This window comes from Mesocricetus auratus, unplaced genomic scaffold, assembly GCF_017639785.1.
Source record: "Mesocricetus auratus isolate SY011 unplaced genomic scaffold, BCM_Maur_2.0 Super-Scaffold_100676, whole genome shotgun sequence".
NCBI classification, from domain to species: Eukaryota; Metazoa; Chordata; class Mammalia; order Rodentia; family Cricetidae; genus Mesocricetus; species Mesocricetus auratus.
The window spans coordinates 19,857,289-19,995,652 of record NW_024429266.1 but is presented as its reverse complement, the minus strand read 5'-3'; the positions used below and the strand labels follow the sequence as shown (position 1 = coordinate 19,995,652).

Genomic DNA, 138,364 nt, shown 5'->3' with positions numbered 1-138,364 from the left:
CCTCATTCCTCTTGGTTTGCTTGCTGTGAGCACCTCCAGTCTCAAATGCAAATCAATAGTAACAAATGATTACATACAGTAACTAATAAGACACCAATATAGCCATGACAGTTACTTTCTATGTTCCAGAACTTTCTATGTTCCAGAACATCTCCAGGTTTGGCTCTCTCATACTGCAAAACCACTTAATCAAGTAAGATCCCACCAACAAGATACCAGAAGTCATTCCATCTCACCCAAATCGGAATGGCGACCATCAAAAGCAAATGACAACAGATGCTGGTGAGGATGGAGAAGAGGAACGCTTTTCCCTATCCACAAGAGTGTAAACTGTCACAGTCACTATGGAAATCAGTATGGAGATTCCTAAAAAAACTACAACTAGAGCCACGGTACTAGCATTCTTGGGTTTATACTCAAAGGAACTGGAGTCTTCAAATCACAGAAATACTGGCACATACCTGTTTGTTGGCACACTGTTCACAACGGCCAGCCAGGAAGAAGAGCTAGCTCAGCTGCTCATGGATGCACAAAGAGGAGATGGTACATATAATACAATGGAATTTTATACAGCTGTGAGCAAAGATGAAGTCATGACATTTGCAAAGAAGTGGACTGAAGTTGGAAATTGTTGAGCCAAATAAGCCAGACTCAGCAAGATAAAAACATGCTATGTTTTCTCTCATATGCATAACCTAAATTTAAAACTCTGTGTGTGTGTGTGTGTGTGTGTGTGTGTGTGTGTGTGTGTGTGTGTCACAAAACTAAAAAGGGTGTCATGGGGGGATTTTAAGCAAGGTGGGAAATGGAGAGTAATGGATATTGTAGTTGGAAAGTGATGTGGGAAATTATTTGGGAGAGAGAAATCAGTGGGAGAAGGCAGTGAGGAAGGGAAACCCTGGCAACAGAGTATAGCGGCTCATGTGAAGATGCTACGATGAAAGCCATTACTCTGTATGCTAACCAAAACAGTTTTTAAAAAAGAAAAAAAATACTAAAAAATATGATTTGGGCCCCAACTTTGCATTAAATTTTGTGAATTTGAAGTTGTTCTGCATTCTGGACCTGTGGATTTTATATTTGGTTTTAATTTGTAAGATGAGAGTTTGGGCAAGCTCAGTAGATTCTTTTTTTTATGGTCTTTGAAGCAATCTACTTTCTAGCAAGCCCTGCCTCTGAGCCCCTCCCCCCCATGAGTAAAGAGACAAAAGCAGAGTTCTCAGGATTGGTACCAGCTGCCAGGGCTGCAGTCTGTGAGTCCAGTCTATGCAAAGCCCAGGAGAACAGATTAGAGCTGGTCGAGCCCCTCACATGGGCTCCCCAGAGCCCAGCCCAAGAAGAAAACAGACATTGTCATTTCATGGCTTTGCTCAGGGAAAACAAACCTTTTGTGCCTGGAGACAAAAGACATCACTTGGCTGGGGAGCTTCCTCTCTGCTCTCCCAGAGCTGAAGAGCAGGGCAGCAGCTTTCTCCCCAGAACACTCACTTGGCGACCTCACATGGTGAGCAGGGGGCTCCTAAACTCCATCCTCCATACCTCATCCCGAGTCAGTGGTTATGAAGCGGGGCCAGAGGCACCACCAGCATTTTTTTGTTTTTGTTTTTTGGTTTTACAAGACAGGGTTTCTCTGTATTGTTTTGGAGGCTGTCGGTCCAGCCTGACCTCGAACTCACAGAGATCCGCCTGCCTCTGCCTCCCGAGTGCTGGGATTAAAGGCGTGCGCCACTATCGCCCGGCTGCACCACCAGCATTTTAACCATCTCTGTGTGACTCTAAGGCAGTGGGACAAAGTCTGTACTTTATTAATAAGAACAATTAACATAAGAGGATCAGAGGACATAGATAAGTTGAGGGAGCCACTTTGGGATTCTGGGATATGTGATACCGATGAGACAAGGACTTAGTTGTTCAGAGGTGTAGCTGTGGAACAGTCTTAGGTGTGACATGATTGTATGCTTAAAGGTCAGTCCGGTGAGCAGGCTGCCGCTGGCATGGGAAACATGGAGCTCAGTGGTGCATCCCACCGTCAGTGCTCCTTAAGCTGGCTGATGGGTGCCTTTGGCTTACCTTCCCTATCTCAGATTCTGGAATCATCTTTTCAATAACCATAGACAGTTGCTGATTAATGAGGGGTCTCTGGTCTTCATAATGCCTGCTTTAGTAACCACCACAGCTCACATTCATGGAGACCTCATCATGGACCAAGCTCTATGCTAAGTGCTTTACAGGCATTATATCAGCTTGGCTTTCACCTTTGGAATGCATGTGCCAGAATCCTGCTCTGCATAGGAGCCGAGTCGTTTAGTTCAGCTGTATGGCTGTTCTCATTGCCTGCTCCACTGCCCACTCCAGGACTCAGGGTAGTTTGTTGTCCATTAAAGCCAAGGGTAGCCCCTTACTTTCTTGACACCTGCAAACCTTTCCACATCTTTGCCTGTTCTTTCTGATTTGAAGGGAGGACCATCCTGTAATCTGAGATGAGTCCCTTTTCCTGGGCTCAGGATGTCACCTCTCTACAACCTTTTGATTGCTTCTTGTCCAGTATTTGGCCACATGGATGAGAAAATTACAAAAGTACTGTTTTCCCCTTAAAATACAGACTTTGAAAATAACCTGGGTGGAAGAAATATTTCTGGGGGTGGTGATCCACGCAGGAATGAAGAAAATGAGATAGAGAGGAGAGAAGAGCCAGTCAAGGGTGTGTCAGAGGTGAGTGCTGGCATGGCCAATGAGAGCTCCACCACTCTTGAGAGCCATGGGGATCAAGTCTCATAATTGTCTCAGTGAAGGTCAAGGGGGCTGAGACATTCGCCCATACTCCATTGGCTGGCTTACACCCACCTACTTCTAAGACGAACCAGTGCTTGGGCCGAGTTAGCCTCTCTTTGCTGCAGTAAAGTCAAGGCAACAGAAAAGCAGAACATACCCGGGATGAAAACTTCAGGTAGGGAGGAGGGTGGCTTAATCATAAAAAAAAACTGCCTAGGATGGAAATCCGGTGCCAAAGAGACTCTGCAGAAAACCTTAAGTGCATGGTATAAACAAGATGTTGGAACGGATCCCTTCCCGCTTGGCTACCCTGAGCTGACAATGCCATAGATGCCAGGAGATCAAAGGCAGAGTGAGGCAGATCAGATCTCCCCTTGCAGAATTACAGTGGAAATTAAGAAGAACCTGCACCGCTGCTCTGAGAACCCCTCATCCGTGGAGAGAGGGCAACCGAGAAAGCAACATCCTTGGATACAGCCACTACTTTGGAAGTGTCCCCTGCAGAAGACAGGCTGAGAGGACTGCAGCCTAAGGCAGGCCCAGAAAAGTTAAAATTGATTGTAGATGAGGGTCTGACTCCAACTAGGGAGCCAGAAGCATGATTCTACACTGTAGATCCTGGAATCTGTCAGTGAAGTAATATTTACAGTGACCAACCAATGAGACATGGCCTGCTTTGTTATCTAGGGAGCACTATAATAGGGACACTTGAAGAGGTGTGTGTGTGTGTGTGTGTGTGTGTGTGTGTGTGTGTGTATTCTGTGTTCATGTGTGCGTTTGTGAAGGGAGGTATGTTCCACATGTCTAGGGATGGAGGAAGGAATTGTGAAGGACCATCTGGAACAGAGATACCTTAACCATCAGAACTCAGTCAGAGAAGAACAATTTGTCACCCCACTCACTCATCTGTCTGGAGAGGGCATCATGAGCTGTGGGAGACATTGCTGGGAGCACTAAGGAGAAAAGGGCAAGGGTGGGGTGATCTGAGGGTGAGTGGCGCAGGGACCGCCCTCTCCCATTGTGTACCTAAGCTAATGGGCAGACATTGTTGCACTGTGTGTTAGGTTTGGAGTTTTTATTTATCACATGGGACAAGAACTTCTCACTTCTGACCAGAGATCAATGGCAAAGTTCTCATCCAGGGCAGGAGGAGACTGCAGATGAAGTAAGACTCAAAGGGCAGTGAGAGAAGGCAAAGAAGCTGCATTTGGATCACAATCCACGAGCTGAAGCAGCACTTCTTTGAAAATCATGGGAGAAGTGACTCTCCACAGTGGCCTGCAAGAGCTCAGTGAAAAATGAGACAGTTATTTTTCTCTTTCCGAAGACATAATCCGCTGTTTATATTTATGGGGGTATGGCGAATAAATGTGAGTACAGCCCTCTCTGGCCATCAGCATGCTCACTGTGGCAGCAATGGAGACGGCTTTTGCTCTGCCTTCAAGAGAAAACTTTCCTTCACCTGCAAGGAGTATTAGGAGCTGACAGTCTCCAGCTGCAGTCCTCCAAGGCCGACCACTTCTAAGGGTAGCCCCACTCAAGAAACTACACACGTGGTGGGCATTGGTACCTGATACTCTTGCGCAATTCTGCCTAACAGAGGCATCCTCTACTGGACAACACTAAGCCAGAGCTCCTATTGAGCTAGTAGAGTGAGATCCCTACATCATGGTACCATACTCTCCCAATTTGGTCTTGGTTTCTCCTCCACTGTCTTTCACAGGCATTTTCTCTCCCATGAAGCCTCCTTTAGTCTCGTCTCCAGCACTTGCACTCTTTAGACTCTGAACATTATACCCATGACCTTGTTGTCTTTGTGTGTGTGTGTGTGTGTGTGTGTGTGTGTGTGTGTGTGTATTGTGGAATGGCCAAATCACACTAACACATTATTAACTGCCTCAAATAATTTTCTGTACTACGAATACAAAATCTGTTATCAGCTATTTCTGAGAATACTATATATTAACTGTATGTGCAAGTAACTGTAATTACCATGTTGTATAGTAGATCTGTAGAATTTATTCCTTGTGTCCATCTGAAACTTTGTGTCCTATGACCACTGTCTCCCTATCTGACCTGAGTCCCAATCCCTGGAAACAGCTACTCTACTGTCTACTTCTATGGGTTCAGTTTTTAAAGATCCTACATGTGAGCTCATGTGGCATTTGACTTTCTGTGGCTGCCTTGTTCCACTTAGCACAGCACATTCTGGTTCATCTCTGTTGATGCAGATGGGGTTTCTTTCTATTTTTAAGGTCAAATAGTATCCTATCACGTGTGTGCACCACATCTGCTTTATCCATTCCTCCACTGATGGGTACTTGGGTTGTTTCCTTCTCTTGGCTATTGGGACTAATGCTCCAATACACGTTGGGACTGCAGATAGATTGTCACCATATTGATTTCATTTCCTTTGGATACAGATCAGGTAGTTGGAATTGCTAGGTCTAATTTCTTTTCAAATAGACTGGTTTTAAAAAACTTTCAGGCTCAAGTCAAAACCTGACCTGTATTTATAGACAATCCAAATCAAAGAGGCTTGGTACTCATAATTTGAAGCACAAAAACTAGCATTTTCCCCCCTTCACTTAGCAGATCTTTCTCATCCTTGAGATCTTATCCTCGTTATCTTTTCTCTTTGAGAGTTTTTCCTTAATCTTTGTTGGAGGCTCTTTCATTTTCTTTTTCATTCTTTCTTTTTTGATCATTGTGGTAGTTTGAATATAATTTGCCCCCCTAACTCATAGGGAGTGGCACTATTAGGAGGTGGGGCTTTGTTGGAGTGGATATGGCCTTGTTGGAGGATGTCACTGGGAGGGTGGGCTTTGTGGTTTCCTATGCTCAGGATACTGCCCAGGGTCTCAGTTGGCTTCCTGTTGCCTTTTGATCAAGATGTAGCCAGCACCATATCTGTATGCTGCCATGCTCCCTGTTATGATGATAAAGGACTGAATTTTTTAAACTGTAAGCGAGCCACCCTAATTAAATGTTTCCTTTATAAGAGTTGCCATGATCATGGTGTCTCTTCACAGCAATAAAAAACCAAACTAAGATAGTCATGAAATACCATTTTTGCTTCCTTGTAATAGCATAGGAATTGTTGAATTGAGCACTGGTAGAAATTTAAAGGCTATCTAGTTTGAGGATCCATCTGGTGTCAGAGATGCTGTAGACCATCTGAACCAGTGACTGTCCAGTCTTAGCTTGAATATAGGGAATGAAAGCTCACCAATATAACCCATTGCATCCCTACCGCCAAAGTTTATCTTTTCTTTCCTTCTTTCTATTTAACTATTTTTAAAATTTCAATTATAGTGTCTGCATGTGCCTGTGTGCATGTGTGTGTGTGTGTGTGTGTGTTGAAGAAGGAAGTCAGAGGGGTATCAGATCTCTTGAGGCTGGAGTTACAGGCAGTTGTGAGCTGCCTGATGTGGGGGCTGAGAATCAAACTTGGGTCCTTTGCAAGAACAATATGTGCTCTTAATGACTGAGCCATCTCTTCTCCTGCTCAAAAAAATTTTTAAACTTTTCCTTAGTATATATTCAACAACATAATGGGTATCCCTATAATGCTTTCATATATACATCTAAAATACTCTGATTTTACTTACTTTCTAGTATTTTTCTTGTGCCCCCCCCATCCCCATTCAGTCTCTCTTTCCTATTCTTAAGTAGTCTTCCTTTCAGTTTCATGTTTTCAAAAATCTAGATTCTGCATATGAGGAAAAAAAAAACCAAACCCACAGCTTATTTTGTTTAGCATGATTACTTCTGGTTCCACTTCCTTTTCTACAAATGGCATAGCTTCATTACTTATGGATGAATAAAATGTATGGTGTGTACATATCACATCTGCTTTATCCATTCCTCTGTTGATGGGCACTTAGGCTGATTCCATAACAGCTACTGTGAATACCGTTGCAGTAAACTTGAATGTGCAGGATCACTGCAGTATACTGACTTAGATTCTCTTGAGTATATTACCCAGGAATGGTATATCTATATCATATGATAGTTCTGTTTTTAGTTTTAAAAAAGAACTTCCATAACTGATTTCCATAGTGACCCAATTAGTTTACATTTCTACTAGTTTCAGTTCTACATATGGTTTCATTTCTGTTATTGTGATAAACTACCCTAAAAAACAACCTAGAGGAAAACTGTTTATTTTGGCTCATGATTCCAGGTTGCAGTCAATCAAAGCAGGGAAAGCAGTATCAGAGCTGGAGTTAATTAGTTACTGCTGATTAACAAGAGCAGAGAGAAAGGAACACACTCATGCTTGATTCTTTGCTTATGCTCATCTCTCACACAGTTCAGAATCCCTGCCTAGGGAATAGTTCTGCCTACGGGGGGGCTGGATCTTCCCACATCAGTCAACCCCAGAGACAAAACCACAGGCTAACTCAGTGTAGACTGCCCCTCATTGAGACTCCTTTCCTAAGTGATTCTAAGTTGTGTCAAGTAGACATGTAAAGCTAACCATCCATCACACTGCCAGAGTGCACATGGGGGTGGGGGTTCCTTTTTCCTGGGTATGCTTTTCTTACTTTGGTTATCTACAATCTCTTCTCAGATCGGATTTTCTCTATGTCTTTGACCAAGATTGATAATCTGAATTATTTAAAATCTTTCTATGATATTAATGACTAACTGAACTCTTTCAAAAACTATTGTTATTATTTTCTTTTTTGAGATGGGGGGTCTTATTAGGTAGCTCTGGCTTGCCTGGAACTCACTATATAGACCAGGGTGGCCTGGAACTCAGAGCAATCCCCCTGCCTCTGCCTTCTGAGTGCTGGCATTAAAAGGTGTGTACCACTATGCCAGCCTGAGACAGTATTTTAAAAGAGAATAAGCCCTCCCATGCCGCCTAGCAGGGGTCTATATGACGTTGCCCTCAGTTCACATTACAATTTAAAGGGAAACTCACATGGTGTCTGAAGCCCTTTTCCTGCAAGTGGGGAAGGAGGATGTCCTCAAATCCCTTGCAGTAGGAACCCACTCAGGTGGAACCAACCTTGACCTTGAGACGGAACAGTACATCTGCAAAAGGCAAAGTGATGGTATTCACATAAAAAAAAATCTGAGGAGGACCTAGGAGAAGCTGCTGCTGACAGCTCCAGCCATCATTGCCACTGAGATCCCCTCCCCCCCCCCCCATGTCAGCCTCATCTCCTTGACATCTCCTCCAGGAACCCCTGGGGCCAGCCAGCTCTGCTAAAGTTTGCTGGCCCCGCCCCTGGAGCCACTCCAGGTGCTGGCCACGTCACTCCTAGGACTTTCACTAGGCAGATCTAAGACAGAGAGTGATGTCTTCTGATGGTGACCGATCCCAGAGCTGCCCACCAGCCCCTCACAAGGGTGCCTTAAGTCAACCTGCCTACCTTTGCTGTGCTGTTGACATTGCCATCTCAAGCAACGGACAAGCGTGCTCACTCAGTGAATGCTGGTGGATGTTGGCTTGGGAGGTTCTGCACATGTGTGGCACCACCTCCGGTGAGCATCAATGGGCTCATCTGGTCATGCCCGCTCTCTATTTCTGTAGAAATCCTAAGAGATTGAAAAGGAGAAGCAAGTGCAGTTAAAAAGGCTGTGACCAAGAAGGAATGTCAGGGTGAACAGACTGCACCTGCTTCTGAGTCTCCCAGATGGAGGTGGCAGACTGGTCTGAGAGGGTGCAGGTGTCCTCTGTACTCATCCAGCAGTTCCGCAGTGAAAACTGGAAAGTCCAGACAGTTACTGGGGACTAGTCTGCAGCCCTCCCTGTGCAGGGTGCTGAATCAGATGGAACCACCGCTAAGCAGTCATAAACTGTGTTCTGCAGACACTTGAGCAAAAAAGAAAGGTGGATGGAAGTCAGTTTCTTTCTTTCTTTTTTTTTTAGGACAGGGTTTGTCTGTAGCTTTTGGAGCCTTGTCCTGGAACTCGCTCTTTAGACCAGGCTGGCCTCGAACTCATAGAGGTCTACCTGCCTCTGCCTCCCGAGTGCTGGGATTAAAGGCATGTGCCACCACTGCCTGGTGACAGTTTCTTAAAAAAAGAGATTAAGGGATCCCCAAATAGCATCACAAATTGGAAAGCAAATAGCTTTAAACAGAAAGAAAGACTTCCCTCACTCATCCATTCTAATGCTGTGAACATTCATTCTACATGCAGCTCATTCTACATTCAACAGGGGCCAGGAACAATGGAACACACAGAGGAAATAGAAAATAAACTCTGAGAGGAGATCAAGACCACAGCAACACAGGAAACAGAGGTGGTGGGAGAGCGTGCCGAGGGCTGACAGCCAGCTAGGGTGTGCATATGTGATTTCTATGGGATCATATACAGAGCGCTGGGGAAGTGAGATTTGAACTGAGTTTGGGGGGATGGGCAACCTGAGTTTGTGGATAAATCATCTGACTCTTCGTCTGGGGAGAAATGTCTTTTCATGAGGGCCAGGGAGGGGCTTAATGGGGACAGAGGAAGTCGGAGTGAGAAGTATTTCCCCGTCTGCTTCCTGTCAATATCAATCAGTCATTCTTCCTATAGGAACCGGCTTGTGTGTCCACAGCCTTGGGAACTGACCAAGTCACTCTTTCCAAGCAAGAGCTGCTGATATGGGGGCCCTTCTCTGGTCACTCCTTCTGCTCCTTCAGGAAGGTGAGTGGCTGCCTGTTGCTGCAAAAGACTATCTCTGTATAGCCCCCCACTCTGCTTGGTCTTAGGCTAGCAAAACCCTTCCTTTAGGGATGAATGTGTCCATCCTTCTGTTGATGGGCACCGAGGCTCATTCTACAGCTTGGCTATTGTGACTCGCTCTGCAATAAACATGGATGTGCACGGGTCACTGTAGTGTGTTTACTTGGATTGTGCCGAGTAAACTCCCAGGAGTGATATAGCTGGATCCCAGGCTAGTGTGGAGGAACTTCCATTCTGATTGTCAAGGAATGGGGTATGACCCCAGTGGAGAATGAGAGAGGAGGATACCTGGGGGACATGGGTGGGGCTGCAGTTCCAGAAGGACAAGGAAAAAAGGAAGTTTTTGGATAGTGAAGAGACAAATGGGAACCATCCCTTGTCAACTGGGGTTCAATGGCAATCTGGAATCCCAAGAGGTAGCTAGAGGGTTCCACTGAGCCTGGAGTTAGAGAAGGTGTTCAGAGGAGGAGGAGGAGCCATAGCTACCATGCTAACTAGCTTTGGCTTCCCAGAGATATCAGCTGGGCTATATGCATCTCTTTTCAGCTAAAGGGTTTTCTGGAGATGATGAAGACCCTGAGGAAGTGGTTGCAGCTCTTCAAGAATCTATCAGCCTCTCTCTGGAAATACCATCCGATGAAGAGGTTAAGGACATCATCTGGTTCTTTCAAAAAAACCTAGTCACAGTGGTGCCAAGGAAAGAGGGAAAATCAACTGTCATGCTTACGATGGATCCTCGATACCGGGGTCGAGTGGGCATCTCAGAGTCCAGCTACTCTCTGTCTATCAGCAATCTGACCTGGGAGGACTCGGGACTTTACCAAGCCAAAGTCAGCTTGAATACATCCCAGCTCTTTATTACGAAGTCTTACGATCTCCGTGTCTACCGTGAGTTTAGACTCCCATTATCCTGACTTTCCCAAGGTTGGCATGGAAGCTCAGGAGCTGGGGGACGTTTTAAGAGGCTGAAACTGGAAGGAAGATTACCTCTAGTGTGCTTTGTCCCAGTGTCTGATCTTCAGCCACAGGGAGAGCGAGCTAGAACAAGGAGTCATTAGGCACTGAGGCTGTTTCACAGATGTTCCCAGAGCGGTGAGAGAGATGAGGACCATGCATAGAGCATCTAAGAGCCCTTTCCTACCCAGGAGACTGTGCATCCTCTAGAGAAGCAGCCCTTGAGCCCTTTATACCCCTGTGTGATTTGAGGGTTGCTAATAATTTCTTCCCCACTTGAACCAACATTTCTCCTCTCCACCTGCCACACTGTATCTACCTAGGAGCTTGGAGAGATGATTAAAATGAAGATGTCTTTGGGAGGGCAGTACTATTTTGTACCCGGAGGAAGGAGGGGTATAAAACAAAGAGGGCAAAGTTAGACGGAGCCACTGGTGTACATGTGTCTAAGCAGGTTCTCTGGGACCCAGAAGCAACAAGCTATATGCTTGTTTTATCTCAAGACAGCAAGAATACCCAAGGCTTGAGAAACTTAGGAAAACAGACCCGACTTCAGAACGTTCACCAGGTCTTTGTCTTTGTTTTGTTGTGTTTTTCTCTTTTAGGGAGGCTGTCAAAGCCCCACATCACTGTGAGCCTTAAGATCTCCGAGGAAGGTGCCTGTAACATATCTCTGATGTGCTCCATAGAGAGAGCAGGCATGGATGTGACCTACACCTGGCTTTCATCACAGGACAGCACTAACGTGTCTCATGAAGACTCTGTCATCAGTACATCCTGGAGGCCTGGTGACAGAGCCCTTTCCTATACTTGTAGGGCCAGCAACCCCGTCAGCAACAGCAGTTCCCGTCTCATTTCTGTTGGGTCCTTCTGTGCAGGTACCAGAACCCAAGAAACAATTTCTGAGCTTGTGTAAGTCCTGAACCTCCTCCCATGCCTGGGGCTCTTAAGGAGAGTATGTGGACTCTAGAAAGTAACACTCTCCTGTAGAGGGTCGCTACTGGATCAGAGAGGGACCTCCCTTTGTCAATTGCTCTGGATTTCCAAAGAATTCTTTTGCACTTGGCTTGAGACTGATGGCCAGATAACCGTTCTTGAGACATCCGTTCTTGAGCATCTGTGCACAGAGTAGATTTTTCTAGAGATATTTGCTATAAGACACGAGCTTATTATTAACCCACAAGCCTCCCTGTGGCACTTTAGGTAGATGTATGCCCTCTAAACTTACAGTTCTTCTAATGAGCTCTTTTTCCTTCTTCCCATCCCAGATCTTGGCTCTCCTGAGAAGCCTTCAATGTCCTGCCTCCTGGCTAAGGGCTTGATCCTTCTTTTCCTCTTGGTAATTCTAGCTGTGGTCCTCTGTGTCTTCCAAACCCGGAAAAACCGTGAGCTGTCAAGGGTGAGGAAACTCAAGAGAAACCGAATCCAACTGAGGAAGAAGGGGAGCCCTGGCCCTAGTCCAGTCTGATCGCCCCTTGGGAACCTCTGTCATGAGCTTTGTTTCCTCTTAGCCTCCAGGGAAATCATCTAGGGGACAGGTGGGAGGGAGGGTCAGGGTTGGACACCCGAGAGACACCATATGGCAATAAAGTCAAGTCCTCACCTCTCTGGAAGAGCTGTGCTATCAAGAGTGCTGTCTGTGCTGGGCAACCCCGGGGACACTACCTGCCCAGGTGTCTTTACTGAAGCCCATGACCCTTCTCAGGCTTGCCTTTGGGCAGGAAACTGAGTCTGAAGACCCCGTTAGAGTGAAGTGTTTGTTTTACTACAAGCATCCCATTCTTCACTAACTTAAGTTTTATAATTCTCTAAACTACACAAAAGGTTTTCTCACCTCACTGAACTTGTGACAGCAGTTCATTTAGAATTCTGCATAAGTGTTATGCCCAAACCACCTCGTTCCTCTATCCCTATCCTCATTCTGACAGATAATTTTACTAAACTCATCTACCCACTGTACCAAGTCTACAAGGAGCTGTCCACAAGGAGGTGGCAGAGGCCCCTGCTCAGTCCTTCTCTGGGATATAGTCGAGCTTAGTGACCTCTGTTGTCTCCCTGATACCAGCTGCTCTGAGCCCTGTTGCTCACTTGGTAGGAGTGACAACTCACTGGATCAATTACTAAGATCCTGTACCCTTGGTTTTGTTTAAAGTTGACATTATTTAGCCAGGTGTGGTGGCGCACGCCTTTAATCCCAGCACTTGGGAGGCACAGGCAGGTGGATCTCTGAGTTTGAGGCCAGCTTGATCTACAAATCAAGTTTCAGGACAGTCAAGGGTTACACAAAGAAGTCCTGTATAAGCTGATTTTGTTGGCCGTACTGTTGTTTTCTTATAGATTTCTGTTTGGGGCCTTCTGATTGGAATTTTGGGTCAATGTAGAGCTCTTTACTCTTGCTCTTTCCATAGCCCTGGGTTTGATGTTCCTACCATACCATTTCCCCCAAATTAGATCATGGGTATTTTACTTAGGCAACTGCTAGGCTTCAGGGGAGGAGCCACTCGGTAGGACAGGTGTAGGTAATAAATGAATTGGTGGGGGTGAAATAGTATGCACCAAGGACAGGGCTGGGTGAGATCTTAGAAGACCTAGGTTTTGCTAATCCACTTTCCTTTGGCCAATGAGCCTGAGTTCAGTTCCACAAAGAATACATGCTTGAAAGAAAGACATAGGTGTAGCTTCTTGGAGCTCTTACAGAGATTCTGGGCGGCCTTTCGGTACTGAACACCCCTGTCTTCAACAAAGGTCTGTAGCCCCAACTTCTGACACTTCCCATGCCTGTCATAGGAGGTGTCACTATCATCAGGTGAGGGTCTGCCTGTGCAAACTACCTGGAGTCATTTTTTTTTTCACGCAGAGGGACAGCCCTTTCTCTTGTCTTTAGGAGCTGGCAAACAGAAAGCAAAAGGAGAAATGACTAGTCGCTGTGTGGCTGGTCCAGGGATCTCCCTGGAGTTGGCAGAGTCCCTTATTCTCAGAGCCAGTCTCTGAATAGAGAAAGCCAAAACAGCTTGGAGAAGGAAGGCTTAGCTTTGAAGAGAGTGTACCCTCAGAAGCCAGGAGAGCTGTCTGGTAGCATGTAAGATGTTCTTACTTATTATTTGAGGTAGGTTAATGCAAACTGGGGAATGGACATTCAAGTCAGACAGAAAAAACACACCAAGATGCTCATATGTGAAGGATCATAGAAACTAGGGATTGCCATACCACACACTGTGACACTGGAGTGTGTAAGAAAACATGTTCTAAAAGGTGAGAGGACCAGAGCTCATGAACACATTACCAACAGGCTTCCCAGGTTCACTATTCTCTGATATTCTCATCCAGAAATTGAAGTACACGAGCTGGCTGATATATTAGATGCCGTCCTGGTTGGCTGAATACATTTTTCCAGAGGAGCAGTGGCTCAAGGACAAGCAGGAGGGAAATCTTTAGTTTTGACCTTTAGGGATTACTATCTTAAAAAATCAACTTCACTTCAGGAGTAAGGAGGGAACAGGTCATAGGACTAGATTCCCTTTCTTGCAAAAACAAAACAAAGATGTACCAATCAGACAAAAATGACAATAATAATTTTTAAAAACCAAGCTTTCGGGGAAAAGCATGAACATATAAACTTTTAAAACTTGAAAACCATTTAAAATCTCATTTTACAAAATAAAATTATTTTAACATCCGCATGAGATTAGTTTATCTACCAGAAACCACCACAGACAGCAGAAACAAAACTCTTGAACCAGCTGCGGGGCCAGTGCCTTTGGATTGGTAAGGAACCAAGAAATCAGAGGCTTCCCTCATGCTCTGTTCCCTAACATGTCACCTTGCCAACTGTTAGTGCAGCCTACTATGCAAACTAGTTGCAAAGTCAGGAGTTCTAGGTCCTTGTTGGGGTAGTGGGAAAGATCACGGTTCTGCTCCAGCCTCCTTACCCTTAGTCCCGGTTCTTTGTGTGGCTCAAAGCACTCAGTCACTTAGACCTGGAAGAATATTCCCGTTCTCAGGACTTACTAAGGATGGATAGCCAGCTACAGCAATGGGATCAGATGACTGCCACAGGGGTGGCATGACAGTGATTCAGGTGTGCTTACAATCTTTCCCCCACGGTCTGCTCCTGACCCCGATTTCATTAACTACATTCCTGTGGGTGAAATGTCCAAGGGTGGGTTCCGTGATCCAGGCTGGATCTGAATGCAGACCCTGAATGTGTCTAGGTGGTAACTCTTGGGCAAGTTCCTCCATCTGGTCCACTGGCTGCTTCCTCCCTAGTCAGAAGGAGCTGCACTCATTTCGCGGGATTTCAGTGCAGAGTACAGGAGCAATGAATAACAGTACAGCATGAAACTACCCCCAGGGCTTGCACCCTGCAAGTTATTTCATTCTTTCTTTTTCAATCTCCGTTTTAGGGTGTCTGTCATTTCTTCCCTCCCGGGGCTTATTTCTCTAGGTCCTTGGTGCCAGAAGCTGCCCCGGCAGCCCCACACTAGATCAGTCTTCAGGAAGCTACACACAGGGAGGCTCCCGGGCAAAAGCTGGGAGCTAGCCAATACAGACAGGTATTTCCAGTCCGGCGAGAGGAAATGGGTGGGGGTGGGGATAAAGAGAGATCAGATGGGTCGCGCACTTGGGTGGATCCCCAGGGAGGGGGCGGGGAATCCTGCTCTCCACCAGGTGCTCCTGCCCCAGGCTCCGATTTCAACCTTCGATGCTTCCTTTGTGGCACGCTTGTTCGGAAAGGGGAGAAGGCCATAGGTAAGCTATAAAGGAAGGAGGGCATGCAAACAGCCAGCGAAGACGGTAGGCTCCTGCGGCTCTTGGTGCACCGGTCGGTCTGACCCAGTAGCCCATCCGACTCGAGGCGGGAAGCGGCGATCAGCCTTCCCACGCTTAGTTGTACAGCGCTCCACGAGAGGGCGACTGGAGCCCACGTGTGACCGCGTCCTTCTGTCTCTAAACTACAACTCCCAGGCGGCTCGGGCGTCCCGCCCGCCTTGCCCGGCCTCTGTTGGCTCCAATTGGACGCCGCGGGAGGGGGATTGGCGGTCTCCAGGGCGACGGGAGGCGCTCGGGGCATCTGAGGCGGGGAGGCGGGTCCGCCCCCTATTGTGTGGCTGCGAGAGCAGAGCTGTGCGGTGCAGAGCAGGTGAGGGTAGGGGTGTCCTGGGGCGTAGAAATGGGGTACTGGCGGGGACATGGGGAGCAGTGAGGAGTTGTAGGGGACGGGGGACCGGGGGGAGCTCTAGAGAGAAGTGAAATTATCTGGGGGAAGCAGAACTAGGGTAGTTCTGGGAGCGAAGTGGAATTACTGATGGGTGAGTGGGGTTCCCCGAGATCTGGAAGAATGTTAGAGGTAATTTAGGGGCGTTCTTGGCGGGTTCCAAAAGAAAGGCGTTCCAGGAGCCAGAGAATGCGAGGGAAAAGAGAATTGTTGTGATAGACGATCAGAAGTGTATTGTGGGCTGAGTCCTGGAGGATTGCGGGGGTGAGGGTCCCCGGGAGAGCAGGGTAGGGGGAGAAGGGGAGGGCAAGTGGGAATTCTGGAGGAGGCCAGCCAAGGGTGCTTTTGAAGCGATTGATCAGGTGTGAGAAGCTGCTATTTTGCAGACACTATGAAAAGTGTATGGCTGGGATGGGAGTCCTAGAAGCGAGGGAGTGCTGGATGGGGCGAAGATCACAAGGACGGTGGGTGGGTGGGGAGCGGGAGCTGGAAAGGCTCCAGGAAAAGTGGGATACATTCTGGGGATGCCTGGGTCGCAAGAGTCTTGGTCGAGTCAGAAGAGAATGGCTTTTATAGGGTACAATTGGAAGGTTTTCCAGGGAAGTCCAGGAGAGCTGGATGGTGCCACAGGAGGCAAGGGAATTATAAGCACCAGGCCCCAGGCATCCAGGGGTGACACTGCCTGCTGGAGGGTGGAGGGTATTTTACAGACGGTGCTGAATTGTGTGAGGCTCAGGAGAGGGTGGAGGCCTCAGAGCAAAGTCCACTGGGTTTGCCAGGCCCAGGTCAGGGCCCTTTGGCCCTTTGTGCCCTTCTTAGACGCTGAGGAGTTGCCACTGTTTGGAGTGCCTACCTTCCGTGCTCCGGGGCTCATTTTGTGTGTTGTAGGGACTCCAAAGCCGTTTTGCTTTCTCTCAGATCATGCCTCAAGGGTAAGGGAATGGAGGGCCTGGCGAATGCTGGCACCCCCAGGATACTAGAGAGGGGTGTGTGGGAGTAATTAGGGTGAGGCACCAAGTCGGGGTGTATGGGGGAGGGAGGGCTCTCTGGCAGCATATTGAAGAAAGTCGATACAGCTGCCAGCCTTGGATCTGTCCAGACCTGGAGGATGCTGCCCCCCTCTCCCATCCCCCATCCTTAGCAGGTGGGGAAGGCATGCTCCTCTCTCAAGTCCCTGACTCACTCACTGCCAACAGCAGCTTTGATTGAGTGGAGAATGTCTCCAGGTCCAGGGCTCCACACAGAGGGCGGGAAATAGGGTGAGGATTTGGATGTGGGTGCTCTGTGTGGGGCACTCTCTGCATAAGGGGCTAGAGTCTATCTGAGACTTGCTCTAGAGTGGCTGTCTGCTTCTGAGCAAGGTCCTCATGGTCCCTATTGGTCACACAGGGTGGCGGTGACCAATGGCCTTATCTTGTCATCTGTTACCTTGTTGGCATCAGGAAAAAGAAGGGTGAGGAGGCTGGTGCGCAATGGCCCTCATCTCCAGGACTTCCCCTGTGTGAGAACCCAGAGTCCACTTGGCTCACTTTGCTAGGAACATTGCATCACTTGCCGGGCATTCCCAGAATTCCTTTGCTTTTTCTAGGATCTGATCCCTTACCTGTGTAGTCTCAACAGGACAGCACTCTTGTTGGTGTTCACACCCTGGCTTAGTCTCAGGGCTTCAGGACCTCTGGTTTGGGCGCCAGCAGTGTAGCTGTGGTAGAGTCTGGCAGGAATGAGGCCCAGAGTTGATGCCCAGCAGTACAACCAAAAGATCTCCGCTTCCTGTGCAGGTCCCTCCTTTTCTCCCCACCTTCTTCTTTCTTCCCCGCTCTAACAGGGCTTTCTTCCGGTCTCCTCCACTGACCAACCCTTATGTTGCCTTATATTTTGCATTTAGATCTGGTGGCTCTCCAGACTGGAACAGCTCCCTCAGGTGTTGCATGAGCTAGGCATTAACTGGAAGAGTGAGAGCTGAGACTGGTTGCCTGAGGCGGATCAGAACGACCGATGCTCTCTGGGATTGCTGGGCAGTGGACAGCCTTCCGGCCCCTCCATCTGGGCTCCTGTGGATAGGAGGGGCCGGGTGAGCAGGCCAGCTGGGCTATGATTTGGTGTCTCAGTCTGACCATCCTCAGCCTGGTCATCAGCCAGGGGGCTGACGGTGAGCCAGAGCCCCGGGGATCATCAGCTCTGTTACCCTGGGATGTGACTGTTCGCGAAGGGGTTATCTGTGAGAGTGTGAGTAGGGGCTAGGGCTGGCTCAGAGAGGTTGGGGGGTTCCTCCTGCCATGCAGAGTCTTAAGGAAACTGGAGAGATGTTGATGGAGCCTCCCCTCTCATTTCTCATTTTGACCCCTTGATGTTCCCTCATGCTACCCGCCACGTAGGTCGAAGGAAGCCTGAGGTGGTCTCTGTGGTGGGCCGGGCTGGGGAGAGTGCAGTTCTGGGCTGTGACTTGCTGCCTCCAGCTGGCCGCCCCCCTCTGCATGTCATCGAGTGGCTGCGCTTTGGATTCCTGCTTCCCATCTTCATCCAGTTCGGCCTCTACTCTCCCCGAATTGACCCTGATTACGTGGGTAAGAGTTGTCCTTAGGTGGGAGGGGGGGGTGTCACCAACAGAGGTGGGCTGCGCAGGCTGCACTGTGCCTACCCTCTCCAATCGCATCTCCTGCTCCGCTACCCCAACTGCTTAGCAAGCATGACTCTGCTCCCCAGTAATGCTAATTCACTGAAGGATCCATTTGTTTATACGTGATGCATGTGCACATTAGAGATATGATGTTTTAGCTGTGTGTGATGTGTCGCATGCATGGGAGATCCTGCAGCCCTGTTCCAGGTATCCATTCCAACTTGCTAATCGTTCTCTCCTCATCTCATGCAACCTTCCAGACTCCATCTTGATCTTCTGTAGTTTCCCCACTTAGCCCTATGCTGGTCTCTGGATCTACTATCTGCTGCTCTAGGTCTTCCCCTTCCCTACTGTCCAGAACCGCAGTTTGGAGGCTCCCGGCTTCTGGGGAGTGGGTTAAAGGGGCAGCAGAGTGGGTAGGGATATGGGCTCTTTGGGTATCAGGAGCATAGTGATTCTGAATAGCAGAGAACATGAACACAGATGGGGTTGCTGGGGGAGGCTCCAGTTCCCCAAAGGCATAGATGGGATTGGCTGGGTCACTGCTTCTGGAGGCTCGTGGAGCAGGCAGATCTCCCAGTAGAAGACCACCTCTCTGTCTTACTGCACACCAGCTTGTTCCTAATCCTGGATGGAGCCTTCATCTGAGTGGTTTACTATAAAGTCTTAGAAGGCCTGTAGGATGGATCTGGCCTACTGGGAAAGAGGGAGTTGTGGTACTTCCTTTTCAGAATCGAAACCCAGAAAAGGGCACCTGGAGAGATGCTGATGGGGTCCCTTTTCTGTCTTGGGTTTGAATCCTGAGGGAAATCCTGGGATTGGCTGTGCTCTTGTCATGGGCTGGCTGAGCTGCGGGAAGGAGGTGCTGGCAGGTGTCTGCAGAAGAGAGTTTATTTTCAAACTGGGGGCAGTTATTGGCAAACAGCCTAGTTGGGAGTGTGTGTGTGTGTGTGTGTGTGGTGTGTGTGTGTGTGAGTCTACACGAGCCCTGGGGGCTTGATGAAAGTGGGCCTCAATTAGCACAAGTGGAGAGAAATGGCACAGGCACAGCCGGCCTCCCTGTCTGTGCCTGCCTGCGCCCAGGGGGCTTTGGCTGCAGGACTGAGGCTGGACAAATTCAAATTATTGCCAGGCAGAGGCGAGGCGGTGGGGAGTGGAGGAGAGGTGGGAAGGGCTTTCCCTGGGACCCCACCTGGCAGATGGAAAACTCTGCTTCGCTACAGCCTACAGCGCCTACAGTCTTGTATTGTCTTTGGTCCCCGAGCAGATACGCTGCCGCAAGATGGCTAGCCTCCCTGCCTACCTGTGGCTTTCCTCTGGTTCTAAGGATCGGGAGTTGCAAGCCTTTGAGTTTCCTCTTACCTCTACCCTTTGTTCCTGCTCTTGCCCCTGAGTGGCCTAAAGCTCCTGACCAGCCACATGGGTCCTGCTCTGGTGCAGACTCCAGAGGGGAGGCCTCTGAGCCCATTAACCCTTTTTTGCTTCAGAGTTCAGAAGGGGGCCTCTCGGCCTTTGTGCAGGGGGACTCGCAATTGCAGTTGCTAAGCAACAGGAGGTGGAGGTTGCTGAGGACAATGCTGTTCTGTCATAAACCCTGTGGGCAAGTGGAGGGGATGTGGCCTGGGACGCATGAGACTGGAGGCCTAGAATGTGGGCGGAGTCATGAGAGAGATAGGGTTGGGAGCCACGCTGAAGGAAAAGCTGGTTTTAGAGGGTTCTAGAAGCTGTGGAGCAGAGGAACCTAGATGCATAAACTAGTACAAAAGGAGTAAAAGGGAACACAAAATGATCTAGTACTAATAGGTTAAGTTAGTATTTAAAGTATTAAGCATAGCACCAGGGTGGTATGAAGCGGACCAGGAATTGGGGAAAGGCAATCTGACTTCAGTCAGGTTCCCCGGGGTGGAGGATGGACTAAGTCAGAGTCAGTGAGGCTGGCTCTTGGCCCTTGTTTGTCGTACCGAGTTTCAGGGATGCTTGGCATGCTGAGTTGCTTGATAGATCATTTGGACTGTCCATCTAGAATGCCCAAGCTCCCTCTAGTAATCCCCCTTTTCTGCCTTTGGTTCTCTAACCTGGCTGCCTCGATACATCTTCCTAGAATGCCTTTGCCTCTGGCTTCGTAGTACAGTGTGCGCACACAGTCACTGCCATGCTCAACTTTTGTATGAGCATACACTTGTCCACGTTCCTGGTTAAATTTAGTGTGGCTTCTTGCCTCTGCAGAGCCTGAGAGCGCAGACTCTGTCCTGTGTAGGCAGATCTGAAGGGCGTTAGGTTTGGAGCGGGTCCAGGTGACAGGAAGGTATAGGACTGCCACTCTGGTCACCTTCCTGTTCTGAAACACTGCAGTTCAGTAGTCTGGACCTCCCAGAGAGGTTAGTTTGTGGGACCAGCTGCACTGAATATTCCGGTTAACAGATGTCAGGACTGTTCACCATTAGCTGGTAACATTTAAGTGGAATCAGAGACTCTTCTCAGTGCCCTGAACACTGTTTGATTCTAATGTCGGTGGAAAGCTCACTCACTGACTTGGGAGACCTGGCTTGATCTCCTAATAGCTGTGCAATTATGGAAAGAAGTTTAACATTAGTTCCTTCATCAATAATGGATTTTTGGGGGAGGATTAAATATGGTGATTGTCTAATATTGGCTCATATTCAATACTCAGTCTTTCTTCCTTCGCTCTGGAGCTCAGAGATTAACATAATGAAAAGTTATATCATGTGGGGCATGGAGGAAGCTGCAGTCTGGGGTCTGCTGGGCTCAGCCTGGCATTAGATTAGAGAGACAGGAATCCCGCAGGTTTGAGGAAGGGTATTCCCCTTTTTTAAGATTTATTTATTTTTTTATTTATTTTATTTAGTATACAGTGTTCTGTCTGCGTGTACACCTGCAGGCCAGAAGAGGGCACCAGATCTCATTACAGATGGTTGTAAGCCACCATGTGGTTGTTGGGAAATGAACTCAGGACCTCTAGAAAAGCAGCCAGTGCTCTTAACCTCTGAGCCATCTCTCCAGCCCAAGGAAGGGTATTCTTATGTTAAATATTTACCTTCTAGGCCCATTTTTATCCTTTGGGTGGGGATTATACACCTAGACCTGCAAGCATTCCACCCATTCCAAAGAAGCCACACCCCAGGAACCAACTGTCAGAAGAAAAGAGGCCCACTGGCCACCTAGATGCTATGGCTCTCATCTTCCCACCTAGGACAAACAGGCTGGGTTTCTACTTCAGACAGGCCACCCTAGGTACAAACAGCGTGGAGGGAGTGGGTCCCCAGAAGCTTCAGGATTGCTCCTGTCAGGGATGGTTGCAATAGGCAGGACTCTGAGAGCATCGTCTGGGAGCTACGTTTGCCTGTCCTGTGACTGTTAGAAAATTCCATTTGTTCACAGCAAAGGTCAAGTGAGGGTGGGCGACTGGAAGTGTAGGGGGGTGGGGCAGCTGGACAACCCGGGTGAGAGTCACTGCAGGCTTCCAGGTGGGAGGTGGCAGACAGGGAAATACTGGTACTTGGGAGGTAGGATCTGAAAGATGCAGTAAGTAACGATCTGGCAGGGGAGCGTGTGGCTGAGCTGGACTCGTGCCTGGGTGTTCTGGGCTGCCAAGCACGTGCCTGTCTCGCACTCTGCACTACTAGGGGACTTCTAATGCTGTCAGGGTGCGGGGTTCCCTCAGAGGAGAGTACTGAGGGACCGGGTGGGCATCTCGGTCGGCCTGGCGGTATGCTGTGGGTGTTGACCTGGTGGGGAGGAAACTTCTTTTTGCGCTGGGGTGTGTGGCCTTGTGGGGCTGCGTGTGGTCAGTCAGCTGGGGCTGGGAGGGGATGGGATGGGTTGAGCCGGCTGCTGACTCTGCTGCCTGGCTGGGCTGGGCTGGGCTCTGGCCACTCTAAGGCGCTTAGGCCGCTGATAATAGTTCCCAGGGATTACAGGCTTTGGGAGGCGAGGTCTGGGTCCCCGGAGGGCCCCAAACACTGCTGGGGATTCCAGGGACGCAGTCCTCTGAAAGCCAGAGTACCCGCAGAGGACTCACACCTTGGTCTTATAAAGGAGCTCAGGGGTGGTAAATCTTGTAGGAGTGCAGAGGTGACCCTTCATTCCTTCCCCTAACGGCCTGGGAAGTGGGTGAGGGGAGCGTTCTGTCCACCTTGACTTTCTCTGGTCTGGGTCTCCGCCATCGATACGCAGCAGTCGGAAGGACTGAACTCTGCCTTCAGTGACCTCGATCCTATCTGTTCCTCTGCAAACCCTCACTCTTGAATAACAGGCCTAGGCTACTCGCAAGCTCTGGGAATGGCCTGTGTGAGCAGGACTGTGGGGCTCCTGCAGAGTCCCTTCCTTCAGCACCCTTGATTCAGGCTTCCCTCCCCACAGGAAGAGTCCGACTGCAGACAGGAGCGTCTCTCCAGATTGAGGGGCTCCGGGTGGAAGACCAGGGTTGGTACGAGTGCCGTGTGCTCTTCCTGGACCAGCACAGCCCCGAACAGGATTTTGCCAACGGCTCCTGGGTGCACCTGACAGTCAATTGTATGAAGCTGGGAGCAGGCGGTGCAGGGAGGGAGGAGAATGGCGGGAACTCCGGTAGTGACAGCAGAGCGGGAGCCCTGTTTGCAGCGCCGTGCTGATGCCCTATCTATCCGTCCTGGCGCGTGCTCACTGGTGTTTGCCCTCCACCCCTGCCCCCCACCCGCCCTTTCAGTTCTTCAAATAAAATCCAATCGGCCTCTAGGCTCTGAGTCAGGGGCTTCCACTCCTCGGCCGAGGGTCGTGGTTAATGTGAGTGGTGCAGCTCGCCCGTGCACGGCACTTTTCGTCTGAAACCTTCTTTCTTCCTCACCACTACAAGGGAGACAGTTGTCTCGCCCCGTTTCATAGGCGAGATTGAGACGGAGAATCAGGTAGACAGGCAGCTTGTGCCACCGATGAGTGGCAGAGATGAGTCTAAGACCACCTCCTGAATCCCAGACTCCCCTGGGCCCCTGGCTCTCCCCCTAGCTCTGGACATGCAGCCAGTATTGGGATGGTCCTGTGTCCCTGACACAGCAGACAGGTGACCCTGGGCTAGCATTCCCATGTGCCCGGGAAGGCAGCCGCTCCGAGGTCGCCCTAGCTTTTGAGGCTGCTTTGTGGGCTGGTAGCCTTTCTGGCTGCCCCTGACGCCTCTCTCCCTTACAGCGCCCCCTCAGTTCCAGGAGACGCCTCCCTTAGAACTGGAAGTGAAGGAATTGGAGGCTGCTACCTTGCGCTGTGTGGCCCGTGGCAGCCCCCAGCCTTCTGTGACTTGGAAATTCCGAGGACAGGACCTTGGCAAGGGCCAGGGTCAGGTACAAGTGAGTGGGCCCCCTAGCGTGGAAGGGCAAAATTGAGAGGGCAGGGGAGGGGCAGAAGCCAAGCTGGGAGATAGGTCGGCGTTGGCGGCGGAAGGGCTTTCTATTGACTTCCCTGAGCCTGGGGTGCTGCCTCCCTCTGCTGGCCGGTCCTGGAAGTGCAGGGTGTGAGGCTGACAAACAGGAAGGGACCTTTTCTTAAAGTTGCCTTACCTAGGTGCAGAACGGGACACTGAGGATCCGTCGGGTGGAGAGAGGCAGCGCTGGAGACTATACCTGCCAAGCCTCCAGCACCGAGGGCAGCGTCACCCATACCACACAACTACTGGTGCTAGGTGCTCTTTGGTGGGAGGGCTGGAGACCTGGGCCTCCTGTGTGAGAAGACATGACCTGTGTTGGAGGGGAAGCCCACAGCAGATGGGGAGGAGGCTCATATCTGAGGAAGGGTGAAAGAAAGATTGAAGAAATGGGCATTTTAGTGCCCAGCAGAGGAAAGGACGTGGGCTAGTGTTAGGCCACAAACCATGGAACGCTCCTGGGCCAAAACAGAGGTTCATACCCACCTCTCAGGACTTTGGCAAGCACATAAAGTGACATGCAGTCATTCGTGCTCAGCTCGTCCCTTGAGAAGGAGGTGCAAAGGAGCTGTGAGAGGCAGGAACCTGTCTTCACAGCACCTGGCTTCCTGGAGGGGAAACTTTGTGATTCACCGGAGTGTCACTGTCCTTGGTAATTGACAAGAGCAGTGCCGAATAGTTAAAGGACAGAGACCCTGGCATCAGGAAGGCCCAAGCAGAAGTCCTGCCTCCCTCTTTGACCTAGGGCGAGGTCCCTCCTAATGTGTCTGCCTCTGAAACGCCGCTTCTCCGTCGGCCAGAGCAGAAAGATGGCGCCTGACACGCTGGCCCTTATGAGAGCTCGAGAGATGAGCAAGCTGAGTGCTAGGTGCTCAGTGCAGCCCGCGGCAGGCGCTCTCTGTGGGCTTGGGCCGTTTCCCACTTGGCTATGCACCGAGGCCCCCGGGTGGAGAAGGCAACGGGGTTTGGTAGCTAGAGACAGGTCAGCAGAAGGTGTGTGCTGGATATGCACTAGGGACAGGAATCTGCCTGGCATGGGGACAGCCAGCTGCTCAGACTGGCCTGGTGGACATATGGAAAGATGGGGGTTATGGGTAGGCACTGCGGTGAAAGTTTTCTGTGAGCAAATGGGGTCCTTCCTGCATGAATGCCATTAGCGTTGAGGTGACAGGGGAATCTAGATCCTGTCATTGCTACAGCATCTTTGGTGATGTATGGGTACCTATGTGGGAGACATGGGTGTGACAGGGAGAGAAAGAGTAAATGAACAGAGTTAAAACTGACCCTCCTTCACAGAGTTTCTAAGCAGAGAGAAAGAGGGTAAATAGAGTTACCTGTCAGTTCCGGTGAAACAAGGAAGCTTGAAAAAGGGAGAAGCCCCTGGAATAGGGTTTTTTGTTGTTGTTGTTGTTGTTTGTTTGTTTGTTTTGGTTTTTACAAGACAGGGTTTCTCTGTATTGTTTTGGAGGCTGTCGGTCCAGCCCAGTTTCGAACTCGCAGAGATCGGCCTGCCTCCTGAGTGCTGGGATTAAAGGCGTGCGCCACCACTGCCCGGCTGGAATAGGGTTTTTTATTACATCTCCTGCTTCAGGCCCTCAAGACCCTGTGGCACTCATGCCCCTGTTACAAAGGGCAGAGCCAGGAAGAGGTGTAGAAGTGTCCCGAGGGTTCTGGGGAGATCAGGGACCAAGGACATCTCTCTTCCTTTCTACTGCCCTCAGGACCTCCGGTCATCCTGGTGCCCCCCAACAACACTACGGTCAATGCCTCCCAGGATGTTTCTTTGGCCTGCCAGGCTGAGGCATACCCGGCTAACCTCACCTACAGCTGGTTCCAGGATGGCGTCAATGTCTTCCATATTAGGTAGGGTAACCTACCACTTGGGTGGTGGAGTCAGGGAACTGAGGAATTGTATCTGAGGGACTCGTGTGGGTGAGGCCCGGGCTCCTCCTTACACATGCCACATTGCAGCCGCCTACAGTCTCGAGTGCGGATCCTGGTTGATGGAAGTCTGTGGCTACAGGCCACTCAGCCTGACGACGCTGGCCACTATACCTGTGTGCCCAGCAATGGGTTTCTGCACCCGCCCTCCGCTACTGCCTACCTCACTGTGCTCTGTAAGTCTGAGCCACCACTCCCACCCACACCCCCGGTCTGCTACCCCCTGAGACAGACCAAGACCTTGTCCTCCAACTTGTCTCTGCATTCTTCCAGACCCAGCACAGGTGACAGCCATGCCTCCTGAGACACTCCTGCCCATTGGCATGCGGGGGGTGATCCAGTGTCCAGTTCGTGCTAACCCCCCACTGCTGTTTGTCACGTGGACCAAAGATGGGCAGGCCTTGCAGCTGGACAAGGTACAGACTTGGGACAGGGAAAGGAAAGTCTTATCTAGGTGTTGTTGTGGTCAGAGGGCCAGCTGCAGTGGGCGGCTGAGTGTAATTCAGCCCTATGGGGAAACTTCATGCTTCTTACCAGATACTGTGTTAGGTGGTGGATGTGGGGGTGTAACAAAGTATCCATCCCTAGAAGGCTGTCTCGGGGACAGAACTGTGACAGAGACTGTCCTGGAAGGCCCGAGAAGGAACAAGGCTTCGTTTGCTTTTAGGTCCAGTCGAGGAGAGGTCAGTAACAAATTCTGGGGCTTTGGTGATATGTGTGCAGTCATTTTGTGCAGAGACAGGATGTGTGTGCCGATGAGATAATGGATTGAGGTAAGGTGCGAGCTACAGTGAGCACCTGTAGGGACTTGAGTGCTTGAGTGGTGTAGAGAAGTCTGGAAAGACAGGTTGGGTCCTAAAGGAAAAACTGCATGCCAGCTTAATATGACCTCATTCCAAGCTGATGGGGCTCTTCTGTTTGTCTGGGGAGACTGTAAATTCCTGGAGGCATTGTGTCTTAGGGCTTTCTACAATTGTAGCTTCCGGTAAATTTTTGTTGAAAGGTTATAAAAATCTTAAGGCAGTAGCAGCAGTGGTTTTTGGAGGTGGTGGTGGTGTGGTATCAGGACTGAGCAGGAGTTAGGGGAGCTGCTGGAAGGCCACGAAGTAGCTCTAATGGTCTGGGGGAGGGGTTAGTAAGTCCGAGATAGAGAGGACCTGAAAACAGAAAGACTTCCATACTCAGACCAGAATGACAGACAAGTATTTAGATATGGAGAGGGAGGGGCCACACTTCAGCCAGGAGAAGGGGGGCCTTCTTACAGAAGAGGATTTGGAGTAGGAGATGCAGGACTTAGCACCGCATTGCTCGAGGACATCAGGGAACTCACAGTGGCCAGGGAACGCCACGTGGCTCAACTCTCGGGATGCCATTCACACTCTTCTCCGTGAGTGGCACTGGAGAGAAGTGCAGGTCTAGAGATGGGAGAGAGGGTCAGGCCAAGCCCCACACGGCTGATGGCTTGACTCTCTCCAAGAGCATCTCCTGCATTTCCTCCTCTCTTGAGTTGCCTCTCTGCACCCCAGCTGTGCCTCTGTTGAGTCTCTCTTTCTACTTGTCATTTCCTCTGCCTGCCAGTTCCCTGGCTGGTCGCAGGGCCCAGAGGGCTCACTCATCATCGCTCTGGGGAATGAGGATGCCTTGGGAGAATACTCGTGTACCCCCTACAACCGTCTCGGTACTGCTGGACCCTCTCCTATCACCCGGGTGCTACTCAAGGTGAGCCTTACAGCAAACCTGCTGTGGTATGGCCTCGTTCTAAACCACGTTAAGGGTGGAGTCAGGCAGACAGGTGTGGGAGGGGCTCCTAAGTCTGTTTCTTGTGGTGGCCATAGTAACAGCCAGCAGACTCCGCAGAGATGAGACCGGGCAGTGGGACATCAGTCACGTACACACTCACAGAATGAGTTACCAGTCTCATCTCAAGCATTCTGCCTCCCTTGCCAGAGTTCCACAGGGAAAGGAGGAAAGGGGAGGGGGGGAGGGAGGGAAGGGGGGAGAGAAGAAAGAAGAGAGGGAGGATGGTCTGTAGAGACTCATCTATCTCAAGAGAGTCTGGTCCCAGCCCACCACTGCCCTGCCGTCCTACCTGCTGGAGCAAAGACATGGAACTGAGGAGACAGAGAATGAGTTAGAGACTAAGACAGGGCAGGGATCTGGGAATGGGGAGCATCCAAGCTTAGGGATGAAAGGGGCTGTGTATGAGGCCCCCTCCCAATCCGGATCTGGCCTGCAGGCTCCCCCCGGCTTTTATAGAGCAGCCCAAGGAAGAGTATTTCCAAGAAGTGGGGCGAGAGTTACTCATCCCCTGCTCTGCTCGGGGAGACCCTCCTCCTGTTGTCTCTTGGGCCAAGGTAAGGCTCCCGAATCCTGCTCGACTTCACCTGGGCCCATGCCCACTGTCTCCCTGGTTGTTCTGGGGCGAAGGTACAGGCTGTCAGAGGCAGTGTGGGGGGGGACAAGTTACCTGGAGAGATGAGTGGCCCCCTTGGTGAGGGGTGGCCGCATGTGTCCTCAGGGCTGACCAGTGGTTCTGTAGGTGGGCCGGGGGCTGCAGGGCCAGGCCCAAGTGGACAGCAACAGCAGCCTCATCCTTCGACCTCTGACCAAGGAGGCCCATGGACGATGGGAATGCAGTGCCAGCAACGCTGTAGCCCAAGTGGCCACTTCTACCAATGTCTATGTGCTAGGTTAGTGGCCTGGGGCTTGGGGAGCCATGTGAAACAGGAGATGGGGGTATTGTTCTTGGGAGGTGCAGTGGGGATTTGTGGGTATGGGATCCCCAGGATGATGGGTGGAGGACAGAACCTCCGATTTACTCTTCGTTTACCCTACTTCACGGTCCTGATCACCACCCCTCCCTCCATTCCCCCTACCCAGGCACCAGTCCCCATGTCGTCACCAATGTGTCTGTGGTACCCTTACCCAAGGGTGCCAATGTCTCTTGGGAGCCTGGCTTTGATGGTGGCTATCTGCAGAGATTCAGTGTCTGGTATACCCCACTGTGAGTGACCTGTCCCTGACTTCACCCTGGATCTCCCTGGCCCCCTGTCCTCTCTCCCTCCCTTCCTCCTTCCCTCCCTCCCCCTCTTCTTTCCTCTCTCCCTCCCTCCTCCCTCCTTCTATCCCTCCTCCCTCCATCCCTCCCTCTCTCCCTCCCTCCTCTCCTCCCTTCCTCCCTCCATCCCTCCCTCCCTCTTTTCCATCCCTCGTGTCTAGTCACATGCTAGTTCAGCTGCCTATTTTCATAGATTCTTAGCATTCAGGGCTGAGGTCCTGAGACTTCGGTGGCTGAGCAGAGGGGTGAGGTCAGCTCTCCGGACCCTGCATCATCCCAGTCTTCCCTGCTGATGAGATTTCCTTATACTCCCCAGGGCTAAGCGTCCTGACCGAGCCCACCATGACTGGGTATCTCTGGCTGTGCCTATGGGGGCTACACACCTCCTAGTGCCGGGGCTGCAACCCCACACGCAGTACCAGTTCAGCGTCCTTGCTCAGAATAAGCTGGGCAGTGGGCCCTTCAGCGAGATCGTCCTGTCTATACCGGAAGGTGAGGGTCCCCAACCCTGTGAGGCACAGGAAAGCACGGGGAGGCCCTGGGGTGGAGATGGCGCAGAGATGCTGAGACGCTTGGGACCCAGAGGGGGTACAGAAAGGCTGTGGCAGAATGTGTGGGTACCCAGAGCTGGGCACGTCCAAGGGAGGGGCACACGAAGGACTCCGAGACTCTCTCTAATCCCTCATTTGTCCATGTGTACCACCTAGGGCTTCCTACCACACCAGCTGCCTCCAGGCTCCCTCCAACAGAGATGCCACCTCCCCTGTCCCCTCCTAGAAGTCTGGTGGCAGTTCGGACACCCCGGGGGGTACTCCTGCATTGGGATCCCCCAGAACTCATCCCTAAGAGACTGGATGGCTATGTCCTGGAAGGACGGCAGGGCTCCCAAGGCTGGGAGATACTGGACCAAGCTGTGGCAGGCACAGAAATCCAGCTGTTGGTGCCTGGTCTCATCAAGGTGTGTGGAGGAGGCAGGGAAGGTCCTCCGAGGGACGTGACAGTGTCCCCTTCTGTCCTAATCCCGTCTTCTCATCCTGACTCGGCCTCTTTCACCCCCGTCCTACCTCATTCTTACCTCCCAACTGCAGCCTTCACAAAAGGGTCTGTGGTGGGCAGTGCTGGCCCTGATCCGCTCCATGGCCCCTCCACCTCTAATCCCCAGGATGTGCTCTACGAGTTCCGCCTCGTGGCCTTTGCTGATAGCTACGTCAGTGATCCCAGCAACATAGCCAACATCTCCACTTCTGGTGAGAGCCCAGTGGGAGGGAAAGTTGCTGGAGGTTGTATGGGGATTCACAGTCCACTGACCCTCTTTCCGGTCTCTTTGCCCAGGCCTGGAGGTGTACCCCTCCCGAACACAGCTACCAGGTCTCCTGCCACAGCCTGTATTGGCTGGTGTTGTGGGCGGGGTCTGCTTCTTGGGCGTGGCAGTCCTTGTGAGCATCCTGGCTGCCTGCCTCATGAATCGTCGCAGAGCTGTCCGCCGCCACAGAAAACGTCTGCGCCAGGGTAGGGGCCACCGCTCTCTTCCCCAGGCTGCCCTCACCCCTCCACCTTCATCACTGGGGTCCTAAGTACTACTTGGCCACGCGAAAGGTTGCCCACACCAGCCGCTTTTTACTCGGGCTTGGTGGGGAATCCTTCAGATCTGGTGCCTGGCCCTCGGGTACCCTTTTCCCAGTTGGATGGGGATGCAGCTGAGGGTTCCCTGGATCACCTTGTTGCTCTCCTGTCCTTACAGATCCACCGCTGATCTTCTCCCCACCACAGTAAGTCCCTTTATTTCTTTGGCTTCCTTCCCACTGCTTCCCATGCTGTGCCTCCAGAAAGAAATAGAAATTAGAGGCAAGTGTGTTGGCCCTGGCCCACATGTTGTTTATCTTCCTTCCACCACCTGGCCCCGCCCCTGCTTGCTCTCCCTAGCTCTGCTCTGTTGTGCAACAAACTTTGCAAGGCCAGACCCTGATCTTGTGTCCTTCTCCAGCTCTGCTCCTGGCTCCAGCAGCCCTGACAGCGTGGCCAAGTTGAAGCTCCAGGGCTCCCCGGTCCCCAGCCTACGCCAGAGTCTGCTTTGGGGGGAGCCTGCCCGACCTCCTAGCCCCCGCCCTGATTCTCCGATTGGTCGGGGACCCTTACCACTGGAGCCCATTTGCCGGGGCCCAGATGGCCGCTTTGTGATGGGACCCACTGTGGCCCCTCCACAAGAACGGTTATGTCTGGAGCGGACAGAACCTCAGCCCTCAGCCAAACGCCTGGCCCAGTCCTTCGACTGCAGCAGTAGTAGTCCCAGTGGAGTCCCTCAGCCCCTCTGCATTGCAGACGTCAGCCCTGTGGGCCCGCCTCCTGCAGCCCCCGCACCAGGTCCGGGGCCGCTGCTCCAGTACCTGAGCCTACCGTTCTTCCGGGAGATGAACGTAGATGGGGACTGGCCACCTCTTGAGGAGCCCACACCTCCACCTCCGGATTTCATGGGTTCTCAGCCCTGTGCCCCCTCGTCTTTCCTCCCACCACCGGACTCACCCCCTGCAAACCTCAGGGCAGTGCTTCCGCGGACACTGATGGGGGCGGGGGCCTCCTCAGAGCCCCCTTACACAGCTTTGGCCGACTGGACGCTGAGGGAGCGGGTGTTGCCAGGGCTTCCCCCCAGCCGCCCCTCGCGGCAGCCTCACCAGCCAGAGCAGTGGGAGAGGAAGTGCTTCCTTCCTGCGGCCCCCCTCCACAGCCCCCTCTGCGGGGGGAAGCTACCTCAGTCCAGCACCAGGAGACACCAGCAGCTGGGCCAGTGGCCCCGAGAGGTGGCCCCGAAGGGAGCACGTGGTGACAGTCAGCAAAAGGTAAAGGCAATACCTACCCATTGTTGCCCCGGCCCTGCATCCTGCCCTGTCATTCCAGATCATTCCAGATCCCGCCCCCGCCCCGCCCACCCATGCTCTTCGCCTTCCCCGGTCGGCTCCCACTGTTGAGACCAGAAGGCTTCTCTTAGAAACTCCGCTGAGGCCCCGGATGCTCAATCCGCTTTCGAGGACCCCAGGCTCATACTTTGCTGTGTGCCTCCTGTTCCTCTGCCCACACTTTCCGCCCGTCCCTTCGAACAGGAGGAACACGTCTGTGGATGAGAACTATGAATGGGATTCAGAATTCCCTGGGGACATGGAGCTGCTGGAGCCTTGGCATCTGGGCTTGGCCAGCTCTCGGTCCCGCCCTGAACTCGAGCCAGAGCTAGGTACGTGAACTTCCTAGCTGGCTGCACTGGCTCACGCTCACCCTCCCAGATTCCGAGCTGGTCTGTCTAATCCCCCCGTCAATTCCTGAGTCTCAGGCTCCCCGCCCTGGAGCCTCTCTCTCGCTCCTTAGGCTCACTGCAGGCAAGGGCCCCTGGGAGCCTCCGGCCTGAGCCCTTCACCCGGTGAGTCACCATGCCTCTCCTCACATTTTCCTGCCTTCCCTTTGAAGGTGTGAAGACTCCAGAGGAAAGCTGCCTCCTGAACACAGCCCAAGCTCCTGGCCCCGAGGCCCGCTGTGCTGCCCTTCGGGAGGAATTCCTAGCCTTCCGCCGCCGAAGGGATGCCACCAGGTCCCGGCTGCCGGCCTACCAGCAGTCCGTCTCCTACCCTGAACAGGCTACACTGCTATGAACGTACTTAGTGCGAGGCTAGGAAAGTCGTATGGGTCTGCAATGGAGGCCAAGGCTCTGTCTGGCTCCAAGCTCGGGCACTGCCCCACCCCTTCGCACCCAGGCATACCGATGGTAGGCTTGCGTGAGCTTGGTGTAGAATGAATGTATTGACTCTTTAGTTGAGTCTGGGGTTGAGCTTTGTGTGTGTGTGTGTGTGTGTGTGTGTGTGGTGTTTATAGTATGGGTGCAGCTTTTTTTTTTTAACTGGTGAATAAAAGTCTGAAAACTGTTTCCCTGTTACCTATCTTTGTGCCTAAGAGAAGCTGAGTGCCTAATAGGGTCAGCTAGCAGAGATTTGCTGTTAGGCTGGAAACCATGACAGAATTCATGGAGATAATGCTTTGTCCTTGGGGGATTCTTTCTGGTCAGTGAGGCAGACAGAGGTTCACAGCAGACCAAATTCTGTGATAAAGCCGGAAGCTGATTATCACATTGGCACAAAGAGTTCAGGTTGCGTCAGCCTTTAGTGAGTTCCTGGGACCACCCCCCCACAAAAGATTGACAGCCTTCCCTGTGTGCCAAGCCCTGCTCTATGCTCTTTCCAAGCGATGTTTGAGTTTCCACAGCTTTGAGTTTATTTTGTAGACTGGAAAACTAAAGCATAAGGTGCTTTCATAATTGGTCAAAAGCCACCACACGGCAGGTAACAGGCAGAACAGGTGAAGCGCCAGTAAAGAAACAGAGGACGACTAAAACAGCATCCTGTAGGTCTTAGTGGGGACTCGGAAATAGAAAAATGCATCGATCAGCGTGGAACTAGCTGCTTTTTTAAATATCGAACTCAACGGAGGACTCCCCCATAATATGAAGAAAGAAACAACCCTGGGGACTCCATTAATTGAAGCCTGTAAAAAAGTAGAAGGTGTTCTGGACACCCCTAAACTATCACTCTCCACCCTAAGGGGCAGAAAAATGCCTGCCAGCTTTCCTCCATTAAGCTCTCCCCCTTCTGATCCCTCCAAGATTTAAGGGGAAATGTCAGGTTATTAAACGGGAGATGGAAGAGAGGGACAGAAAAGTTGGGTCTGAACCCCAGCTCTTAAAGCCTACCACACCCCTTGGACCCTGGGCAAGGAGTGACCTCACTTTTAGTTTTTGCCCAGGCTTGAAGTTAAATGGCAAGCAGAACCACGTGGGGGTGCTGTCCCAGCCTGCAAGCCCCAGTCCTGTCACACCCTACTCAATCCTGGGGGAAGGCTCTTCCTGTACCTCCATTTACCTTCCCAGTTTTAAAGCTAACTAACCTAGGCAGAAAGTTTCCTACGGGATTGCAAGTCTATATGGCTGTTGAGTGGAGGTTGAGCTCTTGTGGGTGGAGACCTGTGTGGCGGCGCCAAGGACTCAGCAGGTCCTTTAACCCTCATTCCTGCCTGCTGACCACCTATCTTAAGCTTTCCCGCATTCCACGAGGCTTCGTGGCTGCGCCTTTAAACCTCCTCGGCCCTTGCCCCGCCCCTGGTCCGCCCTGTCTGAGGCGGGACCCTCCAGAAAACTCCAAGCCCGCTCGGGTCTTGAGCTCCACTCGCCACTGCAGCCCCTGACGTGCGTGAGCACCTACTCATCCAGCTTGGACGGTGAGCAGGACTGAGGGACCACAGAAGCGGGGTGCGAATGGGGTGGGGGTATGTGTGTGGTCTGTAGAAAGCGTGAAGCCAACACTTGATTGTTGCTCCAGGGAGCGTGGGGGTTGTAGACTGGCGGCCACAAGGGTCCGAACTGAGTGCCTCGCCCCGTGCTGTCAGGTCCGGTTCCCAAGCTCTGTATTGTTGGACAATTAAGTAAGGCTAGCCTTGCTGGTGCATAGACGGGGCGTCCATCCCAATCCAAGGGGACCGGTCCCAAGCCCCAGCGGACTGCTCCGGCGAGTTCTTGGGAAAGAAGGAAGGAGGGAGTCCGACGTTCGCAGGCTGGCGTTGAGTGGCGGCGAGGACAGGGTCCTGGCGCGCGCCCTGGATTCACCTTGCGACCCTTTTACTTCCTGGTCCAGGAGCACGTGTGTGCGCTGCCTGCCTTCTGTGCCCTCGAGACCGCGCTTTTGCGCCCACTTCCCTCCCCCCCCCCGCTAGTTTGCTTTTCTGGGTACTTGGGTTCACCACCTGGGGTCACGGGTCTCCGTGCCTTACTTGCACAGTGGCCTGGTCTTCTGTGAAACCACATCCCTCTCCTGGAGTGCCTTTGACCTCGGACATTTCGGGGCTGCAGCCCTGACTGCACTCGGATGTGTCCTGTCTGGAGGGGTTGGCCGCTGTCCAAGCTCGCCTACCCTAGCTTGAGCCCCGCTGCCTCCTCCCGTGCCCCCTGCTGCTGGGAAAGCTGGTGGTGGCCGCGGGCGGGCGGGCTGCCCAGACCTGCGTCACCCCAGTGGCGGGAGGGCGGCGGGTGACTCATCCGCAGTAACGGCCCAGGGTGTGGCCGTGGGGGTGGGGGCGGCGGCTGAAGGGGCTGAACCTGCAGACCGGAAGTAGATTGCCTCCTTGCTGGGCTCTGCAGGCCTCCCCGTGTTCGTATGGGAGAGGTTCTGGAACACTCGGTGTCCGTGGAGCAAAAGCAGCGGTGATGAAAAGCGGAGGTTCAGTGTAGGAGACCTGTGGCTCGAAGGGCTCCCCTAGTTCTCTCAGAGCCCTAGTCAGGGACAGCTCCTCATCTCTAAGCTCCTCCCAGTTTCTCCTTCCAGCAGTTCAGGGTACACCTCTGACTGCGGGGCAAGGTTGGGAGGGGTGAGCAGGATGCTGTTGTTCCAGAGCCAGCAAATAATCTTTGCCCTTGCAATTCCTTTGCGCACCCATGGCTTTACAGTCAGCCCCAGGGGATTGGCCCCTAGTCTGTCTTCACTCCATCACCTTGCCAGGGGTGGGCTCTCTAGCTCAGAAGCATCTTTCCTAGCCCGGATGTGTCTTCTAGACTTCTTTGATTCCCTCTCTTACCCACAAACTGCGTATGCCTTCCAGGACCTCCAAGGCCGCCTCTGGCTATACCCTGAGAGCGGATCCCTCCTGCTCCTTTAGCCAGGGCCTCCACCCAAGGCTGTGTGGAGTGGGTGTTCCTGCCTGGGGGGCCCCCACCCTGCCACCATTCTTCTGTTTGGTACACAAAAGTCATGGCAACGGCCTCCACCCCCTCCTCTCCTCCTGAGTAGGCCTTGCGGCTTCCTGTTTGCCGAGCTTAGCTTTCTCTTCTGCTCGGGACTCTAGATGGTCAGGGGGCCGCCCCCTGGTGTGCGTGGGGTCTTTCCCCAAGGTGTCTCCTTAATCACAGTGCTGCCACTGGCCTTCTGCCTACCCATGTGGCATTTCTGCTTCAGAACAGTCCCGACTCACAAGTGCGTTGGGAAGTTCCCTGTGTTCCATCTGCACAATGAGAGGAGAGTCCCCTTGTCTTCCTAATAAATACTCAGTCACAGTCACGGATCCCAAAGTCCGACCCTTCCCAACTTGGTGTTCCCCTTGCCTTGCTGAAGGTGAGGTAAGCTGCCCGCCACGGTTTGGGTGGAGCCCAGGGCTGGAAGGCCTTTTGTGGCTCCTCCTCCTTTCCCAGTTATTGTGTGTAACCTTGTAGGCCTGAGTGAGGATTGTTCCCAGGGCTACAGTCTCTGGAGTTCATCACTGCCCGCCCGCCATGTAGGCTGTCCAGCTGTTGTCTTCCCTTGGGTTACCTGTGTTACAGATGGACGGACGTCTTTAGCCCACACCCGAAGGAGACTTGCTATTTTCTCTTTCTGAGGGAGGGCTGGGGTCGGTCTCCTGGGTGTAGCTAGGGTGGGTCTCCAGCTGCAGCAGCCACCACCCATCAGCTGTCTGCCTGAGGGGGTAGGGAGAGACACAGCTGCTGGCCTGGCTGGGATAGCCTCGCCTGAGAACTCCGCCCCATGGCTCTACCACTTTGGGGTTCTGGGGCCGTGGCCTCCTCAGAGTGGAACAGAGACACTGCAGCTGGAGGCCAACAACCTCGCCAGCTGTGCCCAGGCTCCAGGGCCAGAGGAGGGCTCCTCAGTCGTCTCCTGTTCGGAGGTAGATCTGGGGCAGGGGGACGCTGGCAGGGTCTGTCTTTGAACTCCTTAACCCTGCTATCTGGTTAACAATTCTCTTGCCCTTTCTTTACTTGTGCCCGGGCTTCAGACCCATCGGCTCCTTGGAAACAGCCCCAAGAGAAGCTGTTCCAGAAGAGAGGTCTAGAAATTTGGCCGGGAGAGCGGATTGCTTGTGACAGGAGCCTTTAGCCCCTCCTTTTCCTACCCTGTCTTCTGGTTACAACACAAAGCTTGTATAGACTTGGAGTGATGAGCTGCGGCTGGGCTTGTGAAGGCGAGGGTGCTGTGTGAGTGTGTGTGTGTGTGAGTGTGTGTGTATGTGTGTCTCGTGTGTCTCAGTGTGTGTGTGTGTGTGTGAGTGTGTGTGTCTCAGTGTGTGTGTGTGAGTGTGTGTGTGTGTGTGTCCACCCCCCCCTTTCTGCCCAGGCCACAGTCACTCCACCCCTTTACCTGCCTTCCTCGAGCTGATTGTGTGTGTGGCCTGTGGTGTGATGTCGGTCGGGACCCAGCCTGACATTTATCTGGTCTGGCTGGGGGACGTCTCCTAATGGAGTTTTAAAATAGCTGATTTATGGGGAAGATCCTGCCGGAAATGTGTAGCTGGATAACCCAGGGCAGAAAGGGGCAGCCGTGTTGAAGGGTGGGGGAGGGGGCTGACCCAGCACACAACCTCTGCCCAGACAGTATTGGAGACAGCCTGACTTCATGTATTTTGGCAGAGCACCAGAACCCATTGTGGGGGTGGTGGGAGTGTTTAACCTGGGGTGCATGAGAGGGAGCCAGAATGACTTCATCCCTTAAGTCCGACCTGGCCTAGAGCCAGATGTGGGCTCCCTGCCTCTCGTTGAATGGAGGCTCTTGTCCTGGGGACACCAGCTTTTGAGCTGTCCAAGACGGCCAGCTCTGCTTCTGACCAGAGAGAAGGACCCCAAGCCGGGGCTGGGAGCACCAAGTGAGGGACAGTGTCCTCCTCTCTTCCTGTCTCCCTTGTGCAGCAGCAGCAGCTCCCGTACTTGCTCTTTAGGTTCCTGGTGTGGGACCTAACGTGGTGGGTGGGTGGGGCAGGCAGGCTGCCACCTCAGGCCTGTAGTTACCAGTCCTCCCTAACCAAGGTCCTCAAGGAAAGTGAAACCCAGCCAGCCGCCATCCTTTCTCTCTCTAGGTGGCCCTGAAAATAAGGTCCAAGGCTCTAGATTAATTTCCCAGCTCTGCTGTAACAAACTGTGAACTTAGTGACACACGGGCTGCTCTGATGGTTGGGGGTGGGGGTGTCTCACTAGAGGAGGTCCAGGAGCTGGTGGGACTGGGAGCTAGCAGAGAATCCGTTTCCTTTTCTGGCTTCTGGGGTCATTGCTTGGCTCATGACTCTGTGTGATACACACTGTCCCCCTTCCCATTCTGCCTTCCCCTTTCACTGAATGAAGATGATGCTGGGCCCACCTGACTGATACTTGGTAATCGCTCCATCTGCAAACGCCCCTTCCACACTTTTTTTTAACTATGTAAGGTGATATATCTCCCAGTTCTGGGAATTAGTACATAGCCGCCTTCGGAGGTGACAGTAAAGAAGGAGGAAGGGGTTAGTCTGTCTACCACGATGCCTGGAAGGGAGGGGAAGGAATGTGTTTTGATGGCTAGGTTTCTCACAGGAAATTCCCTTTGCCTGCTAAAATGTGGGCCTACCTTTTCTAGCAAGCCCGCCTAGACTGCTTCTGTCCCTCTGCTTCTATTAATTCCTGTAACACGATCTGAACTGTGCAGCTTAGTAGTCAGTGTGTACACTGTTTACACTGTCACCTGCACGCCCTGTGTCCCCTCTGCAATCCCTACTACAGATAGTAGATGCTCACTTAAAAACCTAGTGGTTTGTGGAAGCTACTTCCACTCGCTCCCACTCTTGGCATAGGTTTCCCATATGCTCTGTATTCTCATTTCCTGACTCATTTTCTAAGGCTTTAAGGGACAGGGTTCGAGGCTAGGCTGACCAACTTGCCTTTATTAGCTTCATTCCTCCCAATGAAGAGCTGAACCCAAAGCATTCCCCCATCCTCTCTCCCAGCGAATCCTAGGCTTCATTCTAGACATAAACCATTCATTCGAATGAAGTTTAGTATCTGCAGCCTCATACTGGCCAGAGCTCAGAGCCCTGCTGTGCTAGGTCCTGGGCAGGGCTTCCCTCTCTGGCACCCTGCGTATTGTAGAATGTTGACCGTGGGCCTGGTTATCTCCTCTCCATAGCTCTTCACCGTCACCACAGCTGTCAGAATGGCCAACCGCGGACCTTCGTACGGCCTGAGCCGAGAGGTGCAGCAGAAGATTGAGAAGCAATATGACGGGGATCTGGAGCAGATCCTGATCCAGTGGATTACCACTCAGTGCCGCAAGGATGTGGGCCGGCCTCAGCCTGGGCGTGAGAACTTCCAGAACTGGCTCAAGGATGGCACGGTGAGAGCCGGATGGGAGATGCAGGGAGAACGGGGCTGATGCAGGGGGAGACCGGGGACTGCTCAACCCAAGGAAGAGACGAAAGAGCAGACAGACCCAGGTTTGTCTTCAGCCTGAACTATCTTCCTGGAGGCTGTTAGAGCCCCATGCTTTCCTACCTCCCCAGGAGTAAAGGTCAAGGTGGGTATGCCTCTAGCAACAGAAGCTCATAGGTGCCTGTAGAACAGCTGTTTGGAAAGAGGGTGAGGCGTAAGCTCTGGGCAGTGATTCTGGAGTAGCAGGGAAAGACTAAACACTGGCTCCTCATCTGGGTTCGGAGGCAGGAGGGACCTTGAGGCTCACCATGGGAAGACACCTCTCTGGTCCACTGTCTTTGGTGCTCTGATCTTTACCAAGCATGTCGTCACCTTCAGGTGCTGTGCGAGCTCATCAATTCACTATACCCTGAGGGGCAGGCCCCTGTAAAGAAGATCCAGGCCTCTACAATGGCCTTCAAGCAGATGGAGCAAATCTCTCAGTTCCTGCAGGCCGCTGAGCGCTATGGCATTAACACCACTGACATCTTCCAAACTGTGGATCTCTGGGAAGGTGGGCCAGGGCCCAGGACTGTTGCCTAGGAGACCAGGGGTTGGGCTGGGCCATCTTTACCAAAGAAAGATGATATGTGGTGGGTTTGCTGAGGACAAGTGTTCGAGTGCATGTGTGTGTGCGTGCGTGTGTGTATGTGTGCACGTGTGCATGTGCACACGCACGCACATGCATTCATGTGTTTGCTGGAGGAAGGGCCATACCTCAGGTTAGATGGGAACAACAAATGAGGAGTTTGGATGGCAAGTTTGTAGACCCAGTGACAGGTAGAATCCTGGCGTCTAGTACCCTCCTTCCACTCAGACAACATAATTGTTTTTCTTCCAGGAAAGAATATGGCTTGTGTGCAGCGGACACTAATGAACCTGGGTGGGCTGGCAGTCGCCAGGGATGATGGACTCTTCTCTGGGGATCCCAACTGGTTTCCTAAGTAAGTATCTGCTGGTTCAGTATTCTTGCCCATTCCTCTCTGTGGAAAATAAATGATGTCGCCATAGAACCAGCCTTTACAAAGCTCCTTTAGAACTCAGGAAGGTGGGTGGTGGTGGCTGTGACAATGACTGTCCTTTTGGAGAGACAAAGAGATGCTTCTAGGCAGCCCAGAGATCGATCTCAAAGGCAGAGTGGGTATCAGCTTACAGGTTCAGGGAAGGATTTACTAGGGTAGCTAGCCTCTGACCGTCTCCTAACCAGTACTCCCTCTCTACCCCAGGAAGTCCAAGGAGAATCCCCGGAACTTCTCGGACAACCAGTTGCAAGAGGGCAAGAATGTGATCGGGCTACAGATGGGCACCAACCGTGGAGCATCTCAGGCAGGCATGACCGGCTATGGGATGCCACGCCAGATCCTCTGATCAGACTTGCCCCTTCCCCCTGCCCTCCATGAATGGTTAATATATATGTATATATATGTTTTAGCAGTGACATTCCCTGAGAGCCCCTGGACCTCTAAGCTTCCCTCTGCCAGGGTGGGGTCCAACCTATCTTGTCACCTCTGGCAGTGTCTGACGATTCTCTCTCTCTGGGCTTACTAATACATTCCTTCAACACAGCCGTCAAAACTGGACCGATTTTCCCCTGGGACCAAAGCCTTCTTCCCCCAGCATGCTTCTCTTTCCCTAAGCTCTATGCTTCCAGTCCATTCCTTGGCCAGGAGTCAGAGATGCTGCCCTGTGGCCCCATGCCGCACTGACCTTCCTTCTACAAGTAGGCCTCTCTTACAGCTGTGGCTGTAGGGACTTAATTTATAGGGCGGGGCCGTGCTGTCGCTCCGGCCACAGCTGGGCTGTACTTAGCACACATCTGGGCAGCTTTCCCCAGCGGAGGCCCTTCTGGCTTCTTATTTTCCATTCCTCTCACTGTGGCTAAGGGGTGGGGCAGCAGGAACAGAGGTGGCAGAGCTGCCCACCGTGGTCTGGGGCTTGAGGAACGTGAGTTTGCTGATTTTTCAATAAAGAATCTCATTCTTTTTTGGATGGAGTCAGGCTGTGTCTAGGGCCACTGTGCCCACTCGGAGGAGGGAGTCGTACCAGGCCAAGAGCGAGGGCAGAGATGAAAGGTTGCGGGGCTGAGCCCTGTCTTGGTTTTCATCCCCACCCTCTCTCTGTCATTCGGGTCAGGGGAAGACGGGTTGGGATTAAGAAGAGACAGGACCTCACTTGAGGTAGGAGCCTTAATGCAGATTGTGTAGGCTGCGTGTGCAGGAATTGGGCAGATGGCCTGCTGCCCCTGGCTGAGTCTTGACAAGGACAGGCCTAACCAAAAGGAGGCCCTTGAGGAAGACGGGCCAAGATGGCCCACGTTGGAGTAGACTATTCCAGGATGGGGGGCTGGAGATGGGGGTCACCGTGACTGGATGGAACCAAAGGCCAGGAAATGAGCAAAATGAGTTAGTTGCCTGTGGAGATGCCATGTCCATTGACCCCAAGCGCATTCCAGGGAGAGCCTTGAGGCAGCTTTCTTTCCTCTTGACTTTGGACTTGGATGAGATAATCAACTTGGGGTCTGTCCCCAGCCCAACCCAGGAATGAATGCTTGCAGCCTGTAGACCTCCCATTATCTCAAGGCTTCCTATGCTGGCTACATGTCTTCCCATGGAGAACCTGAGGGACTCTAGGCCTGTCTCAGGGCCACGGTCTCCGATGTCCTCCTTTCTGTTTTGGTACTAACCATGTGTCTCAGAGCAGAAAGCCCCAATGCCATGCCTGAGACTCAGATAAAGCAGCAGTTTGGAACCAAAGAGCTTTTGTGTCCCCCTCCCTTCCTGTCTCACCGGGGCAGTCTCTTCCTAGAAACACCTACTGTGTGCCAGACACCATGTCATAGTTTATAGCTATCAGCCCCACGGTTTTCAACCTTATCCCCACACCTCACTTGGAAGAGATAGCATTTTCTTCCTTGCTGCACTCCCAGGGACTGCGGTGTAGATAAGACAGCCTGCAGCCTCTGTAGAAATCTCCAGGGGTTAGCTGTCACTCCTTTATCTCTTCTTTAGGAAGGCTTTGTGGACTGCCAGTGTGAGAGAGTGATGTCATTGTAGAGAAAACACCGAATTCACTGATTTTTTTTTTTAAACATCCTTCCCTGATTTAACTATTTAGAGCTACAAAGCGTTGTCAACACACTGCAATTTTCTAGGATGTGATACGCCTCAGCATTACATTGCCTGGTCCCAGAAGACTCTTACAGAAGTCCAGGAGGCAGATATTGCCATGTTATTGCCCTCATTCTAGCCCCTGGGTCTCACAAAGGACAAGAAACTTAGCCAAGGCCATATAGCTGTCCCATGAAGGAGCAGGTATTTGAGCCCTAAGTCAACCTAGCTGAAGGTGCAGTTCAGCCTGTGCTGTTACAGGCTCAGCCACAAGTGGGGACATGGAAGGGCTGGGAACGCATGTAAGGTTAATGGGATGCTGCTCCTCACCCTGTAAACTAGAGAGGATGACTTCTAAGGCTCCTGCGAAGATTGTGTAAGCCCAGAACAGAAAGGACTTGCATGGTAAATGCTTGCAAAGGCCCAAGAAAAGGACATGAGGGGATAAAAGGTAAGCTTTGTGTGCACAGCGGGGTCTAAGACATGTTCATTTTCCTTCTGGTTGTGATCTCTAACTGCCAAGCTTGGAGAGGAATCTCAATATCTCTTAATCCATCTCAGTAGACATCCAACTCTGCCCTAGTTAGGGTGTGTGTGTGTGTGTGTGTGTGTGTGTGTGTGTGTATGTGTGTGTGAACTTGACACAGATGAGTTATTTGGGAAGGGAATGTCATTGAGAAAATGCTTCCATTGGATTGGCCTCTTGTAAGAGGGCCAGTGTGGGAGGGCCCAGCCCACAGTGGGCAAATGGTCCTGGGTGATAATAGCAGACTAAACAAGCCATGAAGAGCAAATCAGCAAGCAGTGTTCCCCTATGGCTTCTGCATCAGTTCCTGCCTCCAGGCCCTGTCTCGAGTTCCTGCCCTGGCTCCCCACAGTGGACTATGACTTAGGACGTAAAAACAAATAAATCCTTTTCTTGCCAAGTTGCTTTTGGTCCTGATATCTTTTTACAGCAACAGAGAACAAACTAAGTCAAAACCCTTTAGGGACTAGCATCTTAAGATCTTGTGTCATTTTCTGTTTGTTTGCTTTTTAGCCTTTGGTCTGAGCTGGGTCAGTTTCACTCCAGATTTGGTTCTTCTAATTTTTCCTGGCACCCTTTCAAGCCCTGGAGCCCAGAATGGGTCCCAACCCCAATGCCAGGAGAAACAGCTCCTTTGTACAATGTCCCCTTTGCTTGTGGTCTCCTGGTTCCCGTTCTTTGTGGCTTTCCGTATGTATTTTGTAACTGATACTGCAGGGAGAGTCCAGCTACCTAAAACAATCTCCTTGGAGGTCTCTCCATGGTTTGCTCTTTTTATCTCCTCAAAGCTTTGTTCAAATAGCACCATTCCTGACCACCCTGCTTAGAATTGCACACCATCTCAGCCTGTATCTCCCAGCCCCTTTGGGCTGCCATTTGTGCCTGCTGGAGAGCCAATATGTTTTACTTACTCACTTTCAGCCTCCACCCATAGAGTCTACACTGCACGGAGGCAGGGTTTTATTGGTTTTGTTCATGTTGAGTGGTGCTACAGGTGCTGGATAAATATTTGTTGGATGAATAAACGAACGACTGTCATACCACCTTGCTCTCAAATCCCCTTGCCTAGTAAGATAGTGCCCAGCCAGCCCAGGGCCACAGCAGCTCAGCCTCTCATCAGATCTGAGGTGGAACCAAGCTCATTTTATCAGCTCCCTCACTTCCTTGTGCTGATTTCACAAAGCAAAACCCCAAGCAGCTTCACTCCCTACCGCCAGAGAAACTGCAAGGTGGATGGAGGGTAGAATACGTGTGCAGATGGAAGGCAGACTGATGGTTTGGGATGGGGGTTCGGGGGTGGGGAGCGAGTGGGAGGAGCACGGGAAAGGGGTGGGGAGCGAGTGGGCGGAGCACCGGAAGAACATGGCAGAGTCAACTTTCCTTCCTTTACTTTGCCTTCAGCCGAGAAGCGGAAAATCACTGGAGGTGTAGAAAAAGTAGGCGTGGCCCTTGGTAACCAATAGAAGGGAGAATTAGAGAAGGGTAGGGGTGGGAGGGGAGGAGGAGCGTTTCGGAAGCTCCACCCAGTTTGGCTTGCCTGTGACAAAAAGTGAAGGTCTGTGCTGTCCCTGAGTGAGTGTGTACCCAGGTGTGTGAGGACTGACCAGACCTAGGCTCAGGGGCCCCAGGTGGGAGAGAGGAATCTGTGTGAAGAGACTGTGCGTGTCCGTCTGCCCAGGGTGGAGGATAAAGGGTGGGTGGGGCTGTTGGTCCTATGCGCGTAGGCATCTGTTTGTCCACCTTGGAGAACAATAGGCATCATTCCTGCCCTTATTGCTGTTTGAGAACTTGGCAAGGGGCCCAAGGAACAGTGGAGCAGGGAGAAGGCTGGGTAATAAGACCCCAGGGAAAGAAACAATAAAGAGCCTGGATTAAATTTGTTGAAGAAAGGGCTAAAAGAATGAATTAGCAACTGTCTCTTTGCAGAGAAGCAGGTTTTAGTCCCAATGGCCGGGGAGAAGGGTTACAGAAAAATGCCCTAAAACTGCATCTAGAGAAATTTAGGTTAGACAAGGAAAAATGATACTCTTGCCTCTAAAGGTTATTAGCCTCTGGAATCTCTCAAGGGTCAGAAAGAATGTCTTCAATAAATAGGACAAATCTCACTTCCTAATGGAGCAAAACGGGCAGTTCTGCCTGGAAATGCTCAGATACAATCCCTTTCTTTCATGTGTGTGTATTCAACACTTACGGCACTTACTGAGGTTCTATTTGAGACCTCACAGGGTAAATTATTGATATATGACCTCCTTGCTCAAAGACTATGTGGTCCTGAAGAGAAATAACATATGGATGTGAGCTGTGTGTCACATGCCTGTGAGGAATGCATGGGACTCTATGGGAGGACTGTCTTGTCAACTCCTCCTGGTGAATCCCTGAATGCCGTGGGGATCAGAGGTCACCTATACCAGGGATTTTCTGCCCCCTCCCATCTGCCCCAGGGAACACTGCAGACTATCGGGGAGACTTGGGATAATCTCTGGCTTGTGGTCAGAAGTCAAGTGTCTATGTGTGGAGAGGGTTAGTCTTGCCTTCTTTGGGATGGACACAGTCAAAGAGGGGTAAGGGTGAGAACCAGGGTCTGCAGGAGCAGCCAGGCCAACGCCACTAGAACCTGAAGTGGGTGTGGAGAGAGGTGATAGTTTCTATCTGACACCGGGCTGCCTTTCGTTCTACTTCACTCCATTTTTGGTAGAAGCCTACTCTTTAGCTGCTTTTCCAGTAGGGAAGTTGGTTTTCTAGTGATAGAAGCATGATGATGGTGATGATATCCATCCACTATTGTCTTTGCTACACACTATGTGAGGAACTCTGTGTTTTCGATTTATTCTTTTGTTTTGCTTTGTTTTGTTATTGAGACAGGGTTTCTCTGTATTGTTTTCGAGGTTGTCCTGGAGCTCGCTCTGTAGACCAGGCTGGCCTTGAACTCATAGAGATCTGCCTGCCTCTGCCTCCCAAGTGCTGGGATTAAAGGCGTGCACCACCACCAACACCCGTGGATTTATTCTTTCATTATTTCAAAAAGTAATCCTTTCAAGGTTGTGGCACCTGCTGCGTTCTGGGGATGGGGGCTCTGCAATTAACAGGACAAGCAATCTCTACTCTCCCAAAAGGGGAAGAAAAGCAAGGGGACAATTATAAAACACGTCTCGTGGCATCACAACAGGGTTTACGTCTTGGAGGGATCTCCAGGATGAGTGCCATGACCCGTCATCATCATCACTGTCACCGTCATTATCATGCTTTTACCACACACTGAGCCATATTTCCCTACTAGAAAGCCAGTTAAAAAACTGAATCCTACATACACCTCCCATGGGATATGGAAGATGGTGACATTTGAAGATGCAAGGATGGTTGGAAGCATATAGGGTGGCCAGGGGTGGTGAGGCTTTCCCAAGCGTGATGTGATTAGCGCCCTTGCAGAGGTGAAGCTATGCTAAACTGGACTATAAATCTTTGAATTTAGAGATGATACTAAGAAATGTGACTGAGAAGGAAGTGAGGATCAGATCATCAGAGGGGCTTCAAAGAGAGGCCATTGGGTTCCTTTCCTGGAGGCAGGGTCTTCTGCGCTTGGCTTTGAACTTGTGGCCGTCTTCCTGCCTCTGCCTATGGCATGGCTGGGGTTCAGGTGTTTGCCACAATACCTCATGACTGAGTGGCGCTGAGCTAGACAACAGAGTTGTAAACTGTGTTTTGTTCAGAAAGTTCTATGAGGCTGCAAGGCAAAGAATGGCCTCAGACGGGTGAGGGACCACGGCAGTGACTCGGGCGGAAGTGGCCCGGGTTAAGGATAGGGTAATGAGGACTGGAAGAAGACAGTGAAATTGTTTTGTGACTCTTATTGACAGTATAACATGAAGAGAGAGGAAGGGGTTAGGAAAGACATTGTTTAGCTCGAGTAATTCATGTGGTAGCTGAGAAATCCACGAAGAGAGGACACTAACATAGACTATGAATCCTTTCCATTTTACAGAGGAGTACACTTAAGCTCAAAGAGTAACTAGCCCAGCCAAACTAACGGACGGACTGAAACCTAAAGTCTAGATAGCAGAAGTCCAAGCTCCTGCTCACCCTGTTGTGGGGTTCCCCTGTGAAATGACTGACCCTGAAGAAGGGTTCAGCCTACAGCTGGCTCGAGCTGTGGTTTTCCTGTGAGTGGAGTTCAGGGCCACAGTGGAGGAAGGGAGAGGTCAGGCTTGGCAAGAGGTACAGGAAGTTGAGCTTTGTGGAGGCAACCACCTCTCTAGTTCAATGGAGATCTGGCTGCTTCGGAGAGGAGCCCACAGGAGTGCCTGAGGCACAGCCCCAGGACCCTGCTTCTGCAGATTTCCTGCTCAAGGCAGCCTGACCTGCGTGGACCTCCCTCAGATAGCCCCATTTTTACCTCCCTCGTCAGACGCCACTGCGACCACTGCGACAATACCCAAGAGGTGTGCTTTCAAGACATTTTGGATATTTATTGATCCCAGAGAGGTTTGTCACCTCCTGGTAAGGCTTTAATATTTTCATATCCTTTGAGGGAACAGAAAAGTCAAAGCTTAGGGAGTCTGAGTGATTTGCCTGGAGTCCTAGGGCTCCTGAAGGCAGAAAGCATACATTACTTATCTTCCCTTGGCTCCTGGCTCTCAGAACCAAAAAGTATTGCAGCCAGAAGGAGCTCAGAGTTCAGGATTTTAAACTGGTTCTGCATGAACTAGAATCCCAGGTTTTGTTTTGTTTTTTTAACTCCTGTCAATCAGCTGATGTTGAAAGTCAGGCACCCTGGGAGCTGGGGCTGGCTATGGACTTCAGGGACTGCAGGACGGTGGATTCTCCTAACCCGACCACCATTAACTCCAACTTGCTAAGCACATTCCATTCTCTAAGCGATATCCTCACCCAACATGGGACTCAATGGGATGCTAGTGAGAAAGGCAGACTCCAGCAGACTTGGTAGAGCTATAGACACAGAACCTGGGCGGAGATTAAATTGCATCTCAAATGCAGTATATCCTAGAAGGCTGGAAAAAGTTTCTCTAACGAGAAAACTGAGGTCTTGGAAGAGTTCTGGCCTGAGCCGGAACAGTTCTTGTCCCTACCCCCTCAACCCAGCTCTGTTTGGTGGCTGTGGTGGGGTTGCCAGGGGAACCAGCCTGTGCAACTTCCTGACTTTGGCGTTTTTTCCCCCCTCCTTGGCCTTATCTCAGCATCCGCCACCCAGTCCAGGGCTGTGTGCTGGTCACGTAGGAGGGGGCGCTGGTGCCAGGCATGTCCAGGACACCAAGGGAACATTGGCCCAAGTGCTGGGTGGGTAGGAGCGTGGTGTTGTGAAGTTCAAGAAGTCTGGGAGGGAGGGTAGGGGCACAGTTTCACTGATGTCTTTCTCTGGGAGGAACCTGCAAATGCGATGTGGGGACGGTGATGGTGAACGAGGGTCTCTCTGTCCTAACTCTGATGTCGCAACTCTTCCTTCTCCATCCTCTCCGGTGTATGCTCCTCTCCAGACCCAAAGTCTCTGGCCCCCAGGACCCCCAGTGGTCCCTACTTCACCCCACGCTAACACCCCTGCCCCCACAACCGCTCCCATCCCCCCACCCGGCCCCCAGGTCCCCCAGTGGTCCCTACTCCACCCCACGCTGACACCCCTGCCCCCCCACCCGCTCCCATCCCCCCACCCGGCCCCCAGGACCCCCAGTGGTCCCTACTTCACCCCACGCTGACACCCCTGCCCCCACAGTTCCAGGCACTTCTGTCCTTTCTGTTTGGTTCCAGATTGCACACACCCCTCCCCACCCCCTACCCCCCCACCCGCTCCCATCCCCCCACCCCTCCTCCCTACCCCTGTGTTCATGTTTTAGGCTCTCCTGTCTCCCAGCCTCAGCTGGTTCTCTTGGGCAGTCGTTAAGAACAGGAAAGAGAAAGGGAGTTTTGAAGACAGATGGAAAGCAGTTAGCAATTTAAGTAAAGTAATTCGTGCATTTAAGCATTTATTTATGTTTTGAGCCTTCCTTTGATTTCAAAAGAATTTAGGGTGGTTTGGAGAATTTAAGTGTTCCAGGAAAGGGGATGGTGACGCAGCTCTCAAGCTTCATGCAGCTTAGAAGAGAGGGTAAGATCCATTCCTGAGTCCTGATGTTTGTGCTACACTAAGGACAACCGCCCTCAACCCGCCCCCCCACTTGCATGGCTGGGGGTAAGAAAATATTGCATACTGATTTTTGAGCATGGTCTTATCTTCTTACTCTCCCCACCTCCCAGGGTGGGAGCTATTATCCTTTCCCAGGAGGAAACCGGGCCCAGGCCAGGGTCAAGCCTTGGGAGACTCTAAAATCATAGTTGTCCTTTTCCATTCTGTTCCCCTAGGGAGCACAGCTTGGGAGAGCTTCCTCCAGGGCCTCCAAGATGGGATTTTGGCTGGGAACCAGACTTAGAAGAAAGAGCTTTACTGAGGAGAAACTGGATACCCCTAAAATGGAAGCAAAGGCTAATGAAGGTGGTAGGATCGGCCCAGCGGATGGAGGTGATTCCTGGCCTCCAGAGCCCCCAGGTCTGAGTATAGGAGTTCAGGAAGACGGTACAGGAGAGCCATATGCAAGGAACACAAACTCTCCACAGGAATGTGGAGTCCTGTCTCAGTCCCTGTCCATGCCCAGCTACCCCATCCTGTTTCCTTCTCTGCCTAGCTTCAGAGTGTGTCACCCTAGCGCTGGGAGGCCAGGTTCCTCCGCGCATTGCAGAGGGGCCGGAGGGAGGGGAGGACAAGAAGTAGCCACGTATCAGTCTCCCTTATTGCTTAGACGGGAGATACGCTTCAGTGAGAAGCCAGACTTTAAAATATAGTGCTGCTGGACCGTGTTTCCCAGGCTAAATGTGCTTATTCATCATAGAGTCAAACTTCCTATGTCTCCTGCCTCAGCCAGTGTGGGGAGCATCCCAAGGGCCAGAGGGATGACTGGCCAGGCACCCTTCAAGGCTCCAAGGGATGAGAAGGCTGTTTCAGGCCAAGTCCAAACCAGAACTGACAGGCTGTGCTCCAGCCGCTTGCCTCCACCCTCGCCTGGATCCTGACCCCTGGCTGGCAACCTGGGCCTTATTCTGGGACTTCCCTGGGAGGGATGCCATGGTAGGGAGGGTTAGGCAGCCAGAGGCCGGGTCAGGCTGAGTGGAGCAGTGCTCTCCCTCTCCTTCTGGCTACTTTTACCTTCCCATAGCCCTCATCTCAGGACTTGCCGGACAGCGAGGACATGGTGAAAACGGGCCAGAGCAGAGGAGAGAGAAAAAAAAAAAAAAGCCTATGGGGAAGGGGAAGGGAAAGGACTCAGATGTGTGAGTGGACACAGCCGGAAGAGGAGAAGGATGTGGAGGGGTGAGTGGGCAGGGTGATGGAGGGAGGTAAGGGCTTGAAGCCTTACTAGGCAAGGATAGGATACTGCTGTGCTTTGGAGCCAAGTTCTGCTGGGAATGAGGAGAAGAAAAAAAAATTAGAGTATTGTGAGGCCTGAAGCTTTTTGGAAGCTCCAATGGAGATAAGCAATCTGAAGTTATTAACCCAAAATTAAACACAGAAACAAACACTTGGAATAATAAACAAAGCTGGAATAATTAATTAAGCTTTAAGCATTCTGGAAAATGTCACACAAAAAAAACTCCACCCAGGAGTAGTGTTTTGTGAGTGGCCTCTCACCCCCACCTCCCAGTCTCTCCGCACGATCATGATTTTATAGCCTGAGTAAGAGAACCCAGTCCACCCTGGGTTGTGGACTGATCAATATTTTTGTTATTATTGATAGACTGGAACGTCTCATTTCACAGTTTGTTGTAGGCAAAATCATGTCGGTTTTTGTTGTCAAATTTGGGAAAAATTGTACTAAATTTTTTCTTATAGGAGTTGTAGGATTTCAGAGCATTGTTCAGTAATTAATCTTAAGTGTCCTTTGAATTGATGACATTCATTAATCAGATTGTCGCCACTCTCCTCTTGCTGTGCTAATATGGGTTTCATGCATTCTCTATCAATGTCAGTGCTTTATATTAAATCAACAAGGAATGTAACATTCTCCCAGGGTCTGTGTCATTTCCCTCTTCTTGGTAAGCGAATTACTACACACCCTAAATTTAGTCTTCTTATTCCTTCAAATTTCATGTGTTCCTCTTTTGGAATTACTCTTTTTGTGGTATAATTTAAAAATTGTTTTGCTTCTCAATTTCAAAGTAATTCATATTGATTTCAGGGCTTTTTTTTCTATTTCTGTTTCATGAGCTGTCCATTTTAAGTTAATTTAATGTCTTTTAATAGACACACTTAAAGATGTAAGAAGAAAATATACTGTCCAAATGTATCCAAATCAGAAATCTTTGAAATTTGACTTGCAGCTGGGGATTGATGTCAACGGTAGAGAACTTTCCTGGGATGCCTGAGGCCCTGAGTTTTAGTCTCAGTCTAAGGAGATTGCTCAGTAGGTAAAAGTACTAGCTGCCAAAGCTTGACTGACTTGAGCTCGATCCCTGGATATCATAGCCCACGTCGGTATTCGTGGCCCTCTTACATGGAGATGGAAGGCAGAGACAGGAGAATCACTCCAGCCCCCCCCCCCAAACAAAAATGTAAGTCCAAACTTGGATATCCTCATTAGCCCCTTCCCCTTAGGGCAGAGGGAACTATGCAGAAGAGAAGGCCGAAAGATTGTAAGAGCCAGAGGGGATGGATGACACCAAGGAACAGTGTATTCCAGACACAACAGGAGTGACACACATATGAACCCACACCAAGGAAACAGTGTCTTCCAGACACAATAGGAGTGACACACATATGAACTCACACCAAGGAAACAGTGACTTCCAGACACAACAGGAGTGACACACATATGAACCCACACCAAGGAAACAGTGTCTTCCAGACACAATAGGAGTGACACACATATGAACCCAGAAGGCTGTGGCAGTGAACACAGGGCCCGCACAGGTCCAAGCCAAGTGGGGGAAATGGACATGGGCTCCCATCCCCAACCAGGAAGCTATCTCCAGTTGACAACCACTGGTAAAGGAAGAGTTAGTTTCTCCAGTGGAGTCTCTTTGGGTCCACAGACCACTTGTAAGGCCAGGCCCCATGTCCAGCAGTAGATGGTCAATACCAAATGAACTCAATGGCATTTTTTTCTTTTTGGTCTCATATTGCTTTGTTTGGGCATTTCACCTCCTTACTGGTCTTTTGCTTATACATTATGGTTTCTGATTTTTGTGGGTTCGTTGTTGTTGTTTTGAGACAGCGTTCCTGCCTGTTTTGGAACTCTCTTTGTATACCAGGATGGCCTCAAACTTACTATCACCTGGCTAATTTTTGTTATTGATTGATTGATTGATTTTGTGTGTGTGTTTCTCATGTTTTTCCTTTTTTTTTTCTTTTCTCTTCTTTCTCGCTTTATTAATTAATTTTATTTGTTTTCTAAAGAGAGAGAAAAAAGGTGTGGAGTTGGAAGGGTGGGTGGGGAGGTGGGGAGAATCTGGGAGGAGATGAGAGGGGTAACTGTGGTCAGAATGTATTGTATGAAAAAATATTTTCAATATAAAAGAAGCTTCAAATAAAACATAAATAAATTAAAATGGAATTTAAAGCAGCACATTCAATAAATTTTGTTTTACTTTTCAAATCTTTGGAAATATATTGCAGGGCATGGAGAGATGGATTTGCCCTCTTCTTGAGGACCCAGGTTTGATTCCCAGCACCCACAGGGCAGATCATAATGTTCTGTAACTTCAGTTCCAGGGGATCCAATGCCATCTTCTGGTTCCCAGGGGTACTGCAGGCGTGTGTTCCACAATCAATTTAATCATTACATAAAAATGATAAATAAGAAAAGTGTTCAAAACACTTGAGAAGCAAATATGTCACAGAGCCCTTAAGATATCGTGTTTTGCTTCACGGGTGCGGGTATGCAGAATGAAGCACACTCTTCCAACCCACTGCCCAGATGCCCACCTCTTTATCTCCTGAATGTGCGAATGCCTACCTTATACCTTTCAGAAATGACCAACTTAGGGAGCCTGAGATGCGGGTGATCATCAGTGTTCCGGGTGGACAGAGTTCTGAAAAATCAGAGAGCTTTTCCCAGTAGAGGGAAGTGTGACTATTCCAGTATTGCCAGTGACAGTCCACAATGTTGCCTTTGTGGACACTGGAAGAGGACGGGAGCCAAGGGAAAGGGGCAACCTGAGAAACACCAGAACCTCCAGGAAGAATGCATCCCACTGATACTTTAATTTTATCCTACTGAAACCCACATCAAGCTTTAAAACTGTAAAAGATTCCTGTTTATTTAGGCCACTAAATTGATGGTGTGTTTTTTAAAATACCTTTTTATTTTTATTTTTTTATTTTTTTGGTTTTACGAGACAAGGTTTCTCTGTATTGTTTTGGAGGCTGTTGGTCCAGCCCAGCCTCGAACTCACAGAGATCCACCTGCCTTTGCCTCCCGAGTGCTGGGATTAAAGGCGTGTGCCACCACCGCCCGGCTAAGTTGATGGTGTGTTACAGCAGCACTGGGAAACTAACACACAGAGCTTGGATAGTTTTAAAATGAGAAGACTGCCTCATTATGCTTAGAAAAACTCGGGTGACTTGTGCATTTCAGGTGCTGAAATAAAGAAATTCAAAGAGAAAACATTAGTGAAGGAGAAATGCAAGTAGCCAGCCAGTTTGGGGGCCCCAGGGGGGCAATTTTTCCCAGAGGAAACATCTGGTGTACATGTAACTATGTGAATTGCATTTTTGTGTCTTTTTCTGGAGTCAAGGAACTTCAGTTTTGACTAAGAATTAATATAAACGGAATCCCCACTTAACGTTTTGTGCTAGTCTTACTTGTATGTGTATGCATGGTGTGCATGCATGTGTGTATGTGTACTTGCATATGTGTTCAGAGACATTGCATGAGTGTGCATACATGTGTATATATGTGCTTGCATATGTGTTCAGAGACATTGCATGAGTGTGTATGATGCATGTGTGTATATATGCTTGCATATGTGTTCAGAGACATTGCATGAGTGTGCATACATGTGTGTATATGTGCTTGCATATATGTTCAGAGACATTGCATGAGTGTGTCTGCATGGGGAGCCTGGAGGTTGGGTGCCCTCAATTGCTTCTCCCCTTATATTTTGAAGTAAGGTCTCTCAATTAAACCCAGAGCTTGTTGATTCTGTTACTCTAGGAGGCTGGATTGCTTTGGGACCCCATCTCTGCCTCCTGGGATTAGGGACTGTCATACTTACTATTCTCATAAGGCATTCATGTGGGTTTTGGATATCTGAACTCTGGTCTTCAGGTTTGTGTGGCACATGTTTTATCCAGCGATGCAGCTTCCCGTGCCCACTTACAGCTCTACAGCACTGGCGGTTAGAGGAATATTTTCCCACACACTGGCTTCTGGCTTTGTTCATCCCCAGCCTTGTTTCCCCTCCATTTTTGGATCCTGTAGGCATCAGGCATTACAACCCAGATATATGGAGAATATGGCTGATTAGTGGCTGCCTGGATGTCCAGTGAGTTGACTTAGTAGTCTGGTGGGAGGAGCATTCTAGGAAGCTTTCCTATTTTAGGAGAGTCTTAACTGTACATGCAAGTGATGGAAACCACACCAACATGTGTCACTAAACCCAGGATAAATGCTCCTTTAAATCAACTGACGTTGCACAAATACATGACTAAGCAGACATATCGCTCAGGGCTTTGCTATGAGCCTCAAGTGCCTCATGCCAGTCACAGGCCTGGAGCAAGCTGCTTTCAGACAGAACGCTGGGGGTGACCCGCGCCCCGCCCACCTTTCCACTCTTCCTTCAGCGTGGTGGTCTCGTGGAAGAACACATGCTTAGGTTTGCAGTTGCCACTCCTGGTCTTTCTCTTTGCTTGTGGGGCCAATATCGGGAGGGAGATTTGAGGTTTTGGAGGGATGAAGAGCTCAGAAAATAGACCTCTGAGAAAGAAAAAAACCAGTAAAGCCCCTCACCTGCTCCGTGGGAGGTTTTGTGAGTGGTGGGGCAGGCAGGATCCCAGGTCTGTTGGGTTCTGTCCTGCAGATGGGGAGGCACGGGGGACCAGAGCCAAACGGGGTGAAGATCAAAGCTCCTGAAAACGTTCACAGTGGGTGAAAGGCAGGTCCCCTAAGCTGGAGCCATGGATTTTTGATGTCGTTTAGGTAGGACTTACATTTTTAGTTTATTTACTTGCTGTGTTGTCCAGGCTGGTTTTGAACTGTCTCAGACTCCCCGTATTTTCAATAGACTCCCCCATATCTCAGAGCTTGTGAGACTGTATACCTGTCTTCAGGGCTAGTCCGTTCTTCGCCTAGTCAGACTCCCTCCTACTGTGAAATTTGTTTCTTTTAACGCTGCTTGCTTCTCTGCAGCCTGAACTCTCATCAGGTTTGGTTTGGCTCCTCCTGGAAACCCGTAGCAGTAACCATGGTAACCCAGGGTGGGTGGAAAGGTCTGTGAGGGAAAACCACGATCTTGGGCCTGGCTCTTGGGCTCCTCCTGACAGTTGAGCCCTCGGGAGCTCATGGAAAGTAGGTCCTGTAAAGTTTGACTTAAACTGAGTCAAAGCAAAAATGGACGTCAGGGGCGTATCCAAAGGGCTCAACCTTCAAGAGCCTTGTTCCTGCTCCACTGTAGAGTGAGGGAAGGGTTCCTGCTTCTAAACTACCTTGTGGCTGCCCCAGGAATTGGGAGGGGCGAGGTAGGGGCGGGGCTAAAACGCTGACTGCAGGTTCTCGGTTGCTACGGTAACGCGTCAGCTCCCGCGAAGCCAGTGGAGGCGCCTGCAGCTGAAGCGGTGGCAGAGATGGTGAGGCTCTGGGTAGCTATAGTTCCTGAGTCCTGAGGTAGATTTGGGCTCTGAGGGGCTAAGCTGGGGTTGTCCCTGAGAGGCTGGGGAGGACAGGAAGTTCTGGGAGTGAGGACGGGACCACCGTGAAAACGGAGCAAATGAAGTCCAGAGGAGGATTCAAAAGTGATTGGCAACGGGTAGAGCTGACTGGGGAATGTGCTGCCCCTTTCGCCATCCATTGGGCTGGGTGGGCCCTTTTGGGTTTTAGGATGTGCTGTGGGGAAAAGCACCGGTAAGAAGGCCAGATGATGGGTTCGACGACCCGCTGTGCGGTTAACCAGCAGGGTGATCCTGGGAAAGAGCCTCGGTTCTCACTTGTGTGGGAATGATTTAGGATCACTCGGTGGGCACACCATAACAGTGGATGAATGAATGGGTGGATGAATGGATGAACGAATGAATGAATGAATGAGGAGGATCCCAGGTTTACAAAGTCCTAGGGAATGATTGGGATAAGTTGGACAGTCTTGAGATTCCTTGAGCTGGGGTGGACTGCCATGGTCATAGCTGAGGAGATCAGGGAGATTTGCTAGGAGCCATGAAAGCCTGGACCTGAGCGTGCTAGTTCTGATGGGTTAGGGGAGGCTTTGGACAGGTGTTGGCTCTCATACAGTTGCTGGAACTTACTTGGAATGTCTGGCAACCGGGGCGGCTAAGGAGGGTAATTGGGTTGTATTTGTGGACACACTTGAGGCTCAGAGGCTGCCTTGCTTTTTGTGGGGTTTAGTGGATTTCAGAAGGAGCTGGCTAATTATGAAGTAAGTCTTCAACTTCCCAACTTTTGGGGACCCTCTGGAGTGTAGCGATGGGGGAATCTCCTTTGGTTGTACATGTTGTTTGACTGTCTTCCTCAGCAGAGCAGTGTGTGTGTGTGTGTGTGTGTGTGTGTGTGTGTGTGTGTGTGTGTGTGTGTGCGCGCGCGTGCGTATGTGATGTTACCTGGCATCATGCCTGCTATCTAAGGACAGGCAGCAGATGTATCCGTTTCCCATGCGTCCATGAACCAGTAAGTTGCAGCTGAACTAGCTAGACGTGTGGGCTGCATAGCTCCCAAGTTCAGAGAGTCCCACCTGAAGACCACTCAGGACAACGATCTGGCTAAGTGACTTGACCCTTATAAAATCCTTTGGATAGGAATGGCTATATAGACATGTTGGGAATTTGAGTAATCTCCAGCAGGTCAGGTGTGCATGCGCATGTGCATGTGTGCATGTGTGTGCGTGCGTGTCTATAGTGCTACTCACAAGCTTTTTTGAGAGTGTGGAGGAATGAGAAGAGGGAGGATCATAGGCAGGCTATTAATCACTTCAAAAGAAAATGATTAATTGCATCCTCTATAGGGAGGGGTGTGAGCCTCCGTACCAGCTCTGCTGTAATGGTAGGTGATCTGCCACAGATGGGCAATCTGGTCCACTTAAAGAAAGAGGACAGGGCTGGAGAGATGGCTCAGAGGTTAAGAGCACTGACTGCTCTTCCAGAGGTCTTGAGTTCAATTCCCAGCAACCACATGGTGGCTGACAACCATCTACAATTCAATCTGGTGTATATGTAATAAATAAATCTTAAAAAAGAAAAGAAAGAGGACAACCAGCTGGATCACTCAGAGTAAAAGGCAAGGGGCCCGGTGTGTGGGATTCCTCCAAGTCTATGGAAAAGGAAGTACACCAGGCCAAGAATCTGAAGTCTGACTGTGTCAGCCTGTGTTGACTCTGTGTGTAAGAACTAGATCTCAGACTAGGAAGGGCATCTAAGAACGAACATGCCTTTGTCTTTGTTCAATTGACAGGTGTTGGGCTTACGTCAGGGAAACTCCACACCGACCTATTCCAGTCCCTGCCAGCATTGTCTTGTTGAATTTGAACCAAGTATCCTAGATCCTGCCATCTGTATACATAAAACTGAGTTTGTTTTTAGGGGCTGCACTGTCTTGCCTTCAGAGTCAGGTACCAGCCCCACACAGTTATACTTTGTTTTCAACAAGAAAGAGTTTATCATTATTATACTATTATTATTACTTTATTATGTCTCTGGGTCATAAAATAGTTATCTATTCACTGTAGAAAGTTACTCACTATGAGGAACAACTTTAGATGGTAGTACTCACCTGAAATGCAGGGGTGTGTGTGGGACATAGAACCACAGATGTGTGCTCCTGGGCTCCTTTATGTGAGTGCCAGAGATTCAAATTCAGGTCCTCACACTTTTGTGCAACAAGCATTTTTCAATTAAGCCAGCCCTCTCTTCCAACATTTTTTTTTTTTGGTTTTTCGAGACAGGGTTTCTCTGTATTGTTTTGGAGGCTGTCCTGGAACTCTCTCTGTAGATAAGGCTGGCCTCAAACTCACATAGATCCACCTGCCTCTGCCTCCCAAGTGCTGGGATTAAAGGTGTGTGCCACCAACGCCCGGCTTTTCCAACATTTCTATAGAAGTATTTGTGTATTTCTTAGAATATGTTTCCTGTCAATTTGTTTCTCCCCTGCCCTGTTCCCTTCACATCCTCCCCGCTCTTCTGTTGAAAGACACATCTCCTTAAAAACTTGGTATATTATCGAGCTCTCCCTATTTCATCTCTATCCATTTGACTTAACGCTTCTGCCTGAGCATCTGTTAGAGTAGCCTTGTTTAGAAGAGATTGTCGTGCACGTGAGACGAGATGGGATTTAAAGAGAAGGGGGCAGCTGGGTCACCAAGATAAGCATATTAACATAGGGTTTGCATGTTTAGCTGTTCCCTGGTCAACCTTCCTCTTCCCCATTGCCCCTGACCTCCTCAGCTGTTGGTAGCTGGAGTAAGCGCTTTTCCTTCCAATGCTGTCTCCTTCCAAGCAGGGGCAGGCAGCTTCTGGCTAGCCACTGCTCAGCATTGTGGGGATATTTATTTGGTCACGCAAGAAATGAAACCAGCCTTTTACCTCCTAAGAAGACCACTTGGCTACTGCCTCTGATCCAGAGGGATCCAACTTTCCATTTTTGCTTAGTTCTTCATTTTTTTTTCTAGCATGTTTACACAGTGACCTCCCTCGTTCTTCTTGTTACTCTTGGCAAAATTGGTTATTCTAGCCCTGGGGTAAGGCTTGCGGCTTCAAAGTCAGCGGTTCCCAAATGAGGTTTCCTCAGATACCCAATACGTTCATAGCTTCCCCCTGGCCTGCTCAGTGGCTATTTTTCTGTGGCCATTTGCTTTCCTTCCTCTGTTCTGACTTCTAGGTTCAGGCAGTGGATTATTTCCTGCAGTGACTTCCTCCAACCTGGGTACCAAGGACACAGGAAAGAGAAGACAGTCACTGCCTTGAGGGACCTATAGTCTGGTTCACAATGCCACACACAAGGAGCCCTTGAAAAGAAGCAGGAAAACAGATGTGAAAACAGTAATGATACTTTCCATCTGTACTCCAAGCCCTGTTGTGCATGTTATTATCCACAGCGCAGACCTCATACGTGATCCGAGAAACGTGGAATGGGGGAGTGACTTGGAGTCAGACATACACTTCCCAGAGACAACCATCTCCATTTGGTCTGCACTCCTTGCAAGGTCACTTTTTAAAATTTCGTTCCTTGTTTTGTATCACGTGTAAGTTGGGTTCCTACTATGTGCCAGGCCGTGCACTTTTTCCCTTAATCACGCAGAGAACCCAAACTCCGCCCCTTGGTGGCCCTTCCACCCTTTTCTACCCCTGTCCCCATGCTTAGCCTCATGGAAGTTTCTGTTCGTTTCCCCTCATGCTGTTTTCGACAGACAGGGGAGCGGTTGCTCACTCCTGCCATCAGGCATCATCGGGGCTGCCATATTTACCCTTTTATAAGCCCAGGCTTGTCTGCTCTGCTGTCTTGGGGCTGGTTCCCTCTGTGAGCCTCTGCTGGCTGTGCCAGGCAGCGAGGGAAGGCACACCCAGCAGTTCGCAGCGTTTGGTGCAGAGCCAGCTGAGGAACCACTGCCCAGTTTGATGTAAAAACCTGACAGGTGCTACGGGGGCTGGGAGGAGGTCCTGTTGGTAAGGGTAGATCATCGAGAGCTTGTAAAACACTGGCCAGTGTTTAGTGGCCTGGAATGCAAGGCCCATGCCTGTTATGCTGCTCCCCCTTCCCCCACTGCTGATTCCCAGACTTGGAGGGACCCAGTGTGTCTAGACCATTTCCCCAAGATATCTCAGCTTATTGAGCTCTTGTCGAGGTGGGTGTGGTCTCCTCCAAAGTAATGTATGAATCAGCTCTAGATTAAGGCTACCATTATCCAAAAGTCCTTGCAGAAACGGCTTCCTGGATGTAGATATCTACTCTCCGGGCCAAGCTGAAGCTGAACTGACCGCTGGGACCAGCGGTTGTGACTAACTGGGTTCTCGGTTGTAAGCAGCAGAACCAGAACTCTTATTTAAGTGCAACGGAACACCCTGAGAGGATTTAGGAAAGCCTGCTGATTTTGCACCAGCAGGGAAGCAAGGTTTGGAAAATAGGAACAGAGGATGCCTCTTCAGCTGTATCCAAGGCCAAAACCCAAACGGAGCGCTGGTCTGGCACAGGCTCCCAGCACTGCTGGCTTTGCATGCTGGTGGTATCCTTATCAGTGTCGCCCCAGATGCCGTGCTCTTGCCATCCGTGTCTGAGAGGCTTTCCTTGTTCTGTGTCTTGCACCACCAGCTCTCTAGTCACCGGCAGGTCGGGGGCATCTTATTGGCTCAGCTTAGATCCCCTGCTTGACTAGGAAGGCAAATGCATGCTGTTTTCAGCTTTTGTTGTTGGGAATGAGCCTCGTCTTTCACAGTCATTAGAGGGGGAATTTGCCAAACATAGGAAGCTATAGGAAGCAATTGGCATGTCCACCGGTGTAGTGTGTATTACGCTTTGGTTACTCTTGTCTGATTGTAGCAGGTAATCATTGTTCATCTACTATCTAAAGCTTGTCAGTCATCACATGCTGAGCTGTGGCCCAAATGAGTCTCTATGTCTTTTATTGCCTTTTGTGGTATGTCCTTAGTGAAAGGGGCCCTGGAGCTGGCCTGAGAAGGCAGGCAGTGAAGAGGACAGACGCCGCTGCCCCCTCGAGGCCTTTCTTGTGGGAAAACACATCTGGGCAGACAATGGGGTGCAGTGTTACTCCACCCCCTTGCCATCTTCCTCTCCATCCTTTCATCTGTACCTTGGGACTGACTTGCCTCTATCAGCCCCCAAGACTACAGAAATTCTCTTTCGTAGGGCCAGTGGGCCTTGTCAAGAGATCCCCCCCCCCCCCACCCCATGGGGATGCTGTGCCCCTACATTTCAGGGCCTACCCAGACACTTTGTGCAAGAGGTACTCCCACATGACCACCCTTCTAGCTCTCGGCATAGCTAGAGAGGTGTTCGCTGCCTGTGGTCTGCATGTCACTGGGCTCTGATGCCCGGCGCTTTCTGTCTCTTCCTGCAGCCACTAAGCCCAAGGGATGTCTCAAGCTCCACTTCCACAGCTTCCAACAGGTCACGGAATAGGACTCGCTATCGGACCAAAGCCATGAACTCTGAGGTAGACGAGAGCCTTTTTGGAGGTGTCAAGGTAACTAATCATCAGCACAACCCCCCCCCCTCTTCCCCACAGGTAGACACTACTAGACAGCAGTAGCCTAGACCAATGTTGCTTAGGATAAAGCTTGTACTAGTCACTGAGATTTCATACCAAAGAAAAAGGGCAAGTTCTGAGACCATAACCCTGCCATCTGGTGTGTTCTAAAACAGAGGTACCCCGTTCCTCACCCCTGGAAATTCCCGTTGCTTCACAGCATCAGAGTATAAAACAACATAAACAGTCACCCCCCTCTCGACTTCAGGTGCTCAACTGAAACAATTGCTTAGCTTGGGGAGACAAGCAAGACTGACCCAGACTAGGACAGTGACAATTCCTGGAGGGAAGAAAAGGAAAGGTAGCGAGTTGTTTGGGACACTTTTGGTGTCTGTGGTGGCAGATGAGAAGCAGGAAAAAAAGAGTGAGACGGAGAGCCCAGCCAGGCGGGATTAAGAGAGAGGAAGAGCAGAGAGGAGAGAGAATTGGCACTTTGGAAGCATAGGTGAGCTGGGGAACAGAGAGCTGGTGTTTCTAGTCCTGCTCTTCATTGGTCTCGGGGTGCATGGAAGATGGCTTTCTAGAGGGTTCCTCAGAAGATCTCCCCCCTCTGCAGTGTTTTTCCCACTGGTAAAGACAAGCACCAAAAGGGTGCCATTTCATAATTACACTTAGAGTCTCCTTTTGAGAAGAAGGGTCCTCATGGAAATTTCTAGTCAAGAGGAGGGTGGGAAATGGCCAAGTGCTCCAAGGATTCGTCATGTCCTAGCCCAAGTTCTGTGGCCTTATGGGTAGATGGGAGTCCAGGAAGTTGGCGGTAGGGGGCAGACGTGGCCCACGGCATGACTGAGTTGTGCCCTTCCGGAAGCAGAGATGAACAGCAGGTGGCAGCAGCGCTCAGGGGACAGTGTAAAGTGACCTCGTCAAAGCCACCCCCACCCGCCACCCCCCACTCCCCACTCCCAGATACCAGACAGGTGTCAGTTACTACATTTATGGCACCTACATTTTCCTGTGTTTAGAAATTCCCTGAAATGGGTGGTTGTATTTTCTTGGTAACTCTTTTCATAGTCAGAAAAAAATCTGAAAAGGTCACACACTAAATGCTCAGCGACATCCTTAAACACATTTGTTTTGCCGAGAGTCTTGCTGTGTAGCCTAGGCTGGCTTCAAACTAGCTTTCCTCCTGCGTCTGCCTCCCAAGAGCTGGGATCAAAGGTGTGTGCCACCGTGGTTGGTCCAAACACTTAGGATTTAAAGGCAGGTTCCTGATGGGCCACTTAGCTATGTCTTACTTCCTTCACATGGCTTTCCCCCCCCTTTTTTCCATTAATCATTAGAAAGGATTATAAATTACTAAATCCAAGGGGTCAATTAATCTGTAACATGTATTGCTTCAAACTCACAGTGTGGTCCAAGAATTTCACAAGGCCAGAAATGTTCATGGAGAGATAACCTGCACACCAACATTTTAATTTTCATTCCTAAGGTTTTAACATAGGGATAGATATACGCTGTCACCCCTCTCTTCTCCCCATCCCTTGGCACAGTCTCTGGCGTCTTCAGGAGGAATGCCTGCCCAAGGCACTACAATGCCCTAGCCGCTCTGTGCTCAGCAGTCTATATCAGACCAAGCTCCCAACCCTCCCATGGCTGGATGGGGTGGGAGCCTCAGGGAATCTACCCCGTGGTTAGATGGGTCAGTGGAGGTGGAATGGCAAGCTTCTAAGCCTTCCTATCTGATCTCACAGCCTCCGCCCCAGGGCAAGAGTGACAGCCCTATCGTGCTGCTCCGAGATAAACATGCTGTCCGGAAAACTCTCACTGCTCTGGGCTTGGACCACAAGCCAGAGAGAATCCAGCTCATCACCCGAGACATGGTCAGAGAACTCATGTGAGTCCCCATGGCATCATCTGGGGTTCCTGGCTCAGCCAGCTCTGCCGCTGCGCAGGGTGATGGGGAAAACGGGCGAGTCTATCCAGGAAGCCCAATTCCAACTGCTTTCCTAGTCACTCCTCTCCTCTCTTCTTTTCCTTTTGCGTTTTTTGTTTGTTTGTTTGTTTTGTTTGCCTATATAGATTGTTTTTTTAAAGCATCTGTTTTGGTTAGCATACACAGAAGAGGGTTTCATTGTGACATTTTTTTATATCTATATGCCTTGTTCTTATTTGTCATTTCCCCATCTTCTGTCTCCCCTTCTTCCTCCAAATAGTCCCTGTCTGCTATCATGACACATATATTCCAACATGCTCTATAGTTCCCATCTCCTACTTAAATCTCGTCCCCCGTTACAATCTTCTACTTCTATTATCACACACACACACACACACACACACACACACACACACACACACACACCTAAATTCTACCCGTGAAAGACAGGAGCACAATATATGTCCCCATTTTGTTTCAGAGCTCTTTCTTCTCCATCTTGACCTTCCTCTTTTCCCTTTCGGAGTTATCATTACACTGCCCTTCCCTCCCAAGTCCCTCTCTCCCCCCTTTCCTAGGATGTGCTCTGAAAGTAACTGGTAGAGGAGCAACGCTTCTAAGCCCTCAGTAGTGTACTTGGTGAAGGGAAGTGAACCAGATGAGTCACTTCCTTTTGACTACATCAGGATTCCAAAGCAAAGGGAAACTGACCAGATGCCTAATTAGCACACTGGCTCCTTCCCAGACTGAAGGGCTATCAGAGGAGATTCACAGGGCCTCTCCAGGCTCCCCTGGGGTTACCTCAGTTTTACTTCCTGACTGGACTCCTGCTACCGCTGCAGGCTCAGCTCAGCTCAGCCAAGCGTCAGGAGCCAGTTTTGGTGGTTTAGCACTTCATGCTCTCTACCCATTCCTACCATTCTGGCTCCACTGCTGAGTGGTGAGTGATGTAAGTTCCCAGAATCTGAAGCCCTTGACTCATGGCTTAAGCTGAAGAGACACCGCTGGATCCTATTGCAGGGACTGGACTCGACTACAGCCTTTGTTTAGCTGAGGCTGGCCATCTGACAGCCCGATGTGGGCAGTGGTGGTGTGTGTCGGGGGAGGGGGGGAGACTGGCGGCTATTTCTTGGAGTGGTCTTTCTGCAGACACACTGGTCCTGTTTCAGATTCACTGTCATAGAGCCAGATTGGTCTTGGTCACTTTATTCCCTCAGTCATTTGGGGCCATACCACTTGGTGTAGTACAGGACCTTGACTAATACGTAAATAAATCCACTTCCTGGACAACCCCACTAGTTTTATTAGATGAGATGTCACTCCCTGCCATAGATCATCTGCGTCTTGTTGCCATGCACCTGTTAAATTGCCTCGCCCAGAAACAACCTATTCCCATCTCTCAACTACTCCCTCCCCCATCCTTAATGTGTATTATTTGTTTCTAATCATTATAATTAGCTATAGGTTTGTTGAATGCGTTGGGTAGCTACAAGGAGAGTTCAAGAGACATGTCTCCAGCAGCTGTGGATCAGAGTTTTTAATTAATATTTAGGGTTCAAAGCTTCTATCTAGGCTGGATGGACAGGGATATTTAGATTTCCCACCAGTATCCGTTTCAACCTTGCCCAGCATTACCTTATACTTTTTTTATGCATCATGATTTATCCCTTTTTAAAGTTCAATTCAACAGTTTTGTTTTGAGTGCTAAGTACCAAGCACCGGGTCAGAGATTAAGGCCACTGATGTAGTTAAGATAGAGTCTCATCCCAAAGAAGCTTGAAACAGGCTTTGCACGACTGGTCCTGATGTGGGCAGTAAAATGGAGTCAGAATGTAGTGGGGCTCAGAGGAAAATGCATGCTTGGGGACAGTGTGAACATACATAAGCACAAGTAAGGGTCATGGACAGTTACACAGAGATGCAGCATACGAGGCAGATCTAGAGAGAAAGATGTAAAGTGTCTTCTTTTTTTTTAATCTGCAGTATCACTTGCTTCTCCCCTGAAACCCTTCACTCCAGTGGTTCATGAAGTTGCAGACTCTTCTGCCTCAGCATAGTATGGGGAGGAGAAGAGAGAGAGGGAGCTTGGAACCTGCTCTCCTCCCTAATGCTGGTCATTCCTGTGTCAGTGTTCCCACAGAGGATCCCTCTGGGGAATCCCTGATCATCAGCCCTGAGGAGTTTGAGCGGATCAAATGGGCATCCCAAGTCCTCACCAAAGAAGAGTTGGAGGCCAGAGAGCAGGCCTTCAAGAAGGAGAAGGAAGCCATCTTGGTAATTCACCTTCATAGCTTTGTCCTTGGTAGATGGGTGGCGGGACAGAAGAGTGTACTGGGGAAGCCAGCTTCTCATCCCAGAGGGGATGAACTCAGTTAAGGCATGCTAAAGTGAGGTGTGCATGTGCGCTTAGATGGGAAATGTTGGACAGCGAAGACTGGAAGGAAATCCTTGAGATACGGGAGGGATATGTGGGCCACTGGGAGAAAGTCAGCAAAGCCGGGTGGTGAAACCTCTCTGCTCTGATACAGTGATGGACTGAGGAGGACTCTCCCCCAGGTTACCTGTGGCAGACAAGTTCCCAGGGAGTAACCCCCACCAATCCAGGCTGGTGTCCCTTAGGAGGCAGTGACAATCCGCAAGAAGATCATGAAGCAGAAGGAAATGACCTGGAGCAACAACAAGAAGCTGAGTGACCTGGAGGAGGAGGCAAAGGAGCGAGCCCAGAACCTTCTGGAGCGAGCCAACAAGCTACGCATGGAGCAGGAAGAGGAGCTCAAGGGCATGAGCAAGGTGGATCTCTTCCTTTTATTTGAGGACTCACTGACACTCCCTCTTTGCTCTTGTCCACACACTGGGCAAGGTGAGGGACTGCTGTGGGCCGGGCTGGCATGAGAAGGAGGAGACCTGCCCCCCCCCGCTTGCTGGGTGACTAGAGCAAGCAAGTCACTTGCTCTCCCTGAGTCCATGTGTAAAACAGTGATGGCAACCCTGTTTAGCAGAATTACTGACAGTATTAAATAAGCCAAGATATGGGCAGCTTTTGTGAACTGTGATTGATAAGGACCTCACTTTTATTTTTATCCTGTTAGTTCAAGTCTGGCTCCAGATGGTGATGGAGACAATAGGATTCTTTTCGAAGGGCCCAGAGTACTTCTTTTAGCAAGGAGCATAAAGATCAGGGGCTCATTTGCAATTCTATTCTGTTCTGTAATTCCATTGAGTGTGGCTCCCTTATTGACCAAATGAAAAGTGTTGACTCCCCAACCCCTTCATCTCTGATTTCCATCTCTTAGGCAAATCTTTTCCGCTTGCACCTGCTTTTATTTTCCCAAAGCTCTTACTTTCTAGTTCTTAATGATGACACCATGGCTTTTCATTTCTTTTATCTCACGTTGGGCTCTTCTTGATTAAAAAAATCTAGCGGTTTGATTTCTGCTTGGACATCTTGGCTCCCCTAAGCATGGCACAGTGTTCACAGGTCCCTGTGAAGGAACTGCTAAAGTCTTATGGAGATTTTGTGTGCATTGTTTGTTTGTTTGTTTTTCCAAGACAGGGTTTCTCTGTGTAGCTTTGAAGCCTGTCCTGGAACTCTCTCTGTAGACCTGGCTGGCTTCATACTCACAGAGATCCGCCTGCCTCTGCCTTCCGAGTGCTGGGATTAAAGGCGTGCGCCACCAACGCCTGGCTCTTGTGTGTGTTTATGTAGGTGAATATCGTAGTTTTCATCATATTTTGGAAGGCTGATCCATTACCTCTCAAACTCTACAATACTGAATGATGTTGTCTCTCCTTGAATAAACGTTAGTGCCTAATAAGAGCCCAGTAAATATTTCAACTATCCTGTGTTAAGGAGTGGGTGAAAAAAGGTGCTGTTCTTTGAACTCGCAATGAACCCTGCACATCTCCAGCACATTCTGTAGCGTTCTGTTCCCATTTCTTCCCCCTTAAATTTCCACACACTCATAATGCCTCTTTCCTTAACCTTAAGCCTCTTCCCCCAAGCCTAGTGCCACAATCTTTTCCCTACTCCCTAGATTATTCTGAACGCCAAGTGCCACGCAATCCGGGATGCCCAGATCCTGGAGAAGCAGCAGATACAAAAGGAACTGGAAGCGGAGGAGAAGCGGTTGGATGAGATGATGGAAGCAGACCGGCAGAAATCCCTTCAAAGGCAGCAGGACCGGGAAAAGAAGAGGAAAGAGGAAATGAAACGGTAGGTAAAGATGTGGGTTTGGCCTTTTTCAGCCCTATCCGTGGATCTCCACATCCAGGTAGCCTACAAGAGAGGGCAGAACTGAGACGTGGTTGTGAGGCTCCAAGGTCTCTCATCCCCTACGGAACGACACGGGGACTCATACAATCTGAAAAACTTACAAGATTGTCATAGGTGCTTCTCTGTGTGCTCCAATTTGACGTCTGTTCTCAGTGCTTCCTGTCATCCACTCTACACTCCTCTTCACGTGTACAAAGTCTTTATAAGCAGGTCTAGTGAAGGAACGCTCTGCCTCGTTAGGCAGCTCTAGGGCCCTGATTCCATCTTTACACAGACTGAACTCAAACCCGCTTTCCTGGCAACTCTTTCCGCCCCTCCTTCCTGCATCCAGTACCTGAATACGAGTTTAACATTTCTCCTTGGTTCACGTCTCGTCTCGGTCTTGTCTTCTCCCATTCCTGCCGCCTTTACTCATGCCACAGTCTCTAGGTGCCTCCAAGTTTACTGACATGCCTCCAGCACCCTGGGGTCGCTTGGCAGGGAGCACTGATTGTGGAGCCAGTAAGTAGCCCTGTACTGACTGTTGAAAAGAGGCCTTTGCTGAGTGGAGCTCAGGGTCAGCCCTGTCCCTCAGCAGTTGAGTCTTCAGCGTGAGTATGTACACAAAAAGACAGAGCAGGCATGAGCGTTAGCTCGGGAGATAACAGAGGAGAAACACTAGAGGAATTAGAGATCCTGGACTTTGAAAATCTACAAAGCTCTGTGACTGGGGGAGGAAGCTGTCTTCCCACATCATTAGACGACGTGGGGAAAAAGCTGGATTCCAGAAGCTTGTTAAATACTAGAAGGGAGAGGTGGGTTAAGATGTAAGGTGACTCCTGGGCAGACAGATAAAAAAGAGGAATCTAAGACAGGATCATCCAGAAACTAGAACACAGCAAACTTATCGCCCTGGACACTCGAGGGAAGGACTTTAGCCTGGGTGCAGGACGCATAAACATGCCAAAGGGACACTTGTCAAATGAGACACTTGTGAAACCTCCCAGTCTGGGGACTATTTGGACTCGTGGTTTCAGAGCCACTGTGGTCCTGCTTTCTCGCAGGGGAAAGAGGCACATCTTGGAACAGATAAAAAGGAACGAAGAGGAGCGATCGTTGCTTGCTGAACACCGGGAGCAGGAGAAGGAGCAGATGCTGGCATACCTGGAGCAGCTCCAGGAGGAAGATTTGCAGGTAACAGGCTACCAGGCCACGCTGAGTTTCACCTGCACCAGCAGCAAAGCCCTGCGGGATTTTAGGGCTCAGGGTACGGAGTGATTTTCTTCTGACAAGGCACACGTTCATTGCACAACACCATCAACTTCTTAATTGCTGTCTGCAACATTTGTTTGGCCATGGCATCATGCTGGGGATAAGCTGTGATTTGGATAAATATTGTCCTTGCCTCCCAGGGACTTGGGGTCTGAGACTGGCATATCAATGTGAACAGACACATAAAGGAAATATATGGTTGCATGCTTCTCCAAGTAAACATAGGGATGTTTTACAGTCTTTTCCTCAGTTACTGAGGGAAATTATACACTCCATAGATGAACAGTAGCACTTTAGTTTCCCACTCCCTGCTGTTGTCTCTTTCAAAGTACACAATACCCCATTGTCATTAATTGTGTTGTGAAGCCAAACCTTTTATCCCTGTTAGCTTTGATAAAATTAGTAGGAACATTTAATGAGAAAAAAAAACCCAGAAACAAAACATAACAAAATAAAACACACCCAATGACATACCTGTGTGAACCTTATAAAGTTTAAGGTGCTCTTTTATTTGCCTTATCTGGTTTGTTGCAATACTTGAAGCATGTAGCAAAGAGATATGTACATATGTCTGTATGTGTGAATCCTTTCGTATGTGACAGACACACGTGTGTGCACACATGCATGTGGGAAGCCCCAGGCTGATGTCCGGAATCATCTTTTCTCAGTTTTGTGCCTTGTGGACTGAGGCAGCTCAGTCAAGCCCAGTCTTGCCACCAAGTTTGCTCTGGGGATCTTCCTGTCTTCTCAGGCTGGAATTACAAGTGGACCACCACACTCACTCAGCATTTACACGATTTCTGGGGCTCTAACCTCCAGTCTTCACAGCCCTTATGCTTGCGTGGCAAGCCCTATAGCCACTGAGCCATGTCACTAGTTCTGTAGTGAGCATTTGAGAACACACACCTTAAAGTTTGATTAGTCCTTTGACAGTTTTGTACAATGTGTTTTGATCATATTCTCCCCTTTGCCCACCTGATTTTGGTTTTTTGTTTTTATTTTGAAAACTTTACATACAGACAAACGTTGAAAGAATTGTAACCATATGCATTAACACTTTACTTTGGTTTAGTGATTAACCATTTGCCTTAATATTTGGTTAAACTGCTTTTGGCTCTAGACATCTTGATACTTTGCTATTAAGTATCCCCTTCCCCAGTCTCTGAAGGATGAGGGCCCACTTACACAGCCTCCATCAACAACTCCTCCAAAGATGCCATAGTGTCACCTAGTATTAATTTACATTCAATTTTCTTTAATTGATACAGAAATATATCAATTTTCAGCATTTTTCCTTTTCCAAACCAATTTCTGAATAAGGCTTGCATGCAGCGTTTGGTTAAGCATTTGGTCTAGATGCAGTCCCTCATGTTGATTCTCATGTTTCTTTGATATATTTTTATTTTTAACTGATGCCTAGCGATTGTGCATGCTTGTTGTCTATAGTGTGACAGTTCTATGTGAGGTGTGTAATGGCCAGGTCAGGGTGACTTCAATATCCACCAATTCAGGTAGCCAACATTGTGTGTGTGTGTGTGTGTGTGTGTGTGTGTGTTGCACTCAGAATCTTTTCTAGTAGTATTTTCAAATGTACAATTGAAATTATTGTTGACTGTAATTATCCTGCTGTGCTACAGAACACCAAACATTTTTCCTCTTATCTAACAGCATTCCTGTACCTGATTCTTTTTTTTTTTTCATGATGCCATTTAACTCATGGAACACATGGTCTTTTAATTTTTTGTCCTCCCCCCAATAGTGTATGGATGATTGAGTTGTCATCAACCAGTACATTGGGTGTTTGTGAGTGACTGTGACCATTAAGGGTCCCATCAGCAGGTTCTCAGAGCACCTGCAGTGTAAGGACTAGTGGAAAGAGTAGGTTGCAGATATCTGGGGGAGAAGAGGGGCCTGTAGCCTCGTGAACTGCTTGTAAAGGAGACCAAGAAGATAGACACACCCAGCTAGGATGCTGGCTCACAGGAGAAGTGTGGGAAAGGCTCAAGAAAGAGAGGTATGGGGAACTATGCAGGGAATGATGTGGGAAACAAAGACTGGACAATTCAATTCGATCGTGGGGAGTTGGGAATTGGTGGGCTCGCTGGGAAGTTCCAGCAGTCAGTGAGTCAACACCATTACGCTGATGTGTCACTGCCCTTTGGATGTCCTTCCAAAAGACACTCCCAAGTCTCCAGGAAGTATTACTAGGCAAGTTTAGGGTAGAACCCTGCACCTTACCAGCCATAGAGTTGCTTGTCAGCACTTCGGGGGAGCAGGACAGCTCTTCCCACCGTGTTAGCAAGATGGAGAAGAGTCAAGGGAGTTTTTCTGGGCTCCGTTGAAGGGCTTCGATGAGCAGAAACAGGGAAAGTCCCTTTGGTTCCTTGGAAGTCAAACAAGCCAACAAAAACAGCAAAGCGAAGAGTAAACACATAGGCAGCCAAGCAAATAAATACGTGATTATATAAATGTCCTAGAGTAGCTGTGACAGCTTACTTAGCTATGAGGGTCAGTGTGAAGAATGCCGGGGCTACCAATGAGAATCCTGAAACCGGTGAGGAAAATCTGGAAAGGAAGGAAGGAAGGCGTGGAGACGAGGAGTGTGGAGTGTGAGAGAGCTGGGGGGGAGTGGCTGAGGAAAGAAGCAAGGAGAGACTATGAGAGTCAGGAGAGAGTGAGGGAAGCCTGCGGCCCAAGGGAACCCTGGAGCAGGCAGGCTCTAAATTGGGTAGCAGCTGAATTGGCAGAGAGCAGCTCTAGGGGAGGCTGAGGGCAGCAAGGCCTTGGCTGAGTGGATCAGGGCCGAAGTTGGGGCTGCAGAGAAGCTTCGCGACTTTGGGGAGGTTCGGCTTTTGAAGAAATGGAGCCGGAAGCAGCGTGGGAGGCTGGGTGAGTGGGTGGAAAGACGTCTGAGGCAGAGCCGGAGATCCATTGGCGGTGATGGGCAGCCAGCTGCATGAGATTCCAGCGTCTCTGCACGTGACTCAAGAATATACGGGGTGTGGTGGTGCTCGCCTTTAATCCCAGCACTCCTGAGGCAAAGGCAGGTGATCTCTGTGAGCTCGAGGCCAGCCCCGTCTATGAGAGTTCTAGGCCAGATAGGCTTATTGTAGTGGGACCCTGTCTTTAAAAAAAAAAAAGTACTTGGCTTAAAAGTACCTGAGTTTGGAGGCTTGGTGTGGGTAAAAATAGAGGCTTTCTCTTTAGAAAAGCTCTTGACACTCCATTGGCACTCTGCTTTCTGTGGCTCTGTGTCTAAGCCAGCGCCCCCATCACATGCTATTTGCTTTGGTCTTTGTTAAGCCATGGTTTATTGGGCATTTGCTGTCTTCCTCACATTGGGCTACAAGCTGTTGGGGGAGGGAGGGGAATGACACAAGTTCCCCTGTCTCTAGCAGGCACAGAGTGAAAGGGAGGTGCGATCACCTCCCAAAGACAGGACACCAGCCGCAAGGGTAGAAAACTCAGAAGCAGAGAGAACAAAAATCTGAAACAGCCCAGTAAGATTTCCAGAGAGGGCAGACATGTTAATTTAGGAGGAGCCTACTGGCTGTGTGACCTTGGGGAAGCCACTTAACTGCTGGACTTCAGTTTCTCATCCGTGCAAACGCTGCCTTTCAGGACCTGGGAAACAGCTTAGGCTAATGCCTAGTGAGTGGAAAAGACTCAATTTGAACTTGTTTTCTTGTTGCTTGTTTGTTTTGAGACAGGGTCTCTCTGTGTAGTCCTGGCTGTACTGGAATTCACTCTGTAGACCAGGCTGGCCTCAAACACACAGATACCCATCTATCAGGCTGGGCGTTGGTGGAAAACGCCTTTAATCCCAGCACTTTCGAGGGAAAGGCAGGTGCATCTCTGTGAGTTCGAGGCCAGCCTGGTCTACAGAGTGAGTGCCAGGATAGGTTCCAAATCCTGTCTGGAAAAACCAAAAAACCCAAAACCAAAACCAAACAAACAAAACCCCAAACAAACAAACAATACCCCCCAAAAACAAACAAACAAAAACCTTATCTGTCTACCTCGTCTCCCGAGTGCTGTTATTAAAGCTATGAGCCACCACTGCCCTACTAACATTTACTTTTTTCATCATCACTGCTGAATGATCACTACTTGAATTTGCGTTTCTATAGGAGAAGGAAATTAAAAGCTGGAGGGTAGTAGCTCATGAGGTTACAGGGGTAAACTTTAGCATGGCAAGAGGGAGAGAATGTTTAGACCTCTGTTTCCAGAAATTGTAGAGAGATAACAGTGTCAGGGGCCATCACCAAACTGAGCTGGATGAAGATTGCAAAGAGGCTTTTGATAGCAAAGTTGCTTGTTGATGGACCTTAAAAGGCAGCTTTAATCTGTGCTGGTGATGGCAGCCTCTTGCCTCCGTGTCTCTCTGGACCAAAAAGCCAGCAGCTTTTTGACTTGCCTTCTTCTACTCTAAGGCTCTCTTCCTTTTGCCGGCAGGATCTGGAACGGAGGCATCAGGAGAAGCTGAAGATGCAAGCTGAAATTAAACGTATCAACGATGAAAACCAGAGACAGAAGGCAGAACTAATGGCACAGGAGAAACTGGCAGACCAGATGGTGATGGACTTCACCAAGAAGAAGATGGTAGGGACTTGGTGTCTGATGCTGGGACCCGTGCCCAGGAGTGATATGTCCGTAACAGACCTGAGCAATAATGGGACTCTAGCAGGAGACAGCCATGCTTCATCCTAAAATACTTAGGCCTGTCTTCTTTTTCTCTTCGTTGCAGCCAGATAACTTGCTTAGGATGTATAGCTTCAGAGACCCCCCCCCACACACACACAGCCAGTGTGTCATTATTCTCATTGGTGCCTTCATTTAAAAGTTGGGATCAAGGTCACATGCAGTAAAAGAAAGCGAAAATGATTGGTGAAAGTGAAGTTTCTCTGAATTCCTCGAGGTTTGAATACCCTAGAAACCAAGACAGCTTCTCCATACATTTTTTTTGGTAAAAGCTCTTATATAGGACATCTAGTATTGGATATTAAAAACAGTCATCTCCCAGGAAGCAATATCTTCAGACAGCTATGGATGAATAGAATTCCCCAGTGTGTGGACTCACTCATTCTGGGTCAAAGTTGAATGATGGAATTATTGGAGTATGTGAGGAGTGGTGGACCAAAAAAAAAAAAAAAAACCCCAAAAGACTTTTAAGTATAGTTTAGAGTGAATGTGGATTTATGTAAAAATAGGAAGATGTCCTCAAAGTGACAGAAAAATGATTTCTTTGTGTGTGGATCCAGTCTCTTCTGCAAATTTGCAGTTCTGTAACGACAGTAGACACATCCTACTTCTCTATGATGTTTTCAGAAGGGGAGGTCATCCTCCCAGCACTGCCCCTAAAGGCAGAGAGTCAGAGAGTGGATGTGGAAGCATCTAGAATTTTCTCCCCTGCCATCCAGGTCTCGATGAGGCAGAGGAATCAGCTTGACCCAGTGGAGCGTGACTCCCAAGTAGGCAATTCACTGGGCTTCTTGGCAGGCTGGGCAGGTAGACTATGAGGGATAAGGGACAATCTTCCTGGTGACACCCAAGGTGCTGGTGGTCATGTGACTGTCCTAGAAGCAGTGGTAGAGAAATTTGGGGGATGTTTACTCCTGTTCTTTCACAGAGGTGGCAAAAGGAACACATTTTGATGGCTCACTCTTGAGGTGTCTGCTAAGCACTGTGGGATTGCCAAAAACTTGTTCGCAGTTGGGGATGGTGGTGGTGGTGGTGGGGACAACAGGGGACAGCAATGGGATGGGGTAGGTGGGGGGGTGGGGCACTACGTGGATGACAGGTGAGACAACCTCCACCTGCTACATTTCACAAGGCCAGCCGGGAACCACAGTTGTTCCTTGGCTCGGGTGGTCTTGCACCTTGAAATTATCTTCCGTGTGATCGAACAGTACAAAAGCCCCACTCAGGATTCCTGTGCTCAGATCCGTTTCTGTACCCACTGTCTCCTGAGAGGCTGCCAGGGACCTCTGAGAAAGACTCCTTCTACAAACCCTAGCGGTTTGCATGGCTAAGGTCCCGCCCCCCCATCTTAGATCGAGTGGGGAAGTGGTGGTGGGGGCGGGCGGGACTGGGAGACGCTGGAAGGGGTGTTCACTGTGGAGATTGCGCTTCTCTGTGCAGGGCTGCAGCGCCGTGGGTCACCATGAAGCCTTTTCTTCCTGGCAGGCTCGAGAGGCAGAGTTTGAGGCCGAGCAGGAAAGGATCCGGAGGGAGAAAGAGAAGGAGATTGCCCGCCTGAGGGCCATGCAGGAGAAGGCCCAGGATTACCGAGCAGAGCAGGTATCCACTTCCTACCCCCCCCCCACACTCCTGTTCCTTGACAGCCTGTAAAGTGGCCTCCAAATCTAACCGCAGACAAATGTCACCTAATGATGGGATGCACTCTGAGAAATCCACCTGAGAAGGAAGGGTGGGCCTGTTTGCATTGTCTGCGGTGGCAGCGGAGAGCAGAAGTATGCATTCGGGAGAGCAGAAGTGTGCATTCAAGGTTCTGGAGAAAGTTTTTGACTGCCTCACAAAGAAGAATTTTCAGCCTTAACTGACTAATGAAATATATCACCAGAGGAAAATGAGGCATCTCTATCATTAGCAGTTTTTAAAATTAGAAGCAATTCTAGGAGTGCCTGGAGGTGCTTGAGGAACCGGGAAAGACTAAAGATGAGGGAGACAGGACAAGGTGACCCCTCAGAAAATATCCTGACCCCAAAGATCTATGCCAGGATTCCCGTTTCTTCTTTTGGTAGTAATTTGCTGCCAGAGGAATCCATGGTGCTTCTCGAACAAACTGAAGTCTGCGAGTCAGTGGCTCTACCCTGCACCCTCATCGACCGTTCGCTCCCCTCTCCCCTGTCCCCCGGCCTGCTTTCTCAGGACGCCTTGCGGGCCAAGCGCAACCAGGAGGTTGCAGATCGAGAATGGCGCCGGAAGGAAAAGGAAAAGGCACAGAAGAAGATGGAGACAGAGGAAAAACTACGCAAAAGCCGGCTGGAGCAGGTGGCGTTCAAGGAACACATGCTGGCCGTTCAGGTGCAACGGGACCGCGATGAGTTCGAGCGGATCCTGAGGTAGGAGGGGCCTGGAGAACACTGGCTTCCTTTCCCTGCCTTGATAAAGTTGTGGAAGGAGAACGGAGTGTGCTCAGGGGACAGTGCGTGTTGGATGGCGAGGAGCTTTCTGCCATCTTAACGGGCAAGTGTACATCCATCTTGATCACGTTGCTGCGATCATTCTGGCTAGATGGATGGCTGAAATTTTTCAAAGCCATTCGAGCCAGAAATTTTATGATTCGAGAATTGGAAAATAGCATCTGGAAGTGTTTAAGGAACTAAGGGTTATTTATCCTGTATCAGTAAAGATGTAAATAAAGGTGTGCATCTGGTCTTTACGGCCTGCCCTAGATCCCACATCCGCTGGCAAACTAGGGAAACTGTGGTAGGAGAAACCCAGGGGAGACAGAGGGTAACTCCAGTCTAAGGGTTGTACCGCTGGAACCGAACTCTGTGGGAGTCTTTGCCACTGATTTGACTCAGAGCTGTCAAGCAACTTGTGTTCAAGACTCTGTCTGGGTATCATCAATCTGTGTTCTTGCCTGCTCCATAGGGAGGCTTTCAGAAATTCCTACTGGGCTGGACCTCGTCTACAGTCACCTGCCTGGTGCTCAGCAGCTCTTTACTCTTTGTTGTTTGGGTTTGATAATGATTCCAGCAAGGACACAAAAGCCCGGGACTTAAACTGCTCAGTCTTCTCATCCTCCCTCAGAGCAATGGGCTTCCTTCTCAGTCATTTTCTCCCAGTCAGAACTGCCACCACCAGACCCAATCTGACTGGGAACAACTCCCTTTTCTTTGTTTCAACCTCTGTAAAATAAGATTAAAAAACAAAATAAAACAAACGAAAAACCGAGGAAACAAACCAAACAAAATTTGAGTTTGGAGAATGTGCAATCCTGGAAGTTATGTGCAGACAAAGCAAGACTGATTGGCATTCAGTCATCTTCGGGTATGGGCTCTGGGTCCTTCCTCTTGGAACTGTATCAGTCAGGAGCAAGGCAGGCCAGGCTTCCTGCATCCCTAGTGGGGGCAGAGCTGATCTGTAGAACCTCTCTCCTGCCAGAACCAGATTCCTGGAGTTGCACGGGATCTTGCCCCTGCTTGTTCCCACTGGCTGTGATGCTTTTGGCTCTCCTGGTTTTCCTGCCCCTAGAGTTGTGCTGTGGTCACTGGACACCTGGTAACAGAGATAGCCTCCTAAATCCCCCCACAGAGCCTGCCCTTGGGCTCCAGATTGCCTTCCAGATGTCTCTTCCCTCCTCCCTGCCTCCATGCCCTTGCACAGCTGTGTGCCTTTGGCAGGCACTAATAAATATTAATGGGATGAATTCCAAGTCCTACGTTTGCCACTGACCCACTTGACTCCGCTTTGCTCTGTTTGCCCGAAGCATATTCTCTAGCCGGCTATTAAAGCTGCTCCAGCCCTTTGGAGAAGTCCGACTTCATCTGCTGCCCTAGCTTAGCAGCTAGACCTACTGTCTCCAAACCATGTGACTCCCATGATGAATGTCTTCACTCCCAGAGTGTCTCTGTCACAGCCAGCAATTCATACCTTCTTAGTTCAAAAGCATGACCTCCAGTACAGCCTACATATGGACTTCCTGCTTCTGGGTAGAAGGTCTTGAGTTTTTAGGCTGGTAACTGAGCAGAGAGAGCTAAGTCAGGACCTTCTGAGAAATATGGACACTCATGCTTGCACCCTAACAGGTTGTGGTTTAAACACTCTGGGGCAAGCAGCTTTTGAAAGCTCGTAGGTGATTCTAACACACAGTCAGTAACCACAGCTATTGACTTCACCTTGTGTTAGTTACTTCTTTTAGTGCCATGACAAAACATTCAGTGAAAGCAGTTTAAGGAAGGGTTTATTTCAGCTCATGGTTTTAGGGGATACCATCCATCATGTCAGGGAAGCCACACAGCAAGGTGAGTGGTCGAATAGCATCCACAGTCAAGGAGCAGACAGAAAGACAGGCATGGTGGTACAAGCCTTTTGTCCCAGCACTCGGGAGGCAGAGGCGTTGGATCTCTGTGAGTTCAAGGCCAGCCTGGTCTACACAGTGTGTTCCAGGACACCCAAGGCTGCTCAGTGAAATCTTGTTTTGGAAACCAAACCAGACCAAACCAAAATAAAATTCAAAACAAAACAAATAAGGGGGCGGGTAGGCAGAGAAGAACCATGCTCCCAGCTCCCTTTCTTCACTAAATTTTTTAGTCTAGGACCCTAGTCCACAGGATGGAGTTGCCCAAATCCAGGGTGCATCTTCCTCCCCCCCAGTTAAACCTCCTTGGAAACCCCCTCACAGATATGTCCAGGGGGGTAGTCTACAACCTAGTGAAGTTGACAGTAAAGGTTAACTAAGTCCTTCGTCATTTGGATTTTCAACTGTCCACCATGTTACCAGCTCTCTGGTGATGCATACAGCTCTCCCTTTACCACAATTACTCCTTCACTTAGATGAGTGTGGAACAATAGTAAGCCACACACAGGGGAGTGATGACAAGCAGGGAGAGGACACTCCTGCCACAGATGTGTGTGGGCTGTGGGACATTTGGTGTGTAACCACAGAGGGGCATGGAGACCAGCAGTCCTTTCCTATATACTGGGAAAGGCTCTGTAGAGGTATGGGATTTGGGGGAAACATTTGTATGGCTGGAGAAGCTGTTGGGACCTGAGAGTGTTCCCCATGTGGGGTGGATTTTGTAAGACAGTTAGAGGTCATCTAACCTAATATCAGATTCCTTCTCAATACAGTTCTGTAGACCAGACTGTGTTGGGGAAGTCCTGTTATTTGCCTGTGCATTTGTCAATAAAGTACTGTCTGGCCAATAGAAAACCTAGATAGGAGGGACTAGGAGTCGAGGAGGATTCTGGGAAGGGGAAACACAAGAGAGTCAACATGTGACGCCATGGGGGTAGGACGCCGGGAACTATTCTCCGGTAAGAAACATACTTAGATTAACAATTATGGGGTAATTACTTAAGGCAGAGCTAGCCAGTAAGAGACAAGCAAGGCCAACAGCTTCATAATTAATATAGCCTCCTGTGTGTTTATTTGGGACTATTGCGGATCTAGAACCGGGCGGGCGGAAAGGCTCCACTCAAGGAAAGCTTCTCTTAACACAATTTGGTTTTGATTGTATTGAGAAGGAATCTGATATTAGGTTAGATGACCTCTAACCAAATTTCTTTGAGCTATAAATATATTTCATTTGAGGGTCTCTGGATGCCATTAGAGATGTCCTTCTTGATATTACTTAGGGTCTTGGAATATTCTTGTAGAAGAATGACATAGGTGGAAGGTGAAGACATTGATCAGTAAGGAGATAGAGATGTCAGGCTGAGTTCTTGCCTTCTCCAGTAACAGAAGTAGAGCTAACATTGCAGACGCTGTTTCCTTACTCTTGCTTGGTTTTGTTGATGTCATTATCATCAGAGAGAACAAGGAGGAAGATAACTTAGGTCCAGCTGGAGAGGAGTTTTATGCAACATTAGCAGGGAGAGTAGGGAGAGCTCTCAGTGGGTGAAACCCTGGTTGTGGGACCCAGCTATAGAATTTAGAGTCCAGTGAAAGGTTAGACGGTGGGGATTCTTGTTTAAAAAAGTACTAACGGGCCAAAGAGATGTCTCAGCAGATGAGAGCACTGGCTGTTCTTCCAGAGGATTCAGGATGGATTCCCATCACCCACATCGCAACTCACAATCATCTGTACCTCCAGTCCCAGGGGATCTGCTGCCCCCCTTTGGTCTCATGAATGTGGTGCCCAAACACACAGGCACACAAAACGCCCATCCACATAAAATAAGATGAAAAACATCTTAGAAATTATTAAGAATTTCAACACTATGATAGATAACAATGAATCCGTTTCTGGCAGGTGTGAGGAAAGCACATGGTAGGCCCTTTTAGTCTGGTCCCTGAGGCCTGGAGCTTGGCCGGCTGTGGACTTCGAAGCATGGTCACTTAAGGGTCACCTAGGAGCTCAGTCAATTGCATTCTGTTTGTCTCTTCCCCAGGGCTCAGAGAGAGCAGATCGAGAAGGAGAGGCTGGAGCAGGAGAAAAAGGCCACAGGGTGCCTACAGCATGCCAACGAGCTCAGGCGGCAGGTGCGTGAGAACCAGCAGAAGCAGGTGCAGAACCGGCTGACTACCTTCGAAGAGGGCCGGCGCCTCAAGGAGGAAGCCCAGAAGCGCCGTGAACGCATCGAGGACATCAAGAAACAAAAGCTGGAAGAGCTGAGGTGCACCTGGTTCCTTTCTTTCTCTACTCTTCTCCTCATCCCCAAAGAGGTGGCATAGTAGGCTGGAAGAGCCTGACTGCGGAAGGAGGAGCTTAGTGGGAGGACTTCCGGCCTGAGGCTCGTCCTCTGAAGGGGCGCTGGCAGAAGGTTCTGGGACGGGGTCTTTTTGGCCATTGGCTCGCTCCTTGGCAGTGCGTTAGGACCTTGACTGGAATATGCTTGGTGGGTAGATGGTAGGAACAGGCTGGGGTACAGGGCCCCGGGTTGGGGAGGCTCAGGGCACGATTTCTCCCGTCAGACATTTGGTAAGTACCTTACTTATATATGACCCGTGTTTCTCCCTGCAGAGCAACCGGCCTTCCTGAGAAATATTGCATCGAAGCTGAGCGCAAAGCCAACATCCTGCCAACCACTTCTGTGAAATGAAGGGGAGATGCTATGGTCTTTGGGAGGGCACGGATTCTGCCCAGTCCCTGGGGCATCCACAGTTGCTGCTAACCTAGACATTTCATAGTTACAGATTAAAGCTATTCTATTCTCGGAGGAACGGCTCAGGTTTACTGCTGTGGGGATGGGGATTCCAGCAGGCACTGAAGGTGGATCAAAATAAACTGCAGGGGGCCTGAGTGTGTGCTGACCTGACACTCAGGGTCTGGAACCAGATGGTGCTCAGATGGGGGTTTCTTCTGGTGCTGTGCCCAGTTCATAGGAATTAGGGGGCACTGAGGCAGAGTTAACCATAGGTTTTTGTTGAGGGCGGGTGAAAGGGTTGTGTGAGGCAGGGCTGGAGAGGGAGGACTGTGAATAGCCGACACTGGCTAATCCTGAGCTTCTGATAGTGACTCAGACCACACGTGTGGAGGGGGCAGTGCTTGAGCCCCAAGCTCTCTGCTCTGGACTCAGTTCTGTCCTGCTTAGCCCCTTTCAACTCCAGGAAGACTGCAGCACAGACATTTGCCCCATTCCCATGGAGGTACACCCAGGACCCAGCTCCTCATTCAAATACAGCTGACCCTCACTCTTGGCCCTGCTATCCTGGTTCACTTATTCCACGAGTGGGCCTCCTAAAAGCCATTTCTGTTTTTAACTTGTCCTACCTTACTCCAATCTACTCCTACTTATCCATTTGCTCTTCAGACGCTCACCGAATACTTGTTATGCCACGTACCATCGAGGTACTCAGTGTTTACAGTAGACTGGGTCCCCTTTTCTGGAAGCTTCTCATTGGGCTTCCGATTTTCCCCTCAGCTCCACACCCTTTCATATACCTTTAGGATGGTCTCAACACTTTTAGAAGACCTCTGGGTATCAAGCCTTCGATTTTAAACTGGAGCGCCACCCATCAATGATGGAGATAATTCTCTGTCCATCTAAAACCATCAATGCGGTACCCATCTCTCCCATCCCCACAGGCTTGCTCCATCTCCCAGATTCAGTGTCCAGGCTTGTCTTCCTCCATGCACCCTGTACCAAGGAGGAGAGGACAGCTGCCTGATGCGTCCTGGGTGTTTACAAGGGCCTGGGGCAAGAGTCCTCTTTTCAGAGGGCCCAAGGAGAGTCACCACTGCTTCCTGTGTTTTCTCTTCCTTGGACCCAGTGGCTTCCCAGTCTCCTTCTCCACTGTCCTCAGCTGGAAGACTATAGCTTTCACACAGTAGTTGGGAAGCTCCATTGGATGGAGAAAAGACTTCCTTACCTTCCTTTTGCAGCATCCTAACTCAATGCCCTCTTACAAGTTTTTGCATTCCTCCCTAAGGGTCTTGGAAGATGAGGTACCCATCCCGGGATAGGAGAAAAGCACTGGTAGTGCCCTCAAGGACTCTAGCCTGTCTCTAGCTGGCACACTGGCACCACTGATTTTTCAGGAGATACCTGCTGGGACCACAGAACAAACCTCATCTTTTTCAGAGGACTTTCTTTCTTTCTTGGTACCAAGTATCTGACTGGTTCTACATCTGCTGTCTTTCCCAGAGTGGGAAAACAAAACAAAACAAAACAAAAAAACAGGCGTCTCTGGTGTGCAAGCCAGAGAGGAAGGAGGTTCCATACCCATTTCCAACTACTGAGTCTACATAAGAAAATTGGGCCAGGTTCACAGCTGTCAAGCAAGCCTGACATCTGTCCAGGCTGCTACTGGTGAAATACAGGTCTGTAGGGCTTGCAAAGCCCAGAGTGAGACGGACTGGACAGGGTCTAGGCTATGTGGGTGAAGGGCTGGCTCTGGAGAAAGGACTATAGCCAACTAGGAATATGAAGATGCTTTGGGAGAGAATCACAAGAGATTGCCCCCCACCCCCATCCCATTAGCTTTCCTAAATTCAGAATTGACCCATAATGTGGAGGAGGGATTTGATCTCTTCTCTCAAGATTCATGATAAACCTTTCACAGTGTCGTAGCCTCCACAATCAGTTGGCTCGTCCGCTGGCTCCCAGTTCCTATAAGTGGGAGAGTTCTGAAAGCTGTTGGGGGTTTTGGGTGTCTCCATTTCGTCATCCTGTACAAATCTTCGACCCTCTCTGCATAAGGTATTCTGTGTTTTTTTTTAATTTAATCACTGGGGAATGAATGTGGGGCCTCACATAAGCTAGACAAGCATTCTATTATCAAACTATCTCCAGCCCCTCTCTAGCGCTCTTAACGATGATTGGCAGTGGGACTAGTGTCACCTGGCAGAAGTAGGGGCTGGTGGGTGGGTCTGTCTAGGGCAGCCGTGGTTAAGCCAGCAGGAAGTTGGGTGAGTAGAGTCTTCAGGATGGGAGTGAAGTGCAGTGGGAACAAAAATGTGTGGTCTTGAGGGTTCTAGCACCTCGGGCTCAGGAGTCAGGGATGACCAGTCTCAGTCTTGCCACTAAAGGTTGGCTCTTGGCCCTTATTGAGCTTTTTCAGTGAGCGAGTCTTCAGCTGCCCTCATGCTCAGAGACACATGTAGCTTTGTGTTCCCTGCAAGTCACAGACCAGTTATCTGGGAGGCTGCAGAGGAGCAAAGGAGTGTGTGTGTGTGTGTGTGTGTGTGTGTGGTGTCAGGTAAGAAGTAGAAGGTGTACTGTGTTGGTGTATTGTCTTTGTTGTATAATTGTTTTTGTTTGTTTTGAGTGGCCAACCTATTAGTAACTTAGTTGTAGCGGTGGTTTTTTGTTTCTGTTTTATTTTTTGAGACAGCATCTCTCTAAATAGCCCTGTCTATCCTGGAACTCACTATGCAGACCAGGATAGCTTCTAACTCACAGAGATCCACTTGCCTCTTCCTCCTGAGTGCTGGGATTACAGGCATTGACCGCCACACCATGCTCAGATTCCTTTATATATTATATTATATTGTATCTTATATGAAGGTATGTATTAGATGCCAAGGATTTCTATATCTTATATAAAGGTATGTATTAGTTGCCAAGGATTTCTTAACCCATCCTATGCTCCTATGCCTCTGGAATCCTTCAGACCTTGCAATGTCAGACTGGCTTGGTCCAGCCTAGGAACCTCGGGGGCTGGCTTCCTAGGTATAACAAGCAGCTGTCTCCTGGGCACATGAGCCCCAGCTCCAGCCTGGACTCTATCCACCACCTGCCCACACGAGCTTTGCTCCTCTGCAGCCTCCCAGATAACCCCAAGACTGGTCTGTGACTTGCAGGGGAACACAAAGCTACATTCGTCTCTGAGCATGAGGGCAGTTGAAGACTCGCTCACTGAAAAAGCTCAACAAAGGGCCAAGAGCCAACCTTTAGAGGCAAGACTGAGACTGGTCATCCCTGACTCCTGAGCCTGAGGTGCTAGAACCTTCAACACCACACCTTTTTGTCCCCTACAGCATGCTCTGTGGTGGCTTGGGGGCTGTCTCTGAACTTTACACCTGCTGGGCTTGGGCATGACTCAGCTGCCGGCTCTGGTGGCCTAGCCAGGTAGTCCCTGACTCAGTGGGGTGCAGGGATGTCCCTGACTCAGTGGGGTGCAGGGATGTCCCTGACTCAGTGGGGTGCAGGGATGTCCCTGAAAGCTTCAGTATCCCATGTGTGACTTGGGTCACAGCTGGGCATTAATTGGTCCCAGTAAAAGCATTTTGAATAGGCTCGGATGAAAGGGGCTCTTTGAGTTCAAAGGCCCACCGCATTTTGAGGGGTGAGGAGAGGTGGCCTCTGTCAGACACACAGAAGTCTGGCACACAGCTTGGAGGCTTAGGGACAGAGAGTTCCTCACTTTCTGTTCTTTCCACCACACCCCTCCTGCTATATTCTTGTGAATCCTGGAAGCCCCGTGGTAAAGGCAACAGCTCACTAGAGACCTCGGGTCCCTTCCTATCTAAAGGCGACCCGCATCCCCTTCTACACACTAAGATGCATCCCAGGAAATCGTGTGGAAGTTACCTGGCATACCTGAATTTCAAGATTGATTTGTCTGCCCTTAAATAGCTCACCCCCTTTCTCTGCTTCAGAGCCCACAACTCCTGCTCTTGTCTCTGCTTGCTGGGTTATGATTCTTGAGGTACAAACTCCTGCTCTTGTCTCTGCTTGCTGGGTTATGATTCTTGAGGTACAAACTCCTGCATTCATACCCACATCCCTCTTGGAAAGGGTGGCCTTTGTCTCAATGGCTTTGATGACTTTGGATCTGGAACAGTGATGGAGCTGAGGTAGTGGCTTTCTCAGACTCCTAGAAAGAGGAGGTCAGGTGATGACAGGAAGTAAGATGAGGAGGGGAGGGTCTGGAAGAAACCAGAAATGGTGATATATATATCCTACATGGCTGCTGGAGAGAGTCTGTCCCATTAGCCAACGGGAGTGAGCACCAAATCATGAGAACTAAGGCTAGAAGAGACCTCAGAGAACTGTCAGGGTTCCAGTCTTCCTTGTAAACTCTAGTCTAATGGCTGGACAGTCTGGCTTGCACCCCCTTCCCCAAACACAGGGCTCCCACTACCTACCTGCTAATGGAACCCAGTCAACCCAGAGCAGGCCCTGCAGCTCAGAAACCTCTTTAGTCCACCCGTGTCTTCCTGTACATCACATGCACAGCCCTAGCCCACTCTTTCGGGCTATGCAGGTGCAGAATCTCTCTATAAGACCAGAGATCTCTGTCTTACTCTGAGTCTCATATGGGAAAGTGCCTGTGGTTCTGCAAACACAGGGCTCTGCGGAGGCTTCCAGAGGAAGAGTTGGAGGGAGGAGCCTGGGGGAGGAGGGGAGGCTTCCTCATCACCCTTGGGCAGGGCTAATGGCTCTCCTGACAGTTAACACTTCCCTCTCCAGCCGGGCCTGGCAGAGCTGGAGGAACCCCACCTTCTTTCACTCAGTCCTTTATCCTGGTATCCAGGCAACAGGAAACAAACAGGGAGGGCAGAGTGAGGGCCTGCCTGGTCAGGCTTAGTGGGGAAAGCTATTAACCAGATACTACCTTTCTTCCGAAGCCTCTGTCCTACCTCGCTGGGTAGTTGTTCAGGGCAGGACAGGCTTGGGACCACCCTGGGGGTTGAGGAGACCACAACTTCCCCTTGAAGATATGTGGTCGGAAAAATCCAAGTATTGAAGCAAAAGAAAATTTTATTCCTACAAGTCCAAAAGCCCAAGTCCCACTGGAATATATGGATTAATTCATCACAAAATCTGTCTTCACACACAGGGACACATGGTTCAGGCCAATCAATCCGCGCTGTAGACTATATCCCGAGGACCTGGCTATGATCCCAGTGAAGTACTCTTAGGGTTTGAGTAGAAGCTTCCAAGTGGTTTAGTTCTCAAGGATCTTATCTCCTCTGTTGAAGAATAATCATCAGCTGTCACTCCCGATTTCATTTTTTTGAATTGTGTCTGGCAGGACCTTGGCTTACTTCCCAAGCACTGAGACATAACTCTGGTCACCTCTGGGGTCTTCTAGTTCTCTCTATGGTACATCATCAATAACCTTTATGATCTGTGTTTAAACATCATTTACACCAAACAGAGCCTTGTGAATTTTATTAGCACAGTTTATCATGCCATGGACTAAGTGTCCCTCCACTGGTCTGTGTCTCTCAGTGGGGAGGGATGCTGTGGGAGAGGAGCTGAATCTCCTTTGCCTTTTCCCCACATTTCACATGAAGTCCAGTAGCTATGGAAGAGATGAAGGTCTGAGGAATGGAGATATAGCTGAACTCCGTGGGGTGATGACACCTTTATCTTCAGGGCTTCCCAGTCCTCCCTCGGCCGTCATCAGGGTTCCACATACTCTTTACAAGGAACTCCCTCTCAACTTTGCTTGTCCCCCTGACATTTCAATTGATGACATTCAGCCAACCACTCTTGGCTCTTGAGCCTTGCTGAAAGTGGTGGGTAAGGCCACTCCTTCAGAAATCAACACTGTGTGAACTATGGTCAGCCCTAGGATACTGCTTGATGGGAGAGATTTAGGTATACCCCGGTTCCCTCTTGTAGTGCACCTCTTTCTGAGGTGAGCCAGTGGAAAAGACGGAGACTCAGGAGCTAGGGGCTGCGCCCAGATAATCATTGGGTCATCTGTGTCTCAAGCTATTGCTTGAAGCCCTGGTGTGAATTTCAACCCTCAGTCTGACACCCACACTTTCAAACCTAAGCGCTCACACACATCTCACTGCTTTTCTCGAATCTGACTCCAACCCTTCCTGTTAGACAGTGATCCCCTCATGCCACCGGCACAGTCTCTGAACCCCAGCCCTTGGCCTCACCCGGTAGCCCTCCATCCCATTACTTCTACTCAAATTGGTGAGAAGTCAGCAGCTGCCATAGCTCCTTGGCATCCAGAAGCCAATGACATCTCTGTGACCGTCTTGCTTTGAGTTCTTCTCCATGATACTGTCTGTCTGTGGTAGTTCCTAACTCCTGCTCCTAAACTCCTCAGAGACTCCCCTAGATGCTCTGGGGTGAGCTCTAGGTTTACATGGAGGCATGGAAGAGGGAGTGGAGGGGCTGTGAGAGAGGGAGGAATGGAGGGGGGGTCCAGGATGTAGTCCTGAGTCAGCTGGGGTCCTGAGCCTGTACCTGGGGAGCCTAGGAAGGAGCTGGGGCAAGTCAGGCAGGAAAAGAAGGGGTGTGTGTGGAATTGCTGAGAAGGTGGCTTTGGAGGATGAGGAGGCTGCATGTATTCTAAAGGGATCTGGGGTTGGGCTGTGGCCCGTCTCAGAAGCTGGCTCTGGCTTCTCTGAACCCTTTCTGGCCTCTTCCATTCCTCACTGTCTTTGTTAGGCTCCATCTTTGACTTCTTACTTCTGTTTGAGAACAGAAGCAAGTGTGGTTGCCTCTCTCTCCTGGCACAGAAGTCCAAGATTTTCTGAGACCAGCCTGGACCTTTGCGGGATTTGACAAGGAAATTCGGGGTGAAAACAGTTAGTCTAGGGTGGAGACAGAGGGTGAGGGGAAGGTGAGTTAGAGCGGATGCCTCTCAGGAGTGGGACCCTTTTCCTTTGCTGAGGGTGAGGCCCACAGAGGCAGTGAGCTGCAGGCCAGTCTCAGAAGGTTTCCTAGGCTGGGCCTATGCCTGGTCCCCTCACCCCACCACCCCACCCCCAAGCCCCTGTGGCATAAGGCAGGAAGACCTACAGCTTCGTTTATAGGCTCCAAATTGCTAGCAGGTGACAATTAGCCTTCAGTAGGTCAATGGGGACCAAAGATGACCTCTGCTCTTTCTAGCTCTGGAAAACCCTCCATGATCCCCTCATGAGTATTTTTCTAGAAGCATCTATTAATAGGTCCTTATTCTTTCTCAACCACTCAACCTCGACCTCTTTGAGACTCCACAGTCCCTTCCCCAGTAAATCCCTCTGATGGGATTCATCTTTTGGCGACAGAACTCCACTGGTTACTCATAGCTTCCTGCATCTGGAAGCTTCCCTAGGCTGTGAGCAGGTGGTAGAGCAGGACTTCAGAGGGCACATTTGTTGTGGGATTAAGTTGCTTCATCCCCTTCATATGGGCTCATTCACTTTTGAATCCCTCCCTCAGACATTGGGTATATCTGTATGTGTCACTAGTGTGTTTCCAGAGCGGAGCCAAACCTGGATTTAGCAGGAGGGGGTGGGTATCTTCCTATATCATAAAATCCTACTTTTGATTACCTTGAACCCTCTTGTGCATATATTTTCACCCATGTTTTAACCGTAGCTGCACTTTCTTTTGGCTTAAATCCCAAACTTAATTCAAACTCATTTGTAACAAATCTTAAATCAATTTCAACCCAGCCTTTGATTTATCTCAGCCTGTATTCCTAAGTATAGCTGCAAATGACATTAAATGGATTCTTTAACATAACACAAAGCCCAGCTTTAACTCCTAGCTGTACTTCTAGCTGTAATTCTAACCTTAATACTGACCTTAACTTTAATTCCAACCTCAGATCTGACCTCAACCTCATCCATAATTTCAAATAACCCCAAATTTAACCTCAGGGGCAGCCATCAGGGCACATTAGCCTAACTCCACAGCTCGAATGAATCTCTACCCCTCAGTTGAGTGGAACCACAGCTCTATCCCTTTCCATTTGGTCTCTCTCTCTTCCTGGTCCTGCCTGCTTTCCTCTCCACCAACCAGGCTTTCCTCTGCTATGTAGTAGTCTATATGGATGCCAAGCCCTCTTATGGACCACTCAGGGCTGAGAGTCAGGGTGCCTGACTATTCTCTACTCAGACAGTAGCTGAAACTGAACTGAATGTTTGCTTGTCTAGGCTTCTGCTTCCCTACCTGTAGAATGGGGATGATGACCCCTGTTTTCCAGAAGGCTCAGGACAACCCATAAATCCCAAAATAGAAAAGGAAATAAGGATAGCGACTGTGTGTATCGGGTGGGCCCTTGAGCAACCTGTTATTGTTGGTGGTTTGGGTAAAAGGATTTGGGACACAAGCTTTGTGGCCTCCTCGTGCTTCCTTATTGTTCTGTCTTATTCTTCCATGGGGGTGGCCCTGGCAGCATTCCCGAACCCTATAACTCTCCTGAAGACTCTTCCCCCGCTGCCCTTCCTGAGGCCAGGTCAATTATGGAGAAGACTCTGGAATCCCTCGAGGGAGCCAAGCTGTAGAATGAGGCTTCTCATGACTTGCCTCCTGTTGGACAGTCCTGGAATCCAGCGAAGGTTGAGGAACTGTTCTGCGCCCATAGATCAACCAACTGTGCTAGTCTTCCCGTTCTGTTGGCAAGACCCTCCCACCCCAGCTTCAACCTAGCTGCCTAGAACTGTGATGGCTTAGTCACCCTGATGACTGTCGTTGCCCAGGGGACAGTCCCGGCTTTTTGAGGGTCTTTGTTAACACTGGGCCTGCATTAAACCTTCAGAGCCTGCCTGAGATTCCAAAAAATCCAGAAGAAAGCATACAGGGGAGTGGGGTGGGGGCCCAGCCCTTCTCCTACCGTCATACCTTCGAGAGATGTACACACTCACATGACCTCCTGCCCTGCCCACCTCAAACATTCCATCACCCTTCACAGTCCCTCACTCTCCCCAAATTCTCTGGCCCCTCCTTCCTTCTTCTTCAAGTCTTGGTGAACTGATTTAAATTTGTGTGGGAGGTAGGGATCTAGACCCTTCATAGCACCTCCTGCTCTCTGAGGTCCCGGAACTTGGGGACGACCTTTGTGTTAGCAAAGGAGAAGCAGTAGCAAGGAAAGACCCTGTCCTTACACAGACTCTTTCTTTCCCTCTTCAGCCCAGGAGGCCACACTCTCTTCGAAGGGACAGAGAAAAGCTACATTCCAGTGTCTCCTATTACCTGGGCTTTCCCTCTAGGCCCAGGTCCCAACACGGGAGAAGAGTCCCTTCTCTGGTGCACCATCTTTTAGACCTGACCTGGAGAGGTCCCCCTGGAAAGCAAGGGGTGCTTGAAGGGGTTGGGACCTGGAATTCTGAGTCTGCAATGGGAGGGCAGGAGGGCATGTGAGGCTTTGGTCAATGTTAACTCTTCATGTCCTGGCCATCCTTCCTCCCCAAATCTGGCTTCTCCTTCCTCTTTCCCACTTCCCCCAGGGAAGCAGGCGACAAATGAGTGGTGAGGGGAGCTCTGTGGACGCTGTAAAATGGGGCGACTGTTGTCACCCTGGGGACTTGGCCAGGAGGAAGTGGAGGTTTAACAGGTGCCTAATTACATGTCCCGCTGGTCCCCGTGCAGTACTCTCGGGACAGGGAAGAGCTTGGGTGAGGGCTGGGTTAGGCTATCCTGTCACCCTGCTAATTAGGGCTACTTGGGCTCCTCCCCAAGGCGGGGACCAGGCCCCCTCCCTCCTATAGAAATAACTCCAGCTGATCCTCAGCCTGGCACTCACTGCACCTTCCTGCCACCCCGGGCAGTGTCTGGGCTCTACGCTCCCCCTCCCTCCTCCTGCCCCTTCCACCCACCACCACAACCACCAGCCCACTGGAGCCCAGCTCAGGCCGAGGAAAGATCAAGCCTAGAGACATGGGAGTTCGAGGAGCATTCCATCTACTACTCGTGTGCCTGAGCCCAGGTATGGGGCTGGGCAGGGGCAGGGATGCCCAGCACTACGCCAGATGGTCAGGGGTGAGCAAGCGCTCACAGAAGAGCCTCAGAGATGGTCTAAGAGGCACCGGCAGTGACCGGTTACCTTCACTTTGATGACACTGATTTGGATATTGCTAAGGGAGCTTTCCCCTCCTCCTGCCAGGAGAGCCTGCGCCAGAAGGCTTGGGACAGCACCAGTGTGCAGAGGCCTCAGAATAGATCTTGTGTAGCTCGTATGGGTGTGCAGGTGCCCTTTGTGATGCTTCCTCGCTGGGAGACATGGAGTTAGTCGTGGGGATGGCAGCTGGGATGTGAGTCAGATGAGCAGCAGCTCAGGATGGGGGCCTGGCCCACATCAGATCCGTGTGCTCGTCCCAGACGAAGGGCCAGCTCTCCCAAGCCAGAGCAATGCGCCAGAAAGCCCTTTGCCTTGAAAGGGTTCCACAGGCTGGGCTGCCTCCATCAGAGCCAACAAGAACCCAGGCCTGGGGCCTCTAGTCCATGCCCCATGTGCTGCGAGAGTCCACAGCTGATGCCTCTTCTGGGACGAGGCTGAGGATGTGGACAGGATGATAGTAAACTCCCAGAGCCCCCGTAACCTCTCTGGGGCACTAGTGGAAGGCAGGGCTCAGGTTTGGATACTATGGCTGCCTGCCTGGGACTGGGGCAAGTCCCGGCAAGGGACATTCTATTAAGTATTGAAGACAGCTGAGAATAGCATGGAGCCCTTCCTGGGGTCTGGATGAAGGAAGAAGGGTAGGAGGAGGGAGACCGAGAAGGGGGACTGTTTCGTTCTGCTTCTGTGTGTGGGAATACTCGTGCCTATGTGTGTGAATCTGCGCGATGGCTGCATTTCTGGCAAGATGCCTGCTGCACCCTTTCTCCGCCGACGGCCTCCCAGGCAGTGCCTACGCAGGAAGCCCTGGCTGTGCCAGGAGAGCCGGGGCATCTCTGTGTGTGCTGTGCGTGAGGGTATGTGGGCTGGATGCTCGCTGCCCGGAGTCCTGCGCCGACACTTTCTGAGCTGCCTTTTTTCTTCTCTCTGCCCCTTTCAGTCTGAGACCAGCTTGAAAATCCAGAATAGATTACTTAGCCGAGAACAGACACTTGTCGAGGTGACATTCCCCACAGAGTGGCCTGCCCTGGTGATTTTATAAGGGACAATCGCCAGTTCCTTCCTTGGACAGCCTCTTGACTTCCCCAAGTCTTGCCTAGGTCTCTTTCTTCATCGACTCCCATCCTTGACCTTCCCTCCACACAAGCTGCCTTCTTCTCGTACATTCCCTGGAAATCCTTCCCAAGTGTCACAGCAAGACAGACCAGGGTGATATGCCAGGAACAACTTCCCAAGGGGTGGGAGGAGGTACAGGAAGGCTGGAACCCTTGGGAGGAGGCTGAGAAAGCATCTACGGAGGCTGAGGAGCTAGGGTGAGGCTCCATGGCCTGGGACAACTGAAGCAAGACAGTCTAGTGCGGGTGGCATTCTTTTCCAGTGTGTCCCTCCTCCCCAAGCCCCTTTCTCTGAATACTTACCCTCTGTCTGGCTGACCGGTACGGTGAAAGGGAATCCTTCCTGCCCTCAGCTGTTTCCAGCGGCTCATCCCCGGGGTGGAGCCTCTGTTCTCAGCTGAATTCTGGCTCATCCCTGGCTTGCCTCTTGCCGCCCCAGGATCTGGCAGATGGCATCAGGATCCTTATCTTAGGAATGAGCTGGCGTTCTCTTGGCCTAAGGCTGGAGGAGGCATCTCCAGGTTCCGTTAGAGTCTCAGAAGCCAGGCTGCCTGCTGGAAGATAACTCAGAGTCTATCGGATTATGGATTGTTTGTGGGCTAGCCATGGTTTAGAGGGGCAGGTCCGGTGATGATGGAGATGTTGGGGAAAATGTGAGGCCCTCACGAGCTTCTCCAGAGCCAGGCTACACACAGAACTCAGGGCTTCTGCAGATATGTCTGGTCTTGAATGGATGAGCAGGAAGTCACGAGAACGTGCAAGTGGGTGTGTCTTAGATTAATGTGTACTCTCTGTTTGCCTGTGTGTCTGTGTATAGATCAGATAGTCTGTGTGTAAGAACTGTGTGTAAGAACTGCATGGGCATATATTCACATTTGAGGGCTTGAAAGAACACGCCTGAGTCTATATGTATACACATGTGTGTGGGGGTGGGGGGTGGAGGGAAGGATGAAGGAGTGGGGAGGGGCTCCCTGAGATTTGGGGCTGGAACCCCAAAGAGCATGCTTACTCAAAATGACATCAAAAAAGAAGCTTGAGAGGGTCTTGTAGAGGGAGAGTTACAGAGACCGGGGAGGTAGGGAGCTGAGTGTCTAGGGTGGAACCCTGGGTTCACTCCCCCCTTATTCTTCTCTAGGTCTAACCGGTTGGGGCTAGAGCTTGCCTGAGGCTTCAGGGTAGGGAGGGGGAGGAGCTTACTCCTAAGCTTCCTGATCCTGGCTCCAAATCCTGGGCCCCTGCTCTGACTCAGTGGCAGGAGGGGCCCCAAAGGGAGCAAGAAAGTGGGAGCCACACAATCATACAAGGAGGACACATGGTCTACAGTGGTACACTTTGCCATACAAGGCTCATTCTACACAAATAAGCTGCCAGAGATAAAGACATGCCCGTGAACATGGCCAGGCTCTAGGTTATAGCTGCCCACTGTCAGGCAAAGGCTGTCACTTAGAACACTTATATAGTCAGCATAGATTGTCATACATCACACACACACACACACACACACACACACACACACACACACACATACACACACACTTAGTCTTGTGTTTTTAAGGATGGAAAGGGACACCAGAAGTCATCCTATCCATTCTCCTGGATACACTCCTGGCTGGAGCGCTTCACTTGACCCAGATAGGGCCCAAACCCAGCCCATGCAGGTGGCTTTTAAACAGCTTGCTTCTTTCAATAGAACACTTAACAACTTTGGGTGATTCATGCATGTGCACACACACAATTGCCTACACTATCATGTAAATATGTAGGTAGACATACTACATGGTTATGTGCATGAATATCTCTGCATCCACAAAGACTCCCTAAACATATAATGTACATTTGCACATATATTCATACATTCAAATGAATCGTTGTGTATACACATAAATATAACACAAGAGCTATATGTATGAAAATAGTATTCAATTGCACATCTCCACAAGTCTAGAATATATACCCAAGTTCAAGTTCACAAGGATGCCCAGAGGCTGCCAGATGAATAAGCAAATAATAAGTATTGCTTATGCCAGCGTGCACACGCCCCCCCCACACAGGGTGGGGGCAGCCCCTCATTCCTATGGAGGCCCCACTGAGCTCTGGCTGACAGGTAGCAGAGCAGGGGGGGTGGCACTGACTACTCAAGCGTTGTTTCTGTTCTCATCTTCCCGCCTACTTTACTGTTCACCAGCACTGTTGTCTGCTGTGAGGATCAACGGGGATGGCCAGGAGGTCATGTACCTGGCAGAAGGTGACAATGTGAGGCTAGGCTGCCCCTACATCCTGGACCCTGAGGACTACGGTCCCAATGGTCTGGACATCGAGTGGATGCAAGTCAACTCAGAGCCTGCACATAGGGAGAATGTGGTAAGTGCTTGGCACAGGGATCTCTCTACTGTATACTGTGATGTCAACCCTGATGGGGAAGCAACATCCTGAGGGAGAAGGAAGAAGGCGAGTGAGGACACAAGGCCTCAACCTTCCTCCAAGATCTCTCAGGTTGTGAGGCAACAGGGATAAGAGCTGTCCAACCGGGAATCAAGCCAGACAAATTCCACCTCCCTCTACCCCAAAGCAACGGGGAGATTAAGTGTGGCCCCTGCCTTTAGAAGTTCCCTATCTGACCTTACACTTCTCCAGAATATCTAATCTCATTAGCTCGTACTCATTCCGTAAGAGATCAGAGTGCCCGACACCATCCTCCCATTTCTTCAGCTGAGAAAACGGAGTCTTAGAGATGGTCAGTCAGTTGCTGATTCGACTCACAGTTTATCTCAACAGAGCCCACCCCCTTCTCCTTCACAGTTTCTTAGTTATCAAGACAAGAGGATCAGCCATGGCAACCTTCCTCATCTGCAACAGAGGGTCCGCTTTGCAGCCTCAGACCCCAGCCAGTACGATGCCTCTATCAACCTCATGAACCTGCAGGTGTCCGACACAGCAACCTACGAGTGTCGGGTAAAGAAGACCACCATGGCCACCAGGAAGGTCATTGTCACTGTCCAAGGTATGACCAGCTCTTCTGGGCTCCCCTTCCCCAGGCTTCAGAGTCAAGAGTGGTTTGGTCACTGTGAGCTTGGCTCTGTCTTTTGGCCGGCTCTGGGTTTATAATTGCCTGTCTTGTTGCAGCACGTCCTGCGGTCCCCATGTGCTGGACTGAAGGTCACATGTCAAAGGGCAACGATGTGGTACTGAAGTGCTACGCTAACGGAGGCTCTCAGCCCCTGTCCTACAAGTGGGCCAAGATCAGCGGGCACAGCCACCCCTACCGAGCTGGGTCCTACCACTCCCAGCACAGTTTCCACTCCGAGCTTTCCTATCAAGAGTCTTTTCACAGCTCCATCAATCAAGGTGAGTGGACCCAGCCAAGGGAGAGTGGAGATACACAGAGGACCGGGAAAGGGGGCCTGCTGGGACTTCTACAGCTGGCCGGTGGCACCAAGTCTGTGAGAGAGAGACTGCTCATTTGGGCATGTCCCATCAGCTGCTATTGAGGGAAGGAGAGGAGGAATAAATGGGATGTCAGTCAAAAGCAGCATGGTTAACTTGGAGGGAACATGGTCCGAGGAATCACTGGCTTGAATCTTGGCTAGGATGCTGATGGGTGGTAAATCTCCAGCAAGTGGCTTAACACCTCTGTGACAGATGAAAAAAGGAATACTGCCATTCACTGCCATTCACTGGCATGTGAGGACGAGGGGTGAGGGGTGTGAGCCTCCTGGCACTTAGAGAAGCTGAATAATGTAAGGGACCAGTGCTCAGACTCGGGATGTACTTCCTGAGGTCACAGAGAGTTGATGGTGATGGTGTCTTCTTTCTGAGAGAGGGGTCCTTCTCTGTCTTTCTCAGCAAGGGGAATACTTAGAGTGGAGTGGGCTTGTGAATGCTTGTACACACCTTCCATGTTTTTGTTTTTGAGTGGTATTCTGTCCTCTATCCCACAGGGCTGGGCAGGGTGGAGCTCTCAGAGACCAGGCTTCCCTATCTCACGACCCCTCTGATGCTCTTCCAATTTCAGGCATGGGCAATGGGGACCTGTTGCTGAAAAACATCAACGCGGATGATGACGGGCTGTATCAGTGCACAGTGGCCAACCATGTGGGCTACAGCGTCTGCGTGGTGGAAGTGAAGGTCTCAGGTAGGCACGGCAGCCCCAAGAGTCCTCTGGCTGGGAGGGCTGAATTGCAGGTACCTAAGCTAGCTTCAGCTTGTCACCCCTCCACTGCTGTCAGGCTAGGCTTTGTCTAGCGCAGCTGGAAGCCGTCTACGGATTCGCTTACCCTTTACCTTCCCACATTTTCCTCACTGGGCTTCCCAGAGCCCTGGGTTCTTTCCCGCAGACGTTTGCCCTGGCACATGCGAGGCTGTCTGTCAGAGACCTGATTGCCTCCACTTCTCTCCACAGACTCCCAGCGAGTAGGCATGATCGTCGGCGCAGTGCTGGGCTCTTTGCTCATGCTGGCCTGCCTGGCAGTAGGCATCTGGGGGCTCATCTGCTGCTGCTGCGGAGGCGGCGGGGCTGGTGGTGCCCGCGGTGCCTTCGGCTACGGGGTCGGCGGCGGGGTCGGCGGAGGGGCCTGTGGCGACTTGGCTAGTGAGATCAGGTAAAACCTGATGCATGCTGCATGCTGCTGCACGGCGGGGGACCGGCGCCCTGTCCTCTTCACCCCTGTCTGTCATCGGCCGGCTGGGAACCCCACCCCAAACCTGCCCACCATCGCCATGGAGTGCTGGGACTGCAGCATGTCGACCTGCTCACTCGCCGCATGGCTTTCTGTCTTTTCCCTTCCCGCTTCCAGTCTTCCCCTGGGTTCCCTGCCTTCCCCTTTCTTCCTGACGTCTATGCATCCCCTCGGTCTGTCTGGCCTAGACTGTAAGCTCCTGGAGGGCAGGGACCGCGTGTTTCCACCCTTCCCTTGTACTGCGCCGGCAAGAACCTTAACATACCTATTTAAGAGGAGTTAACATCAATAGTGCGAATAACTTATTTTAGAAGCAAACTAGAAATAAAAATAGAACAAGAATAGCAGTGCTAATGATTGCAATGCCTTGGGAACGGAGGGAAAGAAAAGCGAGGGACAGAAGGGCGATGAGAACTTGCCAGAGCGCAGGGTGAGGGTTAGTCGAGGAAAGGAGTGACACAGCTCCGGGATCACTAAGGCTCCCTTCCAGCTTAGAAAGGGACCGAGGGCGCCTGGCTGAGGCTGCCCGCCGTGAGCTGTCGAGGACAAGCGGGGTCTAACGAATGGGGATGGGGGCGCTGCAGAGTCGCTGGCCCAGGAATGTGCAGAGAGAGGAGAGTAGGTTGAGGCTCAGAGTGAAAGAGAGGCGAGGGGCAGGTGGAGGGGGGCGCGGGAGACGAGAGGTTGCCAAGAGCCCCCAGCTCTGCCCAGGCCGTGCCAACGCCGCGCCGTGGAGGAGCCAGCTCACGCGCCCGCCTGTTGTTTTCCAGAGTGGACGCCGAGGCGCCCGGGTGCAAGGCCAGCGGGCGCGGCAGCCGCGTCACCCAGCTCCTGGGGTACCCGACGCAGAACGTCAGCCGCTCCCTGCGCCGCAAGTACGCGCCTCCGCCCTGCGGCAGTCCCGAGGACGTGGCCCTAGTGCCCCGCACACCCTCCGCAGCCTGCGAAGCGGGCCCCTCCCCCGTCTACATCAAGGTCAAGAGCGCGGAGCCGGCCGATTGCGCCGACTGTACCCAGGTCGAGCAGCGGTCGTGCAAGGACGGTCTCTTAGTGTGAGCGCGCAGCACCGGGCTGCGCCCCGGCTGGGAGGCGGTTCGGGGCTCTCCGCCCGCAGCTGGGGACAGGCTCGGGCAAGCGCAGACCTGGCTCTCACCGGCCGCCTGGCGGCAGAGAGTTCAGGGGAATTTCCCTCAGAGATCCCTAGGGGGACAGAGCCTCCTGTGGCTCTCAAGTAGGAGGGGGCGGGGGACGGACGAAGTAGATCAGAGCCCTCCCTCACCCCTGGGCTCCAGGGAGAGGAGGGGCGGGAAGCAGTCGGTATCCCAGAACCGCAGAGGTACAAGCCAGGTGTCCCCAGCCAAGGCAGAGGGCCCCCAGACCTGGGATGGTGGGGGTCAGGACCGAATTGTTCTCTGTGTGATGAGATTTGAGCTCCGAGGCAACAGTGTTAGCACAATAAAGAAGTTTAAAGATGACACCGAGGTGGCTGTCCCGCGTTCCTCGGAGGGCTGGGCCTGGGGTGGGGAACCCAGACAAGTTGTTCCTTACTGCCTTGCCTTCTGTCTGAATCTTCTGCTTCCCCTTCCTATAGGGAAAGCCACAGCTGGAAGGGGACAGCCAGTCCTATTCCTTCACAGTACACACGGGAAACTGAGGTCCTTCAGAACGGACTTTACAATTCCAAACCCGCGTTTCCCTTTTTACTCTGGAAGAGGGGACGAGTGTGGGGTGGATGTTAGAGGTGACCTCTACACGGTCCCTGACCATTCTCAGCACCCTCTTTTCTCCATCCATTTTCCTAATCCGAACTTCTTTATCTCCCCCAGGTGTATGTCTTCCTGTCTAGCAGCCAGGAAGGGATCTAAACTCATTCAGACTCTGGAATAGGAAGACCCGAGGAGATTTAGCTCAGCCCTGTCTTTCATGGGGAGGTTAAGTTTATTAGACACTCACTAGGTGCCAGGAGCTTTCAAATGCTTTCTTTTTACTTACCTCTTAACATTCGTTCTGCGAGGGTGTGCATCACTCCCATTATTCACAAAAGGAACTGAGGTTCAGGGGGACTAAGTATCTCAACCGAGGTAAAAAGGGTTTGGTCTAGGAATGTTTGACTGCAGGACAGCAGGCTGTTCTCTGATAGCTGAATTCCTTCTATACCATTCCTGATGAGGGGCTATCCTAAAGTCCTCTTGCCTACCTTCAGTGGCAGCTCACTGCCTACACATGAGCCTTTGGTTGTGAAGATCTCATAGACATTTCTTCTATTGCCTGCGTGTGCCTTTTTTTCTTTTCTTTTTGGTTTTTACGAGACAGGGTTTCTCTGTATTGTTTTGGAGGCTGTCGGTCCAGCCTGGCCTCGGACTCACAGAGATCTGCCTGCCTCTGCCTCCCGAGTGCTGGGATTAAAGGCATGCGTCACTAACGCCTGGCTCTTTTTTTTTTTTTTTTTTTTTTTTTTTTTTTGAGACAGGGTTTCTCTGTATTGCTTTGGAGGCTGTCCTGGCACTCTGTAGACTGGGCTGGCCTCGAACTCACAGAGATCCACCTGCCTCTGGGATTAAAGGCGTGTGCCACTGGCGCCCGGCCCTGTGTGTACTTTTTATTCTTTGGTTCCAGATCTACTTGTGGGGAGTCCAGAGCATCTTATTTCCACTCCTTGCCTCTAATGGCCCACGTGGTTGTATTCCACACTGGACACCATTGGGTGTTAGTGGGTTAAGGGATCTCCAGAAGTTTGTAGCACGTCAAAGTCACTTAGTTTTGCTTGCCTTTTCCCAGCTAGTGGAAAGCCTAGACACTTCTCTTGTTTCTCCTCTCCTCAAAAGAAACTGGTCCTTCCTAGTCTTCCTTCTCCTGTCCTAGGGCAACATAGGGTAGGTATGCATAAGGCTTGGAGCATCCTGCTTGATAGTGAATAACCTGGAAACTTGTAAGATGGCTTGGGGTTTGTCCAGGGGTGGTGGTGTTGACCATCTTGGCAAGACAGATGAGAGAGAATGAATGCTGTGACAAAGGGAATCAAAGACTGCTTACCTAGGAACCGGGGGCTGGGCAGTGGGGGTGTACAGAGATGAAGGGGGGAGAGAGTTAGGGAGGGAGTAGAGAATTCCAGAAGCCAGCAATCATTTGGTCGTGTTTATGAGTGCCTTTCAGATGACTTATTCATAGACAGAGTTAGCTTTTCAGCAGGGCGCTGTGCCAGGCACACGTCTGCCCTCAGGCAGGTGACTGATGAAGCTGAACGAGGAAGAGGTGCTCCCCCTCTGAGGACCGGCCAACCCTGCCTTCTGTGAGGCGGTGAGGGGCTGAGGCAGCCACGTGACTTACCGGTTGTGTTGAGTGACATCCTTTTCCACCATTCTGGGAGTGGGGGCGGGGGCTTGCTTAGACTCAGCATTCACTTGAGCAGTGACAATTGTGAGGCTTGGGCAACAACTTCTGATAGAGTGAATCAACCGGGAAGCAGGGAGTTTCTTTTTTATATTTAAATATTTTTCATTTTACATACTAGTCCTAGTCCCTCCTCTCTCTCCTTCTTCCCCCCCCCCCCCACTTCTCCCTATCCTAACCCCACATTCACCCCACAGAGGGAGAGTCAACAAAGTCTGGCATACCAAGTTGAGGCAGGACCAAGCCCCTCCCCCTGTATCAAGGCAGAGCAAAGTATCCCACCATAGGGGAGGGGCTCTGAAAATCAGTTCATGCTCCCAGGATAGGTTCTGGTCCCAGATCAAGCCACATGACTGTCACCCACTTTCAGAGGGCTTAGTTCGGTCGCAAGGGAAGTTTCTAAGTGTATACAGTAAAAGAAGCTTACTTTCCCAACGATTGATTTTACTACAAGAACATGGGTCTTTCCCCCTCATCGGCTTATAACCTGTTTGGTGTAGGAAGAGGCCATGAATGGAGATATACATTGAGCAATGAATTTGGGGGTGAGCTGGACTGGGGTGGAGGTCTTGGAAGCTTTGATTTGTAGCATTTCTTATCTTCTGTGACATAAATACTCCCACAGTTGAATACTCAAGCTGCCAACAAGGTGTTAGTGGCATAGGGTTGGGAGGCATATTCTACGTGGTACATCATTGTATCATTCCACAGTTCAGATACAGCATCTGAAACATTAAAGAAATAAAAAGGATTAGTAGTGGAATAACCAAAGGTGGTGAGGTTTCTAGTATTTAGCATCCCTACTTTGATACAATCATTTGATTGTACATTTCTAGGATTTACTTTCAGTCATCCATCCATTGTTGGATTGCTGGGTTACCAAATTTAGGTAGGCCATATCACCAGAGCACTTGCTAGTCAGCTTTGATTCATTATGACAAACTCCTGAGATAAGAATTTTGAAAGAGGAAAAGCTGATTTTGAGTCACAGTTTTGGAGATTTCTGTCCAGGGTTGCTTGGCTTCCTTAGCTTTAGGCCTCTGATGAGACAGCACATAGTTGTGAATGCACACTGGGGGGAGAGGCTCCTTCCCTCAAGCTGGAAAGCAAAGAGAAGAAGCTTCAGGAAAGATTGGGCATGCCCCAGATGTCTTCACTTCCTCCTACGAGCTTCGCCTTCTAAAAGTTCCACCTTACCCCAAAGTGACAGAGACTGAAGTCAAGCCCGTGACACCCAGGACTTTGGTGGTCACTCATCTAGACTGTAACACCAGGCAAACAGCTGGCTAGGCACAGACGCTGCCTCCGAGAGAAATCTTAAAAACAGTTCTGATTTGCTGCTGTCTGTTTCTCCTGGGACTCAAAAAGTACAAAGTCATCTATTTCCATTCCTCTTTCTGGTTGTGTCTTTTGCACCTCTTCCCAACCTTGCCAGGACTAAATTCTAGTTCTTTGGGTTATTGAAGAATTCGTAGATAATCGACATGTCCTTGACACACCACTCTCTTGATAGTCATCAGAAACTCAATTCGGCATCCACAAGATTTTCATGAATTTGCCTTCCAGAGCATCCGATGGTGGGGTGTCTCTGCTAGATACATTTCTGAGACTTCCCCTACTCAACCCCTCTGATTTCCCTCCCCTTAGAAGGGCTCAGAGTCAATTTTCAAGCCCATGGGTAGGAGGAATCCTATGTATCGCTTGCTTATTCCTCAGAGGGTAACCATAGCCATGCAGTGTGACCATTGCATTTTTACTACCCTAGGTCAAGTCTAGGTCCAGCCAAAGTCACACTCTCTCTCTGTCTCTCTGTCTCTATCTCCCTCCCCACACTTTGTGTGTGTGTGTGTGTGTGTGTTTGCCCCCACTTACCGTGATTAGGTTGTATCCTGGCTGGAGGCAGCAGAATGACTGATCAAGACATTAGATCTGTCTCTGAAGTTTCCTGAGGCCTTTCTCCTGTCTTGGTCCCCGACTTAGGGGGAGTCTGGGAAATCCTCCTCTCTATCTATTTTTCTATCTGAAACAATAATTTCATCTATTCCTGGTTGAGAAAACAAAACCAGTTCCACTCAGTTCCTTGTTTTTGTTAAATTAATTTTCATACAGCAGTCTCTGTTTTATGTAAAATTATAGAAGTCAAACAGAAAGGGACTACAGTGTATCTCAGGTAATGTGATCTAAATCTCAGGTTGGTGAGTATAGCTTGAGGGTCAAATATGGCCCGTGACCTGATTTTATATATGAATCTTTATCAGCAGCTCTCTGTTCTAGTGTGAGTGTACTGAAGGGTGGGTGAAGTGGAAACTTTAGGGAATCAGGAGAACTTTGGATTTGGTCACTGTGCCCACTGGTGGGGAGCAGACAAGGTAGCCTGCTGGTCCTCTGTGGCCATTGCCTTTCGGATGGGACACTGAGCAATAGGAGAGGACAGACGTGCTGGACAATGGCAAGGAAGTAAACAGAGGAGGACTGGGGTCAGATTGCTGCACGTATTTGTGTACAGTGATGGGTGATGGTGGGTCCTGTGTGGACTTGGAGGGGGATAGGAGAAAGAGAAGAGGAATAGAAGAGCTGTAGTAAAGATTTGCAAGTTTTTCTTGTGCACACATGCAAAAGGAGCCTGTGCTCGTAGAGTCAGACAGACTAGATCCATAGCTATTGAGCAGGCTTCCAAGTGTCAGTTTCTTCATCTGTGAAATGGAACACGGAGGAGGTTATCTGACGTGATGTGTATGTAACACACACAGCTACATAGCAGGGACTCAGCAGGTGGTTGAGTCCTCTGTGTCTAATGTGCAATCTCATATCCCACAAAAGTGCAGGCCTGGAAGCCTGGACCCAACCAGGAGTGGGATGAAGGCTGAGGTCATTGGACAGTTGCAGGGAAGGGGGTGTTTGGCATTGAATTTAGAGACAGTTTGCCATCTGGAGGGAGGGGACAAGGAATCCTGTAGACAGCCAGCAGTGAAGTAGGAGGCCCAGGCCTAGCCTGTGGCGCCTGCAGTCCACTAATATTGACAGCAATCCTCATTAGTAACAGCGATACTAATAATTACAGGACGCACCTGAAACACAAGCTTGGCAGGGCCCTGGACCAGCTTCCAGAATCCTCTGGTGCCTCCCGGGACCAGGGCGTGTCTTTCTGGTGCTTAGGCCCGCAGTTGCTGCCTTCCGGTGTGCCCACTGCAGCCCTAAGCATGATGGGCCCTCCCAGGCGGCCCATTCCTTCTGGGGGTTCTTCACACAGCTTTTAGCCTGGATGAGCCTTCCCCAAAGGGCAGGGTGGATGCAGATTAGCTGCTGCTGCTTTTGCGTTTTCTTCAGAAAGTCAACCCAGTTCAGGAACTCTCTGGTCAGTCTCCTCAGCATTTTCTGGATCCCCCCTGCCTTTCTCCTGCACGGATGCTGACTGTCTTGAGAGCCTAATCTCCAAAAGCTCCTTGCACCTCCTCTAGGCCCAGCCCCCAACTTGCCTCAGCTCTTGGCCAAGGCAGTTTTCCTTGCTTGTAAAGCTCCCCTGCCTTCTCTCTTTGACCCATTTCTCATCTGGCCTTCACAGGAAGCAGAGGGGGCTAGCCCCACCCCTTCCTCCCAACTTCTCACCTGCTGTTGGACCAGGGGAAGGGGTGTTTGCTCAGTTATCTTTTTCTGTTGGGGAGTGTTCTGTTGTTCTCCAGCTCCGCCAACCCAGGCTTCCCTGGAGGGCGGTGTGGCCTGGCCTCCTCCTTTCTCATCATTTATTCCCTTGGGAGCACAGGAGCTCAGCGACTGGGTAAAATAAGTATGACGTATAGTTTGCGCCAGCTACTCCTCTCCTGATTTGGTAAAGATGATAGTCAAGGCTCTGTGATTATTTAGGAGAGGTGGAGTAGAAAGACTGTGTGTATCCTCTCAAATCCTTCTTGAAGGTACCTGGGAACTTAACTCTCCCCGAGAGAAGGGCGTGAGTGGGGAAACTGTTGGTAGTGCTCGGGGCTTCCAAGGCAAGCGCCAAGGGCCGCGTCTACCAGCTAGGCCGCAGTGACCTTGTCTCTATGAGCAGCAGGCTGTCAAAGCTCTTCCTCACGCAGCATGCAGGCTTCTAATCTGTAGCTCGTGAAGGACTTGAGGAAACGCCGTGTCTGTGATCACTGCTAAAAAAAATTGAGCAACTGGTCCTTGTCCAGAGTCTAACCTGCTATTATCACATTGCTCCTGTGGGGAAATCGGATTCCTTCTTTCCAGTAAGCATTAAGCCTTTCCAGGAATGGAGCATGCGCTCTAAAAAGGGAAATAAAGAAGTCAACAGTTTTCTCCACCCCCACACAGTCGCCAGACCTGCATACCAACAACACACACGTTTATTTACGTACCTGGGCCAAACTCCTCTCCTAAGTTCCACACTTGCTCTCTGCTTATTTAGGACAGTTCAGTGTTAGCATGCCTGGAAGACTGCTTGTCCATCATCCCTAAGTCTGTCCTGCTACCTCCCTCTTCCAGCAGATGGCAACTCTGTCTGTTAATTCCTTGCTTATCTGTTCCCCACCATCTCCCCCTGGTCAGGAGATCCTGGTTATGCCTTCAGAGTTAAGTCTAGAACCTTCCATTCTTTATTGTTGCCTTGTAGTTCCTGAGCACGTCATGTTTTGCCTGGCTTACGGCAGCGGGACCCTGGGCGATTGCTCAGCTTGCTTCCCGTTAACCACACCTTAGTATCTGTCTACAGAGGAGCCAGACTGATCGTTGAGGATTCCTCTGCTCAGACTTCCCAAATGGCTTACAGAGTCGAAGTTCTTGGCTCTTCCAGATCTTTTCTGTACCGTCTGTGACTCGATTTATTGTTCACCCCACTCCCCAGCTCGATCCAGTCCAGCCACATTGCATCACCTTAGGATTCTCACCCTGGCTGATCCCTTGGCTCTTCCAGATTGCCCAATGCAAGTTCTCATCTTCTTCAACTCTCTCTCAACAGTATCCTTTTCAGTGTGGTCCATCATTGCCACCTTGTTAAAGACTGTCTTCTGCCTGTGCTTGTCATCCTTAATCTTCACCCTTTCTCTTATTTGTGGACTGTAGACTGTCTTTGGGGCATGCTATCCTACATGCAGTTTCACTCACTGGTGATTGTTGGTAATAGATTCACCCCTTGTTGTCCTCCTACAAGCTCTACAAGGAGGGAGTGTAAGACAGGGATTCTCATCTGCTTTATTCACTAATGTACTTAAACAGTCATGAACAGCTCAGCCAGTAAAGGTGCTTGCTGCAAGGGCTCGATGATCTCAGTTCAATCCCCAGAATCCACATAAAGATGGAAGAAGAGAACCAACTCCATAAAACTGCTTTCTAACCTCTACATGTGTGCCGTAGACACATACATAAATATGTAACATTTATATAATAAATAATAAATGCCAGGCATATAGAGAACACTCAATAAATATTATTTCTAGGAAAGAAAAGAGATAAGGGTACACATTGCTTAAAGCATGAGGAGATAACCTTTGGTCTCAGTCCTTGGGGAGGTGACAAGTTAGGGGATAAACGGTCTTCTCCAGAATGCAGGATGAAGGTTCTAGAAGGTTATCTGAACCCAGACCATTGACTGTGCTGTCTGGAAGGGGAGTCAGAGTGGTAGAACATCCCAACCTGAGACGCTTGGCTCACTCAGTGGAAAGACTGTGTGGCAATTGTTATGTACTGTCCTCCTGTCTGCCCCTAGCTCCCCACATTAACCTCTCAGTTAACAAATGTGCTTTGGGAGATGTGCTTAACTTGTGTGACAGGACCGGGATATGAGACCCAATCCTTCCAGGAGCAGCCGGCCTCCAGAGGGAGACGATTAAGCTCATTTGGAAAAACTATAGAAGGATGCCTGTAGCTGTTGATTCGGTTTTGTGTGAGCTGGGAGGCCTGGTGCTGTGAGATCACTTGAGGAGAGGCTTCCACAAGTAGGAGTGCCCAGGGCTGGGCCTTGAATCATTTGCTTGGAGAGCAAGATGGGTAAAGGATTACATGTCAGGCTGGGAGTTGGGGAGGAGTGCCTGGATTAAGGGATAGAGTGTGTAAACATGTCAGAATTCTTGGGGAGATAAGAACCTTGCTCGTCTGGAATGGAGGGTGTGAGTGAGGTCTGCTCGTGGCTGTTACCTTCATCTTAAGGCCCTTGGTTCTGGAGATGGGAAGGTTTGCCTGTGTTAGCTGCTATGCACCCCAGCAGGGGCTCCATCCTCCAAGCTGGACCCCTTTATTTCTTTCAATCCACTGAAACTGCACCCTGCCAGGGTGGAGGGAATTTGACCTTCTCTGCATTTTCTCTAGATTTTCCCCACTCAGACAGTAAAAGGAGATCCCCCTTTAGTATTTAGAACTCGGATGACCCAGTCTCCAGAAATGAGACCTAGCTCTGAAAACAGCACCGAGGCCGTGCTGGCATTTCCAGGCAAGGGGACAACTTGGTGATGGGATGTTTGTGTGTCTTTCCAACACACAAACATCTCCTCTGTGTGGAGAGGGGGTTAGGTGCTCACTGGGATAGTGATGGCTGAGGGGCCACAGGGCCAACAAATAGGATGTAGCAGACTGTAGTCGTCTCTGTTCAGACTTGGGATACTCTTGAATCTCTCTGCCTTCCCTTTCCCCAGACATCCTGTTAGCCACTGGAAGTGTCTAGGACGTCTCTAACCCAGAGTGACTGAGCATCTAGTGACCTGCCTACTCTAACCGTGCTGTACATAGCCAGCTGCCAGCCATCAGCAGGCAGGCACGGGGCACTAATCAGCAGTGAGCTCCCAACTGTCTTGCAAGGGCATTTTTTCACCCTCTGTTTCCCAGTTTCCTGACCTGAGGCAGCAATTCTTGATGTCCTTCCCATGAAAGGATACTATAGGGCCTCTGACCTGGCCTGTGTGACAATCATAGCAGGGGACAGAACAGATACTTTGTAGTAAGTGAGGCCCCAGCCTTCTGTGTCCGACTTAGTTTGATGTCACTATCATTGCCTGGGAAGGCGTCCCTCAGGGATTCTATCCAGAGCCTATGTGGACTCCAATGCTGCAGGAGTCCCTGTGGGTAGGTTGGAGTCGTTGGAGGCTTCTTCCTAGCTCCCAAGGCAGCTCCAACACTCCCCACTGTTATTATTTCAGGTCCTGAATGGCCTTGGTTTTTCTGAAAATGCAAAGACTGGATCCAGGCCAGGAGAAAGGACACTGTGGGTCTGGATGAGCTTGGGCTGAAGGCACTTTGGGAACTGTTTTTGTCTTAAAAATACCTCACAAACTTCAATTCTCAGGTTCACATCTAAGGAACCTGGCAGACCTGCAGTGCAAAAAGTGCCCGATTATAGGCATATCCCTATGATCCTGGCTGAGTGGGGAACCAGAGCGGAGGAAGGATTTTTCTTCCTTAGGCTGACTTACATTGAAATTACTAGGTTGAATTCTCTGAAATCATCTGTATTGCTGGTATCTATGACAATTTTCATATGATCCAACCCAATATATTTTTCATCCTCCTCATATTGTTTTGTTAGATCCTGTCCCCTGATAATTAAGGATGAGGCAATTCTCTTGACTGTCCTGCAATGTGCTCGGCTCTCAGTATTACCAGTTTGAAGAACGACACCACATCTACCCATCAAGTCTACTCAGACCAGATACCCTGGCCTTCCTTCAGCCAAGGACACAATGCCTTGTCTGTTCTAGGTGCTGGGTGCTTACTGGATACATCTGCTGTATGTCTGTTGGAGGCTGCAGTCGCTTTCTGCCGGGGATGGCCACAGTGGCCTTGTATTCAGACTTTTATTTTTCCCCCGTAGCTCCAGTCTTCACACAGGGCCGGCCAGGTCTTTTTAAAATGCAAGTCGGATCATGTCATTTCCTTCCTGAAAGCCCTTGCTGGCCTCCCTTTATCTCGATGATTAAAATTTAAATCTTCCCGTGTCTTACCAGACCTTGCCTGACCTGGCCTCTGCAACAGGCTCCTTCCAAGGCCCCTCTTGCTCGTGACCCACTGGCCACAGGGACCTTCCTTTAGAGTCTAAAGTTTAGATATCCACACACATCGAAATGTTTCCAGAAGGCTCGTCATACTTGCTGATGTCTGAGCTTGCAGGCCTTCCCCAACTCTGCTGTACCAATTCCTGCTCTTTCTGCCGGCTGTGTGTGGCTTGAACATCCCTTCCCCAGACAGGCAGTTTGCGAGCTGTCTTCCTGCCAGCTATAGTTTGCTTCCGCATTTTTTTTCTTATTTGCAGTTTTCAGCTGTCTTCTTTTGAAGAAACTTAGTACAATTTAACTGCCCATTTGTGCTTATTTGTTCTGTGTCTGCCTGGTGGATTGTTGCTTCCTGAGTGCAGTGGGAGGCAGAGGCAGGTTTGTCTCCTTGGCAGCTGCCTTCCTTCCCAGTGTTGCTTGCTTGTAGTAGGCACTCGTTAAAGGCATGCTGGGGGAATGAATCCTGAAGATAGACAGCTCATTTGGCCCGGACATCAGAGTCTGTGGTGCCAAGTTCAAATTTACAGCCTTTTGTGTTGTCTGTAGGAGCTATAGGCAAAGCTGAAGTTTTGCCTATAGTTATGGAGAGTGACTAGGAATTATAACAGGAGCCCAAGGGGAAGGGTCCTCCTATTTAAGCCCACCCTTAACATTTGTAACTATAAATCATCACGGGAGAGGAAGCAGGAAGGTTTAAAAGTCAGAGGTAGTGGATATGTGCAGTGAGAAGTGTTTGTTTGGTGGACAAGGCAGCATTATTGCACACTTGGACTCACAGTGGCTGTCCCTGCATGCACACACCTTGCATGTGGTCAAGTGAGCCAAGATCCCAGCCCAGGTCAAGGAAAGGCTGGTGAAGTCCTGCTCCTGGCTGAGGAACTATTAGCAGTTGATGGTGTCTTGGGGAGGGAGAGTCAGTTTCCTACAGGGATGTGGCCTCTGAGAGTGTACTTATGCTCCAACAGATGGTCCTACACCCACACCCACACACCAGGCAGCACTAAGTGGACTCAGTGGGAAAAAGAAAAGAAAAGAAAAAAAAGAGGACATGAAATTGTGAGGAAAAGTGGTGGGGAGTATGTGGGAAGACTTGGAGGGAAGGGAATGTGGGTGAGTTTAATCAAAACATAGTACACACATGTACAAAATCCTTAAACAATAAATATGTTGTTACTTGAAATAGTTGTGTTTTTTCTTTTCTTTCAAAATGACTGGGGAGGCCAAGTTTGGATTGAGAAACTTTGGGATTTCATATCAAAGCATAGTTGTAGTAGTCATATTTTTTGTCGGGACTGCCAGTCCACAAATAACTACATGGAGACTCATTATTAATTACGAAAGTTTGGCCTTTAGGCTTGTCCTACTAGCTCTTGTAATTTAAGTTAATCTGCCTCTATTAATCTACATTCTACCATGTGACTTGGTTACCTCTACTCTGTTCCATGTGTCTGACCTCTTCAGTCCTTCCTGGCATCTCCCCACCTCTCTTCTTCCCAGAGTCCTCTCTCTCTCCAGAAATTCTACCTCTTCTTTCCTGCCTAGCTATTGGGCATTCACAGTAACAAATCTTCATACAGACTAAACAAATATTTCACAACCTACAGTAGTAAAGGAAAAATTAGTTCATTGTCCTGGGCCTGAGGGTGGACCCTTTGTTTTCTTACCCGTAACTACATCCTTCACTGTGGAGGATTTCCCATGCACATGTGGATGCCATGAATACATTGTTCCCCACCCCTAGGGGAACAGTGCATGGGTTTTACCTATCTTAGGCAGGATGAATCCAGAAAAGAAGTCTTAGAATTCTTGGGGCACATGCATGGGCTTTACCTATCTTAGGCAGGATGAATCCAGAAAAGAAGTCTCAGAATTCTTGTTTGGGCAGGGAGTTCCTGGATCTTGGATTCAGAGTATGGTTCAGAGGGACAGTGAACTCCAGGTAGCGCCCCTGGTGTCCTTGCTGATGGAGGTGAACCAAGGGAAGCTGTCAGTAGCACAAGCCCAGTCAGTAGCCATCTTGATGAAGTGCAGGCTGATAGTATTTCTGAGTATGGTCCCCTAGGGGTAACTGATAGGGATTGGGTTGGCAGGCCTTCCACTCCACTTGTCCTTTTAGGACACAGCCTCCAGGGAACAAAACTCTGAGTTAGCCACTACTTGAACTTGGCTGACACTCTGGGCTAACTCTGGCCTTTGATATAGAACCCTCTGGCAGATGATAAGACATCTATTTTCTCTTGGCTGTCCAGGTTTCAGGTCTCCAGACGATCTGCGAGCCTCATTCTCTCCCCTGTAGTAGCCAGGTCTATGGTCAGTTCACATTCTCTCTTACCTGCTCATGCCGAGGTATCACTGCATGAGGGATGTGTGCTCAAGCCTTAGGAAGAAGCCAAGACTGTGTGTGTGTACGCTGTGTGTATGCGTTGTGTTTGTGTGTGTTGTGTGTATGTGTTGTACATGTGTGGTGTGTGGTATGTGAGGGTGTGTTGGAGGATGGGATTATTAGGAATTTTCTGGGTGTTAGCCTGTAAGGTTGCTGTTCTCAATAAGAAACAGGAGCATTCCACAATATTTGAGGGCCAGATAACCAGTGGATCATAGGTTGTAGGATTGCGGATGGTGTGTTCCCGGATCTGATGGGTAGGACTGTGGTAAGTACCGCTGAGCTCCTGTGGTTACGCTGGCAGTGGGTTGTCAGGTGGTGAGTAGACTAACCAATGGTCAGGAAGAGAGCAGCACCTCACTTTCTCTCCAGTTAGGCCTGAGTTTCATTAATTTACCTGACTATGGAGATCCCTGAATAAGCCTGTGACTTCTCCAGAGTCTGGGAACACAGCTGAACAGAAGCCGTTGCTTTGGGAAGACCTGCCCAGGACACCACAATGCTACCCAATCTTCCATGCCTGCCAGCTGTTCCAGGCAAAGCAGTCATTTGCTATTTCTTCCAGGGACTGGACTGGGCCTTACTGGGGACAGAGGTCAGACAGATCAGGAGACAGTTTTGAACTCACTGGGGGAGGGGCATGCAGTATGGCTGTCCCGGTACTGCTGTTGACAATGAGATCATGGACCCTTTGAGGTCAGGGCTATGATGTGTTTTAGTAACTGATAGGCCTCTGTGTGGCAGATGCTCAGTAAGGCTTATCAAATGAGCAGATAAGATGTGTTTTCTGTTGCTCAGAGTCCTGTTCAAGCTTTTTTTTTTAACTTCATTTTGTTAAATCAATTATTGTTTCTGACAAAATGTCACATACCATTCTTCTGTTGTCCCAGAAGGAATGTCCTTGGCTTCAGTAAGATGATCTAATGCCACTGTTTTCAACACTTTAGTGAGTGACTGCAGTGCAGAAAGTATAGAAGGATAATCCCATGGTGACCCCAAGTCTGGTCAGTATTGGGTTCTCTGAGCAACCCACAACTTTAGGAGGGATTCCTTATTTGCTTTACTTGAGGCCAGAGAGAGAGGTCTGTTTCACTGTTGCTGTTCCTGCTTTTGCATAGACCCAAAGAATCCTGACTAATGCCAGTGTTTCTCTTTTATTCTTAGACATTCTAAAAACATGACGGTTTCAATGGCTGTGTGTATTATTCACTTGTTTGTATGATTGCTGGTTTGTGTTTCTTGGTAATAGTGTAACTACTTCCCATCACTTTCCCTTTACAGTGCTGATATTTCCCCCAAGCAACACACTGAGAAAAATGGCAGAGGAAAAGAAGCTAGATAAATCTTCCCCCACAAAGCATGGCTGCTTTCCAACTCCTTAGCAGAACCCTTCCACTGGCCTTTTTCATTTCATTGCTTATTCACTCATTCTTCCCTTAAATTGTACCGAATTCTCACTATTGGAAGGATGCTATAGATTGTTTGGGGGCAGGAATAGCAAATGGTTTTCATCCCAGCAATCAGCTTTGATTGGTGGGGGTATTGTCAACATTGCATCTAGACTCAGTGGAAAAAGTGTGTTAGCATCTATTAGCTGGGCCTGACACGGCCCTGGAAGACAGACATTTGTATATACATACAATGCATTTGTCACTCCTAGTACAGCTTCCTGTTATTAACAATCTCTACTCTGAGACAGTTTCTGCTTACTCACATTTGTTGAAACAATTCATTTCATAATCGTATTTCGTCATCAGTTAGAAAGTTCTTTCCTGGTGATGTTGTGCAGTGTGAGGGGCCGAACTGATTTAGAAAACCAATTTTAGAATTAATGCTGACTTTGCGTTGACTAATTACATCTTTTTGGCTTCAGTTTTCTACCTAAGAAGCTGAACCGAGTAATCACAAGCCTGCCCCCTAGCTGTGATATTCTGTTTTCCACATGGGTCTATACTTGCATCTTGGTAACATGCTCTATTGGCTCTCGTTGTACAGTATGGGCTTATGTTAGAACCTTTCAAATATTTGTACAGCTGCATCCATCTGAGTTTTGTTTTTTCAACCAGTTTCTTTAATAATTTCTCCATAGGACAAGGGCTTCTAGACTTCTCACCATTCTGGCCATTCTCTTCTGGATACTTAAAGTTTATTGTGTCTCCCTAAAAGTGTGAGCTTCTGAAATGGGATCCAGGCTAGCTGTGCAGTAGAATATCCCTACTGCCCACTCATATGCTCAGCCTGCCTCTCCTGGCAATTGATTGCCACCAACACATAGCCCAAAGGAGAGACAGCCACGGAAACGTTCACAGACCCAGGGAGGTTGTATTCTGGAGTTTTATAGGCTTTCCTCCGAGGTTTCATGCTAGACAGATACAGGGAGCCAATGGGTCAAGTCAGGAAGGGTCAGTTGTTTCCCTGAGAGATCAGTAAGAGCTGGTTAACATGGCATAGGCACTATGTCATAAACGTGGAAGAAAGGCTTGCTGGGGATGCCACTGATGAATGTAGACATTCTTTCTCCCCATCCTCCCCTGCTTTAAAGCACTGAGCATTTCATCTCCAAAAGCAAATGAAGATCTCTTCAATCTGATTCCTGGGCTATATTATTTCCCATTCTCTCATATTAGTTTTCAGATACAGGCTGGCTTGGTACTTACTAAATAGTCTAGGCTGGCCTTTAAAGTCCAGCAATTCTGTTTCAGCATTTCCAGTGCTAGGGTTACAGGTGTGAGCTACCATGCTCAGCTATATTCTAATATTCTGTCACTTGGCCTCTTGGTTCCAGCAGATCTTGCGTTTATCCTTTATAGAAAAAGAGTAGGTTCAAAAGCTATTGCTGAAGATAAAGAAAATGAGAGCAAGGAAGAGAAAGGCAGTCTGGAGAGGGCTCTGATATGACCATGTGCATGCTAGAAACATCCCCAAAGAGACTGATGCCTTGACTCACTGGGGTCCCCTCTGCCACCCAAATTCCAAGGAAGGGAAGATCTTATGCTTCAGACCATGAGGTCCTACATGAGGTGGCCCCAGGCCATGTCTCTGGACTGTTCCCTTCCCTTATTTCTCCTTTGTTTAGATCCAGCCACCCAGTCTCTATGGGCTGTGAACCATGGTCCCACTCACGGGGTGTGCAAGATCTGTGCTGACAGCTCTCTTTGCCAGTGCTCAATTCTGTCTTAGTTAGAATGAGTCCTCGCCACACATCAGTGCCTAGTCTCTTCCTTCCTTCCTTCCTTCCTTCCTTCCTTCCTTCCTTCCTTCCTTCCTTCCTTCTTTCCTTCCTTCCTTCCTTCCTTCCTCCCTTCTTCCCTCCTTCCTCCCTTCCCTTTCTTCCTCCCTCAACCCCTCCTTCCCTCCCTTTCTCCCTCCTTTAGATTTCTGTGGTTCTAGGGATTGAACCCAGAGCCCCAGGCGTGCCAGAAAGCACTCTCCCCCTGATCTATATTCCCCAGCCCATCTTTTTGCATTCTGTTTCTGATTAAACCAGCCAGGTTAGGCTTGAATTTATTCTGTAATCCAGGCAGGGCTTGAATTACTGTCCTCCCACCTCATCCTGCCTAGTAGCCGGGGTCTCTGACCTTGTACCACAAAGCCAGCCGTCCTTATCTTTTAAACAGAGTCTGTCAGCTTCTAGCATATACTTATAAATTTATTTATATGCCATTGAACATGGGACTCTGCTTTTTTGTTTTGTTTTTGAGACAGGGTTTCTCTGTATTGTTTTGGAGGCTGTCCTGGAACTCACTTGGTAGACCAGTCTGGCTTCTAACTCAGAGATTCACCTGCCTCTGACTCCCAAGTGCTGGGATTAAAGGTGCGTGCCACCTACGCCCAGCTCTTCTTCTTCTTTTTTTTTTTTTTTTTTTTTTTTTTTTTGGTTTTGGGACTCTGCTTTGCTTCATCCGAAACCGATTCCTAGTGCCTCATTGAGTTCTCATCATACACTGAGCGCTCAGTTCATACTCTGGATGGTGTAACTTTTGAAGGCTCTTTCCCAATGTCTCTTAGAATAAGACTGGTCTCCAAGAGCACTTGGTGTTTTCCAGGGGAAGGATAATAAGTCTACTAGTTGACAAGTGAGTCACTGCGGATGGGAACGGTAGTTTCTTTGAGCAGCGCGGGCCTGTCCCAAGAGGCCCTGGTACAACTCACTGCAAAATCACTGTCGCTACAAGGCAGATAAAAGTCACCTCCCAAAGAGGAGAACTGTGCTTGAATTGAGGTGAGGTTGTGGGGGTAAATGGAGGGGAGGTGGGGGCAGCTTGTGTGTATCACCCAGAACCACCATGGCTCATTGCTAGATCCTGGGCTTCCCTGTTCCCTCCTTTTCAGGGACAGGCTGGCTTTCTGAGACTTGGTGAGAAAATGCCTATAGGTGGCAGAGGCGGGCAGCACGGATGACAGGTGGAGTGGGCACGTGCATTTCTGCAGCAGGAAGCTGGAGGAAAGGGGTAGAAGAAAAGTGAGACCAGGAGAGGGAAAGAATTATAAAAAGACAGGGACCTCGGAGAAAAGCCAGCAAGAGGGACCCCAGGAAGAAGAGGTGTGTAACGTGAACACACGAGCCAGTGGATTTTGCCCATCATTTGTCCCAGGTAAAGTGACTTTCTTGGCACTGGAGAGAAAAGGCAAAGTGTTAGCAGGATTGACTTCCTGAGTGGAGAGACTGACGTCACCTAGGAAACATACTCAAAACTGCCTCTGCTTCTTTAATACCTCCTTCCTCTCTATTATCAAGGCCTGGGTGGGGCCCCAGGATGAAACCCATTCCATCTGGATGGGAATAAGCATGAACCTTAGTAGCTACTACTCCCTGAGGATAAGTTTAACTCATTAAGTGTTTCGTTTTCCCAAGCAGCAATAAACAGCCTAGACTTTTTCAAAAAAGAATCATTCAATGGCAGAATGCATTTTCCAAAGATGGCCATAACAATATCCTCTATGGGGGATGTCAAAGTGACCTTGACGATCCTACAGTTGAGTGGTCAAAGCAACCTTGACAAGCCTACGGTTGAGCGGTAGGGACCTGGCTTTCCCCTTGAATTTAGGAGGATCTTCTACACTTGTAAGTGAAAATGAATGTGGCAGATTCTGAAATGTCACAGTACCCTTCCCTCCAGTCCCCCCACCCCTACAGTGTAGCCTTTCATGGCTTTTTATTCTCCCTGTTTCAGGAAGATAGCCTTACCCTGAACTTAGCTGCTTCTCTTGCCATTGTGCAAGGCTTTCCTTTTGGCTGGGTCAAACTGTGTTTTGTTTTGTTTTGTTTTTCCTTTCCGGCAACTGCATAGACTGTATAGAGAGACCCTCAAACACCACCCTAGATCATGCAGGAGGCATGAGAGTTAATGGTGATGAAGATGTCTATTAATAGGGTGCTACCCGAAAAATGGCTTTCAGTTGGGCAGTGGTGGTAGTGCACACCTTTAATGCCCTGCACTCAGGTAGCAGAGGCAGACCGATTTCTATGAGTTAAAGGCTAGCCTAATCTACAGAGTTAGTTCTAGGACATCTAGGGCTGCTACACAGAGAAACCCTGCCTCAAAAAAAAATGGCTTCCATCCCAAGATGGCATGTCAGCCATCCTTCATTATCTTAATAACCTCAATTTACCTTTGAGGGGCCTTGAACTCAGATGATCTGGAAGTCCTTCAGGCCAGAAAGAAAAAGCCCTGCCCTCTACCTTTCCTTGTTCTGCAACTTTTCTTATCATAACATCTTGCACACAAGGATCTCAGTCTTTAGGGACTGGGTTGGAGTTGGCAGTGGTTAGCTCAGTTCCCGGGTATTTCAAACATCTGTTATCTCTTAGGGCCCAGGACCTGACCCGGAGGCAGTCTCTTGATAGTTAGACGATTCCTTCTCTATAGTGCTCAAGAATGAATGCTTTGGATAAACAATGTCTCTGGGGATCCTAGAGAACATCCAGGGCTCTTAAGGAATTGACCTCTTAGTCCACCTTGCCCAGAGGAGATCCAGCATGTGCAAAACAGAGGGAGGAGGGAGGAGAGAGGAGGTTGGAACCAGGGTGATGGTGGCTTCCTTGGCTGTTCGCGAGCAGTGGACAGGAGACTTGTGGACGTTACAAGGATCCCGGCGGTTTCCAGGTGTGGAGCATCGTGTCACTGGGCAGGATTTCTGTCTCGTCATGATCCAAGCATCAGTCTATGCTGTCTCTCGTGGCACACCTTACACGAGGGGGTTCTCTGTCTCTGGAACTCTGTCAGCGCCAGCACCCTTCCTTTTCCCTGGTGAGGAGATTAGACGGTTACCCCTCCAGGGCTTAGAGTCTCGGCATACTCAGGCTCTGAACACTAGATGTCCTGAATCCAATCATCCCTTCTTATTTTCTAAAATCATGGAGAAGGAGATGTCCCTTAAGAACAGGATGTTCTTCTTAATGTTTAGATGTCATCTGCACCCATGCTATAAGTTAGGGCTGTGCTGTGCCTGGTTAAATGACAAGGAGTCATGTGGCAGAGCTGGGACCAGCCCCTGGACACACACACTGTGTGGAGCTTTTACCTTACCCCAGGTGGCCATAGCTGTTCTTTAATGAGTCTTTAAAAATGCTAGGATAAGTGAAAGGAGGCTATCACAAGGAACCACGTAGTGGGATTCCATTCATGTGAACTGTCCAGAATAGATTAAGAAAGTAGATACGTGGTTGCCTAGGGCTGAGGGGAGGCACAGGGAAGTTGAGGAGTGTTGACTAAGTGGTTATAGTCTTCCTTTGGTGGGGGAGGCGATAGAAATGTTCTAATATTGGTTGTGGATTGGAGTTAAAGCTATGGATTAATTTAAAGCCATTAAATTGTGCACCTTAATGGAGCAAATTGTACAACATATGATTTATATCTCAATAATATAGGTTTTAAAAACTGCTCTTTTCCTGGCTCCTACAAATCGTGGGGAGCAAAGGTTGTGTGTGGACTGGACCCTCTTCCTAACAGACAGGACCCCTAAACGAGGTGCAGTCTAAGGGGTCCACCTCCACCTCAGCTTTCCTGTCCCTTGAGAAAAATGCACAAGTACCTGTCACCCCTGGATCCAATGCCTTGTCACAGATTTCCAGGACACAGCTAACATAGCAAGGCCAGCCAGTTTGGCATGAAAACAGCCATGAAGCCTCTGTCATCTGAGATGTTCCTTTAAGGGCAAGGTAAGGGTGTCTGGGCAGGGATAGTTAACTGTGTGTGTGGAGCCTGGAACCTGATCTCACCAGGTTATCCTCAACACTTTTCTGTAGGAGTTGATGTTATCAGCCACTGGCCAGTGGTGGGGGTGGGGCTTCTCCCAGGAATTCCTTTCTTAAGAATGGTTGGCAAGAAGTGAGTAGATTTCATCAGGCCTTTTCCTCAATAACTATTCACCACTGCTGTTCCTGTTTTAGGAACCATGATGCTCAAGGGACCCACTGGGTGTGTCCCATTGTGACCCAGGCTTTGCTTTGGTTAGGCTCAAAAGTCAGCAGGAGCAGACAGGTCCTTGGGATGGAGTAAGCAAAGGTGATTAAAGGAAGGATATTACTCAGACTGAAGGTAGGCATATAGAGGGGTTGTTGGGGAAGGCTTCCTGGAACACACTCACCTTGAAGACTCAGCGTGAGAGGGCCAGGTGGACAGGGAAAATCACAGCAGTGCTCTGGGCAGAGAGAATATAATGTGCACAGGCCCGTGGGGAACGTGAGCCAGCAGCTCATTTGAAGAATTACCCAAGAAAAGTCAGGTTGTTCAGTCTGGTTGGAGACCAAAGTGCAAGGGGAGGGCTAAGGCATGAGACAGGAGATGCAAAGAGGCGGGGCTTTAACTCTGAGTGGGAGGAGGTCTAGTCCCAGGTACTTGCCAGCATTCCCATCCCTTTCCCCCATGTTCTGCACTTCTGAGACTTCTACCTGAGCAGCAGCCATGGTGCCATGCCCCAAGGAGACCAGCTAGGATCAGGAAGAGTGAGACTGGCAGGACCACCAGCAGCACATCCTTGTAGGAGGCCTTCCCGGAGGCTGCAACATGGAGGGTAGAGTCAGACATGGGCCTCATGTGCCATAGTTCCTAAACCATAGGTTATTATTGGTCCTTGGCCTACCTGCTTCATGACGGCAGCTCTCCCAGGGAGTGACTGTGGCTGTATCCCAGCTGACAGGATTGGAGGCAATGCAGGTATAAGCCACATCTTTGTCTCCTGGTCCCAGCGAGACACGTAACACCTGTCTATTTGAGAAAAGGCCAGGCAGCTCCACGCCAACATCCATTGTCCCCTCCCGTCGCCAGCTATAGGTTATGTCACTGCTGTTGGGGGCCCAGCAGGACAAGAAGACCTGGCAGGTTTGGGGGGCTTGAGCCTCTTCCGTTGCAGCAGTGAACACTTGAATGACAGGCTTAGGTACCGCATCTGTGTCAGAATAGCAGAGCAGAGTGGGTTAGAGGGCTGCTAGGCTGAGTCTAAGCTCTGTGTCTGGGTTCTGCGCCCGGTTAGATGCCTCTTTTGTTCTTCAATCTCATTTATCTTCCCGTTGCTGATTCTTTAGCTGGGTAGCTAAAGGTTTTATGCAATGACTCGTGTCAACCTCTTCAGCCATACTCTCTGCTGGTCTTCCTCGCTATTCTGTTGGTTTGCAGGTCTCCCAAACATGAGCTGCTGTTTCAGACATCGAATGCGTCTGTGTGGCTCATCTGTGCACATAAATGCTTCCTACCTCCCCTAAAGAAATCTGTATTCTGGTTTGTCCTCATACCCACAATGCTCCTGCTTCCACTTTCAGAATGCTGCAACTGCAGGTTTGCCACCAAGCCTGGCCTATTCTTTCCCTTCTTGCCCACCTAGGGACCTCCTATGCATCCTTTAAGACCCGCCCCCCTGTCAGACACACTGTTTTATGCCTCGACTGTGACGCCTTCCCTGACAGTTCAGTGTGACGCCACTCTCCAGGCATTCATTCTGCTCATGTCCTTTGGAAGCACTTCTTTCAGTGTGCCAGTCAGTCAATGAGAGATGACAAGTATTTATTAGTTCAGGTGAGAACACACATCCCTGCACTTGGGAGCTCTCGGTTTGGTGACGGAGACAGACACTGACACGTGACAATGAACAAGAAAATGACTGTAAGGGCATAAAATGCCATGAATGAGGAGCCTGGAGGGAGGGGCTCTGTCATCGCCATAAGCTTAGCTCTCTTGGGCTGGCAAATTGGTGTTTGGTACCTGGGCTGCTAACCAATTAGTGTCCTGGGCATGCTAAGCAGTGGCTCCTCATTCCTAGATAGATTGATGAGTAAGTCCCGAGTCTCTAGCAAAGGGGCCAGTGGGAGAGCATTATAGTGACAACAGGAGGGCCGGATCTCTGACAGCATTCCAAAGTCAAGCAGAGTAAAACCTCGTTAATGCCAGCCCAATCTGGTGGGATTTGTGATATGAAAAAAGAAATGATTTGCTGGGCATACTAATAGTATAAACAGAGATTACAGGGGGGATATTTACACCACTTAAGAGGACAAGCTGCCTCCAAACACGTTCAGGCGCAGTAGAAACACCCATCGACATTTCTGGTAACCGATCTGCTAATTCAAATCATTCTTATCTATTGTCAAAGCCGAGCTCCTAAGGACGGCTGCTTGGCAGCTTCCTGCAATTAGTTCTAATCACGCTATGTATTTGGAAGCAATAAAACAGCAATTTCCTTAAAATCTGTAATTCAGATACTGAGAACAAGGCATTTTAGGGTTTAGTGGTGTGGGTGCTGCATGCATTACCTCGCTCAATGTCCTTGTTTCACAAGTGCAGCAGCTGAGACAGATTAGGGGAGAGGCTCCAGGGCCCGCTTGGCTGTGGAGGTCACTGCACCGGGGCACTGGGGTAGGGGCTGAGGAGGGCTGAAATCCAGCCAGCATTCCGCCTGCTGAGATACACGACTTGCTTCAGGCCTCCAGGTCTCTGGAAGTGTATCCTCTAGCTGTAAATCAGCATCCTAAATGGCTCACCCAAGGGCAGGTAAGACACTGTCTCTGGGGATTTGAGAGCCTCCCAGTGTGCTCTCTCTCTCTCTCTCTCTCTCTCTCTCTCTCTCTCTCTCTCTCTCTCTCTCTCTCCTCCGTCCTCTTTGCAGCCTCTATTCCCACTTCCCATTCTTAATTTGGACTTTCTGCAACCTTTCACATTGAGTTTTTACTGAAATTCTGTGTGGGCCCCGTTCACAGTTTTGTCTCAAGTCATTAGGAAGATGAGATGAATGGGAGTTAAAAAAGGCCTGGGGCAACAGAAATGGATGGAGACAGTGGAGGAAAGAGAGACCAGAAGGGAGAGGGAGAGGGAAATGGAGAAGGAAAGGGAGAGGGAGAGGGAAACAGAGAAGGAAAGGGAGAGGGAGAGGGAAACGGAGAAGGAAAGGGAGAGGGAGAGGGAGAGAGGGAGAGGGAGAGGGAGAGGGAGAGGGAGAGAGGGAGAGGGAGAGGGAGAGGGAGAAAGAGAGGAAAAGGAGAGGGAGAGGGAGAGACAGGGAGGGAGAGAGGGAGGAGAAGGAGAGGGAGAGAGGGAGGAGAAGGAGAGGGAGACAGAGAGGGAGGGAAGGAGGAAGGGAGAGAGCAAGCTCATTGTATCTTCACCCCGTTCTTAGCCAATTCATCCATCCACTCCAGCTGCAGGGATACACGCAGCTGCACACAATGATGCTGGCATTGTGGAGCAAAACCCACCCCACAGACCCTAAGCAATAAAAATAGTGACTATTTTTAGCTCTGAAGTAATACAGCTCAGGTTGACCTTGAACCCACAGCAACCCTCCTGTCTCAGACTCCCAAGTGCTAGGATTACAGGCGTAATTACCATACCCAATAAAGGATCTTTTAGGAAAAGTAATGCTGGGGCAGGGCTGGGGGTGGGGTCTGTACGTTTAGATCCCTGGTAGAATTGGTTCTTAGTATGTTCAAAGCTCTGGGTTGAATCTTTAACACTAACTTTAGAACAGCAGAAAGGAAGGAAGGAAGGAAGGAAGGAAGGAAGGAAGGAAGGAGGAAGGAAGAAGGAAGGAAGGAAAAAACCAACAAAACCTCCACAAAACAAAACAACAAAAACCCATAAAAACAAAAACAAACAAAACAGAAATATAGAACAAAATTCTATAACTAGTTACAGTTCAAGCTGAATTTAACTTGTAAGTAAAAACTAATTATGTCATATGCCACATTTTTCCTTTTCCTTTTTTAGTGGTAATTAAAATAATAGTGCCACATGTAGTCTATGATGCTGCCTCAGAATGGGTCACCAGGCCACTTGGCGCCACACACCGCTTTGCCTCATCCTCACTGGTGTGGTACATGGTGCGCATTATAAGGCTCATGGCACAAATGAGGAAAAGGGGGACGGCCTGGTGGGCGAGCATCAGTCCCAAGCCTGCTGAGTCTAGGAAAGAACGAAGGGACGTAGAGAGAGGCTGGTGGGCTGGCGAGGCGGCTGCTTTGTGAGGGGCTCACCTGGGGAGTGTGTGGGAAGCCCTTTTTTGAATGTGACTTGCTGGGAGCAGCTTTGAGAGAGGGATTTAGCAAAGAAGGCTGTGCCTTTCGGGATCCTAGTCCTCCCCAGCTCCCATGGCTCCAGAAGCATGGCTGGCAGTTTGCAGGAGGAGAATCAGGGAACAAGTGTTGGGGACACTTACCGTACACCTTGAGATGGAGGGTCTGGGTCCAGGTTTGACCCCCTGTGTCTACTACAAGCACAGAGAAGTTGCCACCGTCTCCACTTTTCAGGGGTCCAAGCTCCAGGCTGAGGTTGCCATGTAGCTGGACTCGGCCCAGGAAACGCGAGTGGTACAGAGTCTCCAAGGAACCCCGGAAAAATGTGGCCAGGAGCTCCTCTGATGGCCAGAGAGACCGCCAGATGGCCTCTCGCACACGGAAGCCAGGGGGGCACTCTGCCACCAGCAGCACCGAATCCCCCACTTTGCTTAGCACTTGGACACTGACAGCCACAACGGGAAGGAGTGCTGTAAGGACAGAAACCATGGTGAATGTGCCTGTGTAGACGTCTTGTCGACTCCTGGCAAACATCTCAGTTGCTCGGAATTGAATTGGGGCCCCTCCACCACCCAGCAGCTGCACTGGGCTGAGGGTGTAGTAGTGTGTGTCATGGATGGGGGAACAAAACAGGAAGAGGATCTGGTCTTTGTTCATGGAGAAATCAGACCTCAAGCCAGCCACTAAAGTAAATGAAGTATCATGATGAGAGTAAGTGGCTGAACACGAATAGGTTAGTAGGGGTCCTTGCTCAGCCTGGAGCGGCCTCAGAGAAGAAACAACGCGGAGGAGGACTAGGAATCAGCCAGTCAAGCCGTGGCTGCTGGAGTAGGGATGGAGAAGTGCTACACGCTGAGGGGACAGCACCAGGAAGAATACAAGGGAGAGCATGGGGAAACGAAAGTTCTGTGGACTGGAAGCTAAGTAGGCGAGGCCGCCAAGAGCTGTACCATGAAGCAGCATTGATTTCTGGGATTTTTATTCTAGAACAATGGTGTGTGTGTGTGGGGGGGCACTCGAGCACTCGTGTGTGCTGTATGTGTAGTCACTCAGGAGGTTTTAAACAAGAAAGTGACATGATGAAATGCAGGCCTAAGATGGTCACAGTAGGAGGCATGGAGAATGCCTTGGAAGTGGGGGAAGGCTGAGGTTGTTTATATGCATACAAGAGGGAGGTGGTGGAAGCTTGAACAAGGGAAGGGAACTGTGGGGATGGGGAGAACTGAGTCAGAGAGATTAATAGTGTAATTAGCAAACTGCTATTAGATTAGGTCCAGAGAGTGAAGGAGAGAACTCGGAGAGTACCCAGCTCTTTGGTATTCATTGCCCGTCATTATTTGTGATCTGAAACAAGGACAGAGACAGACAGGAGATGAGAGAGAAGATGCTGAGTTTTCTGAGGACCATTTGGAGTTTGAAGTCTGAAGACAACCCTGTTTGAACTGCCCTCCTGACTCCTTTTCTGCCTTGTTCATGCTTACTCTGGAAGCATCACCATGAACTCTAACCTCTCCCATCTCTCACAGCAAGTATACATTCTTTCTGCTTTCCCACAGTGATCAGGGATCAGCACCCCTGTCCTATTATTGTCTGTTTCGGAATCAACATCTCCCACCAGGCCATGAACTCTTTCAGGTCAAGAGCAAATGTCTTCATCCATGTATTTCCAGTGCCCCAGTTTGATACCAGACTACAGGAGCTCAGTAAATTGTACTGAGTTTGCAGAGGACTGGTCCGAAGCCTGGAGTAGGAGACTCTGGGGTGCAGGCCAGGGTTAGGGATGATATGTAGTGTATCCGAGTGCTGTGAGTTGAGATAAGGAGCCCAGTTCTGGATGGCCACTCTGTTGCCGGTAACTCTAGTCCTTATCCACATCCTTGCCCTCACTGGGCTCAGCCATCTCCATTCTGACAGGACACAGCTTCAGTGTTAACAGTGGATGTCAGTTGAGACTGAGGTTCTCTTGTGTCCTGACTCTGCCACAAATCAGCTGTGTGACCTTCAGCCTCTTACCTTCCTTCTCTAAGTAAGACAAGGGGGCTGCATCCGTGCTGTTGAACCATTCTCTGTTGCCAGTAAGAACCTCTCTAAACATGATTGAAGGTCTGAGAATGTAGTGAGTTCTTGTTTAGTCCTTATGAGTCCCTGAAGGATACAACAGTGTCTTGGAGGGGGTCTGTGAACTTCACCCTGGTCCTGCAGGGGCTGATCTTGTCATGTTGACTACTTGTTGACCAAAGAGGAAGACTCAGGCACAGATTGATGAAAGGCCACCAAGCGTTTGAAGACTATTCTCAAGCCCATAGGAACCATGTTTACCCAGTTGTCACCTCTCCTCTCTTCCCAATGCCCATCTCCCCTTGTACAGGGTGCAGAGAGGGACCCCAGAATTCCTATAGGCTGCAGAAAACATTCCTCAAACCATAGGGAACCCTGCTTTGCTTTACCTTCCCCTCTTCTTCCTGGACTGAAGAGTCCCCATGTGTCAGTAATGACTGACCCCCACCATCCCTGCACCCAACTTTCTCTCAAAACTGCCATCATCTTAGGCTGCTCTGGGTCCTAGAACAGACGGTGTCTCCTGGATACAGATGTTCCTAGTGCTGCTACCCCATTTCATCCAAGACCCTGCTGTAGGTCGCCCCGGGGCTTGCTTCACTCTGCACAACTCCTTAGCTTCTGGGTTCTTACTTGGTTTTGAGAGGCAGCTGTCTAGTGGTCTGATGAGGGAAGCTGGGGAGGGCCTTTCATCTTCCTGAAGACAGGCTGTCTGTCCGTCTGCTCCACTTACCTTCGCAGAGAAGAAGACTCCAGAGGGACCACATGGCCGACATCCCCTTCGGAAGACTCCCTCAACAAACCAGGATATCCTCGGCCAAATGAGTACACAAAAGGAGCTGTGGTCCTGCTGGAAAGTCCCATGTTCAGAAGGAGGAATCTTGACTCAAAACAAGATGTCTTGAAAGTGAAAGCATCCCAAATAAAGTGGAAGTTGGCTGTGGTCCTGGCCGGCCTGACTGAGCTTTCAAGAGCAGATTCTTGTAAGTCAGCCTCTTTTCCGTGCACGTGGCTTGCCAAAGCATGATGACAAGCACATCCACACAGCCCATGTGCTCCTTGCAGATTGTCACCAGGCCTCTCTGCATCCAAGCCTGCCCACGGCTGTGTCTAATCACCATCATTGCCACAGAATGCCTTCTGAACTGTGATTCTGATCGATCGTCACTTCCCTCTGCTTAAAATCCTTTGAAAGCCTCCTGCTGCCCACTGGATAAAGACTAAACAGGGAGCTCAGTGTGTGAGGCTCTCCAGTGTCTCCAGGCTGGCTGCCACATCCCCTTTCCTCTCTGGCCATCCCAGGAAGGTTACCTCTTTTTAGAACCACCCATCGGGCATTTGCACACACTGTGTCAGCTTCCCAAGCAGGCATGCTCGTCCATCTGTCCTTGCAGACCTGGGTCACCTCTGCACAGCCAGGCCGTCCTTTAAGGCTTCTTGACTACGAGCAGAGTGGTGAGCCTTTGTACCAGTGTGCACTTACTCTTTCTTTATGCCTTTGCCATGATGCTGGTCATGGCTTCAGTGGCTCTGTAAGCGGTTTAACAGCAACACTTATATTTGTTTCTGTGCTGGATAACTGTTAAGTGAGTGAATAATGACCACTAGACATGGTTACCCCCTTTTGCTTTTTATGTAAGGCTGAAGACCATTCTCAGAGCTGAGTTTCTCATAGCCCTGGTGGAAGTATTAGTGGTGAAAGAATTTAAAGTCAATGTGATGTTAGGCAGCTTGCTGGGATCACAGAGGGTCAGGGTGTGGGTCTATTATGTCACAGTCACCCCCTCCTCATGCTTGTTCTGTTTTTAGTTATTCAACTGATTCTCCTCCCCCATCCTCTTCTTCTTCCCCCAGTACTAGGGATGGAACGGGAGGCCTCTGGAATGTTCTACCACTGAGTACCCCTATCCCTAGCAGTTTTTCAAGATGTTGCCCTTGAGAAAGATTCCTAAATGTCCTGAATGTGGATCATTGTGTATTGTCCTGCATCGTCTCTAGCTTGTCAGTCAAGTGGGTGTTCATAATTTGGTATCATTGGATCAGGAATTAGACATATAGGATGGGAGCAGGAGAGGTGGGGGAGAGTCCCCGCCTGAAGAAACAGACATTCGGGGGGGAAAAGTGCAGGTTGCTGGCACACACGCATTTCTCTAGACAAATGAGCCACACAGGCAGTCAGTATTGCATGAGGGGTGAGGGGAAGGTGTCTGTGGATCTGGGCAGGGATTGGCTGAGTAGGTAGACTCTGAGCACGGTTTAGATAGGAAGAGAAAAAGGAGGACAGAGGTTCTGATGGACCTTGAACAGAAGGAAAGAGTTGTGTGTGTGTGTGTGTGTGTGTGTGTGTGTGTGTGTGTGTGTGTGTGTGTGAGTCTGTAGTGGGAAAGTACCAGGTAGGCTCCCAGAACAATGAGGGGCAGTCAGGGAGTGCTCTTTGGAAGCCGAAGTGGGAAGAATGGAAGGGGAGATCGGAGTCTGATCACACAGGCTGACCACTGGGTTCAGAGATTCCAGAGAGCAATGGCTCTCCTTGTTAAAAACCGGAGTTCCCAGGGTTGCTGGCTTAGTGGGTAGGGATGGGTCCAGGAATCTTAGTTCTAATAAGCACTATGCCAGGTGAGCATATCACTGATGGACTGAAGCAATGCCCTAAGAAGTCCTGCGTGGAGGCAGGGGGCTGTTTTTGTGCAGCACAGGCTGGGAGAGGAAGAGGAGGGGAATCCAAGAGACAGGAGGGCCTGGACTAGGAAGGAAGTGTCTGGAGGAGAAGAGAAGTCCCAGCAGAGCTTGGAAGTTTCTGGCTGTGGGACAGAGAAGCCAAGGGAAGAGACTCTTTTATGGCCCTCTTGTCAATTCTGTCATCTATTCATCAAGCATTTATTGAGCATCTATTTAGGTGCCAGGTGCTGGGGACACAGAGATGAAAGGCGGAGCCCCCGCCCTTAAGGAGTTCGAAATTTAGAGGAGGAGATGGGATGTGTAGCCCAACAATTACAATCAATGTCACAAGAACAATGTTAGAAGTATGCACAGGAGGCTAGAGAGCAAAGGTCAGGCCTGGGTGGGTGGGTGGAAGGCTGGGAGGCCTTAGTTAAAGGATGAGTGTTTGAAGGAGCCTTTGAGGACAGGTCAGGAGGGGATAGCCCCTTTGAATAAAGACTCCAGAGTTAGTCTTGGATCCGAGTTTGGCCATGAAGCCATGAGAAGAGCAACTTCTGTGCTTCGGTGTGCTCCCCTGAGGGGAACCAAGAGCTGGGTCTCTCTCTTAGTATTGATGGTGAACACCAGGCAGGCTTTACCGTGGATCTTGTCCACAGTGAGGCTCAAGTGTGAACCTTGTCTGCTAGTGGCCAGAGACCGGAAAGAGACAGAGGCGTGTCTGATGTTGACCTGGAGTCAGGATCTCATCTAGACTGGAAGCCCCAGTGACCACACAGAGCGGGCTTCTTTCTCTCTGACCACTCCTGGGGTGCCGAGCGTAGGCTTTCCGTGAGGTGATGACCTGATCGCGCCTGTCAGCTGGCACGGGGTAATTCTGGAGCACACAAGACAAGCGTGGTGTGTGGGATGCCAGAGTCGGGCAAAGCAGGCCAGATCTTTAATTCCTTTGGAGGACACAGCTGGGTGCCCATAGTGGTCCTTTAACAAGTGCCCCTGTCAGCAGACTGGGAAGAGGGGAGAATAGGTAAGGCTTGGAAAACATCCTACCTCCCCAAAGGGGAAAATCCTCCCTTCTGCTGTGTGACAGTTGAGAGAGGCAGACTGAAGGAGGAGGTGCTCTATCCCAGGTGCAGGGAAGGGTTAAGCCTTGAGGCAGGCAGGTTCTCCCCAGAACTGATGCTAATCACTGGTTCACACCACATTAATTACCCAGCCACAGGGGGGAGTGTGTTAGAGTAAATTAGCAGGTGAGTTCAAAGGGGCCACTCCCTGCATTCCTTAATTAAGAGAGCAGCTGGCAGCCAGGGCTGCTACTCCTGTCTCCCTGGGGCCTTTCTGGGAAGCTGGAGTCAGGAGGAGTCTGCGAATGCATACCGAGGATGGAGAAGTGGATTCATCTGCCATGTGGAGCAGCCTGGGCCTCACTACATTTCTACCACTGGCTGCAGGAAGCGTGAGCAGGTGGCCGAGCAACCTGCCTGAACAGAAAACCCAGGGCTGCTTGGTGCAGAGATTCAGGCTGGGAAGGGTTGGGTGAGGGTGAGCCAAGTTGTGTTTGCAATGCCCAGTCTGCACAGGCAGCATGGGGCCATGATTCTTCCACAGGGAGAAGTGAGAAGGTTGTGAGAAGGCTAGGAGACCAGGAGACAAGAGAGCCAGGCAGGGAAAGAGGCTAAGGCAGTAGCTGTGAAGGAAGAGGCATTCAGCAGACTCCTAGGGGGCCAGGGGTAAAGGGAAAGGACCCGGTGGTACTGGGGAGTGGGTAGCCTCTAGGTGCAGCTCTGAGGCGAGATGTACAGCTGGGGCTGAAGAGGGCAGGCAGAACTCTGCTGCTCTGTCAAACTTGAAGGAGGGTCTTGTGGACTGAGATCTTGACCAGACCAAGGCCAGACTGGAGTTATTCCTACTACGCAAGTTTCTAAAAAGCAAGAAATTGTTTAATCAGTTAATTGGAAGGAGGCTAGTTATGTTCATGGGGTCTCCTGTGTTACAGGTTGGCCTTGAACTCACTGGTAATAAAGGATGACCTTGAACTTCTGACCCTCCTGTCTCTACCCCCTGAATGCTTCCAGTTTATGGGTAGCAGGGGACTGAATTATATGCTTTGTGCATCCTAGGTGAACACTCTTACCGGTTATGGCCCCAGCACAGTTTCAATCCTATCGGAACTATAACATTTGAAATGTCTGATTGGCTTTTTGTTCCTCATTTTCCTCTTTTTCTGGCTCTCCCTGCCTCCGGAGCGCAGCTCTGCTCAGTTCATCAGGCACCTTTGCTAATCTTCCGTGTGAGTGGGTTGCTGCTCTGTGAATTGCTAATAGATCATGTAACCAGGTTTGAAGTTTTCTTTTTCAATACCTTGTAAGCCACACCTGTGAGATCTGTCAGCAGATGCCAAGCCGCTGGGCCCCAGCAGCCCCTCCCTAGCCAGCCTTCTTGGGAGCTGTGGTACAGCAGGAAGACAGGGCCTGAGGCAAAACACGATGGGAAAGTACTACTTCAGCCACGCTCTAGAAATAGCCACTGTCATTGAATACAGCTTACTGGTCGCCCCTGAGATGGTGCCGGCCCGGTCTCCTACAGACCTCACCCTGGCTCTAGCCTGGTAAAGAGGCGGCAGGGATGATGTCTTTAGTGAGCCAGGGGCGTGGTGCGCAGAGAGGGAGAGAAGGGGTGTCCATCTTAGGGCCCCTCTGCTTTTGAGGCCATGAGACACCTTTCTAGAGAAGTGAAGGAAGGCTGCATAAAAGAAAACAAAGCCTCCACGGGGTTTTATTAAGGTAGAGAAGGGGAACTGGAAACCCATTTATGCATGCACCCTTCACCAACACTTGTTGGGTTCTCAGCTCGTGCAGATCAGTGCATCGAATAAACAGTCACTGAGCATACATCCAGTGTGTGTGATCCCCATGAGGTCAGAACTCACATGCTGGGTGGCAGCAATCCTGTGTTGATGAGGAGAGTGACCATCGCTATTGGCGTGCTCCACGTGGAAAACGTTCTAGAAACAAGTAGACACGGACTACTTCCTGAACCGATTGAGGAACTCCACGGAGTCTCTACTGAGGCCCCGTGAGCAGTGTGAGAGGCAGGGGCAGACTTGCAGAGGGCTTGCAAGCTGCTGCTGCTTCCAGCAGTTCGGAAGGAACTGAGACCACAAAGGACTCAGAGCTTCTCATTTAAGTGAGAATGTTGACTTCATTTCTTAGCCAAATCTAAACCAACCCGGAACTGAAAGGAATCCCAAGGCACGCACGCAACCCTCTTGCTTCCATTTTGTCTTGAGTCTAAACTGTGTAGCCACGTACAACACAATGACCAGGTGTCCGTATAGCCTGGACTATTCTGGACTCACAATGTAGCTGAAGATGACACTAAACTTCTGATCCTCCTGTCTCCACCTCAGGAGTGCTGATACCTCAGGTACCCATCACCACATGGCTTTCTGAGGTGTGGCCAGGACTTTCCGCATGCCTAGCAAGTACCAACCGAGCTCTGCTCCCAGTCCCCGTATTTTACGGTGTAGTTTACCCGTGAATGGGTCAGAGCCCTGTAGGTAGCACAACTCTTGAGGGGGCCAGCAGAGGGCAGTCACGGGACTCCCAGCTATGGGCTTCCTTCTCCCTTTAAGGAGAAATTCCAGGCTGTTGTACTACACTCCACCCAGACACTGGAGTCTCTAGGTAGTGTGGATCTACAGAGCTCAGGTCACTAGAAGAGGCACAGTCAACACATTCATACATAAAGGTTTGCATTTAGCTCCGACTTGGAGAGAAAAAGATGTTTCCCAGTACAGAATGTGTGGGGCTGCAGGTGGGTAGTTCTGTGACTAGTGACATCAGATGCTGGTGGCGCGGTAGCCTACAGTACTCTCCAGTGCCCTTCCTCAGTGTCAAGAGGGTCTGTCCCTTGAGAACCGATGGTCACTTTTCCCCTGTGAGACACGTCCCTCCCACGGACTGGATGCTAACACCCCACAAACCGGGGACAGTATGGGCTGAAAAGTATGGCCACCTGCAATTTGGGTTCTGCATTTTCTTAGTAATGGTTCATTTTTGAAAAAAAAAAGTTTGTTTATTCCTTTCTAAACCAAGGGAAAAGGATATTTTCAGTTGCACACATGAAGGACCCCGAATTTATAGAAATAAAATATAAGCTTAAACAGGGAGGGCACCCCACTAGAGAACTCAGAAAGTAAACAAAGGGCCACATCCCAGGAACTGGCCAAACCACAGAATGGGATGTATGGTTTAGCAACCTTAATTGCAGAAGGGCTGTAAACCCACAAAAGGCCAATTCCGGGCTGCTGACCACCTGTGACGAACTGACCAGGGCGTCAGAGATGGGCAAACAAGATTTGTGGGAAACAAGGAGATGATAACCACCATTTACTTAGGGAGAGATGATTAACTCATACCAAGGTTTGAGGAATTTACAACGTGTAGGTCAGGAAGACATCTACTTCCCCTGGTCAGTAATCACATAGCCCTTCCCCCCCGTCACAAGCTAGGGACCCCTCCCAAAGGCTTGTGGTTTTTGTCTTTAAAAGCTGATCGTAACTGAACCTCGGGGCCGATTGGTCTAAAAGCTGACCGAGAGGCCCATCTGCAGATGCCTAATTAAAGCCTCTTGCATGTTGCATCAATTGGTGCGTGGACTCTTGATTCTTGGGGTGATGAATCCAGCTTGGGGACCCCTCCTCAATTCGGGGTACCCCAACACACACAGGTCTGTAAAGACAGATACCAGGGAGAGAGCAAAGTTCCTGAGTAGCCAGAAGTAGTGTGTGTGTGTGTGTGTGTGTATACAAGGGTTTCTTACCCATCTGAGCCAAACAACCTGTTTTCAGTTTTTTTAAATTTCCAATCCATTGTGGACTTGTACTTTTGAAGACTGTAATAAAAACAAATCACTAGAAAAGCAAAATAAAAAAGGCATACCTATAAAATACAAGCTCTAATTTTTTATGATTGTATTAAACAAACATTAAATTGCTATAAAAGTTTCTAAATATTTGCTGTAACTTTTGTACTTGTCACAGATTTCTTGAAAGCAGTTCACAGACCAGCATCAGCCTGGTTCTCTGGTGTAAGGGAAATGGGACAACTCAGGAAGGAGGTAGTCTGCGATCCCTGGGAACCACTGGAATGTCTGGAGGCTTCCAGGGCCTTAGCAACAGTGTTTTCCTTCATGAGCTGACGTGTCTATGTTTCGATCTTTTGGTAAGGGGACAGTTTTTCTATGAAGGGAGTAGCAACCGCTTGGGGTCTACAAGCACACTCTGGCTGACCCATAGGGGTCCTCTGCCTCTAGAATGTCTGGTTTGAACTTCTCTCTGAGTGGCAAAGAGAGAGGAGCTCAGTGTTGCCTGGACACGGACAGGATTGGTGATGGGAGAGACCGGGACGAGGGAGGAAAGAGGTTGGTGCGGGAGAAGGGGAAGAGGACAAGGGAATAGAAGAGAAAGAGTAGATGGTAGGGTGGGCGGTCTTCCTAGTTCCCCGTCTACAGGGCAGAACCATAGGCAATTAAGGGGATGGATGCGTTTCCATAATGTGTCTTGTAAACAGAGCAGCCCATTTAAAAGCACTTGCAAATTGCCTGGGGATCACATTGAAATTCAGATCGTCATCCAGCAGGTCTGGGTTTGGGTCTGAGCAGCTGCTTTTCTCTAAGTACCAGGTAACAACAATGGTGTTGATGTTGGGGAGCCTGGGGAGCTTCTATATAAGATGTTAGCGGTCTGAGGTGCCGATAACACTGATGTCTCCTTTGTAGGTAAGTCAGATTCTGCTGTCTGCAATCCCAATGAAACTGGGCCTGAAGGAGCACGTGTCAGATCTTTTCCTGAGTGTCGATGCCTCAAACCAGCGGATGAACCACAGGAAACAGATGTACATAGTTATTTTAACAAAATAGATTTACAACCATTTTTTTAAACAAGAAAGCAGTGACAGACTTTTCTGGTGCACTCTGCAATCTGGAACTCTGGGTAAGCTGAGTTCTGTCTCTGAGCTGAACTTGCTCAGAGCTGCAGGTGAAGGCAGAGTCCTTGCTGTCTTCAGGGCTCTGGCCCTATTGTCAAGATTCTATGAAATTATCCAGGCAACACATTTGCTGGCTGACCTTGGTGCTGCCGAACATCTGAGGGGTCTTTTAGTCCTGTAGTCACAGCTTCATGCTTGGCTTTCAGGCTAAATGCAAGCATATTCTCTTTTTGTATGAAATCTATTTATCTTCGTGTATTTATTCACAGACACACGTATCTGTCTGTGCTTAGTATCTGGTATCTTATTATCTAGTATCTTATCCTTTGCCTGTTATGTTACCTATGCTGTCTATCATCTATCTATCTCTATATACTCACCTATGCATCTATCATTTATCACCTCTATCTATCATCTATTTATCTCCATCATCTATCTATCAATCATCTGTCTATCTGGAAGAAACACCCTTTTCCATTTGCATTGAAAGAAGAGATATGTGGCTCTGGGTCCCACCAATTGTACTTCTGGAACTGTTTGTGTGTGTGTGTGTGTGTGTGAAGGTGGGAATTGTTCATTCCCATGCGATTGCCTGGTTTCCCACTCAGAAGAGAACCCACAGTTCAGGAGTGCCTGGCCAGGAGTAGGGCACAGGGGCCCCCCTCCCTGTGGACTCAGGAACTGGATGACCCACAGAAAGCTGGAAGCAACTGGGCAGCACTGGGGAACAACAAGGGAGCACTGTGGGCTGGAGGTGAACATGGGCAGATGGAGGGAGGCACTGCGCTACCAGGGAATCCCATCATCAGACACCAAGGGGTTATTGGCTTTTCATGCTGTTTGGATCCAGATCATTCGTGGTGATCTCACTCAGCGGCTGTCTTTTCGCTGGTTTGTTCACCGTTGCATAGATGTGATTGTCCTGCAGGAAAGGTAGGTCAGTACGGGGAAGCAGGCATGTGTCAAAGGATGAGGAAGGGCAGGGGTCCCTGCTTACTTGTACTTCTGTAGTGAGCTCCTTAGGTCTGGCTGTGGGAGGAGAAACATTCGGTTCAGAAAGTCTGCATTCATCTTCTTTCATCTCTTGGCTAGTGCCCTTCCCTAGAGAGTACAGACCACAGGAAGAATTAGGGATTGGGATCTTCCCATCTACCTCTGGACCCAACTCCATCTTTCTCTTATCATGCAGAAATGTCTGAATGCAAATGTCACCTGAACAGGTTCTAGACTTTAGAAGAGAAAGAAGGAGGTGATGGGAAGTTAGATGGATAAAGACTGTTGTACTGATAAAAGGAAAAGAAGCTAAACGCTAACCCAAATCCTAACTGGGTATCCAGTGAGGGAAGAAATTGGTCCTGGGCTTAGAAAGAACACCTTTCAGACTCTTGGATTGGTGGGGATGGTCTATCTTGATGAATAAGTGAGCTTCCGGAAGGCTCATCAAAATTTTCTTGGCAGAAAGAGCTACCAACTTGAATAAATATGTCTTGCTTTAGAAGTCTATTAAAGCAATCACTTTTGCCCTAGACTAAATAGAAAATAAGAACATTGTCCCCATGGAGGGAGAGGTGGGTTGATTTAAATATCTATAGGTACATTTAAAGACCTAGAAACAAATTGGAACTGGACATCCTTGAAACTGATAGCCATTTCTTTAAGTATGGCTTGAAATAAATGAGGCTTCAAGGGGAGTAAACATGTAGATATACAAAGTGTTTACTTTGAAAGCCAGCAGCCATGCTTAAATATCATCACCAAGACAGGGAGAAGAAGTTACAGAGAAATGAGAAAATTCAAGTATCTAACTAGCCTTTTCAGAAGATAACCCTGGAGGAACTTGGTGCGCAATCTGCTTGTCCCAGAATGAGAAATCACCAGGAAGCCACTTATGTACCAGTGAACCCATTACTTGTAGCTGTATTTTATCTCATTAATTTAAAGCCTCACAATATCCCTGACAGGGAGATAATTTGATGACTCTTAGAGAGCTCTGATCAAGCTACAAGTGGCAGGGTTGGGAGTTGGCCATTGATTTGTCCTCTCTATCATATTTCCTTTCTGATGTGTTAGTATCCAAAGAAGACTCATCCTGGGTACCACACTGTCCACGGTGGGTGTGTGAGTACGGACCTGTGCACCCTAGCTCTTATTTACTTCTATCTCTTAGCAGACTTGGGGACTGCTGAGTTTAGTGAGAGCAGCTTAAGGCCTTCTTCAGTGTTTTACCTCCTGTCATATTCCATGCCACAGATTATCTTTCAAATGTGAAGGCCACCAATATAAATCATATCTATCTTGTAAGAATTCTTTGGTTCATGCTTCTATTCATGCCTGAGTGTGTAATAGTGGGTTTGTATCTCCGTGACTGCGATCACGTGAGGCTGGACATCTCTTTGTGTATACTGAAAACTCTCTGTGTCCTTCTGAGTGTTCCTTTGTGGGACTTGGGAAGAAAAGTCTCTCTTCTCATGTAGGACTCAGGTAAAGAGAATGGCTATGTCTGTCAGGCTGTGTTTTGTCAAAGGCTGGCAAATGCCAGAGATTTAGCAAGTGAGGAATCAAAAAAGAGTTACTAACCATCTTTTTTACAGGGCCTGAAGAAGTGAATTAGAAACACAGTGGCAAGGACTATCCCACACAGCAGGCTTGCAAGTAGCCAGGCAATTGACCGGTTGCTGATGGCAGACAAGACTTGAGAACCTGAGAATGGGGAAGGAACTATGTGCATTGTCGAAATTCAGAAATACATTCCAAACCGACACAGGAGACACAATGGACAGCTTAAAAATAAAACAAACAAACAAACAAACAAAAAACAAAACCCCAAAACCAAAACACATGGCCCTGAGAAGCCTTGTAAGTGGGAAAGACGGTACAGAAGGGACTAGCATGACTGATCATGCTATGGATGGCCCTGTAACCCCTCCCCCCTGGGGCTCCCCACCCTCTGCCAGTGCAGAGGATAGACATTCCAGTCTGGGTCTGTAGATCATTAAGTAGAACCATTATTGTGCTAGGTGTGGTGGGGGGTGGCAGAGGAGTGAGAGCTGCCTGAGGCTCGGAGATCATGTGGGACAAAACATACCAACCAAGGGGAACTTCCGGGGCTCACTCCTCTCTCTGGAGACATTATTTTTTGCTTCGCAGGAATAGTTCCGAGCACTCCACTCTGGCTTCACTGAGATGAGGAGGGCGGCGACTCGGCCAGCGGAAGCCAGGGAGTCCCCTAGGATCTCTCCATCAAGGTAGAATGAGCACAAGATTGGAAGGGAGCCACTCTGGACCTCACAGAGAAACTCCACCGTGTCTCCCGCAGCAGGGTTAGTGGCTTCGTGGCGCAGAGTAACCGCAGGATGGGATACGGGCACTGGATGACACAGGGAGAGTCAGTCTGACTGACCAGGATCCAGGATACTTTCTCCCCTGGGACCCCAACATACTCCCAGCGAGGCCAGCTGGACCCCTGAGGAGTGTCTCTCTTCCCTTATCTGCTTACCCTGTACTTGGATCTCCAGTCGTTGGCTTCGTTTCTGGATTAGGCCGTCCTTAGTGTCCACCGCACACTGGTAAAGCCCAGAGTCTGCCTCCTTGATTTCTGAGATGTGGAGTATTGGGTTGTGACTCCTGTTCTGAATGGCATGACCATCCTTGTAGAAAGAGTAAAAGGACCACAAGGCTAGCTTCTGGGGGTGCAGCTTTGTCTGACACCTCAGGACCAGCGGTCTCCCCTCTTGGAAGAATGGAGGGAGGACAGAGCTCAGCACAGGAGTCTGGAACAACTCTGGGGAGACATAAGCCCAAGGCTCAGGAAGAAAGTCCCAGACGGCGTAGCCCTGGAGGCCAAGGACTGATCTCCGCATCACTCAGGCTATCACTCCTAGACCTGCACCACTCCTCCCCCCAGTCCCCATCACTCAGGCTATCTATCGCTCTGAGACCCAGAGGAGAAACAACTTCATCCTCAGAGCTTGTCCATTGTCCTCATGCAGTGAGTCTGAAATGACTCCTACAAAGCCAGGTCCTGTGAGAACCCCGGACACTCAGAGCCAGAAGACCCCTTAGTGGTTGTGGTCCTCAGAGGGGAAAGATGGGTAGATGAGTTGGCCCAGGGTTCTTCCAAATCCCTTGCAACCTCTGGCTACATGTTGGACATCATTGTGGATATCTCAGGACCCGATGAATTGGCTCAGCATCGTCTAGAGTAAGGGGTCCTAGAGAGCCACTGACTTCCAGGATCCCTGAACCTACCTTACTGTTCCACCAGGCCTCTCCAACTGGTGACTCACCTTGGACTTCAATCATGACTGGTTCTGAGGCTTGTTCAAAATCCACCACTTTCCCACCGCAGCTGTAATTCCCGCTGTTTCTCACTGTTACTGTCCTTATGGACAGAGGGCTGTTGTTCACAGAGAAATTAAGGAATTTTCCATCTTTGTAGAACTTCACCTGGGACAGTGTGTGGTTCGTTGCGCTGCATTGTAGAGTCAGTGTGTCTCCTTCAAACACAGGGTTTGGATGGACTTGGAGATGTACCCTAGCTGTGAGATATGGGACAGAACCAGCCATGGAATGACAGGTCCCATTGCTTTACTGTTCTCTGAATGTTCCAGATGTAGGCCTCACACTAGGGACAGAGACTCCTGCACAGTGCCTTTGTTTCTGGGTCTTCACGCGAGACCAGGGTGAGGCAAGAACTCAACTTTCTTTTCTTCTGCAGGCCTGCTCCCGACCACTCTCTTTAGTCTTCTGCTTCCCCAAACCCCATCCACTCCTGTGCCTTCTCCTGGCTTTCTGCCCTCCCATCTTCCTCTTCCCATTTTATTTCCATCACCACACTGTCAAGTTTTCCAAGGCGATTTCATCCTCTCCGTTGTCTGACCTCACTCCTCTTGATTCTGTTCCCACCTTCCTCTGTTGGTTCAAATCCCCCAGTGTGACATTTTCTTCAGCCATTATGCCTGCTGAGAGCTACATAAATGCCCACCAGGAAAACAACAGCAACAAAAAACAACTTCTTGTCTAGGTTTCCCCAGACCTAGGGTTCATCTCTACTCTGAGAAGGGAATTCCGTTTCCCATCAGTCTAGGTGAGATGTGCTTTCTCTGTCTGTCCTCCTAAAAGGCTCTCTGAGCTCTGATGTGGGCAAGAGAAAGGGTCCCAAAGATTTACCATCATCTGCAGGGCAGGCATGTTGGGTGTGTTAGACACGACTAGCTCAGACCACCTTAGGAGTCTAGACAAATGGTCTAAGATTCATGAAGAGTAATCAGATAAGGAGTGCTGACTTTGGTTCCATCACCTCCTGCCTTTGCCTGCATCTCCCTGGACGCTTAGGGCCTCCCGTGCCACCTAGAAGCAGAACAGTAATGTTCATATGCTTTCTACTACTGCCCTTTGTATTGGCTCCAAGAATGAACTTGAATGACTTCTGCATGCATCACAGAGGTCAAGAGGTCCACAGCTCAGAGATTTTCCTCTGCTTGATGGGAAACACCATGAAGGCTACGAGACAGGAGGAGATGGAGGGCAGAGGAGCTGAGAAGAAAAGAAGACTAAGACAAAGATGGGGCTTTCCTGACTGGAAAAGGGACAGGAGTCCAAACCTTGGTACCACAGAGCCACACTGAGAGGACAGGAAGCAGCTAGAGCCATGTTTAAGAGACTATGAGGGACCTCAGAGCTATCCTGCAAAGACTCCTGTGATATTAGAAGCACCTGGAGCCTGAACCAGTGGAGACTTGTTCTTCCCTTTTCCTGGACTCCAGCTAGGGATTCTGATGATGGAACCTTCTCTGGGTCTTCCTTGGAAATGAGGGTCAACAAGGGTACTGTCATATCCCTTCCCATTAAAATGTTGGCCCAGGAATCAGAAGAGACATGTTAGACTTACAATTTGTCCCAACACAGGAATCTGTAAGAGATCAAAGTAATAAAATTAGCAGAAAAACTTTCATATCAATGAGTGGTATTTATATCATTTTAAGCTGCCAAATACCTAGGCCCAAGACACCTAGAACCTGCTACCCAACCACCTAATCACTAAACCATCCAGTTACTTCCCCCAACTGTTTAACTAGTAAACGTTTATAGTGGATATATTCCCTACCATACCCAACCCGCACCTGATCAAAATTTGCCCTCCCAGACAGGTCCTCCCTAGAGCAGCAATTAGAATTCTTCATAGAATCCTATTGTATCACTATTACTCTTCGGAGTACTAAGCAGTATTTTAATTAATTTGTGAGACAGGGCCTTACTCTGTAGCCTGGAACTTATTATATAGTCCAGGCTGGCCTCTGACTCATGGAAATGCTCCTGTTTCAACCTCCTGGGTGCTGAGATGACAAGTGTTAGCTACTGTATGTTTTGAATTTGTCCTAAG

The 138,364-nt window shown here is 49.8% G+C and overlaps 7 protein-coding genes across 12 annotated transcripts in view; 5 read left to right on the top strand and 2 right to left on the bottom strand.

Moving 5' to 3' along the window:
- Positions 1-12,026, top strand: part of Slamf9 (SLAM family member 9) — a 42,612-nt gene extending 30,586 nt beyond the window's left edge. The window contains exons 2-5 of one of the 3 annotated variants that reach the window (XM_040738622.1): positions 9,310-9,420; positions 10,006-10,347; positions 11,019-11,291; positions 11,763-12,026. In XM_040738622.1, coding sequence (XP_040594556.1) covers positions 9,378-9,420; positions 10,006-10,347; positions 11,019-11,291; positions 11,763-11,881 — 777 coding nt within the window. In that variant the 5' untranslated portion in view covers positions 9,310-9,377 and the 3' untranslated portion in view covers positions 11,882-12,026. Of the gene's footprint in view, positions 1-9,303; positions 9,421-10,005; positions 10,348-11,018; positions 11,326-11,681 lie in introns of those variants that run through there. The other 2 variants (XM_040738623.1, XM_021231947.2) reach the window with 2 other exon arrangements.
- Positions 12,027-16,175: 4,149 nt separating this feature from the next.
- On the top strand, positions 16,176-32,561 carry Igsf9 (immunoglobulin superfamily member 9). The gene is given in 22 exon segments (XM_040737198.1): positions 16,176-16,560; positions 17,514-17,777; positions 18,004-18,192; positions 22,626-22,778; positions 23,427-23,581; positions 23,796-23,913; positions 25,377-25,518; positions 25,627-25,772; positions 25,870-26,012; positions 27,175-27,338; positions 27,833-27,950; positions 28,136-28,286; positions 28,477-28,600; positions 28,971-29,146; positions 29,362-29,612; positions 29,817-29,901; positions 29,987-30,163; positions 30,396-30,423; positions 30,639-31,293; positions 31,295-31,488; positions 31,750-31,877; positions 32,108-32,561. Coding segments are annotated over 21 exon segments (3,537 nt in total). The 5' UTR covers positions 16,176-16,560; positions 17,514-17,719; the 3' UTR covers positions 32,290-32,561.
- Positions 32,562-33,747: 1,186 nt separating this feature from the next.
- Tagln2 (transgelin 2) lies at positions 33,748-40,861 on the top strand. 2 transcript variants are annotated; one of them, XM_005078199.4, is made up of 5 exons: positions 33,748-33,904; positions 38,596-38,802; positions 39,216-39,390; positions 39,718-39,820; positions 40,103-40,861. In XM_005078199.4, exons 2-5 carry the CDS (start codon positions 38,623-38,625, stop codon positions 40,242-40,244), a joined length of 600 nt encoding a protein of 199 aa, XP_005078256.1. In that variant the 5' UTR covers positions 33,748-33,904; positions 38,596-38,622; the 3' UTR covers positions 40,245-40,861. The 2 variants fall into 2 exon arrangements, with proteins under 2 accessions (XP_005078256.1, XP_040593131.1); XM_040737197.1 differs by lacking the exon at positions 33,748-33,904 and adding an exon at positions 36,219-36,337.
- Positions 40,862-54,238: 13,377 nt separating this feature from the next.
- Cfap45 (cilia and flagella associated protein 45) lies at positions 54,239-80,215 on the top strand. Of its 2 annotated transcripts, none has more exons than XM_013119136.3 (12): positions 54,239-54,362; positions 60,777-60,902; positions 62,657-62,799; positions 64,968-65,112; positions 65,458-65,628; positions 66,873-67,051; positions 68,155-68,284; positions 72,818-72,964; positions 74,549-74,662; positions 75,254-75,447; positions 79,448-79,672; positions 80,020-80,215. In XM_013119136.3, exons 2-12 carry the CDS (start codon positions 60,861-60,863, stop codon positions 80,096-80,098), a joined length of 1,569 nt encoding a protein of 522 aa, XP_012974590.1. In that variant the 5' UTR covers positions 54,239-54,362; positions 60,777-60,860; the 3' UTR covers positions 80,099-80,215. The 2 variants fall into 2 exon arrangements, with proteins under 2 accessions (XP_012974590.1, XP_005078255.1); XM_005078198.4 differs by lacking the exon at positions 54,239-54,362 and adding an exon at positions 55,232-55,332.
- Positions 80,216-89,908: 9,693 nt separating this feature from the next.
- Positions 89,909-97,502, top strand: Vsig8 (V-set and immunoglobulin domain containing 8). 2 transcript variants are annotated; one of them, XM_040738784.1, is made up of 7 exons: positions 89,909-90,107; positions 93,537-93,712; positions 94,151-94,352; positions 94,475-94,696; positions 95,364-95,483; positions 95,751-95,949; positions 96,798-97,502. In XM_040738784.1, the coding sequence occupies exons 1-7, from the start codon at positions 90,059-90,061 to the stop codon at positions 97,081-97,083; spliced, it is 1,254 nt and encodes a 417-aa protein (XP_040594718.1). In that variant the 5' UTR covers positions 89,909-90,058; the 3' UTR covers positions 97,084-97,502. The 2 variants fall into 2 exon arrangements, with proteins under 2 accessions (XP_040594718.1, XP_040594719.1); XM_040738785.1 differs by lacking the exon at positions 89,909-90,107 and adding an exon at positions 91,894-92,112.
- Positions 97,503-114,648: 17,146 nt separating this feature from the next.
- Slamf8 (SLAM family member 8) lies at positions 114,649-124,403 on the bottom strand. The gene is made up of 5 exons (XM_005078196.4): positions 124,068-124,403; positions 121,420-121,746; positions 117,859-118,164; positions 117,668-117,775; positions 114,649-116,021 (listed from the first exon to the last, which is right to left on the bottom strand). The coding sequence occupies exons 1-5, from the start codon at positions 124,108-124,110 to the stop codon at positions 115,963-115,965; spliced, it is 843 nt and encodes a 280-aa protein (XP_005078253.3). The 5' UTR covers positions 124,111-124,403; the 3' UTR covers positions 114,649-115,962.
- Positions 124,404-131,890: 7,487 nt separating this feature from the next.
- On the bottom strand, positions 131,891-135,842 carry Fcrl6 (Fc receptor like 6). Its single transcript, XM_021231932.2, has 5 exons — positions 135,479-135,842; positions 135,068-135,349; positions 134,560-134,682; positions 132,980-133,083; positions 131,891-132,904 (listed from the first exon to the last, which is right to left on the bottom strand). The coding sequence occupies exons 1-5, from the start codon at positions 135,840-135,842 to the stop codon at positions 132,803-132,805; spliced, it is 975 nt and encodes a 324-aa protein (XP_021087591.1). The 3' UTR covers positions 131,891-132,802.
- Between the last annotated feature and the right edge of the window lie 2,522 nt (positions 135,843-138,364).

What these genes read in the sequence shown, in the direction of transcription:
- Slamf8 (XM_005078196.4), bottom strand. Translation starts at nt 124,110, where the DNA reads ATGTCGGCCATGTGGTCCCTCTGGAGTCTTCTTCTCTGCGAAG. An exon ending in GAGCTGCCGTCATGAAGCAG is followed by an intron (nt 117,776 to 117,858) that starts GTAGGCCAAGGA and finishes TCCATGTTGCAG; the next exon opens with CCTCCGGGAAGGCCTCCTAC. An exon ending in GCACCATGGCTGCTGCTCAG is followed by an intron (nt 116,022 to 117,667) that starts GTAGAAGTCTCA and finishes TCTCCTCACCAG; the next exon opens with GGAAAAGGAAGGGTGCTGGC.
- Cfap45 (XM_005078198.4), top strand. An exon ending in GCCTTTTTGGAGGTGTCAAG is followed by an intron (nt 60,903 to 62,656) that starts GTAACTAATCAT and finishes CTGATCTCACAG; the next exon opens with CCTCCGCCCCAGGGCAAGAG. An exon ending in GAGTTCGAGCGGATCCTGAG is followed by an intron (nt 75,448 to 79,447) that starts GTAGGAGGGGCC and finishes TCTCTTCCCCAG; the next exon opens with GGCTCAGAGAGAGCAGATCG.
- Fcrl6 (XM_021231932.2), bottom strand. Translation starts at nt 135,842, where the DNA reads ATGCGGAGATCAGTCCTTGGCCTCCAGGGCTACGCCGTCTGGGACTTT. An exon ending in CAGGCCCTGTAAAAAAGATG is followed by an intron (nt 133,084 to 134,559) that starts GTTAGTAACTCT and finishes TGTACTCTCTAG; the next exon opens with GGAAGGGCACTAGCCAAGAG. An exon ending in AGCTCACTACAGAAGTACAA is followed by an intron (nt 132,905 to 132,979) that starts GTAAGCAGGGAC and finishes CCTTTCCTGCAG; the next exon opens with GACAATCACATCTATGCAAC.
- Tagln2 (XM_005078199.4), top strand. Translation starts at nt 38,623, where the DNA reads ATGGCCAACCGCGGACCTTCGTACGGCCTGAGCCGAGAGGTGCAGCAG. An exon ending in ACTGGCTCAAGGATGGCACG is followed by an intron (nt 38,803 to 39,215) that starts GTGAGAGCCGGA and finishes CGTCACCTTCAG; the next exon opens with GTGCTGTGCGAGCTCATCAA. An exon ending in GATCCCAACTGGTTTCCTAA is followed by an intron (nt 39,821 to 40,102) that starts GTAAGTATCTGC and finishes TCTCTACCCCAG; the next exon opens with GAAGTCCAAGGAGAATCCCC.
- Vsig8 (XM_040738784.1), top strand. Translation starts at nt 90,059, where the DNA reads ATGGGAGTTCGAGGAGCATTCCATCTACTACTCGTGTGCCTGAGCCCA. An exon ending in ACTCGTGTGCCTGAGCCCAG is followed by an intron (nt 90,108 to 93,536) that starts GTATGGGGCTGG and finishes ACTGTTCACCAG; the next exon opens with CACTGTTGTCTGCTGTGAGG. An exon ending in GGTGGAAGTGAAGGTCTCAG is followed by an intron (nt 95,484 to 95,750) that starts GTAGGCACGGCA and finishes TTCTCTCCACAG; the next exon opens with ACTCCCAGCGAGTAGGCATG.